At 41.6% G+C, this 121,896-nt stretch overlaps 4 protein-coding genes across 4 annotated transcripts; 2 read left to right on the forward strand and 2 right to left on the reverse strand.

Moving 5' to 3' along the window:
• Positions 1-37,823: 37,823 nt before the first annotated feature.
• SARAF (store-operated calcium entry associated regulatory factor) lies at positions 37,824-56,036 on the reverse strand. The gene is made up of 6 exons (XM_082863754.1): positions 55,870-56,036; positions 47,498-47,676; positions 43,886-44,303; positions 41,225-41,354; positions 40,447-40,592; positions 37,824-39,062 (listed from the first exon to the last, which is right to left on the reverse strand). Exons 1-6 carry the CDS (start codon positions 55,970-55,972, stop codon positions 39,037-39,039), a joined length of 1,002 nt encoding a protein of 333 aa, XP_082719880.1. The 5' UTR covers positions 55,973-56,036; the 3' UTR covers positions 37,824-39,036.
• A 2,987-nt stretch (positions 56,037-59,023) lies between these two features.
• LEPROTL1 (leptin receptor overlapping transcript like 1) lies at positions 59,024-71,072 on the forward strand. The gene is made up of 4 exons (XM_082863722.1): positions 59,024-59,128; positions 64,872-64,947; positions 67,743-67,929; positions 68,761-71,072. The coding sequence occupies exons 1-4, from the start codon at positions 59,113-59,115 to the stop codon at positions 68,875-68,877; spliced, it is 396 nt and encodes a 131-aa protein (XP_082719848.1). The 5' UTR covers positions 59,024-59,112; the 3' UTR covers positions 68,878-71,072.
• Positions 71,073-77,741: 6,669 nt separating this feature from the next.
• MBOAT4 (membrane bound ghrelin O-acyltransferase MBOAT4) lies at positions 77,742-84,462 on the reverse strand (the record flags this gene model as incomplete). The annotated part of the gene is made up of 3 exons (XM_082863923.1): positions 84,143-84,462; positions 81,139-81,363; positions 77,742-78,711 (listed from the first exon to the last, which is right to left on the reverse strand). The coding sequence occupies exons 1-3, from the start codon at positions 84,262-84,264 to the stop codon at positions 77,742-77,744; spliced, it is 1,317 nt and encodes a 438-aa protein (XP_082720049.1). The 5' UTR covers positions 84,265-84,462.
• A 5,679-nt stretch (positions 84,463-90,141) lies between these two features.
• On the forward strand, positions 90,142-114,591 carry DCTN6 (dynactin subunit 6). Its single transcript, XM_082863693.1, has 7 exons — positions 90,142-90,232; positions 97,650-97,714; positions 107,313-107,418; positions 109,356-109,444; positions 110,687-110,734; positions 112,102-112,244; positions 113,844-114,591. Exons 1-7 carry the CDS (start codon positions 90,210-90,212, stop codon positions 113,940-113,942), a joined length of 573 nt encoding a protein of 190 aa, XP_082719819.1. The 5' UTR covers positions 90,142-90,209; the 3' UTR covers positions 113,943-114,591.
• The last annotated feature ends 7,305 nt before the right edge of the window (positions 114,592-121,896 follow it).

Genomic DNA, 121,896 nt, shown 5'->3' on the forward strand with positions numbered 1-121,896 from the left:
ACCCCAGGACCCAGAACAATGAGGAATGCATCACAGAAACCCAACACGTCCTTGATGAGTGAATAATACCCCCCATTGCTCTATCTATATAGTTTCCTTGCTATTTCCTTGGTGTGATTTGTTTTTGTCCGTTAGAAACTCCTCCTGAAAAATTTCTACCTTATCCAGGCTGGTCTAATGGAACAAATGATCTGTCTACACGAGGCTTGAGGGCAGAGAAATTATCCCCTGAGAGGCCAGGCCTGGTGACAGCAGGGGCCATGCCAGGCTGCGGTCCTAGAAGGAGTGAACGGAACGGAGGCGGCGGGGCAGGGAGCAAGTCCAGAGAGAAAAACAGGAAAGGACTCAGGGCAGCTCAGAGCACCGATCTCTCCTCCCTGTGGTTTTCCTCATAAAGTTAAACCCAGAAAGAGTAAGTGACTCGCCCAAGGTCACAGACATATGTACTGGCAGAGCTGGAAACACAGACCAAACCCCTCACTGTGTCCTGGGCTTATTTCCCTCCAAAGTGCATTTGTGAAAGGAAAAAAATTATTTCTAAAAAAATTGTTAAGCTTATTTTATTTCTGGGTGTTAATTGACGAATCCATTACAACACCAACCCTTTTATGTTCAACATGTTTTTCATCAATCTGCACAATGAAAAAGAAGGCAAGCTTCTCTCATTTGCATGTGACATAAACCTGGGGGAAAATAGCTAATATAGTGAATGACAGGACCATGATCAAAAAGATGATGAGCAAAAGCAATGAACCAAAACTGACAAGATAAAAATTAGCAGGAGTCTCAAAATTTAACTACAAAAACATAGGAAGGAAATGTGATGTAGCAGCAATGCTTATGAAAACTACGGGGGTGCTTCAGGCCACTGCAGAGGTTTAACCAGAGGAACCCAACGGAGTACACAAGCCTGGGCCCCACCCCCGATTCAGGAGATTCCGATCCAACAGGCCCAGTTATCAGTATGCTTTCTAAATGTCACAGGTGATTCAGAAGTACACCCGAATTTGAGGACCACCAGTTAACAGCAAGATGAGGGTCAGTCACAAACGCAGCAGGGTCCCCAGAAACACCAAGGTCGTCTTGGGTTACATTAATATAGATAGGAATATAGACTCTAAAACAAAGGTGATCCTACTTTCTTGTACATAGATAAAACCTTTTTGTTCATTCATTCATTCATAAAATTTTAATGAAGTGCCTTTGAAGAGTCAGGCACCGGGTTTACAATTAAAAGACCTAGTCCTGTGCTCACAGAGCTTACAATCTAATGGAGAAAGGCCATGCCGCGTAGCTGGTGTCCCAGGCTTTGCCAGCCTGTGGGTGCACGAGGACAATGCTACAAACATTACACTAGATTCTGATGCGCCTCGTCTCCATATGTTTACCTCACAAGAAGTCCAACCTTTCCCTAGGATTCCTCACTCTAGGCATTTCCAACAGTCTCCAGGAGGGTTCATAACTATCCGCAATTCACTCCCCTTTTCTTCTCACTTCTTGGCAGGAGAATAGGGACTTAAACTTAGCCCAAGGAGCCAGACTCTACAACCAACGGCTTCAGTACTAATCGCAAAGGATATCTCCAGCACAGCCAGTCTTTCATCCTTATGGTGCTATGCCCTGTCGTTTTTTTTTTTTTAATAAAATTTATTTATTTTTGGCTGCATTGGGTCTTCGTTGCTGCGCGCGGGCTTTCTCTAGTTGCGGCAAGTGGGGGCTACTCTTTGTTGCGGTGCACGGGCTTCTCATTGCGATGGCTTCTCTTGTTGTGGAGCATGGGCTCTAGGCGCACAGGCTTCAGTAGTTGTGGCACGTGGGCTCAGCAGTTGTGGTTTGCGGGCTCTAGGCGCACAGGCTTCAATAGTTGTTGTGCCCTGTCTTTGAAATGAAGCAGAACATGCTGCTTCCCTAAGCAGGGGGAACATCGCAACACTTTCCATCGCAACACTGCCTGTGCCTCTAAATGTCACCCCTCTTGTAAGCCACATCCAGAAACACGAGCTCCGCCTACCGTAGCCTGGGGAGGTCAGGAAGGGCTCCCTACCCAGTACTATCCACCCCTCCAGGCATCTGGACCTGACACTGAGGGTCACTTGCAACTCAACTCTTCTTGTCCTTACAGCGAGTTCCTCCCAAGTGCCCCATTCTCCTCGTCTGAGCCGCCTCGGTCTGTTAGACATGTTTTTATACCCTTGGACCAAGGTGGGAGTCAGAGTCACGTACTCTCTCCCAGGGACCTCCCAGGGCCACATGTAAAGACGTGGCTGCAAACAGTCAGCCTCACTTTCCAGAATCAACTCCATCTCCCAGCCCCCTCCCAGCCAAAGGCCTGTTCAACTCCAGATACTGAAGTCAGTTCTGGGGGCCAAATTTTAAAGGGTGGTGAACAAGCTGGAGTTTTTGTGGGTTTTTTTTTTCAAAAGAGAATGGACAAGAAAACATGATAGGGGCTTCTCTGGTGGCACAGTGGTTAAGAATCCACCTGCCAAGGCAAGGGACACGGGTTCGAGCCCTGGACCCGGAAGATCCCACATGCTGCGGAGCAACTAAGCCCGTGCACCACAACTACTGAGCCTGCGCTCTAGAGCCTGCGAGCCACAACTACTGAGCCCACGTGCCACAACTACTGAAGCCTGTGTGCCTAGAGCCCGTGCTCCGCAACAAGAGAAGCCACCGCAATGAGAAGCCCACGCACCACAACAAAGAGTAGACCCCGCTCGCTGCAACTAGAGAAGGCCCATGAGCAGCAATGAAGACCCAACACAGCCCAAAATAAATAAATTTATTAAAAAAATAAAAAGGTAGAGGGATTTCCCTGGCGGTCCAGTGGTTAGGACTCCACGCTTCCACTGCTGGGGACTGAGTTCAATCCCTGGTGGGGGAACTAAGACCCCGCATGCCTCATGGCACGGCCAAAAAAAAAAAAAATCATTAAAAAAAAAAGGAAAGAATTAGATGTGTTAAGCCTGGTTGCTTCCGAATGTGGGTTTCTCTGAACAGCAGGAGGAAGCAAGCTTTCGGTGGATAGGTTTGCGTAAAGGTGTGTAGTCTGGATCAGCGGACTGAAGCACAGGCGGACAGCAGGAAACAAAACTGAAAGGGACAATTAGGCCTCGGAAAGCCTAAGGAAGTCCTTTTGGGGTTTGAAGGACCCTGAGGGACTCATGGAGACTTGTGTGTGGAATCCAGACCTGCCCAGGCCTGGGCTGTGGTCTTCTGTCAGAGGACGGATTTATAAGTGCAGGGCAGAGACCAGAGACAGAGCAATTGGTTAGGACACCATCAAAATGCCCGCAGTACCAGACAGGGAGCATCTGAACTAGGCAAGGTGTGATGAGAACCCCCCAAAATAGGATTTGATGAAAGAGACATTACGAAAGTAGATTTCAGCCCCCGAGTGGATGGCAGAAAGGAACCCAGAAGAGGAAGGAGTCGGGACTCTTTCAAGTCCAAGTCTATGGGATCAAGTAACTTAAAAATGAGAAAGAGATTTAGGTTGGGGGAAGGGAATGGGGAGGGACTGAGGTCTGTAAGTAAAGAATATTTATTCCATTTTGGACATTTTGAGCTTGAGATCCTGGTGGGCACCCAGGTGGAAATGTCCAGAAGATCATGAGAAGGTAGAAATGATGCCTATTGGAGGAGGCTAAAGTTGAGGTAAAAATCACTCAATTAAATAAGCAGGTGATCTTTGTAACCCTGGAAAGAACAACTTCAGGAGAGACTGGGAAATGAAAGGTGGATGGCAAGGCTTAGCAAAGGAAATAGTCAGTTAGAGGAAGTGGAAAAAAACAAGACAAACAATAAGATGGCCTTTTTATGATTATTAAAATTAATGCCAATTTTTGTATTTCAAGGACATACAAAGAAGAAAATTTTAATTTCCCACCCCAGAGATAAACACTATGAACATCCTGGCATTTTTTTATATGCGTATTTTAGGGAGGTTTGTATTTTTTTATTTGGAATCATACCTTAATGCAGGTTTATTCCTGATTGTTTCATTCAAATTCTATCTGGAGTATTTTCCTGTGTAATTAGGTAGTTTTCAAATGCTGTGTTTAATTTTTTGAGTAATAGTGCACCTTTCGCCTAAACCAAAATGTATGTCAACAGCTAGGACAGTCAGGGTTGTTTCAAATCTCTTCCTGTTATACATAAAGATCCATCTTTCTTGATGTTGGAAAGAAAGATAAAGACAGGAAGTTTGCTCCCGGGTATGGCAGGTTGGGGGGAAGAGTGATTTTGAAGGATTTTGTTTTTAATGCAAAAGAAAACTGAATTTGTTTGAAGACAAAGCCAAGAGAAATTGAGACAGAACACTGAAAGAGGAAGGCTCTGGAAAAAGCGTGAGTTTAGGGGGAAGGTGATGTTTTTGAGCCCCAGCCTACAGACAACAGCCCCAGGAAGACCGTACACAATCAGGGTCAACTACTACGTGGCAACGCTTCTGTCCAGCCTCCCTGCCCTCCCCTTTGGGGGACTTGATTTCCTGCTCAGGAAACCAGGCGGTACTGGGGGAGTCATCCTCACACAGCTGCCCTCGGGGCTAGTGAGAGCACTTCCTCTGAGCCCCTCAGAGAAAAAGGCTACCTAGATTCAGGACCAAATATTGTTCTAATTATTTCAATCGGAGCAAAATAATTATGGGCCACGTTTCTTCCTCGCTTCCTGTAGGATGATCAATCCAGGCTCCAGGGGCTCAAAGCTATTTCCCTTTCCCTCATTTTCCATCCCTCCCAGGAGCCCATGTATCTATTCCTTCCTTGCCTCTCGGCCTTCCTCTGGTCCCCTCCTGGTCTAGTCCCCATCCCAACCCAAGGGAACAATTAAGATCTCCGGATGCCACGGTCCAGGTTCAGCTCCCATGCACTTGAGCAATCCTTCCAGTTTGCTTTTGCGGCCCAGATCCCCCCACAGAGGTTTTGTTTGAGCGTCCTTGTATGCTCCACTGCAAACTCTCAATATCTTTGTTCTTGAAAGCACCCAAATAGTGCATTGCCAGAAGAAAAGGAAAAGACACAAGCCTGCAAGGGGTGAACATCCCCTTTGCATTTCTGATCGTCTGAGACTATCATGCCAGGGAGTAAATGAAGCACCATTTATTAGGCTACGTGCATTGGTGTCACGGCCAGTTTCCCTGAGACGATGCTAGGGAAACAGGAATGGGAAGAAGCAGAGCTATTCGGTGGCCACGAGCGCCCTCTAGTGTTCAATCAGAGGCCTTAACTCCCCCACGACCTGACAAGAGGAATACAACAATATGTGGATACACAATGGATATTCTCTCACAGTATCTTAATTTTTCATTGCATTACTGTTACCAAGCTAGGTCACACAAAGAAAAGCTGTCTCTGAATAATTACCAAATTATTCAGAGTGAATAAAAAATTTTTAAAGGTACCTTGGGTCATTTAATTCACTAGCCATTAGCTGCAGTTACCATGTTTAAACACTGAGCAGAGTTATTCTACATTAGTGCGCTAACCCCAGAAAACGTTTTCACGGTGACATCCAGTACTGTCAAAATTGTAGAAAAACGGATAAACTCATACTTTGCTGGCGTCATTATATATTGGAAAAGCAACATGACAGTATGTTTAAGTATCATGAAATATAATACCTTTTGATCCTGATTCCAGGAAATAATGCAACGGAATTTTTTTAATTATATATATATATATATAGACAGAAACGTGGACCACAACCTTATGTGCAACAGCATTTCACTATTATATTACTCATACACTTAAAATAATGACTTTCAAACCTCTGTATGTGGTTTGATGTGAAATGAAAAGAGCAGATTATAAATTGCATTACAGTATAATTACAAATTGTAAAATGTGTATATTGTACGGATACGTACTAATACCAGCTTGGAATGTAAAATAATGAGAACAGTTGTGTTAGAGGATTGATAGTCTTTTGTTTTTTGTTTTGCTTTTAATTTTTAATTTCATTTTAACTGCTTATTAACAGATATTTAGCTTAGGATAAAATTTTTAAGTCTACAGGACCCTTCCCCAGTCAGGACTAAGCTGTTAACTCTCAGCTTGTAGCTTGGGGCCAAATGATCATTTCAAGGCTTTTGCTTCTAAAGGTCAAGGACCCTATTAATTGGAGAGAAAACACAATAAACACACAGTAAAAGAAAAGAGTATATGTATAGCTGATTCAGTATATGTGTAGCTGATTCACTTTGTTATAAAGCAGCAACCAACACACCATTGTAAAGCAATTATACTCCAATAAAGATGTTAAAAAAAAAAAAGAAAAGAATTACTAAAAACAAAACAGCCTATCAATAAAATCACACTATATGAACTGCATGGCTGTCAGGGATGATTGTAATGCTGGTCATTATTGAATGTCTAGGTGAGTGTAATGTTGATACAAATAAATTGGAATAGAATCTTAAGAAAATTACTAGAACACAAAATTCTATACTCATACCTATTCATGACAGTTTAGTCACTGGTATATGTACACACAGATCAGACACAAATTTGAACTGCTTCATGTTAATGAAATTGTTAATGTTCACTCTTCTTTTACTCTAAAGTTCCTGTGGCTCAGAATTTTGGGCGACAACTAACCCTAGAGATTAAGAACACTCGGGCCAAGCACACTTGTGCTTAGTTCTGCTCCCGGCTCGGAAGACCCCGCAGTCCCAGCAATTTCTCGAGAGACCCAGAGTATTTTCAAAAGCAGGGAAGCAACAGGCAAAACAAGGTGATAGTCTGAAAGGCAGCCTTACAACGGCCTCTGGGAGAGCACCAGTAACATCCAGTTCAGGATTTGGGACAAAGGTAAAAATTCCAGGCAGGGTTTTGGTCTCTCCCTGAAGGTTTGATTTAAGCCCCTGGAGTGGTCATAGGACAGACTGGAAATCACAAGTCATGCTCATGCCCGTACAATCTAAACTAACGAGATACCCTCCAAATAGCTCTAGATTCATGATGTGGGGATGGAGACCAAGCCCAGGGAATGTTTCAGAAACAGCCACACCATCCAAAGGCAGCACAAATAAATGTAAGGTATGTCCTCAAAGCAGGCCAGAGGGACAAATAAATCAATTTGGCAAATAACATTAGTGTCCTCATAGATGTCTTCCTGGCTGAAATACGTATGCAAATCAATAACAGTAGAAAGATAAGGGGGGAAATGGAGCTTATTCACAATCAAAGTGAATAAAAAGCCTTCACAAAGATGAACACATTATAATTAGAAATAAACCCCTGGGGAAATAGGACTAGTTCAGCATGTAAGAATATGCATTCCACTTGCCAGTGAAAAGATTACAGTCGTGGCAAATGTAATACGTGACTATCCCTGCCAAGTGGGTTGAGTAGCTGAGCGGGAGTTCCCTTTAGCTTCATGGTGTAAAATTCCATGAGGGTTATACCCAGGGGAAAATAGGGCTTTCTTTTCTTTTGCTGAAATAAATTCCACTCTTCTACTTCAGAACCAGTGTTCAGAGTTCTAGGCTGCTTCTCTTTCCTTCCAGTTCCAGACTCCTCTCCTCTTTCCTTCTTGTGACATCCAAACCTACAAAAGTAGAGAATCCCAGACGGGAGTGTTTGGGACAGACTCCAGTCTTATGCAAGGGCCTGGATCTTTTCAAAGCTGTTTTCATTGCCCTTAAATACACCACTGAAAGCTCACTTTAAATGGCTTACCTGGAAAGCTGACAGCAATGGGTGAGGGTGAGGGACCCAGTGCCAAGTGGGTGGCCCCAAGACAGAGGGGAAGTTTAGAAGGGGATCTTTTATGTAGGAAGAGAAAAAGGCCTCAAGGTAGCCAGCAGAAATAAACTGGGTTAAATTACTAAATGTAGAAGAAACTGAGCAGAACTGAGCCAGACCGTGTAGCAAGAGACAGGAGGTGGGGAAAAGGAAAAGATAAAAAGCAGAACTATGGAATGCTTTGCATCTGTGACTTCAAAAGTCAGAGGCATATCCAACCACGGCTGAACCGCATTTGCCCACTGTTAATGGACCTGGTGCCCATCCCCCTTCTTTTGGCAGTGGCTTTCTGGTCAGAATAAAACACATTCCAAAGAAGAAAACAGTAATGTAAGTCTAGGTTCTGGGCAGACTACTTGGCTCCACCTTGGATGGAGAGGGAGTTGTTCCAGAGAGGAGTCTGGAAGAGTCTGTGCTTTGGGCAAAGAATGAACAGAAGGCTCTGATTTGTGTACTCAAGGGAGAAGTTGGACTTCTGAGGGCTACTGACTTGTTGCTCCTCCCACTGGTCAACCAGGGAATAAGCTGTGTGATTACACATCCATCACCTCTCCTAGTTCTACACATGAGCATCAGCCTGGAAGGCACCACTGTCTGGGAAATGGTGAACAATCATTCTCCCAGGGTCCTGGTTAATTGGCCTGAGTTAGAAGCAATCTATACAGGCTGCTGTTAGATTGTACTCTATTTGTTAGAAGTTAGCTTGGAGCCATCAACAAAGAAATAAACAATCAAAAAATGTTAACAGTGGCTTCAACAAATCCAGGTAAATAATCCGAATTTCAAAGTTTGCTCCACTGTGACAGGAACCCAGGTTCCTTCTATCTTGTTGCTCTACCACGTGGAGCCTTGACCTGGTGGTCCAAGATGACAGCACCTTCCTTCCAGGCAGCAAGATGAACAAAGGTTCTCAAAACCTGCTAAACAATATTTCCACTTGCATCTCCTGGGCTACAATTTAGTCACAACGTCATACCCAGCTGTGAAGGAAGTTGGGAAATGCAGTGTTTATTCCAGACAGCTATATGCCGAGCTAAAAATTGGGAGTTCTGTGACCACAGAAGATGGGGAGAACAGATATTGGGAGAAAATTAGCAGTCGGTGCCTTCCTCTCCTTGACCTTACCATTATCCAGATGGAATGGGGAAGGGAGAACAGGGAATAAACGTACAGCAGCAGGCGTATTGATTTTAGAAACATGAGTGCCCAGACAGTGAGAGGTTTGGTCCAATGTCTATTTTAATTTTAATGGCTAATGTAGACCAAGAACTGACCTTTTAGAAGAAAGGTGTCTCTTGCCTGGTTACTGCCATAGCAGCTGGAGAGGAGTTAGAGGAGCTTAAAAAACAAGAGGACAGCAGGAGGGTGCTGGGAACCTAAGAAGATAGGTCTTGGGCTTCCAGGAGAAGAAGAGGAACAGAGATGGAGGAGAAAAGGCACCCAGATGTCAAAAGCAACCATCATCTCCATGTACGCACCACACTTCTCTGAGGGTCTTGGGTTGCGGATACCCAGTTAATTTTAAACTTCACTTCAAGCATCCTTACCTCCCAGAAGCCAGGCCTCATCTTTGAGAAACACCAACAAGGATTATCACTCTGAAAACAGAAGAGCAAGCCCAGCTTGACGGAGGCTGCCGTGGCAGGAGTCTGAGGGAGTGGCCCTGTGGCATCAAACAGCCATGGACCACACACAATCTCTTGTTCCTTTTTCTACCAATAATGTGTTGTCATCTTCCAAGAAGTCTCCTGGATTCTCTATCCTACTTTTTCGTATTTATATAAGTAGAAACGATATTTCTGCCCCCTGGCCATCTCTTAGATTCACAGGAAGGGTAAAACAGATAGTACAGAACTTGAAGCGCCTTGGAGATAAGAAAATTTATTATATAGTTATAATCATATATAATAGATAATCTATAATAGCTATAATTACATAATATAAAGATTTATATCTATATTAATTATATCATATACCACATATTATATAAATATGTGTCTATTATTAATCATATCACATAATATATAATATAGTATGTTAATTATATTATATAATCACATAATATATGTTATTATAACTACATAATATTATCATCACATAATTTATTGTGTGATTATATAATAAAATTACATGATATACTTTATTACTATATAACTATATTACATACACTATATTATATAATATAGTATTTCTACTTAAAAATAGGAAAGTTTAGAAAATACATATTATTATTTATAATACATATTTATATATAATATAAAATAGTCTCACACAATTTACATGGTTTCCACTAACCAGAGGTTTGAGAGAAAACCTGGAAGTGTTAAGAGAAAACGGGCAGGCGCCAGGCGCCGACCTCCGCCCGCCCCACCCCGCCAGACGCAGGGCGCCGCCTTCTCAGCCGCCATCACGGCCCAGGCGCTCGGGCTGCAAGGCGGGCTTTCCTTAGCTCAGGCTGGGCCATCCAGGAACCCCCTCACGCGCATTCTTTTCGAAAGAAGTCCTAAGCCACTGACCTAAGTTGCCCTGCAAACGTTTATGGCCCAGACGGCGCGTTATGTGGAGGGCACCCAACCCGGAAGAAGCCACGGGGGCAGGTTCCACTCCACGGGGGCAGGTTCCACTCTGGCGGAAGAGCCTCTGCCCGTTGCCCCAGGGGCCAGCCGGCGCGTCTCCCCTTCTGGTTCCTCTCACCCGGTCTCTGGGTCCGCGACGGTGCTGAGCGACCCAGTCCCCGCAGCCAGCTCTCATCCCGCCACGGCCACGGCCATGGGCCCCCGAAGACCCCCTTCCCGCTGCCTCCCCCTTCCCGCTGCCTCCCCCCTCGCCCCCGCCGGCAAAGGCCGCTGCGCCGACCCTGCGCCTGCTGCCGACCCCCTTCCATCACTGCCCCCGACTTCTCTTACCTGGTCCAGCTGGGCTCGCGCCTGTCGCGGAGAAGTTCACGCAGCTTGCGTGCGGAGCGGAGAAACCACGCTATCGCGTGACGTTCTTAAAGCGAGACTCTGCGGCCCGCAGCCGCTCAGCTCATTTTTCCCAAGGGCTGAGGGTCTCGCTCCTCCGCATTTCCTGCCTCCCTCACCTCGGGACCTCCTCGGGGTCTCCAGCTCGCCTTTCACCAGAGCACCTCACAGTAAGAGCCAAGGCCATTGCACAGAGGTCACCGTCCCAGGGACTTGGTGGAGGAGGTCATGCAGAGGACGTGACTGCCGGTTGACCTGTGAGCCCGAGCGCAATGGGAGGCTTCTCACGCCCTCCCCTGTCCAGAACTTCTGAGATTCTACCGGGAGATGCCGAGATCTACTCGTCTCGCAGCAGCCCAAGGCAAACCTGTGTGTAAGTTCCCTTGCTTATTGAACCTGCCACCTTGCAATCTGCCTCTTTCTTGGTCTCTCCTTGCCCTCCGTATTCAGGTCCACTTTCAGATTCCACCCCGGAAGCTCCCGAGGCTTTGAGCCAACAGGACCACAAGGCCCTGTAGTCACCATTTCCACCCCTGCCCTCCTCCACCCTCACATACTCCCCAAACTTGGTCCTAACAGACCCTGCCTCTGGTGCCAGAACACCTGAGACCCACACTTCCAGAGAGAGGAAGAATCCATACACCAGATGCTTTCCGAGAAGGGAGGGGAAACCAGCAGTTGCATCTGGAACCATCAAGCCTGACCTCTCCTTCCCTCCCCACATCCTCCTTCCTAGGACCAGCAGCCACTCCTCAAAATCCCCAAGTGCGCCAAACCTTCGGATTACAAATTACAGATCCTTACTTAAACCTCATAGGTGAATAGCACAAGTACATCCCAAACACTACAGAAGAAGTTGGTTGTGTGTTTCTCTCCAAAAGCTTACAATCCAGTTAGAGAAGCAAGAGTGGCCCACATAAAATAGAGCCAGAATAAATAGCATAAGGGCATATAACAGTTAAGAATTGCATGTAAATCAGTGTTTCTTTTTTTTTTTTAACATCTTTATTGGAGTTTAATTGCTTTACAATGGTGTGTTAGTTTCTGCTTCACAACAAAATGAATCAGTTATATATATACATATGTTACCATATCTCTTCCTGCTTGCGTCTCCCTCCCTCCCACCCTCTCTATCCCACCCCTCCAGGCGGTCACAGAGCTGATCTCCCTGTGCTATGCGGCTGCTTCCCACTAGCTATCTACCTTACGTTTGGTAGTGTATATATGTCCATGCCTCTCTCTCGCTTTGTCAGTTTACCCTTCCCCTCCCCATATCCTCAAGTCCATTCTCTGGTAGGTCTGTGTCTTTATTCCAATCAGTGTTTCTTTAGCACCCATCAGACCACCTGAAAAACTTACTAAAAACGGATTAAAACTTCTATTTATAAAAAAAAAAATAAAAAACAAATACAAACCATCACACACACACAAAAATTTTTATAGTAGGTCCAGGGTAGGCTTGTGATCGAAAACCCCTGGGTGATTTTGATGCTTGAGGGCCAAGGATGCAGCACAGAGATATGGCACAATAAGCATCAGTCATTAGTTAGCAGTTCTGTTGCAACAACCAAATAACAACTAAAGCTATTAAAACTATGTTTTCTCTACCACCCGGTTCTGTTACTGTACCAGTCACCACTCTTAGTAAAACCAATTACTCTATTTCAAAAAGTAGAATCAGAGACTACAGGAGAAATGCTGCTCTGTCTGGAAAATCTCAAATGCATTCCTTGACCTACAAAGCACGTGAAAAGAAACAAAAAGCCCATTTTGTACCTCTAAGCATCAGGCAAAAAAATATATTCACGTTTTCTTTGGAGAAATTACTAAATTTTGTTGCTGTGGGTTGACTTAGGTATCTGGCGCAGCTGCTTTAGCTGGTACTATGAAACTCGAATATTTTGAATTTATTCAGGCCTTAGAACCTGAGAGCATCGGTAGCCACCCCACCTCCACCAAGTCTTCCTGCGACTTCAACACTTTATCAGCAGGACCCAGCTCAGCATCACTAGAGGGAGAAACATTCCGATAAAAGAAAACCATAATTTGGTTCCATCTGTATTTCCAGCTCAAACAAGTTCCTAATAAATGTTCTTTACTATAGGAATGAGAAAATTTTACTCTAAGTTGCCCAAATTATTTTTCTCTAACTGAAAGACATCTGAAAAGAGAAGAAAAAGTGAGTTCAGATTAATGTTTTAGGGAGAATCAGATTAATTTTTTTGGTTGACCCAGAGGTAGAGGAGACTTCTGGCTTCTGTGGTCTTGATCAATCTGCTCAGCCCTCGGGGCCATCAACCTTAGAGCCAGAAACGAGGCCACCCATGCTGCCTCATACCCACCCAGCAGACTCTCCTGTGAGCTCTTAACAATGCCAACTGCTAGGACAGAACCTTGCAATTCAAAGATGGAAGACATTGTGGTCATCCATCGTTTCACCTTTTAGTAACCTCTTTATTTTACATGTAAAGAAACAGATGCCTGGAGATTCAAGGTCGCAGAGCTAAAGCCACCTCTCCTGGAAGTGGGAAGGGCCCTCATGCCCCCTGCAGCCCAAACTCGGTGACTCCAACTTTCTCTCTTTTGGAAAGAGGGTTACAGAGATGGGAGTGGGTTTCTCTTGCCACTTAGCCTTGTGTGTTTTGAAATCATCCATTAATCCACTTGGCAGCCTTGTGATGACAATATATTTAACCCTTCCGGGGGCCCAGTAAAACTCGCTCACTAGTGGGGATAGGGCTAAATGACTTGCAGTGAGTGAAATGACTCCCCAGGGAGACAGGACGCCAGGAAGGAAACGTGCATTCATGGCGCCACCATCTCCCTACACAGAGCCCGGAGCTAAAGGAAACAGGGAAAGCACCCGCACAAGCAAGGCATCAGGTTAAGCTTTGGTTGCAGGCTTCCGCTCTCCGGGTGTGAGGAGCCTGCAAGAAAGAGGGGGGAAAAAGAAAGAGGGGGGTTGGGGAGAGCTCCATCTACACCCCAAAGGACTCGCAGGGCTGGGTTCGCCTAAGCGCACAGAAGAGTCTCAGCGTCCAGTGTAGCCTAGAGCCGGCCTGGGGGTCTGGGCGGTCGAGGGCTGGCAGGGCCAGGAAGGGAGGCTGGGCTGGCCTCCGGGTTCCAGTGCCAGCGGGGTGGGCAGGCGAGGAAGGGGGAGGCTCTTTCCGGCTGACTCACCTCCCCCCCTGCAGCTGCTCTCCCTCCCCACCCTGCCCTCCTCCACTCCCACCCTTCTCCCGGTCTGGGTTCAAACCTTAGCAACTAGCTCCGGCAGCTAACAACACCTGCTTACTCAAAAACCTGGCACGCCGTCAAGGGACCGGCACAGAATCTACTATTTTGACACCGCACCTTCCCGCGATGCCAAGATGCTGCAGAGAAAGAGCACAGCCCAGTGGACTGGCCCCCGGCCACGTGGCCGCCTCGGGCGCTCACATTTGCATCGGCAGCCTCGGCCCCCCTCCCCTCGGGCCCCGTCAGTGGGGCGCACAGAAACAGGTGGCAAGCGCGGCCCCTGGCGGATGCGCTGAGCGGCCACGGCAGATGCAGCGTCACTCTCCTTGCAGGTTTCTTGGCATATTCCGGCCCTTTCTGAGCCAGCGGCTCACAGGAGCTTGCTTCCTGGGGCGAGATCCAGCCCCTTCAGCGTAACTGTCCAGGATCTGGCGCTCACCCCACAGGAACTGGGCACTGCGTTTTCTAGGTCATGGAAACCTCTGCCTACACCTCATTGCCTGCAGCTCCTGACGGCTCACAGAGACAGCCAGGTACAGGAGAGACCCAGATCATGGAGGCCTCGAGGAGGAAAATCATCGTCCCTGGGCAGGGCAACGGCAATAGCAAAAGGAGAATTCTGGGACCCTCTGGAATACAGGTCTCCAAATCGAACCACTTACTTGTCCCACCCTGGACCAGCCAAATGACGCCCAATTTTCACAGAGCTCTCCCCACACTCGCAACGGTTTGGATTTAAAAAAAAAAAAAAGATATTTTTTTTCTATTGAAATGGCTATTGAGTTTTAGCTTTTAAATTTCAAATCTTCAAATCACTGGAAATTTCTGTGCATGAAATCCAGTACCTGACCTCAAGGCGCCTATGTTCTCATAAGAAAACTCAGGTGGGCAACTATAGGTAATATATGTGTAGCTGGTTCACACAGCTCCATGACACAAGAGGCATAAAAAATGCCTATTTATTTTTTAGTCAAGTTAAATCTAATAAGACCCTCCTTTCCAAAAGTGATGAAAAGTCTAGCGTCCGTCATTTCAGAAGGTTCTTTTCCCTCCCTTGAGCATAAGAAACCATGGAGCTTATATGATTTTAAAAAAAAGAGGATCCTGACCATCACCCCAGGATGATATATACAGCCTTGCTCCTCGTCCAGGCTGTATGCTAGGTGTATTCAGTGACAGGCAGTTTTAATCCCTCCTTTATGCCAAGTTCAACCTGAGGGAGAGTCCGCACACAGCCCAGCAGCCGCTGCCTTTGTAGGTCTTTCCACCTCTGAAATGTTGAATTCAAGTGAGCTCAGCTCTTCCCTGTTTATGAAACTCACAAGCCTCTTTCCAGCCCTGGGGGACTTAGCCACTGCCTCCCCATCCTTCCAGGCCTCAGCTCAAACAGCTCCTCCTGGCACTCTGTATCCTGCAGCCCTGTCATAGCTTCTTCATAGCACAGATCAGTATCAGAAACCATTTGATTTATGGACTTTTTTTCCATAACCACTTTGTTATGGTTTTCTGGGTTCTTCAGAAGAACATAAATTCCATGACAGCCGAATTTTTGCCAATCCTATTTGCTGATATATATCCAATGCCTAGAAAAGTGCCTGGCACACGCCAGTGATAAATATCTGTTGAATGAATAACTGAGTATGCCAGGTCTCCAATCTCCTCCTTTCCTTATACTATCCACCGTTCTTCTGCCAACAGACCCCCACCCCTAATGGACCTACGTCTTCAAAAACAGCATAACTCAGGGGTGGAAAATGGGAAAGTGTTTTTTATGCTTTCAAGCTGAGTCCACAGCAGAAGAAAAGTTAATTTTTCAATTGCTTATCACACACACATATATATACAGATACATCTTTCATGTCAGGATTATTTTAAGGGAATAGTGGATTAGGGTCTGAGCTGGACCACATCACAAAACTGATCTGATTTTCAGAATGGTGATTTGGACTTAGTTTAAGGTTATTTTTGCTTTTGTTTGCTACCTAGCTACCCAATGAGCAGTGAAGTGAGTATGCACGAAAATAAGCTACGGTTGAGTAGAATACTCCTGTTGCCTCCTAATTCCTCACAGGGAGCCCCCAGAACTGAGTGGTTTCATCAGGTCAAGTAGAGTAAGGAATCCACCAAGATGGAAGAGCCCAGAATCTCAGTTTGTTGACTTTCATAGGAACTTCCTAAGCCATATGGGAAATTCCTGCCGCACAGAGGGATATATGTCTGTCCTCTATTTCTAATAGCACCAGTAGGCCAGCTTCAGGTGTGGCAGACTAGGCTTGGTCATAACCCACCATAGAAATTATGGTAGAAAATAGCTTGGTATCATCAAAATAATAATAATAATAAATTATTGGATTATTATTTGAGTTGATGTATGGTTTAAGCAAGGAGAGTAGTGTGCTATGGAAGACAGGAAGAAGAAGATGCCTTCAAACCTAACCTATGACGTGGTTTTGTTTAAAGACTTGGAGAAGAGTAGAAATTGTGCAGAGGGGAATAACCCACAAAAGTAAGCCTGGCTCAAAAACCGGCTGTAGGCAGGGGTTTACGTTGAGAGAATAGAGCCACCTGGTGGAGAATATTGAAAACAACCAAGAATAATAAGAATCAGTGGAAAATCTGCTAGTGAAATCAAATCCCAAAAGTGGTGACTATAAGAGACCATTTATTTTCATATGTGATGAAATTGAGACCCAGGGAATTTAAGTGATTTGCCTAAGCTGAAAGAATCAAGTAATGGCATTATTAAATGGGTCACACTTTGATATGATTTAAATCCAATATGAACCAAAAAGTGGAGATACTGTTTTGTTTTTTATAAATTTATTTATTTTATTTATTTATTTTTGGCTACATTGGGTCTTCCTTGCTGCGTGCAGGCTTTCTCTAGTTACAGCGAGCGGGAGCTACTCTTTGTTGCGGTGCGCGGGCTTCTCATTGCAGTGGCTTCTCTTGTTGCGGAGCACGGGCTCTAGGTGCATGGGCTTCAGTAGTTGCAGCACGCGGGCTCAGGAGTTGCGGCATGCAGGCCCTAGAGCACGTGGGCTTCAGTAGTTGTGACACGTGGGCTCAATAGTTGTGGCTCTCGGACTCTAGAGCGCAGGCTTAGTAGTTGTGGCACACGGGCTTTGTTGCTCTGTGGCATGTGGGATCTTCCCGGACCAGGGCTCGAACCCATGTCCCCTGCGTTGGCAGGTGGATTCTTAACCACTGCGCCACCAGGGAAGCCCGAGACACTGGTTTTGAAGAACCTCAGTTATCGGGGGGGGTTTGTAATCCACCCTAATACTTTTCAACTCTTGTCTCTCCCTTAAACCCAGGAATCTATAAAAGATCAATCATGATCTCTTAGTCAGTCTTGATTCTTTACCTGGTTGATCTCCGAGATCACACGCCGGATTCACGGCTATTTGTCACAACTTCACTGCCCAGCCTGAAGGACTCCCAACAGGGAGGGAAGCAGAGGCAGCAGCTTCCTTGCTGGAATGAAGATTGCTTTCTCCACACCACCTCTTATCATTTGTGGCAATAATAAGATTCCAAATAAACTTCTCTCGATGATTAGATGAGCCTATCCTACCTCAACTGCAGAAGAATTATGAAAATGTACCTTGTTCGGATTTACAGAGCTGCCTTTGGGCCTGAAACTTGCAGAATGGATCCACTGGAGACATGCTTTTGTACACATGTGAGCACAGGCTTGTTTTAACACAAGTAGAGCATGGAAGCTACTATGCAGACAGGAATAAAACACCATTACTTATTTCAGTAGAGATAGTCTCTGAGGCCCTATCTTAAGGAAAGATACAAGTAACCAAAAGAAAAAGGAAAGCTATAACACTCAGAATTTTTAGCTACAACCTGTGAAGTCCACTCAGGCTACTTAAGCAGAAAAGGAACTTGCTGAAGTATATTAGACAGCCAAGAGAATTCCTGGGAGGGGTAGAAGGCCAGGCACTGAAACTATGCGGGCAGGAACAACACCCAACCACATTGCAGAGACTTCTGGTGAACCACCTTTGCCACACGGCTCATTCCTATGGCTCTCAAGGCTGAACGTTCAAAAGCTCACTATCACTTTCCCAAGAAACCAGCCATCTCTCACCACGCTAGTCAAAAGAGCAATTCCACCATGTCGCAGAACCCCTATGCACTCACCAAACCCATGACTAGATTATATTTCTGTTGCTCTTAAGTGTGGTATATACCTGAGTTCTGGCCAATAGTATGTAGGAAGAAAAGAAGCATACCACTTCCGGGAAGAGCCTGTAAAAACCTCCAACAAATGGTTCTCTCTGGCTTCTTCAACTGCCAGAGTTTCTGAGAGCCCACATGGAAGTCTGCTGCGCCAAGAGCTCCGATATCAGACTTTGTTATGAGTGAGAAGCACGTGTATGTTGTGTTTCAGTCCTGAGGAAGAGATTGATCTGATACAGCAGCTACTGTGACCCTAAGGATACCACTCACATTGCTCACTTCTAAATTGTCTTCTATGGGAAGACATACACCCTCACTGCACCCTCACTGCAAGAAAGCCTGGGGATGCAGGTTTTCTGACATCATTCTTGTGAAAGCAGGATTCTGCATGTGGACAGTTATCAAGATGTAGAGAAAATACTTAGAGCAGCGATAAATGAAGCATGATCCCTACAGAAAGGAACAAATGGTTCACAGAAAATGAAACCTCAATGGCCAGTAAATATGTGAAAGGATTGTCAATTTTACTACTAATCATGGAAATACAGATTTATACCAAAAATAGAGTATTTCATAGCCAATAGATTGCAAAATGTTCTAAATTTTTCACAAATTGGGTGCTGATGTGGAGAATCACATTTCTCATCACCTTGGCCAAAATGTAAATTATTACAACCATTATGGAGAGCAAAACTGGACATTATATAATAATGTTGAAGTTGTACATGACAACACAACCCAGCAAGTCTGCTTCTAGACATATATCTTAGCAATGGAGTGCCTCACACCAACAGATAAATGCTGCAGCCCAGAAGTGACAAGTATTGCTTTTATTCACATACCATTAGCCAGAACTAGTCAGATGCAAGGGAAAAGGGAGAGTATTCCTCCCAAGTGTCCAGAAGGGGGAAGAAAACTGGAGATCACTTAGCACTAGAAATCTCTGCCACACTTTTTCAAAGAATGTCAATGTTGAAGCCTTTCTTGCATGAATCAGTAACAATAGCCTGACTGCAAGAGCTTCTCACAAAGCAGACACTTGTTGTCACTGAAGGATTGCAAGAACTTTTGATTGAAACAGAACCCATAGTGGGGTTCCATAGAGGAGTGGTTAGCCGTCGAGACTCTGAAACAGAACCCGTAGTTGACCACTCTTCCTGCCTCCTGCTTCCGCTGGAACAGAAGACTCTCCACCCAGTAAGGGTGTGTATGGAGAGTCCAGGAGCAGAGGGAGCAGGTGATCTCTCTGAAACTTAACAGAGAAACCCAAGAAACGGAGGGGAGTGTATTCATGGATAGCATTATAGAATCACAGAATGTGCATATTCATGGATAGCATTATAGAATCACATATTCACAGATAATATTATAGAATCACAGACTGACCCCTAGAGTTAGAAGGGGCTTTAATTTCACACCTTCATTTAACAAATGAGACCCAACGTTGCCAAGATCACTGATGGAAACAATCACTCTTTTGTTCGTTTTTGCTCTTCCATTGCAGCTCTTTCTCCACAGAATTCAGTCATGAGACTATGAGGCTGGCGGGGGGCGGGAGCAAACCCAAGAACAGACCTCAAATTGTGCTCAGAATCCCTTCTTCTCTGTCACTTTGCCCATTGTTTTTGAAGGAAGCATGTACACATGACTTTTTCATCCCTAAGGATGGGTTCTTTGCCAAGACGTATGTCTGCCCTCACAAAATGAACTCTCAATGGGCTCATTCTCTGTCCTCCACCATGTGCACATCTGTTTGACTTTCAGAGTAGAAAAAAGTTGGACTTCCAGGCTAAGACCTTTATGACATGAGAAAAATCCAACTAGCCACCAGTGAACCAACCATTCACCTCTAACTGTACCCTAATGGGAAACAAGTCTCACCTTTCAGCCAGTCATGTGTTCCTTGGGTGAAATTCTCTGGAATGCACTGGTTGGTAAAAATATTTCCCTAAATCAAAGGAATTAACCACAAAAAAAAAAAAAATCAACCAAAAAGTTATCTTGCCTACTCCCTTCTTTCCTATAAAAATAGAAGATGGATTTTTATAGCTGCTTTGAAAGCTACCAGCACACAGTTTCTTTTAAATCAGAAAACATCATATTCTGAAAATTAAGCTAACAAACGTTAGCATAAGATGGGTGATATTAGTTATTAACTGAAATACCCTAGTCTTATAGATTGCAATTCTATTTCTATCTCAGCCCATGGAAGGTCATCATATAAAGATAACTGAAGTAATCATCACATACTAATGATGTGCATTTATCATTGGTTGAGTTGTAGTCTACAAAACATCTAGAAAAAAGGTGGAAGAAGAATGGGTCCATCTTACTTACAAGGAACAGAACTTCATCTTACTTACAAGGAACAGAACTTCCTTCCTAGACTGTGGGTCTGTATAAAATAGGAATGACCAAGCCTTCACGGTTCCATGGCAGAATCCCCCAGATTATCGAAATCCACATTCTGACTCTGCAGATCAAGTAAACATCTGGTATTAATTTAGTTTCCTGAAAGAGGCAATATACCATAGGATTCCATTACTGAGTAACATCAGTGTAAATGGTAGAGTAGGGAAATCTAAAAGTCCATCTCTCCATAAAAGCAATGAATAAACTGGCAAAATTTGTCAGAATCAAGTTTTTCAGAATGCTGCAATCTGATCAGCTTACAGTAACCATTAATCAAGAAAAAAACAGCTGACCCTTGGGAAAAAGAGCTCTGTGGCACTTTTAACTTACCCTGGCCCCATCCTTGAGTGGCCCAGCTTGGCAGTGGCCTTGAAGGCAACAGCCCACATTCCCAGTACAGGTACCTAGTACTGGAGGGGGGAAGAGCAGCTTTATTCTTAAAGATTGTGGTTGTTTGTTTCGAACTGTCGGGTAGTTCCCTGAAAGGCTAGCTCAGAGGGCTTGCCTTTATTTCAAGAAATTCACAACTTTCCCAAGGCTGAGACTGCTACCTGGAGCCGGGAGAGTGGGTGAGGGACTCATTTGTTAAAAACATTTAAAAGAAAATATATTAGCTGATGCCACCTGGGGCAAGGAATAAACGCTGGAATAAACAATAGACAAACTGAAAAGCTTAGGAGGAAAGGCTGGGGTATGAAATGCTTTGTAGAATAAGGGCTTTGAAAAGCTCCCACGTATTCCTAGGAACCTAGGAGGCTACACACATGTCCAGGGCTGGGACATGCATTCGGAAAAGACCTGAGAAAGCTCTGATCTCTCACTTCTGGCCGGTGTTTGGGCTCTGCACAAGCAGGAACTGAAGGATAAAGCAGGGCTGTAAATGCCCTGGCGGAGCGCTGAAGACATTACCCAACATACCCAGACCATCTCCAAAGAATAGGAGATGTTTGTTATGGTTCCAGACGTGAAAGACATCTCTGTAGAATCACTGGTTGATCATTAAACTAACAGAGCAGAGATTTCATTGGCTACAATGACGAAGAATATAGACTTTATAAAATTAGTCCATAAAAGTCACTAAACAAGCAACAGCTCCAACAAGCAGTAACAAAATACCCTAGGTAGTGGGGGAGAATCAGATTAGCAGAGTTACCATGTGCTAATATCCAAAATGTTCAGTTTTCAATTAAAACTTACAAGGTGTGAAAAGAGAGAAGAAAGCCAATAAACAGGAAATAAGGAAATTAATAGAAATTTCCCCTGAGGAAGCCTGAGTTCTGGACTTACTAGACAAAAACATTATATTAACTATTTTAGATACGCTCAAGCGGCAAAAGAAATTATACACAAAGAAATAAAGGAAACAGAATGGTATCTCGCCAGACAGAGAATATCAGTAAATGCCTAAAAATTATAGAAAGGAACCAAACAGATATTCTGGAGGTAAAAATAAAGTACAATAATGAAATTTAAAATTCAGTATTATCAGTCATTAAGGAACTGCAACTCAAAACCACAATGAGAAAAGAAAAAAAAACCACAATGAGATGCCACTTCACACCCACTAGGATGGCTGTAATTTTTTGAAACTGGGGAATTCCCTGGTGGTCCAGTGGTTAGGACTCTGCGCTCTCACTGTTGAGAGCCTGGGTTCAGTCCATGGTCGGGGAACTAAGATCCCACAAGCCACGCAGTGCAGAATACAATAGGATAGAATAAAATAAAATAAAATAATTGGAACCCTTATACATTGTCAGTGGAAATGTAAGATGGTGCAACCACTGTGGAAAACAGTTTGGTGGCTCTTCAGAAAGTTGAACAGAGCTACCATACAACCCAGCAATTCTACTCCTAGGTATTACCTAAGAGAACTGAAAAATGTATGTTGAAATAAAAACTGTACACAAGTGTTTAGAGCAGCACTATTCATAATAACCAAAAGTTTCCACCAAAAGGTGGAAACAACTCAAATATCATTAACTAAAGAATGAATAAACAAAACGTTGCATATCCATATAACGGAATATTATTCTGCCATTAAAAGGCATGAAGTGCTAAGCTGTGCTGCATGATGAGCTTTGAAAACTAATGAAAGAAGCCAGACACAAGAGGCCACATATTGACATTTATGTAAAACGTCCATTATAGGGAAATCCACAGAGACAGAAAGCCGAGTGGATGCAGGAAGCTGGTGGGAAGGGAAGACAGGAAGTGACTCTAATGGGCATGGAGTGTGTTTTTGGAGGGATGAAAATGGTCAGAGTTAGATGGTGGTGATGGGCACAAAGCCTTGTGATGTACTAAAAGCCACTGAATAGTACACATTAAAATGAATTTATGTTATGTGAATTTCATCTCAATTTTTTAAATGTGTGTGTGTGCATGTGCACACACATAGCATAGGATTAAGTTATTCAAACTGTGGTAAGTCCATAGGCTGTATTTGACACCCAGCTCTACCAGGTAGGTGAATGAAAGCAAAACACTTAACCTCTCTAAGTCTCAGTTTCCTGTGTAAAAAATGGGGATAATAATCATACCTTGCTCATAGCGTTGTTATGAGGATTAAATGAGCTAATGAAAGTAAAGAACATACCATGGGACTAGAACATAGTAAGGACTCAGTAAATAGTGCAAAACATAACTGATTGCACAGAAAATAGATACCTATACAGAGAGAGAGAGAGAAAGAGAGAAGAAAGAAACAGACTCCTACTGCGAAGAATGTGCTAATCAGCCCACAGGAACTTTCTTGTCTTGAAACTTTACTGGTAGGAATTTTGTAATTTATCATTCTCTTTTAGATTTGCCTAGAATGACTCAGCCCCCTTAAGGCAAAGTACTTGATAAAATGACAAACTGAAGTCATTGAATTAAAATGTCAAGATCCTGTTCATACGCACGCACACGTGCGCGCACACACACACACCCCTGAGAGCCTGTCTGACATAGCATATTAGTTCCTTTCTAAAACAGCATCAGCAACGACTGAGGAAAGCTGTTCGTTGCAAGGGAAAGCAAATGTTGTGAATTTCCACTTTGTGCAATGCATTCACCAAAATTACAGCTCCACATAACTTGCAGCCTCTTTGCCCATACAAATCTTTCCAAGGCCGGCTTGAATCTCACCTCGATTGAGCCTTTCTAATCACCCCAGCAGAAGATACTTCATCTTCCATTGAGCTTCTCAGAAAAAGGAAGGAAAGAAGGAAGGAAGGGAGGGAAAGAGGGACAGAAGGAGGGAGGGAGGAAAAATAAAGAAAAGGCACTAATTCAAAAATCCCAATCTCCTACCATAACCTTTGCTTTCACATCACTTTCTCAAGTTCCTCCAATCCCAAGACAAGAGTTCTTTGACCTCATCAATGTCCCCAACACACCGCGACACTTCCAAACACTTTATCCAGCATTGTCCTTCCTCATCCAGCTGCAATTCCAGGATCTAACACTGCATTTGCAAATACCTGCAAGTCCTTGATCTCCTGCTTCCAAACCAAAACCCTAACTATGATGGATCCAATACCACCTAACTCCTCTGTGCCTCAACCTGAAACACTAGTTATTGCTGGAGAAAAAAACCCAACTATGCAGAATGGTAAAAGGTCAAATCATAGTGACCAACCTCCAACTTACACTCAACCATGCTGCAAATCTTCCTTTCTCTGCTGAGGACCTCTCCCATTTTTCATGATTTCATACCCCTCCCCTCCACTAAAATTCCGACTTCCTCCTTCCCTTATACACTCAGCTGATACTCATTCTTCACACTTCATGAAGAGTACAGAGCCCTCCAAGCCAAGTCCCTTGTATTTCAGCCACCAAACCTCCATTTGCAACTACTATCTTCTTTCTCTTTCTGTTATGCAGAGGAAGTGCCTTTCCCTTCATGAAACTCATTTTTCTCCATATCTGCTCTGGACTGAATTTTCTCTCCACTCAGGGTCTGACTGTCCACCCAAGGTGTTTATAAGCCAGGTCTGAGTGATCATGGGACAACTGACTCTGGTTTTTCCTTTTGTTTATTATGGAAGTTATCACTGATTACTTATATACTTTTTTAACAGAAGAATTTAAGAGAAAGGTATGATCCATTGTCTTCTAAAAGTTCTGACAGGCTTGGTGATATGGTAATACCTCCCCCACCCCCTGCCCCGACCACTGTCATTTGAGTCAACATTCAGCCCCCATTCCCTTTGGGGGCAGGAATAGATACTAAATTCCACCAGCCACGGAACTAGATGGGCCCAAGTCTTGAGGAGATCATATTAAGTGCTACTGAATATAGTAACTACATCTTGACAGGCTGTATACAGGCTCAAGCCTCTTCCATAGCAGATATAATTGGCACTAATTTTCTAATTTACCTTACTCATAAAAACTGAGTCAGAGAGGTTACCTAATCGCCAATCTCTGAAAGAGGAGTGAATTCAAAAGGCATCTGACAGCATTTGAGGGGCTTGGGTGTGGGAGGGTTTACCTCCGGGGAGCCACTTTTCTTGTCAGTGAATCACACAGTCAAATTATAGGAGCAAGTGACAAGAATTCGGCTAGATTCCAGCTCCCGGTGTCGGAAGGTTATTCATCAACCCTACAGCAGGAGCTGTCTGTTTGGCAAGGATGTTGCTTCTAATTAGTACTGCTCCCCGTGGGCCACCCGGCAGGACCTTTATTTTCTCCACAGTTATTAATCAGCTCTCCGGTGTTAACAAGAAGATCAGATCTAGAAGTACGTAAATTCACTCTCGATTTTTTGTCCAAGTCACTCAGCAGGCCACCTTACCAGCACACTAACGAGGTGCTGGCCAACTAACTAACAAGCTGAGCAGCTCCTGTTCCCAATGATGACTTCCAAAATGGAATTTTTTACATTTCAAATACATAGGCCAATCCAACACACGGAAATGTATAACTTTTCGGCAACTTCCTGATAAAACTTTATCTAAACTAGGCCAAGTTAAAATTGAGTCACTAAATTACAATAAAATTGAAGAAATGCCCAGAATTGAAGGATTCAAATGGGCACAAATTCAACACCTGGGGACTTTACTGTCTGTCCCCAGAGAGGGAGGCTTCATCTGTATTCTGTTATCAAAATTTCATCCTTCTGATGTTTCTTCCTCTCATAACTTCAAAAATAGAATTTATACTCTGAAGCAAGTATTAGATCGAACTTTATGAAACTGCCAATTTTTGATGTCTTTTGACTTACGATCGTGGCAATTTCATACAGTTCAACCTAACGCACAGGCCTTTGGAGGGTTTTTGAAGGGGACTGAGTTTTTCAGGCATAAAAATAAATAATCAAAAAATAAAAATACATAAAGAAAATAAATAATCATAGGAACAAAGTAGAGAGCCCATAAATAAACCCATGCATATATGGTCAATTGATCTACAACAAAGGAAGCAAGAATATACAATGAGGAAAAGACCGTCTCTTCAATAAGTAGTAATGGGAAAACTGGACAACTACATGTAAAAGAATGAAATTAGCACATTTTCTCACACCATATGTTGATACAAAGGAAACTCAAAATAAATTAAAGATCTTAATGTAAGACCTGGGAAACCATAAAACTAGAAGAAGACATAGGCAGTAAGTCTCTTTGACATCGGTCTTAGCAATATTTTTTTAGATCTGTCTCCTCAGGTAAGGGAAACAAAAACAAAAATAAATCATTGGACCTAATCAAACTTAAAAGCCTTCACACAGCAAAGAAAACCATCAACAACATAATATCTTATATAATAGTTTGTATATACAATAGATATTATATACATATAGATTGTATACATATATAATGGATTATAATATTTATTAGGTGGATAGATTGATAGATCTGAAATAGATATAATTTTAAGATCTGATAAACCTGGGTAGTAGATACAAGAATATTTGATATACTTTTCTCCATACTTTTCTCATATTTGATAGTTTTGTAATATATTTTTAAATTAATAACTATTCACAAGAAAATGTAAAACTGATCACTGAGGATGAATTCACTGGTTTGGTCTCTGCCAACATCTGACACAGGAGAGAAAACTGGGTGTCCAGATGTTCCCCACCTGTTCTCCTCACAAAATTCCTATCATAAGTGATGTCACTAGTAAGAAAACAGCCTAGCACTTGGGATGGGGAGGAAATCAGACTTAAGATGTACCTAAGGAAGATGGATATAGTATATATTAGGGCAGAGATTCTCAATACTGTTTCCTCTACACCATATCTGAGGAAGAAGCACTTCCACAAGAGTAACCCAGATATTTTTAAATAGCTAAGATTAGCTGTGGGTTGTGAGCAGCAGCATAATCTGTTGATTTGTCGGCCAGAAGTCTACGTGTTTCTCTTCCTCATATCAGAGGGAACAAAACCTTGACCTAAGGTTTGAAAAAAATAAGGCATTGACTTTAGGCATCTGACCTCCTAACCAGACTAGACCGAGAACCAGTCCTATACCTGACCTGGGGCGTGGTTTGGGAGGGCTGGTGACGCCTTCTGGACAGCCTCTGCAGCTTCCTGACTGTTTCCTCTCTCTTTCCCTCCCACAGCTGCTCTGAGAGCCAGTCATCACCCCCAAAGGGAGGCCTGGGAGTGGGGCATATTAGTGAGAAAAGACTGAGGGATTGAAAGAGGATGCCACTCCCAGTGCTGGAGCCAGTGGTTGACAATGGTGGTTGGAAGTGGGGTAGGGAGAGGTGCAGCCAGGAGAGCTGATGTTTCCATCTTTCCTCTCCCTCTCACTACCTCTTGTGCTATTCTACCAACCCTAGTCATCTACACTCCCCCAGAGCCTACCCTCTAATAGTGTGAAAAGAAAAGAAAAGAGGAGTGGCCGCAGGCAGAAAGAAGAGAAGTGAGGGGAACAGAATGGAAGGCAGTAGAGACAGGAGAGGAGGTCCCATGACTGGACCGTTGACCCAGTGAGCTGGGTCGGTGTAGGTAGGGGATTATCAGATGGGCCAAAACTAGTAGAGGATAGGGAATATACAGGGCAATTTTTCCAAAACACTAATGAAAGCTACTTTTGAAAAAGGAGATTAGATAAGCAACAAGGATTTACTGTATAGCCCAGGGAACTATATTAAATATCTTGTAATAACCTACAGTGGAAAATAACCTGAAAAAGAACATATATCTATATATGTATATATATAACTGAATCAGTTTGCTGTACACTTGAAACCAGCACAACATTATAAATCAACTATACTTCAATTTTTTAAAATGGAGATTGGGAAGAATTCCCTGGTGGTCCAGTGGTTAGGACACTCCCTGCTTCCACTGCAGGGGGCACGGGCTCAATCCCTGGTCGGGGAACTAGGATCCTGCATGCCCTGTGATGCAGCCAAAAAAAAAAAAGTGGAGATTGGAATTCATACTTTACATGATGCTTATATTTTTTTAACATCTTTATTGGAGTATAATTGCTTTACAATGGTGTGTTAGTTTCTGCTTTATAACAAAGTGGATCAGCTATAGTATACGTATATCCCCATATCCTCTCCCTCTTGAGCCTCCCTCCCACCCTCCCTATCCCACCCCTCTAGGTCATCACAAAGCATCAAGTTGATCTCCCTGTGCTATGCATTAGCTATCTATTTTACATTTGGTAGTGTATATATGTCCATGCCACTCTCTCACTTCGTCCCAGCTTACCCTTCCCCCAACCTCGTGTCCTCAAGTCTGTTCTCTACGTCTGCATATTTATTCCTGACCTGCCAATAGGTTCCTCAATACCATTTTTTGAGATTGCATCTGTATGCGTTATATGCCCACATATTTTTAAGTGAAGGCAAAAGAGTCTTATTTTTTTAAAGTTTGTCTTATTGGAACTCAAAATTTTAGTTAGTAGGTGTTTCTGCTGTTCTTGAACAGGCGGTCAGTAATTTGAGGAAATCTGGCCGTTTAAGATCCTAATACTATGGGACTTCCCTGGTGGTCCAGTGGCTAAGACTCCGTGCTTCCAATGCAGGGGGAGCAGGTTCGATCCCCGGTCAGGGAACTAATATCCCACATGCTGCGTGGTGTGGACAAAAAAAAAAAAAAAGATCCTAACACTTGTTCCAGTGGGCCCTGGTCTTAATTCGATCCCACACATACCCCATATTCTGTCTGCCTAAAAAATTTTAAAAAAAAATGTTTTCTGTGACTTCTTTGAAATCAAGGTAACCATCAAACCTGTCCATTCCTTCACTATTTTTCCCTCCTATGTCCAAGCTTCCAGGGTGAAGCAGGAGAGGAAAGCAAGGAGACAAAACAATTTCAAGTTTCACATCACTATTTCTAGAAGGTAGTATTGGAATGGAGGCTGACAAGTCCCGAGATCTACAGGGTGGGTTGGCAAGCTGGACACCCATGAGAACCAATGGTATGGTTCCAATCCAAAGACTGGCGGGCTCGAGACCCAGGAAGAAGCTGATGTTTTGGTTCAAAGGCAGTCAGGGAGAAGGAATTCTCTCTTATTTGGGGAAAGGTCAGCCCTCTTGTTCTAGTCAGACCTTCAACTGATTATGTGATAGAGGCCCACATGCGCTAGGGGGTGCAATCTGCTTTACTAAGCCTACTGATTTAAATGTTAATCTCACCCCAAAACACCCTCACAGAATAATGTTCGTCCAAATATCTGGGTACCCATGGCCCAGTTGAGACATAAATCTAACCATCAGAACACTTAAAGATGGAAGCCAGCCACGAGTGTGTCTTTGTCTATTTCCCACCAGTGCTGCATTTGCCCTACAGAAAATGACAGTAGATCCTTTCATTTCCATGAAACCCATTAACTAACAAATTGTGAGTCACTTTACAAATATGAAGTTAAGCAATACTGAACTAATACTAAGAAGGTCTATGTAATGAAGATTCTGACTCCATTTTTTTGGGTTTTTTTTTTGCGGTACGCGGGCCTCTCACTACCGTGGCCTCTCCTGCTGCGGAGCACAGGCTCCGGACGCGCAGGCTCAGCGGCCATGGCTCATGGGCCCAGCCGCTCCACAGCATGTGGGATCTTCCCGGACCGGGGCACGAACCCATGTCCCCTGCATCGGCAGGCAGACTTTTCAACCACTGTGCCACCAGGGAAGCCCTGACTCCATTTTTGATGTCTGACTGCTAACAGCTTTTAAGTCTCACCCCTCCCTCTGCCCCTTGTGTCCCTGGCCCTGCATAGGAGCTCTCACCCCAGCTTCACGCCCTAATCATGATTCAAACTCATTTCAAACCTGCTTGAGAGGCCGACCCTATTCTCCCATGACACCTCAATTATGTCAGTAATAAACTTTTTTATACCCTCTTGTGTATGTGAGACATCATCAGTCTCAAAATCCAATCCACACTTTGGGTGGACGTCCATGTGCCTCTGCAGGGACCATAACAGCATGTATTTAAAATGATTGATTATGTGTTTGCCACTATATGTGAATCCAGCTGTCAGCATACTACAGTAAATAATATTATCAATCTGTTTATTGTCATGATGCTTTTGGAGCTCCCAAGTTCAAAAGAATTCATTCTCCCAGTAAGATTTCCTACTTGCAAAGACTTTCCTGATGAATACAGCATTTATTGTTTGCAGATTTTTTGATGATGGCCATTCTGACTGGTGTGAGGTGATACCTCATTGTAGTTTTGATTTCCTACTTGCAAAGACTTTCCTGATGAATACAGTTTTGAGTAACTGTAGGAAGTAATTTCTCTAACTCATGCCACTGTCCCTCTCTTGCTAGCCAGAGCATATATAGTGGGCTATTGTATGAGAACAAAACTTGTATATGATCAATTGCTTATTCATTCATCCAGTATGTGCTCTTTGAAGGCCTGCTATAAGATAGACACTGTGCTGAGCAATGCAAATATAGTGTAGAACAATATAGACAGAATCCCTGCCCTTGTGGGACTTCTACTCTAGTGAGAAGAGGTAGAAAAAATAATAATAAAGCATATAATAAGTTAGAAGATAATAAGTGCTATGGGGAAAACATGCAAGAGAGTAAGGAAGATGCAAAGACCTAGGGCAGAAATGGGGAGTTGGAAATTATTTAAAATTGTAAAACAGAGTAGTTTGGTTTCGTTACTGTTGATTAGTAAACATATTTGGTTTTCCATTTCCAGGCCCATGTTAGGATGGTACTTCCCTACCATATTAAAGTTAGGCATGGCCATGTGACCTGGTTAGGCCAACGAAGAGCAGAAATGACATGTCATTTCTGGACAGAAGCTTTAAGAATAGCGCGTGGTTCTCCACAGGCCCTCCCCTCTGCTGCAGCCACAGCAGAAGAACATGCTGAAGGGAAGCTCTTGTGCACCAGAATCCCCGAGTAACTCTGATGAGCAGAAGGCCCTACTCATTTGATTTAACCCAGTGGGAATAGGGGATTATTTGTTACTGGTCTATCCTAATGGATGCAAGTAGTCGGAGCAGACCTCACTGAGTGACAGATGATGGTGACAGATGATGGTGACGTGACAGATGATGGCAACAGTGAAAAAGATGAGGTGTCATCAGAATCTGGGTTGGTTTTTATGTATAGAAAAGAATTAAGTCCTATGTGACAGAAAATGGGGAACCAGTGACACTGGTTCTACTAGTATGTCAGAAACATCTCATGTGAAAAACAACTGTAATATAAGCAACCCTCATCTTCCAGTAGCAGTCTGGGGGGAAGATGATCTAGTAGGTCTACAACAGCATCAACAAACCACAAAATATTCAAAGTAGAGACTTCACTGCCCACTTTGTATACTGGAGCGTTACTGCCCTCTAGTGATGAAAGAAAAAAAGGTTTAGAAAAAGCTAGACAGTGGCCACCAATGTTGCTAAGAAACATACATTTTGAAATTTTCGGTTCTCCTTGTGCCATGACAGGTTACTTCATAAGAATTTTTGATTAGGAGATACCATGAGCAGTTCTTTTTTTTTTCTTAACATCCTTATTGGAGTATAATTGCTTTACATTGTTGCGTTAGTTGCTGCTATGTAACAAAGTGAATCAGCTGCACGTATACATATATCACCATATCCCTCCCTCTTGCGTCTCCCTCCCTCCCACCCTCCCTATCCCACTCCTCTAGGTGGTCACAAAGCACCGAGCTGATCTCCCTGTGCTCTGTGGCTGCTTCCCACTAGCTATCGATTTTATATTTGGTAGTGTATATATGTCCATGCCACTCTCTCACTTCATCTCAGGTTACCCTTCCCCCTCCCCGCATCCTCAAGTCCATTCTCTATATCTGCATCTTTATTCCTGTGCTGCCCCTAGGTTCTTCAGAGCCTTTTTTTTTTTTTTTAGATTCCATATATATGTGTTAGCATACGGTATTTGTTTTTCTCTTTCTGACTTACTTCACTCTGTATGACAGTCTCTAAGTCCATCCACCTCATTACAAATAACTCAATCTCGTCTGTTTCTGTGGCTGAGCAATATTCCATTGTATATATGTGCCACATCTTCTTTATCCATTCATCTGTCGATGGACACGTAGGTTGCTTCCGTGTCCTGGCTATTGTAAATAGAGTTGAAATAAACATTGTGGTAAATGACTCTTTTTGAATTATGGTTTTCTCATGGTATATGCCCAGTAGTGGGATTGCTGCATCGCATGACACTTCTATTTTTAGTTTAAGGAACCTCCATACTGTTCTCCATAGTGGCTGTATCAATTTACATTCCCACCAACAGTACAAGAGGGTTCCCTTTTCTCCACACCCTCTCCAGCATTTATTGTTTGCAGATTTTTTGATGATGGCCATTCTGACTGGTGTGAGGTGATACCTCATTGTAGTTTTGATTTGCATTTCTCTAATAAATAGTGATGTTGAGCATCCTTTCATGTGTTTGTTGGCAATCTGTATATATTCTTGGGAGAAATGTCTGTGTAGGTCTTCTGCCCATTTTTGGATTCAGTTGTTTGTTTTTTTGGTATTGAGCTGCATGAGCTGCTTGCATATTTTGGATATTAATCCTTTGTCAGTTGCTTTATTTGCAAATATTTTCTCCCATTCTGAGTGTTGTCTTTTTGTCTTCTTTATGGTTTCCTTTGCTGTGCAAAAGGTTTTAAGTTTCATTAGGTCCCGTTTGGTTATTTTTGTTTCTATTTCCAATTCTCTAGGAGGTGGGTCAAAAAGGATCTTGCTGTGATTTATGCCATAGAGTGTTCTGCCTATGTCTTCCTCTAAGAGTTTTATAGTGTCTGGTCTTACATTTAGGTCTTTAATCCATTTTGAGTTTATTTTTGTGTATGGTGTTAGGAGTGTTCTAATATCATTCTTTTACATGCAGCTGTCCAGTTTTCTCAGCACCACTTATTGAAGAGGCTGTCTTTTCTCCATTGTATGTTCTTGCCTCCTTTATCAAAGATAAGGTGACCATATGTGCATGGGTTTATCTCTGGGCCTTCTATCCTGTTCCATTGATCTATATTTCTGTTTTTGTGCCAGTACCATACTGTTTTGATTACTGTAGCTTTGTAGTATGGTCTGAAGTCAGGGAGCCTGATTCCTCCAGCTCCGTTTTTCTTTCTTAAGATTGCTTTGGCTACTCGGGGTCTTTTGTGTTTCCATACAAATTGTGAAATTTTTTGTTCTAGTTCTGTGAAAAATGCCATTGGTAGTTTGATAGGGATTGCACTGAACCTGTAGATTGCTTTGGGTAGTACAGTCATTTTTCACAATGTTGATTCTTCCAATCCAAGAACATGGTATATCTCTCTATCTGTTTATATCATCTTTAATTTCTTTCATCAGTGTCTTATAGTTTTCTGCCATACAGGTATTTCATCTCCTTAGTTAGGTTTATTCCTTGATATTTTATTCTTTTTGTTGCAATGGTAAATGGGAGTGTTTCCTTAATTTCTCTTTCAGATTTTTCGTCATTAGTGTATAGGAATGCAAGAGATTTCTGTGCATTAATTTTGTATCCTGCTACTTTACCAAATTCATTGATTAGCTCTAGTAGTTTTCTGGTAGCATCTTTAGGATTCTCTATGTATAGTGTCATGTCATCTGCAAAGTGTCAGTTTTACTTCTTCTTTTCCGATTTAGATTCCTTTTATTTCTTTTTCTTCTCTGACTGCTGTGGCTAAAACCTCCAAAACTATGTTGAATAATAGTGGTGAGAGTGGGCAACCTTGCCTTGTTCCTGATCTTAGTGGAAATGGTTTCAATTTCTCACGATTGAGAATGATATTGGCTGTGGGTTTGTCATATATGGCCTTTATTATGTTGAGGTATGTTCCCTCTATGCCCACTTTCTGGAGAGTTTTTATCATAAATGGGTGTGGATTTCTGTCGAAAGCTTTTTCTGCATCTGTTGAGATGATCATATGGTTATTATCCTTCAATTTGTTAATATGGTGTATCACATTGATTGATTTACATATATCGAAGATAACTTGCATTCCTGGGATAAACCCCACTTGATCATGGTGTATGATTCTTTTAATGTGCTGCTGGATTCTGTTTGCTAGTATTCTGTTGAGGATTTTTGCATCTACGTTCATCAGTGATATTGGCCTGTAGTTTTCCTTTTTTGTAACATCTTTGTCTGGTTTTGGTATCAGGGTGATGGTGGCCTCATAGAATGAGTTTAGGAGTGTTCCTCCCTCTGCTATATTTTGGAAGAGGTTGAGAAGGATAGGTGTTAGCTCTTCTCCAAATTTTTGATACAATTCGCCTGTGAATCCATCTGGTCTTGGGCTTTTGTTTGTTGGAAGATTTTTAATCACAGTTTCAATGTCAGTGCTTGTGATTGGTCTATTTATATTTTCTATTTCTTCCTGGTTCAGTCTTGGAAGGTTGTGCTTTTCTAAGAATTTGTCTATTTCTTCCAGGTTGTCCATTTTATTGGCATAGAGTTGCTTGTAGTAATCTCTCATGATCCTCTGTATTTCTGCAGTGTCAGTTGTTACTTCTCTTTTTTCCTTTCTAATTCTATTGATTTGAGTCTTCTCCCTTTTTTTTCTTGATGAGTCTGGCTAATGGTTTATCAATTTTGTTTATCTTCTCAAAGAATCAGCTTTAATTTTATTGATCTTTGCTATCATTTCCTTCATTTCTTTTTCATTTATTTCTGATCTGATCTTTATGATTTCTTTCCTTCTGCTAACTTTGGGGGTTTTTTTGTTCTTCTTTCTCTAATTGCTTTAGGTGTAAGATTAGGTTGTTTATTTGAGATGTTTCTTGTTTCTTCAGGTAAGATTGTATTGCTATAAGCTTCCCTCTTAGAACTGCTTTTGAGGCATCCCATAGGTTTTGGGTCGTCATGTTTTCATTGTCATTTGTTTCTAGGTATTTTTAGATTTCTTCAGTGATCTCTTGGTTACTAAGTAGTGTATTGTTTAGCCTCCATGTGTTTGTATTTTTTACAGATTTTTTTCCTGTAATGATATCTAGTCTCATAGCATTGTGGTCGGAAAAGATACTTGATACAATTTCAATTTTCTTAAATTTACCAAGGCTTCATTTGTGACCCAAGGTATGATCTATCCTGGAGAATGTTCCATGAGCACTTGAGAAGAAAGTGTATTGTTGTTTGGGGATGGAACGTCCTATAAATATCAATTAAGTCCATCTTGTTTAATATATCCTTTAAAAGCTTGTGTTTCCTTACTTATTTTCATTTTGGATGAGCTGTCCATTGGTTAGCTCTATTGGTTAGCTGGGGTGTTAACGTTCCCTACTATGATTGTGTTACTGTCGGTTTCCCCTTTTATGGCTGTTAGCATTTGCCTTATGTATTGAGGTGCTCCTATGTTGCGTGCATAAATATTTACAATTGTTATATCTTCTTCTTGGATTGATGCCGTGATCAATATGCAGTGTCCTTCTTTGTCTCTTGTAATAGCCTTTATTTTACAGTCTATTTCATCTGATACAAGAATTGTCACTCCAGCTTTCTTTTGATTTCCATTTGCATCGAATATCTTTTTCCATCCCCTCACTTTCGGTCTGTATGTGTCCCTAGGTCTGAAGTGGGTCTCTTGTAGGCAATATATATACGGGTCTTGTTTTGTATCCTTTCAGCCCATTTATGTCTTTTGGTGGGAGCATTTAACCCATTTACATTTAAGGTAATTATCGATATGTTCCTATTATCATTTTCTTAATTGTTTTGAGTTTGTTATTGTAGGTCTTTCCTTCTCATGTTTCCTGCGTAGAGAAGTTCCTTTAGCATTTTTTGTAGAGCTGGTTTGGTGGCGCTGAATTCTCTTAGCTTTTGCTTGTCTGTAAAGGTTTTAATTTCTCTGTCGAATCTGAATGAGATCCTTGCTGATCATCCTGGTTGTTGGTTTTTCCCTTTCATCACTTTAAATATGTCCTGCCAAACCCTTGGCTTGCAGAGTTCCTGCTGAAAGATCAGCTGTTAACCTTATGGGGATTCCCTTGTACGTTATTTGTTGGTTTTCCCTTGCTTTTAATATTTTTTCTTTGTATTTAATTTTTGATACTTTGATTAATATGTGTTGGTGTGCTTCTCCTTGGATTTATCCTGTATGAGACTCTCTGTGCTTCCTGGACTTGATTATTTCCTTTCCCATATTAGGGAAGTTTTCAACTATAATCTCTTCAAATATTTTCTCAGTCCCTTTCTTTTTCTCTTCTTCTGGGACCCCTATAATTTGAATGTTGGTGCGTTTAATGTTGTTCCAGAGGTCTCTGAGAGTGTCCTCAATTCTTTTCATTCTTTTTTCTTTATTCTGCTCTGCGGTAGTTATTTCCACTGTTTTATCTTCCAGGTCACTTATCTGTCTTTCTGCCTCAGTTATTCTGCTATTGATTCCTTCTAGAGAATTTTTAATTTCATTTATTGTGTTGTTCATTGTTTGTTTGCCCTTTAGTTCTTCTAGGTCTTTGTTAAACATTTCTTGTATTTTCTCCATTCTCTTGTATTTTCTCCATTCTGTTTCCAAGACTTTGGATCATCTTTATTATCATTACTCTGAATTTTTTTTCAGGTAGACTGCCTATTTCCTCTTCATTTGTTTGGTCTGGTGGGTTTTTACCTTGTTCCTTCATCTGCTGCATATTTCTGTCTTCCCATTTTGCTTCACTAACTGTGTTTGGGGTCTCCTTTTCTCTGGCTGCAGGTTTGTAGTTCCCATCGTTTTTGGTGTCTGCCCCCAGTGGGTAAGGTTGGTTCAGTGGGTTGTGTAGGCTTCCTGGTGGATGGGACTGGTGCCTGTGTTCTGGTGGGTAAGGCTGGATCTTGTCTTTCTGGTGGGCAGGACCGTGTCCGGTGGTGTGTTCTGGGGTGTCTGTGAACTCATTATCATCTTAGGCAGCCTCTCTGCTAATGGGTGGGGTTGTGTTCCTGTCTTGCCAGTTGTTTGGCATAGGGTGTCCAGCACTGGAGCTTGCTGGTCATTGAGTGGAGCTGGGTCTTAGCATTGAGACAGAGATCTCTGGCAGAGCTCTCACCAATATTACATGGGGCCAGGAGGTCTCTGGTGGTCCAATATCCTGAACCCGGCTCTCACACCTCAGAGGCTCAGGCCTGACACCCGGCCAGAGCACCAAGACCCTGTCAGCCACACAGCATAGATAACTGTGGTAAAAATCTGACTGGTATCTTGGATTTTTCTTTGCTGGGCAATTTATCCCATTCTGCATAGGTGTAACTAAGCTGCAGGCCTCTAGTTTCAAAAATGCAGGCACTTAACGGGATCTGAAGGTGGAGTTTTCAGCCCTCTGATGTCAAAAGGTCACCAAGCCAGATACTTGCGCATGCCACCATGAGCAATTCTATGTCAGGGAAAATACAAGCTGGCATTGCTCTCCAAAATTACCCTTAATTTTCAAGAAAGCAAGAATCCTGGGGGAATTCCCTGGCAGTCCAGTGGGCAGTGCAGCCAAAACAAAAAGAAAAGCAAGCAAGAATCCTGAAACCCATTGGTTAAGGTACAATGACTACTGTAGGTGTAAGAATTAGTATCTACACAGATATAGAGAACAAAATAGTGGTTACTAGTGGAGAGAGGGGAGATAGAGGGGTAATATAGGGGGAGAGAATTAAGAGGTACAAACTATTAGGTACAAAATAAGCTACAAGGATATACTGTACAACACAGGGAATAAAACCAATATTTTATAATACCTATAAGTGGACTATAACCTTTAAAAATTGTGAATCATTGGGCTTCCCTGGTGGCACAGTGGTTGAGAGTCCGCCTGCCGATGCAGGGGACGCGGGCTCGTGCCCCGGTCCGGGAGGATCCCACATGCCGTGGAGCGGCTGGGCCAGTGGGCCGTGGCCACTGGGCCTGCGCATCCGGAGCCTGTGCTCCGCAACGGGAGAGGCCGCAGCTGTGAGAGGCCCGTGTACCACAAAAAAAAAAAAAAAAAAAATTGTGAATCACTATATTGTACATCTGTAACATATATTTACAGCAACTATACTTCAGTAAAAGAAAATAAATAAATAAAAAGAATTAGTAGTATATGTAGTGATAATAACAACACAAATCTGTTCTTGTCTTTCCTAGCAAAATAATGAAGTTTAATGAGTATAACTGGGAATTCCTGAATTTAGGATTTTTGTGTGACCAGTAGCTAAGGCAAGACTACCACAGGAAATTACTGTTTAGGGAGAGAGAACTTCTGCATGAACCCCCTTTCCTTTGGGAAAAAAAAAGGTAAAAAAGTAACACACCAATTTGTGTCAAGGCTGGTAGAAAGAAAGAATAAAACCCTTTGTTTGTTTTTATTTTTTCTGTCATTTTAATGTAAGATTAACACAGACTGCTACAACATCTGAGATTCCACAGAGAACTACATGCTTCTGTTATTAGAAAACCTTTGCTGAAGCACTTGAACTTTACTTCTTAAAAAACTGAATACGGAGGCTTCAAGCATTTTTGTCAGCACACTGCCATTCACAATAACCTTCTAGATACTTATTTTCTACCTTTTCCTAAAAAGGTAGTTCTCACTTACCAGAACCCCACACACCACTGACAGGTTCAAAGCTCCTGAGCTCAGAAGTGATCAAAACACACAAGGAAGTATAATTAGTAGTCCAAAGTTTGGTTTAAATGTTTGAAGAACAGCAAACACCCAATAACACATACCAAATAGATTATTATCGCTTCTATGATGTAATGAATCAACAACTAAAACCACCTAAGACTGAAAATTTCTGTACTCAGTGTCTATTGGTATAAAGCCTTCATTCTTAATGCTTCTTATGGCATCACAGGTGTCAGAAATCACACAATACATTCTCAGCATTCTACAGTAGTCATCACTTTCAAAAACTATAATATACATCTGCATGTTACACAAACATGATTCTCTAGATAAGCATTTTGTCATATGTCAACCCCTAGCCTCAAATAACAGAACACAAAAAGCTATACAGGACAAAACACCACAGAACTTTTGCATATTCCCTTTCCCCAGTTGTTAGCAAGGGGCACGTTTTATAAGAAAAAGTGATGAAAAATCAGAAGTTTTGCATCCAGTGTTTGATCCCAACTTTTTACTTTCTTATCGTCTTCTGGTACCACCATATCCTAGAATGAGAAGAGTAAATTTTATATTAGTTTTTTAAAATGCATTAGAATTGCTTATAAAATTACAACAGTAATACACGTTTATTGTTAGCAAATGATACGAGACACGAGGGAAGAAGGAGAGAATGAGCTTGTGGACCAGGGCTGCAGGACTCAGTGCATCAACTCCCCACAAGAGCCGTTCCAGCCATCCAATCAGCATCAAGTCTGCTAAACACACACACACTTGCTGGCAATAACTTTTAGTCAGGAAACCAAAGATGTGTTCTGTGCTGGGGCCAGCGTGGTACAGGCAAGACCCAAAGTCTGAGCCAAACAGCAGAGAGGCCAGTGGAGCCTAAGCCAGGCCCTGCTACCTCTCACGACTCCAGCGGTAAATAGAAGTAACATGGGGGAGGGTCACGGACTTTTGATGGTAAAGGTTACCTAGGCACCCCCAGCTCCCCCAAGATGCAAACATGCTAACAGACAGGTTACAAGACCACAGTGTTCCCATCTGGAAACTCAATTTTTCTCAGATCTTCCTGTAGGTTATTTGGTAATGTCTTATGATTTTCTTCACCTAAGTCCCATACATTTCTAGTTGATATATACAGTTTCTTACAATTCTTGTTTCCACTGAGAATGTGGTTCCTTTTGTCACATTATGTCCTACGTAGTTACATCTTTATATATCTTCTCAATTATTACCACCTCTTTTTCTCCCCCAAAGCAACCACTATCTTAACATGTAACACCACAGATTAGTTTTGCTTGTTTTTAAACATGTATATTTATAAAACATGAATGTTGCAATCATATTGTACATATTCTTGTGTGTCTGGCTTCTTTCTTTACATCTGATAAATTTATCCACATTATCGCATACAACTATTTACTTATTCTTACTGCTGCACAGTATTCCACTGTATGAATATTAACTCAATTTTATCTCTGCTTCTTTACAAAATTTCCTCTTAGTCATTGCAATAAACATATTTTTGACAATGATTTAAATAATGGCTCAATACATTTTTATTGAGTTTTACCAAACTGAAAAGTTCAACCTTCTACCTAGAAAATTCCCATTTTAGAGCTTAAAGGACTCCTAGAGATTAACCAGAATTAAACATACATGGAAACCAACGTCCAGGAAGGTTTAAGTTAAAACCTTGGTTAGTGACAGACATCAGTCTAAACCAAATTTCTGTTTGAGTTTTAAAGAACAGAAGTGGGAGGAAAGAATAGATCTGAATTATATTTTAATCTCAGTTAATTGTGCAACTAATATTTCTGGTGAGTATACCACATAAAACCATGACTGCTAAATGTATAGTTAATCACCTAAGTTCCAAATTGTTTCTGTACTTTACTGAATAGGAACGTCTTGATTTTTTGCTCTCACCTGACGCTGTTCTGGTTTTTGGCTCTGAGCTTGAACATGCTGAATAGCTTCCTGGGTCTCCACGAACTGGTGAATAAGCACGCCTATTCCACGAGCTGGAGTATGAGGATGGGTAGTACCACGAGTCAGAAAAGGGTGTTGCTGCTCTATAAAGACAAAAGTGTGTCAGGCATTTTTCTTGTGACTATGATTTTTAAATACCCTCCTATTCCTAAACCATCAGAAAACAATTTTTATCAAGTGTTTTTTCCTCAGTGTTCTGGTATATTAGGATTAACATAAAATAAACACTGTTTTATATTTCTGCCATTCTTATGGTCATTGCTATGAGGAAAGAAAATGACAGGGAATAAAGGTTCTTTCTTTCTGAATTCGCATTCAAATACAATCTAAACTTAAACTACTATTTAAACTGAAGACATTCCAAAATCTGGTCACAAGCTCTTTCCACCCTTGCTTCTATCATTCTCCAACCAAACCAGAATGCCAACTGTGCCCCAAATGTTGTGTTCTTTCCTGCCTTCTCAGATGTCGAGTCAACAGTCTTGCTTCTAACTCAGATCTATAAGCATGACATGTGAAAGAAAACAACACATATAATATTGATCAAAGCACAGATGGCATTCTTTCCCATCCCCAGAGAATCTGATTTAATAGGGTAATGTCACCATAATTTATTTTCCTTAACAAAACAAATCCAGTCAAATTGTAAGTAAAACAAAGAAGCCTCTAAAGAAAGGCTGAATTAAAGAGCAGGTGAGATAAATGCAAAGCTTACCTATTGCTGCCAAACAAATATCCTAATATTCCTCCAGTTCCCAAGCCAGTCCAGAACCCTGGTCCTGAATTTTCATGTCCTTGTTGTCCAGTGAAAGCACTGCCAAAACCAGAAGTTGCACCATGCGGTCCTAGAAATAAAAATGATTTTGTATCCTCTCTTAAACCATAGTCTACAGAACTAAAGATAATATGACATTTCAATTGTTTCATCTGTATGCTTTAATAATAATACTCAGGGGACTTCCCTGGTGGCACAGTGGTTAAGAATCCGCCTGCCAATGCAGGGGACCAGGGTTCGAGCCCTGGTCCAGGAAGATCCCACGTGCCAAGGAGCAACTAAGCCTGTGCACCACAACTGCTGAGCCTATGCTCTAGAGCCCGCAAGCCACAACTACTGAGCCCATGAGCCATAACTACTGAGCCCGCGAGCCACAGCTACTGAGCCTGCATGCTGCAACTACTGAAGCCCACACGCCTAGAGCCTGTGCTCCGCAACAAGAGAAGCCACCACAATGAGAAGCCTGCGCACTGCAACGAAGAGTAGCCCCCGCTGCCTGCAACTAGAGAAAGCCTGCGCACTGCAACGAAGACCCAACGCAGCCAAAAATAAATTTTTAAAAAGAAAAAAAATAAAAAATAATAATACTTCAACTTATAAACAAGTGTATTCAAAAAGTGTATTTATAAAATACTGGTTTAGGGCTTCCCTGGTGGCGCAGTGGTTGAGAGTCTGCCTGCCGATGCAGGGGACACGGGTTCGTGCCCCGGTCCGGGAAGATCCCACATGCCGCGGAGCGGCTGGGCCCGTGAGCCATGGCCACTGAGCCTGCGCGTCCGGAGCCTGTGCTCCGCAACGGGAGAGGCCACAACAGTGAGAGGCCTGCATACCGCCAAAAAATAAATAAATGAATAAATAAATAAAATAAAATAAAATACTGGTTTGTAACTAAGGAGCACCTGCCTTTCCCAAACACAAGGAAAAGGAGGGATATGTTTTTAAGGCAGGGGAGGGTGGTTTCTTCCTGTAAGGTCACATCTGCCCTGCTCCAGATCAGCTACTAGAAGACAACCCCACGTGTCAGAGCTACTTCCTTTCTACTGTGTGGACACGTCTAGAAGCTCCAGGTTGAGAGCTGTACCTGAGTGTCTAATGGAGGAATCCAAGTGGAGGATATTTGTTGGTTGGGAAGTCAGGTCTTACAAGGGACCAAAAAATATATATATCTTCTGCTCAGAGGAAGTTTTTCTTAAATTGCTGTATCATATACATAAAGGCAACTGTGCTAATCCCACATGTACAGCATAATAAATCTGTATGTATGTACCCATGCATGTAATCACTACCCACATCAGTAAAACCTTTCTAGCACGCAGAGACTCCCTCACGACAACTCCCAATAGATACCCACCCATGTCAGAGAGAAGCCGACTCTGACTTTTCTCACCACACTTTGGTTTTACCCATTCTTGAACTTTTTATAAATAGAATCATATGGAGGTACTCTTCTGGTGTATCATTATGTCCATGAGAGTCGACCTCCACCACTGCATATATCAGTTTGGGTTTTGTTTTTTTCTAAATTTATGTATAGTAAGTAGTCCAATGTGTGAAAAAAAACACTTTGTCTCATTCTAATGTTTACAGACATTCTATTTCCAGTTTTTGGCTGTTGTGAATACAGCTGCTGTGAACATTCTTGTGCAGATCTTTTTGCACACACATGCATGCATTTCTCTTAGGTATGCATCTAGGAATGAAATTGCTGGGTCATTGGATGGCGTATGTCTAGTTTCAGTAGATACTGACAGTTTTCCAAAGTGTTTTATCCTTTTAACTCCTTCCAGCAAGTTCCAGTTAACTACATCCTTGCCATTACTTGGTACTCTGTCTTTTTAATGTTAGCCATTAAGATGATTAAATGGTGGTTAATTAAGAACTCAGATTTTAATCTGCATTTTCCTGAAGACTAATGATGCTGAACACCTTTTCAAACTTTTATTGGACATCTGGATATCTTCTTTTACTATAAAATGGCTGTTCAAATCCCCTGTCCATTTTTTTAATTAGGTTGTCTGTCTTTTCTCGGATTTGTGGGAGTTCTTTATGTACTGTAAATACACGTGCTTTGTTGAAAATATGTTTTACAAATACCTTCTCCCAGTCTGTGGCTCGCCTATTCACTCTCTTAATGTTGTCTTTGATGACTAGACATTCTTAATTTAAATAAAGTCTAATTTATCCCTCTTTTCTTTTTGACTGGTATTTTTTGCATTCTAAGAAAGTTTTGCCTACCCTGACAAATATTTTCCTATGTTTTCTTCTGGAAATTTAATTGTTTTACTTTTATGTTGACCTCTGTAATACTCAGTGAATAAAATTTTATGTGTGTTGCGAGACAGAGTTCAAGGTAAATGCTTATTACCAAATCTGATCAAGTTTGATTGAGATGATTTGCAATTTAATCATGCATCCTTAAAATAGTAATCACAATTAACCTTATAGAGAAACAGAACAGAAGAGGTAAAAGAAGTTGAAAGTAAAAAAATAAGACAAATCTGCTTTGGTTTCCCAATGCAACCATTTTCTATATCAGAAACCAGCACAGGATTCACTAGCTGACTTCTATCCTACTTACTGCCATTGCCTAGGAAAACATACCTGTGAACTCAGACTTAAAGCCTGCAGGAGAGGGTCCTTCAGAATTGGTGAATCTCTGATAACGATGGGAATATGGAGGATACTCAGAATATGGTGGAGGAGAATCATGACCATTACTAAGGAAGAATTTATAAACTCCAAAGGCAATAGCAAGTAGCACCACGATGGTAAGCACTCCACTGATGCTACAAGATTCTCGGGAGTACAGCTTATTATAATAATCAGAGAAAGAGTTAAAGCCATGGTTTTTTCCAGACTCTCTCGATTTCTTCAGGCCAAGCTCCGTGTAATCTAAGTGATACTCCAAGCCACAGGAACCTCTCAGTACATACTGGTCTTCAGAGGATTCATAGCCTTCACAGCTCACCACAGTTTTTCCAAATTTGTACGCGATATCTAAATCGGTCTTACATTCCCACTGTGAAGAAAAGTAGAAACAGGTTATTAGAACCAAAAGATTTTTTTTTTCATTTAATATATATTATTTGGGCTAAATAGCTGTCATAAAACAGCAAAATGAAGCGAGGGAATGATAATTCAGGATGAGTATTTCTGTGCTGGGGGAGGGCAAACCAGGGGCTTCCAAGATACTGGTGATATTAACATTCTACTTAAGCTAGGTGGTGGGTACATGAGTGCTCATTTTATTACTATTCCTTATTCCTTACATATAGATGTAAAGAATTCTTTTGTATATATTAAGCATTCCCTAATTTATTAATTTTAAGCAAATTTTTTAAATGTCAACTTTTTAACTACTGTTGAAGATGCTTTCTTTAAAAATGCTTTCTTTAAAAATTTTCAACATTAAGGCTCAAATATCAGCATCATATATGAATATCTGGTAGCTGTTGATACAACCTTTTGAGAAAAACTTCCTACACAAATTCTATAAAAACCATGGACTACCTTCCCCAAGGTCCAATCCATTAAGTAATTTTCTTAAGTTTTTTTAAAAAGACATTTAGAAAAACTGCAAAAAGAATCTATGCTAGCCTCAAAATTTTCCAGCATAAAAAAAAAAGCCCAGGTCTAGTTTGAATTCTATAACTACTTTGAGCTGAGTAGGTAATATGCTTCTCTATCAACATTAAAAAAGATATAAGCCAAAAGAGATCTGATTGGTTCTATTGCTTTTCTCTTTTTTGGACAAATTATCTTCCTCTTTCAAACTTCAGGTACACTATATCAGCTTTATTCAGATATAATTCACATACTAGACACTCACCCATTTCAATGGTTTTTAGTGTATTCACAGAGCTGTGCAACCATCATCACAATCAATTTTAGAATATTTTCATCGCCCCCAAAAGAAATCTCATCTCCTTTAGCAGTCACTTCCTGTTTCCCCCCAAGTCTCTTAGCTCTAAGCAACCACCAATCTGTCTGCAAGGATTCCCCTATTCTGGACATTTCATGTAAACGGAATCATACAATACGTGGTCCTACGTGACTGGCTTCTTTCACCTGGCAGAATGTTTTCAAGGTTCACACATGTTGTAGCATAAATCAGCACTTCATTCCTTTTTATGGCTAAATAACATTCCATCGTATGGATATACCACATTTTGTTTCTTCATTCATCAACGATGGACGCTTGGGTTGTTTCTACTTTTTGCCTTTTATGAATAACGCTGCTACAATGTTTAGTATGTTTCTGTGTGGACACACATTTTCAAGTCTCTTGGGTACACACCTAGGAGTCGAATGACTAGGCATTCAGTAACTCTATGTTTAAACCTTTGAGAAACTGCACGTTTTCCAAGGTGGCTGCGCCGTTTCACATCCCTAATGGCAGTGTATGAGGGTCTCTCCACATCCGCACCAACACCTGCTACTAGCCTTTCTGATCACAGGCATCCTGTTGTAGGAACTGGTGTCTTACTGTGGTTTTGATTTGTATTTCCCTGATGCTGCACACTTTTTCAGCTAATGATGCTGAACATTTTTTCACATGTTTATTGGCCATCTGCATATCTTCTTTGGAGAAATGTCTAGTCAGATGCCTTACCCACTGTTAAATTTGGTTATATGTCTTCTTACTGAGTTGTAATAGTTCTTCATATACTCTGGACACAAGTCCCCAATCAGATATATGACTGCAAAAGCTTTCTCCTATTGTGTGTGTCCTTTTCGCTTTCTTGATGGTGTCTGTTGAAGCCTAAAAGTTTTTAATTTGGATAATATACAATTTTTCTATTTTGTTGTTGTTGTTCTACACTATTCCATTTTTTAAATAATTTTATTTGGAGGAAGATTTATAAGCTTGTTGATTTAGGTAAATAAACTCAATGTCTATCAGTATTTCATGTTAATTATCATTTCCTTAATAGCATATACTAAAAGTGGCTTCTAATTATTATATTTATACTCTTGGAATTAGAAGAGGCTCTCTCCTGCTACTAAACATAAGTCAATGTATGACATCCTCTATACTTCTTTGCTCATGCCATTCACTCCCTTCTCTATCTCTTCAGCTCTAAAAATGTTACCCTTCCTTACTAACACAGTACATATAATACTTTCTTCCTCAAGTCTTTCCCAATCCCCCAAGCTGGACGTGACTTTACAATACTTTGTTGGCACCTAGATGTAATGTGAGTGCTTGTCTTATCTATTCTCCTAGGAAGAGAGTTTCTTGAGGGTTGTGACTCCATCATTCATTTTTGTATAATACTGTTTAATGTATGTTTAATGAATGACTTTGCCGTTAGTATCTTTTTTCCATCAAGACTGAAAAGTAATATAAAAGTAAAAGTAATTTCAGCTTTAACCTGAAGATTCTGTGATTTGGTTAGCAAGACTAGGAAAAAATGTTGTGAAATACATATCACCAAGCAAATATGAACTCTCTCCCTGAACTGCATACACTAGGCACAAAGGTTGTATCAAACAAGAATATCACTCTGATGGAAGGGAAAACTGTCAAAGCAAGTTTCTGGCCGAATGACCAACCATCTTAAATCCTTTCTGAAAGCAGGCAGAATACGAAGTCGAAATCTATTCGTATTGATTTAAACTGAATTCACTTAAAATCTATTCCATTTCTAAAGGATAACAAATTTTGGAACTTCAAGGAGGTGGTCTATCCTAAGTACAAAATGCCAAAGACCTGAAGACAATAAAGCCCACTGAAATGCTTTCACTCGTAAGTAACCACCCTCAGCTCTAAAACAACTTTTTAAAATCAAGCATGTGAAGCACAATAGGGACACAGGAACCCCACCCCCACTTACAATCTACAATTCCTTATCATCTTAACTTTATTTTTTAAGGATAGGTTGGTATTCTTTGAGGAATGACAGAGAAATGACAATCAAAAGAAATCCTCTACCCCCCACCCCCAAGTATATGAAAAGTTTTGAAAATTTACTAATGTTTTATGAGAAAGTTTTGGTATAAAGATTACAATGAATATTTCCAGGCTTTAAAATCAGTTCATTTCTTTCAGAGGATGTTCCTTTCAGAGACCGAATCACTGATTTATATTTATATATTTTAGGTAACCGGAGATTTTCTATATGTACTTCCCCAAAATACTGAATAATGTCTTAATAAACACTTCACTGAAAAGGATTCCATTTAGACTTCCATCAACATAAAGAGTATTACCTGTACATCATAACCATCCCAGCCTTTGTTCTGACACTGTATGACTTTGGGGGTATAAGAATCACATCCAGCTGTGCCTCCAACACATTTCAACTGTGGGATCGGATCCAACCTACGGGAAGTAGTATAGCGGTCATAGTGGAGGGTAAGAGCTTTTATATCCCGCAACAATACTCTGTCTGAAACAGTAAGAACACAGATAAACAGATGGTAAATATCTTGTCATATAGAAAGATTCATTCTAGTAAAACTCTTGTCATCGAAAATACTTTCAAAAGTAAGGCTCTTTCTTGCCTTTTGAGGATGACTAAGGAAGAGAAGATGGAAGTTTCCCAAATCCCAAAGCCATCGCAACAACCTTCACGCCTTTTGCACAAAAGTCAGAAAGTCACTCCTTTAAGGTCTCCCTTCATTTCAGGATTGATGTCCCCTAAACTGCTTCTATATTGTGAGTTCCACATAATTTTTGCAAAATCAGAACCAAAAGTTCATTAACCTGAAACGTTGTACTACTGTATGACAATTGACAATAATATCAATGGTTAATTAAAATAGCAAAACATATACATGAATGTTCCTGAAGCACACTTAATGACTTAAACATCTGTCAACAGATGAACGGTTTAATAAAATTTTGGCCTATTCACAAAGTGGAATATTCTACAGCAGTTAAAATGAGTGAACTAGAATTCATGTATCAGAATAGAAATAGTAAAAACATTTTAAGCAAAATGCAAGTTGTAGAATGTTTAGTAGGATGGCTTTACATAAACCGCGAAAACTGGCAAAACAGTACTACATATTGTTAAGGTCTATACGTGTATATACCAGTAGTATGAAAACATGCATAGGAATAACTAAGCATCAAATTCAGAGCACCACTGAGGACAGAGGAGAGCAGAGACTTTCGCTCTCTATCCCTTATGTTTTATTACTTTGCAGGGGGGAGGTTTGCTTGCAAATATAGTATAATGTAAAGATTCAATAAAACTGGGTGGTGAGTACGTGGGTTTTCATTGTATACTTCTGTGGGTTTAAATATTTTAAATATTTCACAATTTTAAAAATTAAAAAGTTAAACTATTTCACAAATTAAAAATCATATTGACAAAGCAGTTTAAAAAGAAGAAGTCAAAACAAGGAAATTATGGCCGGCACTGATGTATCAATACATAAGTGAATTTTGAAGTGTTATTGGACAATGAATAGTCTTCCTACTTATCATCCTCAGATTATGATGGAAGATACTGCGGATTGGTTCACTCAACACCCATTTTGCCCTCAAACTGGTATGACTTCTTGCAAAGCTAAAAGACTCCTAAAACCTCTTGCAGCTACAAATCCCAAAAGTGATTTCGGTTCTGTCAACTGGAGGGACTTAAGCAAGATCCGGAGATCAGAGCTTAAACTCAGACTGTGCCCAGGCTAGCAGGCAGTCATGGGGGCTCAGGGTTTTCCTGACACTGTCCAGTGCTCCGTAATTAGCGTTGTGGATGCAAAAAGGCTTGATGTGAGCCATCCAGTGTTCACTGCTGCAGATGTAGCAGACATCACTTTCCACCATTTTGTTAGCACCCAATTCCCTATATTCAACCTGTCAAATTAGCAAAATTTGCTGCCTCTCAAATTCCACTGAAAGTACAATAAATGAATTGTTTTGCCGATGTGAACAAACAAGGTCAGGCAAAACAGAAAAGGAGATGGTAACAGAATTTTGGAAGGTGAAAGCCGATGGACCAATAGTTAGGTAACTAGTCCTAAATATAAGTGAAGTGCCAGACCAGCAAGTAGGAAAACTGAGAACCAACCTGACACACATAATGGAATCCCTAAAAGCAACAGGAAACGGCAGCTCTTGAACTGGAGCTGACTAAAGTAAGCACTACAAGGTGAAAGCTGCTTGAGAAGAAGCTACATCCCTAGATGGTCTCCCAAGCTCTTTTCATTCATATACATATATATACACACATACATACACACACATATATACATACACACATACATACATATACATATTTCACAATTTTTTTAAATCTAAAAGTAACACTTTTTCCTTTTAGAGAGAGAAATCCATTCCTCCTCCAATTTCACATTTCTGTGATAACCAAAACTAGCAGCCTGGTCAGTACCTTCTTCTTGCTCACACAAACAGATACATATACAGGGGTTGTTTTGATTTTCGTTAGTTTATTTTTATAAGATTGAATCATACAGTACACATTACTCTTCACATGCTTTTGCACTTAATCAGACATCAAGGATATTCCCTCACGTCAGCAAATACAGATCTTATTTATATTTATTTACCAAAAACAGAGCTTAATAAATTTGACTAAGCTGAGACTTACTGGTCACCCTTCTCTCACCAAAATACAATAAAACTAGAAATATAATAATATAAAGTAATATAATAACATATAAAATGGTAAAAAAACAGCTGAAAACCAGTAACAACAAAGAAAGGAAAATTGGGTTACAGCAATCAAAACATATCTGTAATTAAATCTATAATAATGTAAACAGTAACACAGGATTAGGAAAACTGATCATGTGCACAATGTATAAAAATTAATCCCTGATGGTTAAACACTTACCACAAAATGAACAACAAATTAAAAGTACTAGAAGAAAACAAAAAAAGAAAGAATATGTTTATGATCCTGGGATGGGAAAGATCTTAAGACACCAAAAGCAAGACTGACCAGCAAGATAATGACTATACTTGGCAAATCATGTTCAATCTATGAAAACCCAAGAATCCATAATAATACTTAAAGGGAAAGCCAAAAACTCACTTGTCTATACTTAAAGTGGCTACCAATTACCTCACTTTGAAAACTAGCAATTAAAGATTTTAAATTAAATGTTTATCCTGATTTTCCAGCCAGAACCATAATCTGAAATAGCCTCAGTTGATAAGGAAAATCTCAACTTTACTGAAGAATATCAATCAATAAATGCAGAAGAAGTGATAGAATTAGAAAAATCACCATCTTACAACCCCTAAATAGACAGATTCAGAAAAGGATTAATTAGTTTTAAAATCATTAAATGAATGGATATTGGTATGCTGCCAAGTAACATTACACAGAGTGCTCTCTAGTCACAAAAGGGGAAAAATGTAACTTCACGGGGGAGAAATAAGCCACTGTAATCCACTAGTCAAATTTAGCACTGCTAACGGTATAAAGATCGATATTACACCATCTCCTATGATGTAATCCTCAGAAGTATTTAATATGAATCTAATCAATCCTTTGGACCTAGCATTCAGCTTACTAGAAATACAAGGAAGAAAAAAAAATGCTAAAACAATGTCATGAGAAAACAGAATCCAGAACGTAGGATATTCTAAAGGATAACTGGCCCAATCCCTTCAGCAAAGCAGGAGCATGAAAAAAGAGACCATTCTACATTTTCAAAAGACTTAAGGGATAATTCAGTCAGATGCAATGACTGGTCCTGAACTGGGCCCTGGTTTGAACAAACTAGTTTAGACATTTTAGGGACAACTGTGATATCTGGCTATGGAATGAGTAATTAGTTGATATTAAGAAATTAGGGTCAATTTTGTTAGATGTAATGTTATTTTTACTAGGTGGGGAAAAGTTCATTAAAAAAAGGCTTATACTGAAGGATTTAGTTATGGCCTATCATGATGCCTGTAACTTACATTAAAATATATCAACATTTAAGGGCTTCCCTGGTGGCGCAGTGGTTGAGAGTCTGCCTGCCGATGCAGGGGACACGGGTTCGTGCCCCGGTCCGGGAGGATCCCACATGCCGCGGAGCGGCTGAGCCCCTGAGCCATGGCCACTGAACCTGCGCGTCCGGAGCCTGTGATCCACAACGGGAGAGGCCACAACAGTGAGAGACCCGCGTACCAAAAAAAAAAAAAAAGAATACATTGCTTAAATAAGCAAAAAGGATATATTGTACAGCACAAGGAAATAGAGCCATTGTTTTGTAATAACTTTAAATGGAGTATAATCTATAAAAATATTAAACTAATATGTTGTAAACATGACACTAATATTAGAAGTCAATAATATGTCAATTTTAAAAAATGGGGCTTCCCTGGTGGCACGGTGGTTGGGAGTCCGCCTGCCGATGCAGGGGGTGCGGGTTTGTGCCCCGGTCTGGGAGGATCCCGCGTGCCACAGAGCAGCTGGGCCCGTGGGCCATGGCCACTGGGCCTGCGCGTCCGGGGCCTGTGCTCCGCAACAGGAGAGGCCGCGGCAGTGAGAGGCCCGTGTAACGCAAAAAAAAAAAAAAAAAAATGCATTGTTTTACCAAATAATAAAGCTTACTATAAAATTAAAATAATCAAAATAGTATGGGATAGTAACAGAAACAGACAAGTGAACTGTGAAACAAAAGAAAGTCTAGAAATAAATCCAGATATATGTGGAAATTCAATACAAGATAAAATGGGTTTTTTGTGTTCTAGGTGTATTTTTTTAATCAAGCATCACCATATTTTATTTATAAAACAAAGCACAATGGCATCCTTTATCGTTGACAAAACTCAATATTCTGCACAACTCTTTCTGCCCTGCTTAGCCTGTGTGAGGAAAGACAAATGATGCATCTCAAACCCACAAGTAATTTAAGAAGTAGAGTAAATTGGGTCTGAGTTACAATGAGTTGCAGTAGCCTCAAGTGGGATCTCGGTAATACTGTACAGAATAGTGATTCTGAGACTACTCCTTAAGTGAAAGGAAACTCTTCTCCAACCAGCAAAAGCAGGCTTTTCAATTTAGTGGAAAAAGGATGTCTTCTTTAATAAATGGTTTTGTCATAACTGACTACACAGCTAGAATAAAATCCACCTAAAGCTATATAAAAATTTAATTCCACATGATCCAAATATCTAAATTTCCAAGAACTATACTAAAATTAAATATGCTATATTAAACTCAAACTACCTCCTAATAAATAAAAAATTATAACAATGAAAATGTTCAATGGTTTAAAAAATCAGAATATTATTAAACTAAATAATGGGAATAATAACAACTTGAATTTGTTGTAGCAGGGCTGAGATAATGCAAAGAACACTGAACTAAATTCCCACCACCAACTTGCTATATGACTTTGGCCAAGTCAATTTATCTGTATAGAAATGACCTGTAAAGTTAAAACGATATCAACCTTAAAATTGACTGTGAAGTTTAGATATGATTTACTAAAATTATCTGGCAGAGTACTCGACACATAATAGGTGATCAAGTATGATAAATATTATTGAGAATGTTTAAGGAGCCATATACCTATGTGTTATCATTACCATGACTCTACAGCATCTTTCCTCCCTAGAGATCCTAAAGGTTACTATGTTTTGTAACCAGAATACATATGTTGAAGTCTTAATCCCCAATGTGGTGGCATTTGGAGGCAGGGCCTTCAGGAGGTGATTAGTTTTAGATGAGCTCATGAGGATGGAGCCCAGTGATGGGATTAGTGCCCATGTAGGAAGAGGAAGAGACCAGGGCCCCCATCCACCCACTCACTCCCACCTACCCCCACCCCGCCCCACCCCAACTCTTGTTATGTGAGAACATAACAAGAAGACAGTCATCTGCAGAGCAGGAAGAGGGCCCTCTCCAGACACCAAACATTCTCGCACCTTGATCTCAGACTTCCCAGCCTCAGAATGCAAGGAATAAATGCTGCTTACCACCCAGTCTGTGGTATTTTGTGATAGCAGCTCTAACTAAGACAAGGTCTAAGAACAAAATGCTCACAACCTTACTCCACTAGTACATCAGTCAAGGGTGACACACATTTCCCTGAAGTCCAGACTCACAAATCAAAATCCACTTGCAGGTCTCAAACTTAAGATGAACAAAACCAAACTCCCCCAAGCCTGATTCTCCCACAATCCCACATCTCAGGAAAGGGTAATTCCATCCTTCTAGTCACTCAAGATCCAAAACCTTGGAGTTATCTTTGTCTTCTCTCCTCCTCTAACCCCTATATCTAATCCCTCAGAGTATCATGTCATCTCCACCTTCAGAACAGCTGAGAAGCCCACCACTCTCACCAACTGCACTGCTTCCCCCCCCGCCCCCCGCCGCCAACCATCACCACTCTCGGGACTTACTGTACAAGCAGTCCCTTCACTGGCCTCCCAGCTTCCCCCCACCCACTCTCGCTCCCACAGTCTGTTTTCCACAGAGCAGACATAATGTGCCTTTAAAATACAGATCATATTAGGGCTTCCCTGGTGGCGCAGTGGTTGAGAGTCCGCCTGCCGATGCAGGGGACACGGGTTCGTGCCCCGGTCTGGGAAGATCCCACATGATGCGGAGCGGCTAAGCCCGTGAGCCATGGCCGCTTAGCCTGCGCGTCCGGAGCCTGTGCTCCGCAACGGGAGAGGCCACAACAGTGAGGGGCCCATGTACCGCAAAAAAAAGAAAAAGAAAAAAAAAAACAGATCATATTAAAAAAATATAGAACAGAATAGAATGGGATAGAATACAGGTCATAGCAGACCCATCCCTTCAGGGTTCTCATCAAATGTCACCTTAACAGTGACTTCTTCCCTGACTAACGTATATTTTGAAAATCCCTGCTTCTGCCTGCACACCCTGTCCTCCTTACCCTGTTTTTATCAATGTCCAAACCACTATTCACAATATGACATGCTATTTACCTGATTTGTTCATTTTCTATTTCTCCTCAATAGGTGTAAACTCCAGGGCAAAACGCTGTTTTGTTCACTGCAATATTCCCAACACCCAGAAGAGTGACAAATACAAAGTAGCTCAATAAAGAATTGTGAAAATTTTTAGGTAATCTCTTTAGAACTGGTACAATTTTTTTTTTTCTGGACAAATTTTTGCTTTATGTTAGCTAAAGACAAAGTGAGTACAACCAAAGTCAAACAAAAGACAAACGAGGGACTGACTACTGCTTGATAAAACTACTTGAAAAAACTAACTCAATAAAATGCCTTCATAAAATAGTTCCTCAAAAGAAATTTAAGTTCAAGTAGTTTGTGTTTACTCTGCAAAATATTTTTGTGCCTTTTGTTCCGGAACAATAGTTTTATAGAGTAGGTAGACAAAGAGCTACCAGGAAAAGGTTCATCATTAGTTTAAATTTGGCTCCGTTTTTTTATTCCCGACTCTTCATCTGTAAACCATTTTTTTTAAAACCTCCTCTTTTTATTCAAGAATTGATTGAGGGTTCAACTAATGTTTTAATCCAGTTTTTAAATTGTAATTCTGATCAAAGTCTTCTATCTATATAAAACTTTCTAGAAATACATAAGGAAAATATACAGACATTTAAATCCAACTTGGCTTTTTATTAATTAGTAATAAAACATCCACATCAAAGGAGTACTCAAAATCAAGTACTTACAAATAGCACCTTCTCTCTCATTTTAGCATTTAAGAATAAAAAATAAGAAGCTGCAGAAATAAATCTGTTGCTTAAGTTCAAAAACACAGGCATTTCCTATCACCAAATCACAACTGCAATATGGGTACACTTTCCATGCTTTTAACATCTTTACTCCCCAAAACAAAAATGATGTTTTCATTGTTTGAAAGTCATTTTTTACATCACTCCAACTTAACAGCATGCATCATTTATTAAATGGAAAACTGTATGTATGTATGTATACATATATATACACACACATATGTATTAATTACATGGAATATTCTCTATCCCATAAAAATTCGATAGACAATTCTAATAACATAGTGATATGAAAGAACTATTTTTCCTAGAAATCACTTATCGTGTACCATCACAAAAAAAAAATTTTTTTTAATGCAACAGTAAAAGCTGGTGTAACGCAATGAACGTCACTGTAATGGTCAGAATAAGCAGCGTGAGCTGTGATCACATAAATAGTACAGTCCATGATTCTGCTAACCTACCTCCAAGGTTTGCAGCCCTGTCCACGAAGTGTGACTCAAGGACTGCCGGTGCCATGGCAACTGCCAGGTACAGCAACAGGCAGCCATGACAAGAGTCAGCGACGATGACATCAGACAGTCTTGACAACAAAGCAAAATGCGCAGGTGAGGGTCGAGCTTTCCAGCCAGACCCGGAGGATGAGGGCTGTAGCCCGAGAAAGAAGAAGGTGGGCAAATTCTGGGAGTCCAAGCAAGGGAGAAGGGAACATTAACAACACTAGAGTAGTCCCGCCCCGCCCACTCCCCAACAGTCCACACTCGTCCAGGAGGACGTCTGGGAAGAGCAAAGAGGCCAGGCAGGGCACAGATGAACAGCGAGGAGGATGGAAATGAGGAATTAGGGTAGAAGGGCTCAAGGGGCGGCGAACAGAAATGGTGGAGCCTCTTAGCGCTGCTTGAAGGCAGCAGTAAGGGGGGAGTGAAGGCAGCACTCACCAGGGTCGTTCCAGCCCCGGGCAGAGCCCGCGATCAACAGAAGCAAAAGGAGGCTGAACAGAGCGCAGCGTCCAGCCGCTACCGGCCCGCCGGCCGCCACCATGACGCTCGGTGAAGATGGCGCGCGGCTGCCGGGAGCTCGCAGGTCGGAACCCTGGCTGCGGAAGGCCGCGCACCGTTAAGCACCGACGCCGGCAGCTTCCGCCGCGGAAAAGGAAGGTCTACCGCAGGACCCCTGCTGCAGGGAAGGTCCGTGCGCCAGTCTGACGTCACTACAGTGGCGGCGCGTGGGGGAATGGAGTGGTCGCTGCTGTCCCCGCCTCTGGAGCCCAGCGCGGCTGTGGGCGGAGTCGAGGGCGGGGTGCCGCCGTTGAGGGCGGAGCCAAGGGCGGGACGCAGAGGCTGTGGGCGGGGCCTAGGGCCGCCCTCCTAAAGGTTCAGCGCGAAGACTGAAACCATCACAACGCAAAATCTAAGTGTAGTCACGTTATTTACAAAACCTTAATAACCTTCCCGAGGGACGCTACTGTGCCTTACCCAACTTCACGTCTTCAGCAACTAGCATAACGTCTGGCGCATGATTTGTGTTCCATTAGTTTGCTAAATACAGAGTGGATTTGAGAGAGGCAGCACGGAAATATATTGTCTGGTTTCAGAAGCTCAGAACCTTTACATATTTCCTTCCACGTGGAGACAGTGGGAATTTACAAGATATCCGGAGGAGAAACTACCACCTAAATAAAGAACCAGCCAGGGAAAACAGTTAAGAGTGCATAGGCATTATCTTTGAGGTCTGACAGTCCTGGATTTCTCTCCTTCATTCATTCATTCAACAAATATAGGTTGAACGCCTAGTATGTGTCTGGCGCTGTTTTCAGCTTGGAGTATGCAGACAAGGTCCCTGTACTCATGGAGCTTACACTGATGAGAACTAAGATAAACAAAATTAAATAATAAATTAATAAACAAAGATAATAGTGATAAGTGCATTGATGAAAATAAAACAGGGTGATACAGTAGAGACTAGGAGCCAACTTCAGGGAAGGCCTTGCTGAGGAAGTGATTTTGAAGCTTTGAGACCTGAATGATGAGAAAATACAAAGATCGGGGGAGAGGCTTCACCGCCTGGGGAACAGTAGATGCAAAAGCCCTAAGTTTGTGTTTTGAGGAACATCATTCACTAATTTGATTAACACCTTTATCTATTTAGCACCTAACAGTACCTGCCAGGCACTGTTCTAGGCACTGGGGATACAGCAATGAATAAAACAAAACTTAGGGGTTGGGAGAGGCAAACAAAGCCAGGGCAACTGAAGCAAAGTAAGTTTGGGGAAGAGTGGAACAAGAGGAGGCATAACAGTGGTGGCATGGAGTGGGACCAAGTGGGACTGGAATAAAGATAATAGAGAATTCTGGTCTCCACATGTTAGGTTTGAGGTGACTTTTAGGAATCCAGGTAGACATGTCAAATAGACACTTGGATATACAAGTCTGAATTTCAAAGCCAAGGTAAACTTGGTAGTTATGCTATCAAAAAGAAGACAGTATTTAATGACACAGGAAGAGATACAATTCATAGGGAGAGAATTTAGATATAGCAAAGACGGAGGCCCAGGACCAAATTAAGAGAACACTAACATTTGAACCTTGAGCAGAAGTTCCTAGAAAGAGTCTGAAAAGAAATCTCTGATGAGGTATAAGAAACAAACAGGAGAACAGTGGTATGGTAGTTGAGAGAAAGAATGGTCACCAGTGTCCATTGTTGTTGAAAGTTTGGATCAAAAAGTGACCTTTGGGGGGCTTCCCTGGTGGCGCAGTGGTTGAGAGTCCGCCTGCCGATGTACGGGACGCGGGTTCGTGCCCCGGTCCGGGAGGATCCCACATGCCGCAGAGCGGCTGGGCCCGTGGGCCATGGCTGCTGAGCCTGAAAGTGATCTTTGGATTTTGAAAGGTAGAGTTCACTAATTACCTTAAAAAGAGAATTTCTGTTATTTGAGATCCCATCAGTTGCCATGTACAGTTCTAGACAGTGGTGAACAAACATAAAACGTTGTACAAACTTACACTCTAGTGGGAGAGACAGCCAACAAATAATATAGTTCAGATAAATAATAAGTGCCTTCAACGAAGATGCAACACAGCCAAAAATAAATTAATTTAAAAAAAGAAAGGAAATTAGGGGACTAGCACTTCCCTCAGCCACCAGGGCTTGTGCCCCAAAAGGCTTCCTAAATGTGATCTTCACCTCCCCCACCCCTGTAAACACTGTCCCTTCCCCATGATGGATTTTCCCTTTTCTCTCCTAGTTACACACCTGTTCATCCTGCTGTTGTCCCTCCCTCGAGGAAATCTCACCTGACTGATCTAAATCAAAGACTGTCACAGGAGTATCTATCCACTTTCTTTGCAATTATCATTGTTGCAATGTTACGCTTTTTCGTGTCTGTCTCTCTCACTAAACAGTAAGTTCCTTGAGGACAGAAACCGTACCTGGTTTTGCTCACCTCAGTGTTCCCCACACATAATATCAGTAAATGTTCAATCAATTTGTAGGATTACTTAACTAAATGTATTTGTACCTCTGCTTACTTTTTTCTTAGCCCTGTTACTAAAAAAAAAAAAAAAAACTCACAGACTTCCAAGAGCTCGGATTTGTATTAAATCCACTTGTTACTGAGTCCCGCCGCTCCTCCCTCTGAAGGTGGGTCTCACCAGACCCTAGTTCTGTGTCGGAAAGCGAGAAGCCTAGTGCAGACCACCCAACTGGCCTTACTGCTCCTTTATTACAAGATAGGGAGGAGAAAGAAATGGGTGCGCTTTGAAGGACGCAAAAGGATCCCCCAAAGGCTTCACACCAGTCCTCCCAAAGGACCGCGTCGACTCGCGCTCCCTTCCCGAAGGATGGGGAGATTGCAGGATGCGCGTTGGGGTCTGCGGGATGGAGTTTCCCGGACACTGCAGGGAACACGGGAGCTGGAGTCTCCACGGCCCGGGAACCGGGGCGGGGCCGGGAAGCCTCGCAGGTCGGCGATCCCACGGGAGCAGAGCCGGGGAGGAAGGGGTCAGCCCGAAGGCCCCCAGCCCGGCGCGCCCCCAGCGCCCCAGCGCGAGCGCGAGTCGCCGGCGGAAGTGCTGCGTCGCGCACTTCCGGGTGTTGTCTGGCAGCCGCCGCCGCGCGTCTCCGGTCTCCCGGCCGCCGCTGCCGTCGCCTCGGGTCCCGGAGGCAGGAGCGACGTCACCGCCATGGCCGGCATCAAAGGTGGGCTTGGGGCGCTGGGCGGCCAGAGGGCTGCGCGGCCGCCCCGAGAGAGGGGGAGGGGTTCCACGCAGGCCCCGCACGCCGCCTCCCGGGGCCGGGCGCGCGCCGCGGGGCCGCTGCGCTGGCGGCAGAGCCCTGACCCCCGACCCCAACCCCCGGCCTGCGCCCTCGGAGCCGAGGTGGGCGCGGCGGCCTCGGGGAAAGGACGGCGGGGTCGGCGGCTTGTCCGCCAGCCCCCACTTTCTGCTGAGCTCGGCAGCCTCGCTCCCACTCGTCGCGCCCCGTACGGAGAACGAAGTGGCCCGCGGGGTGTTCGGAGTCCCGCAGCCGCTCGGGCCATCACACATGTTTTGCAGGAGTTTGCGTCCGAGAGCGAGGCGGGCAGAGGGTGGTTTTGAGGGGGTCGCTAGAGATGCCAGTTACGGTAAATCAGTGTCATTTCCCATTTAAAGGCAAGAATGCGGTCTTCGGGCGCTGAGCCCAACCGAGTCCCCCAGGAACGCCCTGGAAGGCCTTAGGGATGGTTCTTTCCCAAACCTCGGCGATCACATCCACGCTCAGGACCCGTACTCAGAGCTTTACGCTCCTAAAACGGATGCATTTTGATTTGCGGTGTTGGTCTGACAGGATAGACCCTGTGAGCGACCCCAAGGGGCTCCTTCCCCCGCCCTCTCCACAGTTGCACGTTGAGGCTTTTTCACATTTCAAAGTTTTTATTTAGTTGAGTTTTTTTTTTAAGGCAAAAGAGTTTTTCATTAAAACTCAATGGAAAAGTACTCGTTTATTAGTCAGTTTCCTTTAGAAATAAGGGATGTCGCATGCTTTCCAACTGTTTGGTAGTTTTGTTAGCGTGGTTAGAAGCAAATACCATTACGAACGTTTTCAACTTAATTCTTGACAACGAATTACATTGATTTCCTGACCTGAGGCTTTGTAGAAGGGGCAGGCAAGCAGGAAGTGAAGAACTTCAATAACAGTGTTTCTTATTTGCTTTAAGGACAGCTTTTGCTGAGCTGCTTCCCCAGAGTCACATTTTTACTGTTTCTTATTTGTTTGTAACGTCTGAAGACATTTCATTTCCTATAGAAAACTTTGTCAATTGACCAGCTGAGTTACTTTCCAGTCTCCTTTTGAACTCTAACAGACCTTTTAAAATCCCTGTGTGAAAGGCAGTTATGGTAGAATGCTGGGTTTTTTTAGGATGTTGCCAGTTTCTCAGTTCTTTGCCAGTTTCTCAGTTCTTCTCCATTTCTTTACTGTCAATAAATGCAGGAGTCTCTCTCTCAAGAAAATAACTTTGTGATTGTGGACTTAGGTGAATATTAATCAGCAGAAAGTGTCTCAGATGGGATTGTACTTACACTTTTGGTTTCAGTAAGATTTTCTGATTGCTATGATTGTTTCAGGATGTTTTCTTCCTGTTGGCCTATCTTTATGTTGCTATGATTTAATCCACGACTTATTTCTTAAGCCATTTGCCTATTACTTTGTTATATACTGGATTTTTCTGGTAACTCCCAGGTTAGGGAACTGGTCCCTTCTCCTACTGCAGTCTCTTCGTAATCACGAACTAGCACCCAGTCTTTTGAGAGTTTAGACAAATCGGGCTGTTCCATCCCCAGCCTGGAGGCTTTGGGAGTAGAAACCAGACTCATCTAAGTTTTGCCTTCTGGATGTCAAATCACTCAATTACAGCATAAAATTTTGCCTCATTGATGTGTCATCTAGGACAACCATTTATACACATATGAGGAGTTTTGTATATAAATCAGCCTAATTGCTGATTTCATAAGACTGGAGAAACTTTACAACTTTTGAGAACACTTTTGAGCAGTTTATTTAACCCCATTGGCATTTATCTTATCCATCGTGACTGGGAGGTGAGATGTCACATAAAATTATTTTTTGATACCTGAATCTTATTTCAGTTCCTTGGGTTGTTTTTTTTTTTTTTTAAGAAATCATCTTCATTAACTTTTTTAGAGTGTACCCAAAGACTTTAGACTCCTTTTTGAGGATAAGAACATAAGTAGGGACTTCCCTGGTGGCACAGTGGTTAAGAATCTGCCTGCCAATGCACGGAACACGGCTTTGAGCCCTGGTCTGGGAAGATCCCACATGCCGCGGAGCAACTAAGCCCGTGCGCCACAACTACTGAGCCTGCGCTCTAGAGCCCACGAGCCACAACTACTGAGCCCACGTGCCACAACTGCTGAAGCCCACACGCCTAGAGCCTGTGCTCCGCAACAAGAGAAGCCCGCGCACTGCAATGAAGAGTAGCCCCCACTCGCCGCAACTAGAGAAAGCCTGCGCAGCAACGAAGACCCAACGCAGCAAAAAATAAATAAAATTTAAAAAAAAAAAAAGAAAGGAACATAAGTAATTTTTCTCTGTCATAGAACAGAGTTAACTTCAGCAACCAAGTCCTAAGGCTACTTATCTCTTGGCCAAGATTATCTATCGCAAATCTGGTATGCTCTTTGAGATTTTTATGCCTGATTTAACCTTTTATTTTTTTTAGTCTCTTCCCCCCAATCAGAGGGCAGTTCTTGCTTGTATGCAGCTCTCCCTCCTATTTCTCATCTCTTTAAATATAGGAAGCAAAATAAGCTTACAAAATTTTGTCTTCACAAGATACAGATAACAGTAATCCAGGAAAGAAAAGTTACTTTTCACTTAACTTTTTTCTGGGTACCTGAGTTGCCTATTGAAATATATATGTATAAGTGAGCATAGGTGATCCTTTAAAATAAAAAGGTTTTATTCCGCTGGAATTCACACACAGTTGTCACAAAAAATGAACAAATAACTTCTGAATAAGTGCCTAAGTGTCTGCTTATAAAGAATGTTAGCTTTGGGCTTCCCTGGTGGCGCAGTGGTTGAGAGTCCGCCTGCCGATGCAGGGGACACGGGTTCGTGCCCTGGTCCGGGAAGATCCCACATGCCGCGGAGCGGCTGGGCCCGTGAGCCATGGCCGCTGAGCCTGCGTGTCCGGAGCCTGTGCTCCGCAACGGGAGAGGCCACAGCAGTGAGAGGCCCGCATACCGCAAAAAAAAAAAAAAAGAATGTTAGCTTTAGTGTATGGGCTTTGTGGTATCTATGTTATGTCTCTGTTTCCTTTAGGAGTCTAAGGTCTATGCTGCATAAATGGCTTTTGAATAAATAAGGTATTATTATAGTGATGAACTTAGCTGTTTGGCAGTTATATTTCACAAAGCAGAGATGGTGTTTTACTTCTTCAGCATGTCTTATAACAATTATCTTTAGTGTTCAGAGAAGTATTTGCATTTTAGATCTAGTCCAACCCTTATTTTATAGAAGAAAGAACTGATATTTAGATGACTTAGTCAGCTAGTAAGTGGCTGGTAGGAGCTGGGACCCAGTGCCTCCTGACTCTCAGTTACGGCTGTTTCTGCTCTGCTGCATTGGGCTCTCTTTTTTTTCATCTCCCTCTCTCCCCTTTGCTCCCTTTCGTTCATTCTACACATGTTTATTATTGAGTGTTAAGAGCTGAGGCCTGAGCATCAGCAACAGAAGAACTCTTTCCCTGCTCTTGTGGTGTGAACAGCTTACAAGGGAAGACAAATACAAATCAGTATAACATTGCAGCTGTGATAAATGAGCACAGGGGAGGCATCCAGAGCAAAGAGGACCTCTGCACGTGCACGTCCCTCAGCCTGAAATGTTCCCCCCAGATAGCCACGAGATTGATTCACTTCTTCATTTCATATAGATCTCTGCTTAGATGTCTCCTCATCAGAGACGCTTTCCCAGCTGATGCATCTAGAATAGCACTCCCACCCCTTTACTTGATTTTTTTTTCCATAGCATTTGACATTTATTTGCTTACTTTTTAAAAAAATTTCTTTATTCTCCCACCAGAATGTAAGCATGAAAGCAAGAGCTTCGATTTCTTTACATTGTGCTGTCTCCAGTGTCAAGAACAGTGTGTGACACACAGTAGGCACTCAGTAGATATTTGTGGAATAAGTGAATAAATAAACATAATGGGAATCGGTCTAGTCAGGGGCTTTGCAAAAACTTCACTGAGGAAGAGATAACTGGGCTGTGACCTGAAGGAAATGTAGGAGTTCGCTTGGCAGAAAGAGGCAAGGACTGGGACAAGAATTCAAGCTCCGTGAGTGACATGGCCTTGCCTGTTCATTAACATGTCCCCAGCACCTGTTAGGTATTTGGTTCTATGTAGACATTTCTTGAATGAAATAAGTGAATGAAAAAGCATCTGAGGTAGAAGGGATAGCATGTGCAAAGGCCCTGTGGGTGAGGGAGCCAGCTGATTTCCAGGAGAGGAAAGGGGGCTGGTACAGCTGCAGTGCCAAGACCAAGGGGTGCTAGCCTGGGGTGATGTGTGTCCGAGCAAGGAAATGGGGTCAGCTTATGAGGACCTGTCTTGAACTGAACAAAACAAACGGTGAACTTGGTATTTTCCTCACTGCTTACATGGCATTCCCTTATAAACGTGAAGTTCCTCTTTTGCTGCAGATTAAAGTGCAAATGTGTGTTTTTCTTTGTGCAACTGAAAATCTAATGGCATTAAGGACTAAGTAAATGTGTTCACGGTTGACATGACCTACATCACTGATCTGAATGAAAACTAAATCTGCCCGGCTCCCATGTCATTGGGTGTCCTTGATTATGACCATCTTAATTCAGAGAAGTATATCAGTAGTTCTTAGCAGCATTTAACCCCTTGTGTTAATTTTGGTTTGTATATGTTGGATTTTGTCTTGGTAATTTGTAGACCTTCGACAGCTCTTTTGAATTTTAATGTTTTTGTTAAGGTTAGTGGACTGCATCATTAAAAAAAAAAGTAAGTTATTCTCTTAGCCACTGTAGTTGCAGAAATATAGGTTGTATAGAATTCAAAATAAATTGATCATTTGTTTCTTTGCTTAATTCTAGGCCATTGGTTAACTATGTATATTCAAGGAAGTTGTTTCTACTCACTTATCTATGTGAAAACACTTTATAAAACATAATGCTTTGTATAAGTGTGTGTGTGTGACTTCAGAAACTATATTTCAACTATAGAATGCATCTATTGCTTGTGATAATGTCTTAAAACAGTGATACCACCGAAGGATTGTACCTGTTATCCTGCAGATTTTCTAATGTGTAGGAACTTAGGGAAAGAAACCCAGCTATTGTTTTGCAAACGATTTAAATATCTGTAGCAGAATTAACTGACTGAGATTACTGACTACAGATATCCAGGGACACTTTTCACCTGTGCCTGTTGGGGGTGTGTGTGCAGGAAGTAGGAACTGCTCAGGAGAGGGTTTCCCATAGATGAGGCTTCTGAAGTCCAGTAAAGTTACTGCGGAGTTTCTCCACATACTACTTTTCAAAACGGTAATGATCTGAGGAGTGAGTATCATACTAATGCCTGGAGGAGCATTGATCTCGCAGACTGGGATGCTCATTTGACATGGAACCAGTAATTTGGGAATGTGGTGACGTGCTGGCGATAGGTCAGGGCTTTGAATATCAGTATCACTGTATTTTGCTTTGAAGATGCCACAAAAGACTTATTCTGAAACCAGGTAACTTCAGCTTTTGAAGATGATTCACTAATACATTTGCTTTTTTTGGTGTGTTTTGTTTGCTTTTTGCCTCTGGGATCACAGGTAATGTTCAGACTGCTAATAGTAATATTAATACAAATAGTGTTAATTTAATTTAATTACTATTTCTTTTTGTCTTTTTATTATTTACTTTGCAGCTTTGATTAGTTTGTCCTTTGGAGGAGCAATTGGGCTGATGTTTTTGATGCTTGGATGTGCCCTTCCAATATACAAGTATGTAAAATTTTTGTCTTTTTGAGTGTTTAAGTGTAAAATTTTTCTACTTTTAAAATTTAAAAAAATTTTTTTTACTACAATAGAAGTAATCCTGAGAAATGGTCGTTTACCAAGGACAAACTTTAAGTCTTCACTTAAAAGGTGTTTGAAAAGATTTTAGGACAGCAGCGTGCAAAAAAGACTGGCTGTCCTTGACTACTGCTAAGTCTTTAATGGCAGGATAGCAACACAGTAGCCCAGCACTACTGCTTAATTTTGAGAACCAATTGATTAAATTAAATGCAAGAAAATGTAAAATGTCTTTTGAGCAAAAACAAACAAAAACCTGTAAGCAGAGTCAAGAGCAACTGACAAAAGAAGTCATGTAAATGACTTTTGACAATTACTTTCCTTAGGACAGAGAGAATTTTTTTTAATTAATAGGATAAATTAGTAAGAAAAACACAGGGCTTCCCTGGTGGTGCAGTGGTTAAGAATCCGCCTGCCAATGCCGGGGCCACAGATTCGAGCCCTGGTTCGGGAAGATCCCACATGCCGTGGGCAACTAAGCCCATGCACCACAACTACTGAGCCTGCGCTCTAGAGCCTGCGAGCCACAAATGCTGTACCTGCGTACCACAACTACTGAAGCCTGCACACCTAGAACCCATGCTCCGCAACAAGAGAAGGCACCGCAGTGAGAAGCCTGCGCACCTCAATGAAGAGTAGCCTCCGCTCACCATAACTACAGAAAGCCCGCATGCAGCAACAAAGACCCAACACAGCCAAAAATAAACAAACAAGGGCTTCCCTGGTGGCGCAGTAGTTGAGAGTCCGCCTGCCGATGCAGGGGACACGGGTTTGTGCCCCGGTCCGGGAAGATCCCACATGCCGCGGAGCGGCTGGGCCCGTGAGCCATGGCCGCTGAGCCTGCGCGTCCGGAGCCTGTGCTCCACAACGGGAGAGGCCACAGCAGTGAGAGGCTCGTGTACCGCCAAAAAAAAAAAAAGGGAAAAAAATAAATAAATAAACAAAATAAAATTTTTTTAATCAAAAAAAAATACAGACAATGCAATAGAAAAATGAACTACAAATATGAAAAAAGAACTGCAGATTGCTACTAAGAACATGAAAATATACTCAACCTCACTCAAAATTAAATGAAATCCATTGGCAAAGATAAAAGATATGGCAAACAAGCATTGTTATGTACTCTGGGTGGAAGTTTAAATAGGTGCAAGTCCTCTGGGAGGCCAGCTTTCCAGTAGCTCTCAAAATGTATATATTCTCTGAACTAGCCTTTCCACTTCTTAGAATTACTCATAGAAATCCACTTACAGATGTTTGCAAAGATATGTGTAGTCGGGGGAGAGTATGGATGTTCATGGCAGACTTGTTTATAATAACAACAGCAACAAAAAAAAAACTGGAAGCATCCTAAAGGTCTGTCAAAAGAAAAATGATAAATTATAGTACATCCATCAATGAAAATACTAGGCAGTCTTAAAAAGAATAAGAGCTGGATTGCTAATATGTAAAATAACATATATTGTTAAGGGCTTCCCTGGTGGCGCAGTGGTTGAGAGTCCGCCTGCCAATGCAGGGGACACGGGTTCGTGCCCCGTTCCGGGAGGATCCCACATGCCGCGGAGCAGCTGGGCCCGTGAGCCATGGCCGCTGAGCCTGCGCGTCCGGAGCCTGTGCTCCGCAACGGGAGAGGCCACAGCAGTGAGAGGCCCGTGTACCGCAAAAAAAAAAAAGCAAACAAACAAAAAAGATATATTGTTAAATTTAAAAGTGCAGTGATTCATTCATATCTTTAAAGTTTATCTATATGGGAATATGGAAGGACCCAGATCAATAGGAGTGGGGAAGACACAGACAGCCTTGGTTTTTCACTTTTTGTGCTTTTATAATTTTTGCACGTTTTTTCCCTTAAACTTATGTCCATTTGTAATTTTTTTTTCTCAAAATATTTAGGAAAAGATCTTTTAGGAAAAACATATAGATAAATCTTTGCTTATCATGAGTGTCTAAGTACAAGCAAATCTCCATTATGATGTGTGTTTTATTTTATGGCAGTTTTAAAAGCCATCTATTTCTTTTTAACTTTTTATTTTGAAATGACGATGGGCTCTCAAGAAGTTGCAAAAGTAGTACAGAGAAGTCCCTTATACCCTTCACACATCTTCTCCCAGTGTTAATATCTTACACAACTGTTTTATATGATCACAAACAGGAAATGACATTGGCACAATACAATAGCTAGACTGTAGACTAAAAGCCATCTGTTTTTATTGTGATAAAGTTCATATTCTGACTGAAAGTCTTCAATATTACTGTCAGTTCATTTTCTGTATTTTGATTTCAGTATTTTGGGAGTTCCTAGTGACCTGTGGAAAGTTTGGGAGTGTTCCAGCTTCATGCTAAGGCAGGATGTTAGAAGTCAAGGGCATGAATCTTGAATTTTTAAAATTACTGTTAATAATTCCATTTTTCAATAATCCCTTTTTATTTATAACCTAAAATGAAAAAATATATATTTTTAATTTTGGGCTTTGATTCAACTGTTAAAATTCATAAAGTGTTTTCTTTTAATTTGAGAAATATTTAATCATTGTATCATAACTTTAGGAATACTGTGATTCTAAATGTCCCTCTTTTCAGTGTTCAGGTTATAGCTTATTTTTAAACTGTGTTATATTTTGTACCTTCCAATATGCTTCGGTCCTTATTTTTAAAAAGAGTGGATCTTGTGTGAGGAAAATGACAAAAATAGCAAAAACTACATTAACTTATTTTTCTTTTTCTAGCCAATACTGGCCTCTCTTTGTTCTGTTTTTTTACATCCTTTCACCTATTCCATACTGCATAGCAAGAAGATTAGTGGATGATACGGATGCTATGAGTAACGCCTGTAAGGAACTGGCCATATTTCTTACAACAGGCATCGTGGTCTCAGCTTTTGGACTCCCTATTGTATTTGCCAGAGCACACCTGGTAAGTGAAAGCATTCTTCTACTAATGGTTTTACATTAGATTGTGTTCAGTTTTTCTCAGGAAAAAAGTTTTTGTTAAATGACATGAAAAAGAGATGAGAGACATAGGAGCCTAGAGGATAAGAGATAAAAATCTTACTTTTGTCGTTGTTAACTGGTGGAAATACTGGAGAGCATTGGCGGCGACAGTTGGCTTGCCAGTACTTCACTGTCAGAATTGGGCACATGGACTTGGCCAGTGCTGAACAACCACAGGCCTGCCCTGTATAGCTTAAACATGGAAGACCCGGGGAGATCCGTGTTCTCTGCAGGTGGGAAAGTACCAAAGAGTAGAAGAGGCTTCCCAGACTCACCAGTCAGATTCACTCCTGCATCTCTGGGCGGGTGGAGATGGCAGAGAAGACGGACTGGCCGCCCTTCCACATGGAGAGGGTGATGACTCCCCACCTCTTGAAAAGAATGTGCACGAGTGTGTTTGCATCTCTGATATTTTAAATTTAATCTGCTCTCTAGATAAAATTTTTAGGTTCACAAATGAAGAGTTGGAGCAAACTTCTTTGTAAACAGAAAATTGTAGAATTCTGTGCTGCCTCCTCATAGCCTGGAAGTTAGGCTTGCTTTTGAATAATTATCATCTTACATGACTTTCTGTCTCTTTAAAGGAACCAGCGATACATAAGAACAGCATTACATGTTCAGCAGCGTCAAAGTTATTATTACAAGTTGTATTTGTTTTGGATCGTGATTGGCTACAGCTAGAGCCCTGATTCACTTTTCGTTTCATTATTGTTTTTCATGTCTGTTAACTGAGCGTTTCTGTCTTCTTCTGTAGATCGAGTGGGGAGCTTGTGCACTTGTCCTCACCGGAAACACTGTCATCTTTGCAACTATCCTGGGCTTTTTCTTGGTCTTTGGCAGCAATGATGACTTCAGCTGGCAGCAGTGGTGAAAGGGATTACTGAACTCTTGTCAGATGGACTTCTTGTCATTTCTCAGCCGTCCGTGCACACAGGAGGTGGGGCAGTGATGCCGAGCAGTGGAGCGAGCCTCTTGGGGGTGTTCTAGGCGCTCCTTCTCTCTTGTATTGTAAGCATACTATTTTCACAGAGACTTGCTGAAGGATTAAAAGGATTTTCTCCTTTGGAAAAGCTTGACTGATTTCACACTTATCTCTAGTATGCTTTTTGTGGTGTCCTGCTGAATTTAAATATTTATGTGTTTTCCCTGTTCAGTTTTTTTTTTTAACCAGTATGCAATGTTAAATATTTTTTAAATCTAATAACCATTTGCATTGGTTAGGAACTAGAGTTCTGCTGGCTATTACTGGGCTAAAGTACTTTTTTTTCCTTAAAATTATTTAACCTCCATTACTACACAAAGTTATAAAGATAAGTTTTTCAATCAGTCAGGATGACATCACTCCCAATTTTATGCAAACATGCAGACTATTAGCATACCTTATAGACGATATACTCAGTGCAAATATAGCTGCATTTATACCTCAGAGGGGCCAAGTATTAATGCCACGCCCTCCATAAGGATTGCTGGTTTTGCTGGAAAGCAGGTGTTTTGTGAACTGCAAATTATTTTATGGAATTGCTACAAAGGAGTGCTTTTATTCTCAATTGTTAGAAGAACTTATTGTTAAAGGTAAGAGTGTAAAAGCAGATTTTTGAGATATGGTTTTTATTTATGTTACAATTAGAGTGAGTTGCATTGTGGGAAGAAATGATATTGAAATTCCATTTTTTTGAATCCTGTTTCTATTTATAAGTGAAATTTTTAATCTTCTTTCAGACTTTCATGTTTTACATGGGTAAAGGGACACACACAGAACTACTACTGATACGGGAAAGTGTATGTTTGCATCCTACATACTAGAAAACCTTTTCCTGCCTCCTCCTTATAACTTATTTTATACATTGTATATATTAAGTAAAATCACTCTTCCAATATGGTTTAATAACACGTTAAACTAGAGGTTTTAACACACCTGGAGAGTGATTGCTCCACCATACATTCAGAGTGCCCCAGCCCCGCAAGGCCTTGACGTGATTAACAAGTGACTTGTTAGTTATGCTGGTAATTCATGTATTAACAACTCAAGATTTAGACCACGGTAATTGTAGTTCTTATCCCCTAAGGTTATATCATATGTAATTTTTAAATATTTAAGGCAAGTTTCCTGTATACCTCTCAACTGTTTTGATTTTTATTTCACCGTAATAGATTTGCTGTTACCTTTTAAAAATGGCCTTGATTGTGTGAATTAATGCGAAGTAGCCAAATCCAGCTGTATCGCAGCTTCAGACACAAAGCTGACCAAAACGTTCCCAGTAACCAGGCGTGATCAAATTGTAGTGGTCATTCCATCTCACGATTATCAGTACTTTTTTTCAGGAGCTAGTTTTGAAAATGTTCAAGTTGGTCTGACAGTATTTTGTTAAGGACATTTGTTTATATGTTTATTCAGTATACTTACATAAAACCTGTTCTGCCTTCAGACAAAAATGGAGTAATCATGACAACTGTCTTGTTTTATAAAGTTGATTTCTCCAAAAAATGGGAACAAATTGTGGGTTTGTTCAGCTTTTTACTAAAGATGCCTCAAGGCCACGGGCTTTATCGCCCAACTCAAGTTGTTACTTTGAGCCGTGAGATGGGAAGCAGAATAAAAATGCGTGCGTGTGGCTGTCGCATTTACAAACAGGCTGAAAGCAGCTTGCAGTGTTAGGATGTGGTAGGCGTAAAGACGGAGGAGGGGCAGCCACACGTGGATTAGGCAGCTGGTGATACAGTTGGGAACTCAGTGCCTGTGATCAACTCAATTTTTTTTCTTTTTCTTTTTTTTTTTTTGCCAAAAGTACATTCTCTGGTCTTCCCCCATCCATTTTCTGTTCTAGAATGTCAGTGCAGTGCACTGCTACTGTTTCATTTACTTGGCCATAGACTCTTTTTCTGAGAGCTGCGTATTTCTTCTGTATACTAATCGCACTGGCAGCATTGTGTCTTTGACCTTGCACACTAGCTTGACATAGTGCTGTCTCTGATTTCCAGGCTAGTTACTTGAGGTCTGAATTTTCCATAGAATGTGCACTGATCCTGCATTGCCATTCTTCTATGGAAAGAGAACTTTTGATGATGAAACAATAAAGATTTTAAATATCTATTTTAGTTTGTGGGTGTTTTTGAAATGAAAATATACAACACACTTCAGTTGCTGAAGTGCATTATCCATTTTAACGATGTGATATAAAGCAAGGATGACGTTAGTTATAAGGTTAGTCTTGCAGAAGTTTCACTTCCAAAATAAAAGTGAAAACATAGTAATAAATACTACACTGAAGCTGTATGATTTTGAGCTGTAGTAAAAGGATTGGTAATCTGGGGGAGCAGAATTTTTACTGACCTTTTAGAAAAATAGCCATAGAAGGTTTTGTTGACATAAAAAGACTACTGACTGTCAAAAGTCAAGGTTGTACTTGTTCTTAAATTTTCAGAATTTTTTTTATGACTGCACGTTTTATTATATATTTATTATTATTCATCATTAGAGCATTTTGCTTTTTGCAGACATTTCAAACAGTTAAAGGTAAAAAAAATTCATCTGGGGCTTCCCTGGTGGCGCAGTGGTTGAGAGTCCGCCTGCCGATGCAGGGGACACGGGTTCGTGCCCCGGTCCGGGAAGATCCTACATGCCGCAGAGCGGCTGGGCCCGTGAGCCATGGCCGCTGAGCCTGCGCGTCCGGAGCCTGTGCTCCGAAACAGGAGAGGCCACAACAGTGAGAGGCCCACGTACAGCAAAAAAAAAAAAAAATTCATCTGTGTGGTACAATGTGAACAGAGAAAAGTACTGTTCTCTTATCAAACATGAATCTTGTCCCAAGTTGTCCTAATTATAATCTCATTGTATACTTTAAAAAAAATTCAAACCATAGGTTCTTAGTGTCTGCTTTAATATGATTTTGGGGGCATTGTGAAAATAATCCAGACTTTAAAAGTTAACTCTAGAATGTTTATATTGAATGTGACTAGTTTTATAAGTGTCAGGTAACTTTCAATCACATCAAATTTAACAAGCAGCCATGCAACATTACTATTAAGTGGTATGTACATTTTAGATCTCAGGAGGCTTTTTGATGCATAAATTGGTGGGAATTTCAAATTCATATTTCTTCTGTATAAGCCTGTATTATCTTTTCTGTCAGAAAAGATTAGGGAGCTCTTGTTTTATTGCAGGACTCCTAATTTTCATGCAGTCCCAGGGAAGAGAACATATCCTGTAAAATAAATATTCCAGACAACTAAAGCTTAACTCAAAAAGAACTATGTTTGTTTTAACTATTTTGACCTAAGTATTAAATGGATCATATACTTTTATACTTTCTTAGGATATATTAAAACATTTTGATTTTTCCTTGGTAATTTAGAGTTATCATAAATTATTTTTCCCGTTTTTTATTTTTATAATTGTTTATTGATAGTTGATGTACAATATCATATAAGTTTCAGGCGTACAATATAGTGATTCACAATTTTTAAAGGTTATACATTTATAGTTATTATAAAATATCGGCTATACTCCCTGTTTGTACAGTATATCCTTGTAGCTTTTTTTTTAACTTTTTATTTTATTTTATTTATTTATTTATTTGTTTTGGCGGTATGTGGGCCTCTCACTGCTGTGGCCTCTCCCGTTGCGGAGCACAGGCTCCGGACGCGCAGGCTCAGTGGCCATGGCTCACGGTTCCAGCTGCTCCGTGGCATGTGGGATCTTCCCGGACCGGGGCACGAACCCGTGTCCCCTGCGTCGGCAGGCGGACTCTCAACCACTGCGCCACCAGGGAAGCCCTAAACTTTTTATTTTATATTGGATTATACTTGATTAACAATGTTATGATAGTTTTAGGTGTACAGCAAAGTGATTTTAGTTATACGTATACATGTATCTATTCTTTTTCAAGTTCTTTTCCCATTTAGGTTGTTATATAATATTGAGCAGAATTCCCTGTGCTATTTTCCCCTATTTTAAATGGCCCCTGACCTGTATTTTTCTGGAATTGTGTCTTTGCCAGCTTTTCTTACAACTGAGTGTTCTAACACTCCTTAACTTCTTTTATTTCTAATTTTCTAGTCAGTAATATGTTAGTAAGAATGGAATGTGGTCGGGGGAAAAAATGAGGTAACCAAGCTGACTGAATCAAGTATATAACATTTCTGTACACAATACAGCATCACTGGAGTTAACTAGGGTGTCTCCCACCTCTTACACAAATGAAATGCTTTGTGACGGAAATGGCTCTTTAAAAAACTGTCACTGTTAACTGTATACAGATAAGGGGGGTGGGAGGAGCGCCAGATAGGGAGATGGCACAGTGCAGAGCAGAAGCGTTAGAGTTCAGTTTTCCACACTTTCATGTAGGAGTTATTCCGAGCTTAAGTTCCTCACAGACCTTTGTCTGACTTCTGAGATCTTACATCTCTCTTCACCGTCTGTTTTCAGTTGCAGAAAGTCTAGATAGAGACAGTTTTGCTGTTTATTTTTATAGGAAACTTCGTACTGTATATTTTGCTTCCAATCTCTTGAAGATAATTTGAATTCACCCCTGGGTTTAGGACTGTAGGACTATATGCTGTAGTCACAGCAATTCAGATATTAACTCTTAATCTTGTAAATTCCAGCTGGAAGGAATAAAACAGAGAGAGTCAAAAAGTGTTTCCACAGCTGAGAAATTAAGACCATAAAACATTCCTTTTTCAATTATAGTTGCTTTCTTTTGTGTATTTAGAGGCAGCACTAAAAGGGGGAGTCAGGAATCTTATTTCAGGAGCCAGTAGAACGGCTAATACTATGAAAGAGAAATTTTGTTGCAGTTTACAACCATAGGAACCATCAAATAGAATAAAATACTATAGAACAAACATGAGTATTTCCATATGTGTTATAATAAGAGCATTACTACTTTATAATTTAGTTATCCTGATTTATAGTTTGGCATTTCATATCAGAAGTGTCTTTCTCTCTTACCAGATCAGTTATTGTTTAATATTATGTAAATATAGTGTGAAATAAGTGTCAGTGAACTTGTGTAGATTTGTGAACCGCTCCAAAATAGGACAGATGTTTTCCTGAAAGCTAGGTATACTTAACATAGAACATTTGAAAATTGTTTCTAAAAGTGTTCACAATTGAACAATTTCTTAGGATAGGACTAAGATGGATGGATTTTTATTTATTTTCGTCATGCTCCAAAACATAGGTGAGAATCAGCTCTAAAACCTAGTTATGAGTATAGTAGTGAAGAAGAGGGTGTTAGTCTCCCAAGGATTAAGGAAAGCTGGGTTTGGGAATTCCCCGGCGGTCCAGTGGTTTCACTGCCGAGGGCCCAGGTTCAAGTTCAGTCCCTGGTCGGGGAGCTAAGACCCCACAGCCACATGGCACAGCCAAAAGAAAAGAAAAGAAAAGCTGGGTTTGAGCCATACTCCGTACCTAGAAAAGTTCTTTGTTCCCAGCGGCAGTTATATACACTGCGGGACCGATTCTAGGTACTGTTGGGGAACAGAAAAAGATGGGGACATGTCCCTCTCTGAGCTGTCAGTCTAGTGAGCTAAGACGAGACACAAGAACAGACCAAAGGAAGCTGATTACTATACATGCCAAAGGAGAAGTTTGTGGGTTCACAGGAGGAAACAATTTGGGAAGCAAAAGTGAGGTGGAGGGAGTTTTCCGTTCTGCTCTGCCGGTCTTCTGCTGGCAGGCAGGGTCATGGACACGAGGGTGTGTCCAGAGCAACGTCCTGGTGGCGGTTCTTCAGCTCCCTGGGGCTCGGGAGGTGGTGAGCGCACCAGCAGTGGTCGTGGGAGCTTCTTGATTCTGACACCCTCATCTCTGGGTCCCAGATACAATGGAGATGGGAGAGGTGGTGAGACTTAGGGTATATTTCAAAAGAACTGATCAGGGCTTCCCTGGTGGCGCAGTGGTTGGGAGTCCGTCTGCCAATGCAGGGGACATGGGTTCGACCCCTGGTCCGGGAAGATCCCACATGCCGCGGAGCAATTAGGCCCATGCGCCACAACTACTGAGCCTGCACTCTAGAACCCACGAGCCACAACTGCTGAAGCCCGCATGCCTGGAGCCCGTGCTCCACAACGGGAGAAGCCACGGCGCTGGGAGGCCCACGCACTGCAGCAAAGAGTAGCCCCCACTGCAACTGGAGAAAGCCCGCGTGCAGCAACGAAGACCCAACTCAGCCAACAAATTAATTAATTAATTAAAAAATTTTTAAAAAGGAACTGATCAAGCAGATTCGCTGATGAATTGTGTGGGAGAAAGGGAGAAGTCAAGCGTGACAAGCAAGTTTTCAGTTGTCCCTGTCAGGGCCGTGGGGAGAAGATGTAATGAGGGAGAGTTGGAAAAAGACAACTGAGGTGGACACCACTTCCAAAATACTGGTTTGTCATATGTATTTGTTACCTAGAAGTATCATTCGCCATGTTTAAAATCTTTACCAGACAAGAGAATACTGCTGACCTGTTGCCCTGTATCTGCTTTATAAACTGCTTGAGGGGCAACGTGGTAGCACACCACCTCGTCCTCGCAGTTACACTGTGGGCTCTGGAGTCACACTGCCTGGTCTCCAGGCTCTTCCTTACACTAGATGTGTCACCTCAAGCGAGTCCTTTCTCCTTTCTGGGTCCCATTTCCACACCTGTAAAATGAGAATGATAGTAGTACCTACCTCAGGGTGGTGGTAGGGTTCAAGTGTGACGTACAGAGAGCTCACAGTGATGGTCTTGTTCAGTGTTAGCCATTATTACTGTTTCTCTTGCCAGTTCTCTGTACTGCTAAGCAGTTCCCTCTTCTCACACGAGTAGACAAACTTTTTTTTTTTTTTTTTTGTGGTATGCAGGCCTCTCACTGTTGTGGCCTCTCCCGTTGCGGAGCACAGGCTCCGGATGCGCAGGCTCAGTGGCCATGGCTCATGGGCCCAGCCGCTCCGCGGCATGTGGGATCCTCCCGGACCGGGGCACGAACCCGTGTCCCCTGCATCGGCAGGCGGACTCTCAACCACTGCGCCACCAGGGAAGCCCGACAAACTCTTTTTAAAAATACATTTTAACAATCCAGTCTCTCTAGAGAATATATTACAGACACGAGTCACTGTCAGCCTCATAGTATCTCTTGGAAATGCTGTAACCACCTTGTTCCCTGTCTGTTGAGTACTTCAAGATAATCAAGAGGGTCTGTTGACTATCTAATAGACACTGCCTGGTGCTGTGACACGTGCTTCCAATGCACTAAGGACACATGATCCTCCCACCCCCTACTTCTGCCTCAGAACTGAGATGTGGTACACATTTTTTTCTAGAACAGAGAAATATCAATATATTGCCAGACTTAAAACAAGAAGGGGAAGTCACGGTGAATCTGAAACTAAGAAATCCTTGAGAAAATGAAAACATCAGGGATCAAATTGAAGAGAGAAGCTGCAGCTTGAAACACCGGTGGCAGGTGCATGAGCGAACACTACCCTAAAAGGTGGGAGCCGTGCCGGGGAGGCCCCGTACCACTGCAAGTGGTGGAACCTGGGGCCAGGACGGGCTTGGGCAACTCCCAGGGGGATTACATGGGGTGCTGTAGTGGGAACAGCCAAGCCAGCAGGTCCACCTGCATCACATACACACACATCCCCGTCTCACGCCCTCTAGGGTGGGGGAAACCCGTATCCTCCAGTAGCAAGAATGAGAATACCCAGTCCAGAAGACCAGCCATCAAGGTACCCTGCTCAGTGGCACATCTTTTTTGCCAGTGAAAGCACTGCCTCTCCCTTTAGGCGGGCTGCACAGGCAGGGGCAGCAGGTGGTCTACCCAGGGGATCTCAGTAGCAAAGGGGAGGAGCTCCCAGGCAGGAATAACCGAACAGTTCAGGAGAGCCCAATGGAAGAAAACAAGTTCACAGAATTTACCACCAAGGAAACAGTTGACAGAAAAAAAGATGCTCCATGCTTACAGTTTTGAGTACTGGAGCTATCTATCCACTGGCCCAGAAGGTCACACCGAGTGCTGTACAAAACCTGGCTGATGGAGTCAAGTCACAGAACATTTTACTTGTTTTGCACCCAAACCCAATTACGATTCCCCAGGACCGAACCTTGGAGAAAGCACTACTTTATTTTTCCTCAAGGCTCTTCTTCCTATAACAATAGTTTTGATTCAAAGACACGTAGAGTAATCTTATTACTGATAAACCTTTCGCCACAATGTGTTCTCTCCCTGTGGCATACTGTCCTGAGACAGTGAACCTAGAACCTGCTATCTGCATGGATGGGAAGAAAGGGAAAAGTATACCGAATACTCTACATCTCATGTGATGTTTTGCATTCCCACCTGAAACGTTACACGGCCCACCATCAGCATTTATTCATTCCACAGACTTTTGGAACCAGACACCAAGACTACAAAGTAATTGAAAAGGAAGGTGAATAGGAATTTGGGAGTAATATATACATATAAAATAAACAACAAGGACCTACTGCCTAGCATTGGGAAGTCTACTCAATATTTTGTAATAACCTATATGGGAAAAGAATCTGAAAAAGAATATATATATATGTATAACTGAATCACTTTGCTGTATACCTGAAACTAATACATTGTAAGTCAACACTACTTCAGGTACATACATCCAATACTTAAAAAAAAAAAAATACTTTTATCACGGAAAAGTGCAAACACCTGCATCTTCAAGACGCCATCTGGTACTTTCTAAAGTCTGTTTCACGGGTGTATAAGATGAAAGTTGGGGAAAGATGTCAGTTAAATTTATGCTTTCTCTTCGCTAAAACAAAAAGCAAAATACAATACACCGTGGGAAAGACGCTGTTGTAAGAATTCCACAGCAGCCAGAGAGAGGAGAGGCTCCGGACCTCCACGGCCAGCATTATGTAGGCAAGGATAAGCTGGGTGTGGGCCCAGGTGAGAGTTCTGTAGAGCACCCGCATCGGCCCGGATCTGATGAACACATTGGCAAAGGTGTGAATCAGGTAGTCGGCTTCCACCATCACAGCCCAGCAGAGGAAACCAAACACCTGTCCCGGGTGGAGTCCGTGCCACCAAGCCGAGAAGACGAACGTCTGCAACAAGGGCCAGGTCCTGCCCTGCTGGAAAACGAGGCGTCGGAGCCACCGAGCTGTGCTCTGGTTCCACTTTCTGGTGAACAGAGCTATCCTGTGGGTCGTTTCCAGCGTCCAAATGTCCGCATCAGGGATGTATCCCTCCTCACCGGGGCTCTGACCAAACTCAGATCCAAAGCCCGCTGCGTAGAGGAGGGAGTCATCCAGGAGCCAGTGGGAGTAGTAGGTGAGTTTGAGGAGCCCGGCAGTGGACCACGTGACATAGACGCACTGCAGTTGCCGGCAGTCCGTCAGTCCTGCCCCTGCGCTCACCGCCCGCCTCACCACGACCTTCAGACACTCTAGTCCCAGAATCTGCAGACCCCTCCGGGTCAGAGCCCAGAAAGAGTGCCTGGGATACAAACTGCTGGGCCCTTGAACACGAGCCTGAAATCTCTGGAAGGAACACAGGGGGCCTCCTAGTAGAGCAGGGAAAAAGAGCAAGTAGCTGAAATAGGGCAGAGCCCCCCACAGACGCTCAGACAAAGAGCTCCTGTTCCTGATGCCTCCTCCTGCTGCTGCTGCTGCCACTTTCCCCTCACGAATGTCCAGAGACAGGGATGTGACCCTCTGGGTCAAGAGCATGAGGGAAGAAAGAGTGACGCAGAACCTGAAAGAGATTTTTTTTTAATGTAAAAACACTCCACGTTTACTTTATCCCCTTGCAGTGCCTCACCCAAGACCCAATGGCAGGGACTTCCCTAGCGGTCCAGTGGCTAAGACTCCATGCTCCCAATGCAGGGGGCCCGGGTCTGATCCCTGGTCAGGAAACTAGATCCTGCATGCATGCTGCCACTAAGAGTCTGCATGCCGCAACTAAAGATCCCACGTTCCACAACTAAGACCTAGCCCAGCCAAATAAATATTTAAAAAAAAAAAAGACCCAGTGGCAAATGGGTGGCTCTGAACAATTAAGACCAATCTCATGGCCTGCAGTTCCCCCACAAAGACTCTTGGATTAATCCAGAACCACAGGCTCCTCCGAGCAGGATGGAAAGGTAAATGGAGAAATGAATCATTAGAGAGGCAAATAAATGAATGATGAGGAATATTATGGTGAAACGTTGATTATCGTATTTCTAAGAATACCTTATAAAGATTAGGATCGAGAATCAGGGAGAAATTTGTCACAGAAGAAACAAGACCTTAGTTCTGTTTAGTCTTAGTTCTTCCTATAGACACTATAGGAAGTTGGAGATTTGGACTGTGAACCAGTCCCTGACTGCAAGATTCTGAAGGCTGTGGGATTTGGGCTGAGGAAGGGTGAGTCAAGCTAGAGGTTCAGGGTGTATCCTGAGTCATTAGCAATTTGAGCTGTGTTCTTAACCAATCACCTGACCTGTTCCTGCATCACCATCACACAGTAGAGAAGATCCTGCTGACCATGGAGAAAATCAATGAAAATTACAGTGACACACTCTACAATCAGGAACACTGTCCTGTGGGGAGAAAATGGCTCTGTTTCCCAACCGTTGCTGCTTCTGTGTCTGAGAACTTAAGGACAACTGACCTCCTTACTTGACCTATCAAACAGTAAGCGAAGTAGCCACCAAATGCCACTAACCCCTGTTCAGTCAGTCCTCTTCTGTTAAGGGCTGAATGTGTCCTCCCCCACCCCAAATTCATATGTCGGGGTCCTAACCTCCAACACCTCAGAATATGTATATTTGGGGATGGGTCTTTAAGAGGTAATTAAGGTAAAATGAGGTCATGAGGGTGGGCCCTAACCCAAGATGACTGGTTTCCATATAAGAAGAGATAAGGACACAGACACACATAGAGGGAAGACCATGTGAAAGCAGAGGGAGAAGACGGTATCTACAAGCCAAGGAGAGAGGCCTCAGGAGAAGCTGAACCTGCCAACACTTTGACCTTGGACTTCCAGCCTCCAGAGGAAGTAAATGTTTGCTGTTGAAGCCACCCTGTCCGCAGTACTTTGTATGAGAGCCAGAGCAAACTAACACATCTTCCCGCTTCAGCTCAGGTTCAGCCTCCCTCCTGTGCAGCCAGATTCTTCAACTTGCTCCTCCAGCCCCTATCAGGTCCGGGCTTCTTCCTGAAATCCTAAGTCACCACATCGCGGTCAGTACTCCCCACTCCCTATCCACCCACCATCTTGCCTCTTCTTCCGAGAAGCAGGCCCTGGAGCCTTTGGTGAAAACAGTCAGAATAAAGAATAGGATTCTGGGTGTGGGAGGGATGGCAGAGTAAGGCAACCCATGGCAGCTAGAATCAGAGAGGTGACCCCCTCGACAGGTCACCGCTCCAGTTCACCGTGCGACCATGAAGCCAGTCCAATGGTGATCACAGCGAGAGCCAGGAACAGCAGGCTTCAGGATGGCAGAGACGCCTGTTTCCCTCTAATCCTGGTGATCTCACTGGCTCAGGAAAACAACGTCCCTAGACTATAATTAGCACCCTATTTTTTTTCTTCCTGGATTGAGTGACTTCCCTTTTTCTGGGGGATGGAAGAGCTGAGTGTCAGTGAAAGTAAAACTCTTGCAGAGCAGGTGTGTGGGAAGGCAGCAAAGGTTTATGGTAGATTTATACCTTTCCTGTCCTACTGAAACAGCGGAGAAGCTGCCGGCTATGTGTCTAAACTACCTACACTGAGGTGTGTGTACTCTGCTTAGTCACCTGCAGGCCGGCCTCATCTGTGGGCCCTGGGACTCCTGGCTCACCCCCTTTCTCGGGCACAATGTGAATTACAGCTAGTGTCAGGCACTGTGCCACGCAGGCAGCACATGGTAGTTATTAAGAGATTAGTCATACAATGACACTTACATTCATTCATTAACTCTAACCTAAGAGGCTTGCGAGATAGGTATTGCTAATCCCCCAACACACACTTACACACACCCTTTATTTCAGGAAAAGACATTGAGGCTGAGAGAGGTTGACTGACTCACTCAAGATCACACTGATGGGATGCGGAAGAATTTGGATTCAAAGTCCACGCCCAGGTCCTCCCCACCAGCACCCCGGTGCACGCAAACCCTGGTGGGCTCCGTAGGAACACAGGAACGGGCTGCTTTACCTCGTGGAAGGAGCTTCTTGCAGATAATACTCCGTATAGTGCAGACCCAGGTGGCACAGCGTCTGCCAGCTCATCTGAAAGAGGAAAGTCAGCCTGTGGACGTCCTGGGGGCCCAGCGAGTAGATCAGGACCACGGTGCACAGAGCGGGGATGAAGACCAGCACAGCGAAGGAACCCATGGCGGCTACTGCCAGGGCTCCTCCTACCACCAGGAGGAACAGGTACCTGGAACACAGAACGCCTTGGAGCAGTGCAACTGATGAGTCACTTCCCATGGCAGCCCATCTGTGGAACCCAGTGGAGGTGGGCGCCCCCTCACCCCTACAGAAGTCACACTGTTGTCACTCTGCAGTATTCCTCCTGTTCTGAAGGAGAGAAACATGGAGGGTAGAGGCAGAGTCCATTTGTAAACCACTTCTGCAGGAGACAAATCTTGACTTCTGCCTCTGGGACCCTGGGCACCCCTCTTTGATGTCTGCCAGACCAGTGGGGAGACACCTGCCCCCAACAATCCTGTGGGGACTGGTCTGGAATGTTTCCCAGTAGGGTCACACCCAGCCCTGTGCTTGCTGCCCGACCAAAGTGATGGGAATCTAGGATCCAGGATCTAGGAGGACTCTAGACATCATCTCATACAGATGAGTCTCTTCCCTTTCCACAGAGCTGCACACCCTGGCCCGCAATGCCTCCCTTTGATAAGTGTTTGAGAACTCAATTACAAAGTCTTTAAGTGTATCGTTTAATAATTTTTGTTGTCTGCATACATAGTTTAGCCTATTCTCCAAATTCATACAAATAAAATCATACAGTATTTGCTTGAGTAAAGCTCCTATCATTAGTATAATATTTTGTTTTTTTAATTTATTGAAGTATAGTTGATTTACAATGTTTCAGGTGTACAGCAAAGTGATTCAGTTATACATATGTATACTCCTTTTCAGATTTTTTTCTAGCATAGGTTATGATAAGATATTGAGTGTAGTTCCCTGTGCTATACAGTAGGTTCTTGTTGTCTGTTTTATATATAGTAGTGTGTATATGTTAATCGCGAACTCCAAATTTATCTCTACCCCCTCCCCAGCTATCCCTTTGGTAACCATAGTTTGTTTTCTATGTCTGTGAGTCTATTGTCTATCTCTGTTTTGTAAATAAGTTCATTTGTATCATTTTTTAGATTCTACATGTAAGTGATACCATGATATTTGTCTTTATATCTACCCTTAATCCTCTCTACTGTACTTTAAGTTCTCATGACTTGGTGCTTTTTACAATGTTGTAAATACATGTTGTAAATGATGTTGTAAATACATCAGTGAAGTGGTTTGTGGAGCATGCCTCCTTTGGAAGCCAGCGGATGCCCTCTGGATCTGCAGAGACACCAGAGTTTCCATATTATGAGGACTCAGCTCTTCTTTCCACAGTATATGGAGATTTGTTTGTTTTTTCCTTTTAACTGGTGCCTAGTTAAGAAATCTGAACAAAGAGGCCAGAAAAAAAATCTGAAACAGGGACTGAGTGGTCAGGGACAGGAAAAGTGAATGAATCTCTATGTCACAGGGTATAGATCATGGCTCCTTGGCCTGTGACGCACACGCCTTTGCAAGAATTTCTTTCTTTCTTGAGGGAGACGGCAGGTGCTTCAGTGTGCGAGGCTCTATTCCACAGGCCCTGGCCATTCCTGAGCTTCAGACTATGCTTGGGATGACTCCTCCTCTACCCGCCCAAGCCTTCGCCTCCCTGCCATCGGAAAATAGGGGAGAACACTTATTCCTTACACAGCAGAGGTGAAACATGAAACAGTGCCCTTTCCCAAAGCAACTGCCCTGGGGATTTGTAAACATTATTATGTCTACACATGTACAATGCAGGATGCATGAGTTTTTGGAGGGCTTATTTTATTCTGGGCATTGGCCCAATAATTCTTTTATATGAGATATCTTCATTTAACCCTTAAAACAATCCCATGAGGTAGGCATTATTATTTCCATTTTACAGATGAACTCAGAGAGTTTATCCACATACACAAGGACACTCAGGAAGTGAGGGACCAGGACTCACCAGGCTAACTCCCAAAGCCAGCAATCTTAACCTATGGGAATTAGCCCTTATTTTTGCACTTGTTTTGCTTTATTGTTTGTGATTCTTTCTCAATAGGAAACTTTTTTTTTAACAACTGCTTCCCTCGTCTCCTAAACAGAGGTAAAGTGCCATTAACCAGTTGTGACGATGTAATAACCTGCCATAGTTTAATCGAACTCAGCCATCCTGGTTGCTAGAAACAGCTAGATTTTACTTATGAATCCCCAATATATAAAAATCCTAGTTTCCAAAATAAGTGAATTATTAAGAGGTAGAACTTCGGCAATGGATTTTCACTTTACAAAAGGATATTCCATAGAACCTTTTTTTAAAAATAGGGACTGTCTCTAATGTATTGAATTTACCAGGTATAAAAAAATCATTTCGATCAAGTTATCAAATCTCTAGTGACAATAATTTTGGATCCCACGTAGAGATAAAACTAATCGAACAAAATTTATTTTGACTTTTTTCATTTCTCTCAGAAATCATATGAAGGCATTAAAAAATCACATAGTTGTATATTTAATAAAATTTAATTTTATTGAAAATGATAGAATTCCATGAAATTAAGACTGTTCAAGAACATCTGGGGCATATGGTTGATTTATAGATGCATCTATTTGGGGAATTCCTATATCACCCCAACATCCCTCTGTCCCCCATTTATTTTCATCCTTTTCCTACTTAATGTGACCCTATCAAACTTTGGCTGAGTCAATGCAGACATGATGTCAATTTCCAGTTCCGATTCACTCTTTTAGACATAATCATGATCAAGCAATCAATAATTGGTGGCAGTGATGATAACTTAAAAACAACCAGTGTAATTAGTATTTAATATTCACATCTGCACTCCAACCTGGGCTTTTTGATCTACTATAGTATTCATAGACGTAAGAGCAAAATTAGCCATCAAACCTACCTGGCATGAGTGGAAAATGAATCCATAATGCAGAGATAATTAAAGAGAAGCGCAAAAGGAAAAGCAGCCCCTTGATAAAGTGATACAGGATGGAGGAAGAACAGCTGAAGCCAATCCATCATGAACTGGAACAAAAGATACTGTCCTTTCCAGAATCCTTAACGGATGCTTTCCTGGAAGTCTCAACCAGGTTCTCTTTGATCTTTTTATATGGTTTAGGAAGGCCTGGCTGAGCAAAAGGCAAACAAAAGCACTGGAGATAAGCAGTATAAAAGTTGGCTTTCTGATAAAGGGAACTCACTATAGAAACCAAAACGCATCTGGTGTTAGATTACCTAGTAAGGATATGTATGAAAAGCATTGCTTTCAGAAGTTCTGGTTTTGTTTATACACTGCAGTATTTGCCTTTCCAGTCATCTGACTTTCATATTCTTCTCACTAAGTAAATGGAAAATCTCATTTTCCAATTGTGGACAGGCAACTCACCCGACTGGGGAGGGGGAATGAACTGTGAGGAAGGGAGGCCGGTTCCCCCTCCCAACCCTTTCCTCCTTAGGCTCTTTATACTATTCCCTTATGCTATTTCTTCTTTTTTTTATAGTACCTAGTCACCACCCTTTATATACCTATTTCTCGATTAGTTTATTGCCCGTCTCCCTGCTCCCTGAGCTCTGCAAGGGAGGAATTTGTTTTGTTTATTGCCATACCCCACTACCTATAGAACAGTGCTGAATGCGTACGATGTACTCAGTAAGTACCTGTTAACATTTGAAAGGTTTTAAGGAAGCTAAAGTGTGGAGAGGAACATTTAAAGAGAAGCTCTTCTTTAGGGTGTGGACAAGAAATCCAAGAGACACTGCCTACAAGCAAGACAAGAACCAGAGGCCAGGGCTTCCCTGGTGGCGCAGTGGTTGAGAGTCCGCCTGCCGATGCAGGGGACATGGGTATGGCCGCTGAGCCTGCGTGCCCGGAGCCTGTGCTCCGCAACGGGAGAGGTCACAGCAGTGAGGGGCCCGCGTACCGCAAAAAAGAAAAGAACAAGAGGCCATTTCTTGGCGGGTAGAGGTCTATGTACTGAGCCCAGAGCATTACAACGCCATCCCAGACCAGCCACTTTTCATCTCTGAAGGCACATGCAAGAGCAAGCAGCCTTAAATAAGGGACGGGAGAGTATAGCCTGATTCAAAAGCATCTTAAGGGCAAGGACCCCCTGTTAGTGGGAGACAGCTCTGCACAGAAGAGAAAACATGAAAGAGAGCCTCCAATTAGCTGGGGAACTCTGAGCAAATCAGTCACTTCTCTGAGACTGAACACCTTTATCTTAAAATTCTATATAATAATGACTGTTATTCAGCAGAATTGTGTTGTCTTCAACAGAACTGTTATGAAGATTAGATAACATATGTAAAAGCATGGAGAATAAAGCTGGTTGGTTGAATGTAGTTGAAGGTAACACAATTGAATAATAAAAATGATGAGCATTATTGGGCTACCATTTTATTTATTATTTTTTAAAATAAATTTATTTATTTATTTATTTTTGGCTGTGTTGGGGTTTTTTTGTTGTTGCTGCTCGCGGGCTTTCTCTAGTTGCAGCGAGCGGGGGCTACTCTTCGTTGTGGTGCGCAGGCTTCTCATTGCAGAGGTTTCTCTTGTTGTGGAGCATGTGTTCTAGGTGTGCGGGCTTCAGTGGTTGTGGCTTGCGGGCTCTAGAGCACTGGCTCGGTAGTTGTGGTGCATGGGCTTAGTTGCTCTGCGGCACGTGGGATCGTCCCAAACCAGGCCTCGAAACCGTGTCCCCTGCATTGGCAGGCAGATTCTTAACCACTGCACCACCAGGGAAGTCCCTGGGCTACCATTTTATGACAGACCTGTGCTAAGCACTTGGAATAGAAGGATGAATAAGATACGGTTCCTGCCCTCAAGTAGCTCTGAATCTACTAGGGAGAAGGAAATGGCAACAAATACTTGCATTAAAGAACTATAGGTGCAGTATACCACTGGCACACTGTACTGGACAAACAAAGAAGCAATCATCTGCAGAGATAAGGAATTTTTAAAATGCAGGGGAAGTGGGGAAGGGGGAATGCTTTAATTGGCTCTGGAAGGATGTTTCCAAACAGATGGATAATTTATTCCAGGCCACAGATGGCACAAAGACCTAGACAAACAGTAGAGCAATTAATGGGAGAAAAGGGCTCCCTAAGCAATGAATAAGCTCCCATCGTAGTAAACATATTAAAATGCAACCACAACCCCCATTAAATATACTTGCTAGGTTCAGAAGAATTGAGTTGCACTTAATTTGTTAGGGAAAAGGTTATGCTTTTTGTCATTGAATTAAATATTTATTAATTCTTACTTGTACTTTCTGCATTTTGGAATCAGCATATTTTATTTGCAGGTCTCAAACATTTTATAGGTTCCCTGAAAGGCTTATAGGCCCTAGACACTGTAGCTAATATTGATAAAATGGTCCTTTTTACAAGCATGCCATGAGGGTTAATTCTGTGTCAACTCAGGCTATGCTGCCCAGCTGTTTGGTCATCACCAGTCTAACTATTGCAGCGAAGGTATTTTTAAGATGAGATTAAAATCAGATTTAAATCAGTAGTCTTTTAGTAAAGCATATTACCATCCAAAATGTGGGGGGTGGCTTCCAAAATATGGGGGGTGACTTCCCTGGTGGTGCAGTGGTTAAGAATCCGCCTGTCAATGCAGGGGACACGGGTTCGAGCCCTCGTTTGGGAAGATCCCACGTGCCGAGGAGCAAGTAAGCCCGTGCGCCACAACTACTGAGCCTGCACTCTAGAGCCCGCGAGCCACAACTACTGGAGCCCGCGAGCCACAGCTACTGAGCCCACATGCTGCCACTACTGAAGCCCCCACGCCTAGAGCCTGTGCTCCGCAACAAGAGAAGCCACCGCAATGAGAAACCCGCGCGCCACAACGAAGAGTAGCCCCCGCTCCCCGCAACTAGAGAAAGCCCGCGCGCAGCAATGAAGACCCAACACAGCCAAAAATAAATAAATAAAATAAACAAAATGTGGGTGGGCCTCATCCAATCAGCTGAAGGCCTTAAGAGCAAAGACTGAGGTTTCCCCCCCCCCCCGCAGAAAGCAATTCTGCCTCATAGAAACCCTGCCTGAATTTCCCACTTGTAGATTTTGGATTTGAGACTGCAAGATCAACTTCTTCCAGCCTGGGGTTCTACGTAACTGCGTGAGCCAGTTCCTTAAAATAAATGTGTGTCTCCCACGGCTTCTGCTTCTCTGGAGAACGCTAGCACCCATGCCATGGAGGTCTTTTTTTTTTTTAACATCTTTATTGGAGTATAATTGCTTTACAATGGTGTGTTAGTTTCTGCTGTATAACAAAGTGAATCAGCTATACATATACATATAACCCCATATCCCCTCCCTCTTGCGTCTCCCTCCCACCCTCCCTATCCCACCCCCCTAGGGGGTCACAAAGCACGGAGCTGGTCTCCCTGTGCCATGCAGCTGCTTCCCACTTGTTATCTACTTTATGTTTCTTAGTGTGTATAAGTCCATGCCACTCTCTCACTTCGTCCCAGCTTACCCTTCCCACTCCCCATGTCCTCAAGTCCATTCTCTACGTCTGTGTCCTTATTCCTGTCCTGCCCCTAGGTTCTTCAGAAACTTTTTTTTTTTTTAGATTCCATATATATGTGTTAGCATATGGTATTTATTTTTCTCTTTCTGACTTACTTCACTCTGTATGACAGACTCTAGGTCCATCCACCTCACTACAAATAACTCCATTTCTTTTTATGGCTGAGTAATATTCCATGGTATATATGTGCCACATCTTCTTTATCCATTCATCTGTCAATGGACACTTAGGTTGCTTCTGTGTCCTGGCTATTGTAAGTAGAGCTGCAATGAACATTGTGGTACATGACTCTGTTTGAATTATGGTTTTCTCAGGGTATATGCCCAGTAGTGGGATTGCTGGGTCATATGGTAGTTCTATTTTTAGTGTTTTAAGGAACCACCATACTGTTCTGTATAGTGGCTGTATCAATTTACATTCCCACCAACAGTGCAAGAGGGTTCCCTTTTCTCCACACCCTCTCCAGCATTTACTGTTTGTAGATTTTTTGATGATGGCCATTCTGACTGGGCCATGGAAGTCTTTCAAATTAATTTAGATAGAAATTGCTTAAAAATGAATAGGTGTTTACATGCTTGGAGACAACAGGATGTTTTAAATTCATCCATATATTTAGTCAACAATTGTTTTTTGAGTATCAACTATGTGTCAGGTACTGTGGTCAGTGAGTAAAGAGTAGGGACAAACTCATATGGCCTTACTTTCATGGAACTTAGTCTTTGGGGGAGGTGGTAAACGAAATACAGCTGGTGATGGGTGCTATCCTTATCCCTTGGAGATAACCAACAGTATAGCAAGAGTGACCTATTTTTTAAAAAATTTTATTTTATATTGGACTATAGTTGATTTACAATATTTTACTAGTTTCAGGTGTATAGCAAAGTGATTCAGTTATATATATACATATAAGAGTGACCTATTTCTGACTCAGTGGTCAGAGAAGCTTCTCTGAGAATGAAGGTCAGTTTCTTGTATCAACTGAGCTGGGCTACAGTTCTCAGTTATTCAATCAAACGCCAGTCTAGGTGATGTAGTGAAAGTATTTTGTTGATGTGATTAAATGCCATAACCAGCTGATTTTAAGGAATAGAGATTATCCTAGATAATCTGGGTGGGCTTGATTCAATCAGTTAAAAGGCCTTGGGGCAGAGCTGGAGCTTCCTGAAGAAAGTCCACCTGTAGACAGGGCTTCACTCCATGTGTCGGAGTTCCAGGCTGCCCTGAAGATTTCTCACCTGCCTAGCCAGCCCCACAATCACGCTGACCAATTCCCTGCAATAAATCTCTTAATATATTATCTCCTAGTGGTTCTGCTTCTGTGGTGGAACCCTGGCTGATACGCCCAGTATATGACATCTATCTGAGACTAGAGTCAGAAGCGGGGGCGGGGGTGGGTGGCGAGGGCAGGTGGAAGCTCTTTGGGTCTGAGATTCAGCCTGGCTTCCTGGAGAATGAAAGTGTGATTAGAGAAAGAGGAAGAGAACATGAAATTAAAGAAGAGAGAACTGGGCAGGGGCTGGATTTTAAAAGGAATGGGAAGTAAAATAACTGAATTTGGTTTTTAAAGGATGATTTTAGCTACAGGAGAGTGGCTTGGATGGGGGTGTGATTTCAGAGGTCACGGTTGGAAGGGGCAGGCTACATGGGGAGGTTAGATTAGAGAGGTGGCAGAGTAAATGATGCAAAGTGTAAGAATGAGATGTAGGAGCTGCAGAACTTGCCGGTGAATTATGTATGGAGAGGTGAGGACTGCCAAGGATGACTGTTGAGTTTCTTACTTGAGCAGCTGGGTGAATGGCGGACTCCTTTACTAGACAGAGATCAAATGACCAACTTGGATCCTCTGGAGAGAGGGCAAGGGCGTAAATCAAAAGCTCTGTTCTGGACATTTTAGGTTTCATAAGACCTTGAGGCACCCAAGTGGACAGGTGAAGTAGGCAATCGAATAATCAGCCCAGCAAGGAGGACAGAATTAGAGATATTAACCTGAGACCGACAGCAGGTAGAGGGTACTTAATTTACGGGAATAACGAGCTCACACTGAAAGGGAAAAGGGCCCAGCGTTTAGCAGTAAGATGCTTAAGGAAAGGAGACTGAGAATGAACAGTGGGTATAATGGGGTCACAATGACGTGCGTTGGATCAAACTAAACGGCTGTTTTAAATCCGAGTCCATCGATCCCCGGATTGCGCTAAAACCAGATGGTGGCCATGCACCGCCCCCTGGCACAAACCCGCTTACCCCAGCGAAGTGGAACCTTACACCAGAGCCGGCCCCCGGCCCCGCCCCCCGGCCCCGGCCCCGCCCCCGCCCCCGCCAGCAGCCCCAGGCTCCGCCCCTTCCCGATCCTGCCAGGCTCTGCAATCGTTCGTAGAGATCGTCGCTTTGCCCAGGCGGTTGTGTAGATCCAACTGGAGGTCAGGCCCAAACCATGGCGGAAAAGACTCAAAAAAGGTGGGTCGCTGCCTGAGAAAAGCGTGTTCTGTCTTCTCCGCAGGGGTGGAACCTGTTCCTGGTCGCCTGTGGTGGGGACTTAGATGGTGTCTTAGATCCCGGGCGCCCGGCTTAGACGGTTCCTAAGGCCCAGACCTGGGCGTCCGCGGAGGGAGGGGACGACGGAGTAGCGGTAGAGCGGCCCGGGAAGGTATACGGAATGGGGTGGGTTCTCGGTCCCTCCGCGACCTCCCCGGCTCTCCTCCGCCAAGCGCCTGCGCGGAAGCGGTCTCGGGCGGGGCTGCGAGGGGAGGAGGGTGTTGTCCCCCGCCCCGGACACGGAGGAACTGTCCCCTTTGTTTCCGCTGCCTTCGGGGCGCCGGTAGCTGCCCTGTGTCCTCGACACACGTGGGAGTGCCGGCCGCTCCCCAATCCCTTCGTGCCTGTCGTGGGCGCTGTGTTTGTGTAGACGGGCTCCAGGGGGGGCCGCGCCTGGACCAGAACTAGCTGCTTTGTAGAGGCGTGGGGACAGGCCCTGGGGTTGCTTCTCCAGTGGTCTTACTGGCTGCGCACTCTGGGTGGAAAGGAGCGGCTGGGATGGGGACACGCTTAAGTTAAACTGTTTCCCACAGCAGCAGTGTTGAGCACTCTCTGGTGACTCTCTGAAAAAGAAAACCGACAAACCTTGTTTTGGGTGCCATAAATTAACATTTAGGTTTTTCTTCTCTTTAGGCAGGTAATTGTAATCTTTTTCATAAGATAAAGAGGAAAGGAATATTATGCACAGTGTATAGTAGTGTGCAGTGGAGATGAAGGTGGTGTTGATTGTTGTTTTAATAGGTAGGTCTTTGGCTAAGCCTTCTGTCAGCTGCCTGTTTCCCCGTCCGCCCCATCACTCCCAGGTACAGTGAGGTCTACGTGGAGATATTCGGACCACGTTTTAATTGATCTAGCGGTGAGTTTAATTATTCCTGCCTCACAAAGTGTGCTGATTGTAACACACACTGCTTGGAGCCTCTTCCTTCTGCATAAAACTGAAGACAGGGCATTTTTGAGTCTCACCTGTTCTCGCTTGCCCAGAATAAGTTAAACGTTAAATACTTTTTTCATTAAAAAAATCATAGCGAGAGGGAGGGTGAGGGAATGGAAAACTGGGATGGAAAATCATGTCTAAAATGAGATGTTTTATAGAGGTTAATTTATTTGTCCAGGGCTTAATAAAATTGCTTTTTTAAACACACAAACCAACTTGAAAAAACATTTACAAATGTTGATACATTCAAGGGCAGCATCATTCAGCTGTCACAGAAAGAATATCCAAAATGACAGGATGGTTCCAGGAAACTTTCAGCTAACAGAAAAGAGATGACTGGTGTTAGGATAATGATGTCCCGGAAATGAACTTTGCTTCAAGACATTTAAAGTCTCTGGGTTTCAGTTTCCTCATCTAGAAAATGAGAGGTTTGGACCATTTTCTGTTTTCTACTTCATGTTACTGAAGTTTTTTCTTTCTTCTATTCAGTAGAAAGGTTTTATATTTTCTGTGGTTTCAGCAGACAAGTGACACATAGTAACCCAGATGGATCATTTTAAAATTTTATTAACTTGTTCCTTGTAGAAAGTCAGTGCCAGTTAAAATGATGGGAGCAGACATAGCTGTGTCTAATCTCAACAACATTTCTTGAAGATAGACCCAGGGATTATTAGTTTTTGGTTTGATATTCTTTTTACTTAGAGCTTTAAAAATACTTTGTGGTAGGAAGGTTTGTTCACAGAAATTTATAGAAGAAAAATTCTTGCACGTCTTTTTTTAGTTTTTCACATCAGTAAGGAAGTGGTGATACTTAAAAATATTATGCATATACCTGGAGCTCCCAGCTGTGCTGTTCCTATATAATAAAAATATTTAAAATTTTAAAAAATATTTAAAATTTTTTTAATTTAAAATTTTTTACAAATTTTTTACAAATGCTCATCACATAATCTTTCTGGTTTTTTTCTTTTTTCCTAGAAATCTTCCCTTTGAAGTCCTCTGTCAACTTTGCTCTCTAAGACTGATGCACAGCTGTTATCCTGATGTTTCCCTCTGTCCTTGCACGCTGGAGCCTCTGTTTCTAGAATCTGTCTTGTCTGCTGGTTTACTTTTATTTAGCTAAGTACATCCTTCATTAGCTTCATAATAAAGAGTGCATAGGAGATATTTTTTTTTAGTCCTTGCAAGTCTAAAAATGTCTTTATTTTCCTTCCGTAGTTGTTTGCTAGTCTGGCTGGATAAACAGCTCTAGGTTAAAAGTAGTTTTCACTCAGATTTCTGTAGGCTTTGTTTGCTGGTGTTGTAGTATCCAGTATTGCTCTTAAGAAATCTGATGCCATTCCGATTATTTCTTCCCCTCCGTGTGTGACTGTCCCACCCCCCACCCCTGGATACTTTTGAGGATCTTCTCTATAGTGTTCAAAATTTTTATGATAATGGTACTTGCCCATGGGTGTTTTGCATTCACTGAATCCTTCCGGAGTGGAGATTGATAGCCTTTGTCCTGGGGAATTTTCTTGTGTTATTCTTTCATAGTTTATTCTCCACCAATATCTCTCTTTTCTCCTTTCAATATTACTTTTATTGGGATTACTTTTATACTTCATGTATTGGTCCTCTAACCGTCTTGCCTTTTCTCTTTTTTTTTTTTACATTTTGTTCTACTTTCTGGGAGAGCTCTTTTTAACCTCCATCCTTCTAGTGAATTTTAAATATTCGTCATGCTTTTTATTTCTAGGGCCTCTTTCTTAGACTCTGTTCCTTTTTCATAGGCTTCTGTCTTGATTTATGCAGTAGTGTCTCATTTCTCTCAATTATAAGTGTGTGTTTTTAATGTTTTCTTCTACTATTTGAATTAACTGTGTTTCCTCAAACTATTTTTTTTTCCTGTTTGTTTTGGGTTTTTTCCTTCCTAGTTGGAGGCTTCCTGGATGTATCTGATAATGGCCTTCTGTCCATTCTGTCCATTGTTAAGCATGAGAACAGCACAGCTGGGAGCTCCAGGTATATGCCTTAGGCTTGTCCTCTGATGTGTTTCAGGGTAGAGCAAGTCAGGCAGGAAGCTGAGCTTTTCATTGAAGAACTCAGTATGTCTGGTAGTTTCTGTAGAAAAGAATCATCTTCTTATCTCCTTGCTGCCTGAAATTCTGTATGAGGCCAGGAAGGCACATGGGGAAGGGGTGCTGGTGGTCTCACTGTTGCTCGGCCTGTCATTGTCACCTGGCTTTGGCTTGATATCTTAAGTGCAGCGCCTCATGGAGGGGCCAGTCATCACCCGGCGGTGCCCCTGAGGATGGGGCCGGGGTAGACATCTGACAGCTTGGTTGCCTCACTTTTCTCCCCTTCCCTAGTGCCTGGTGCCCCCAAGCTAAGCCTCTCAGTGACTCTCTCCCTGCTGCTTACAGGCTTCTGAAAGTCTTGACATCTTTCATCTGCTGTTACCTCCTCTCCCTTGCTCTTTGGGAATAGTACTTCTTTTATTCCTTTACTGTTGTTTTAGTGGTATTTTGAAAGGAGAGATAAGTTGTCCATGTAGACCAGGGGTGGGCTAACTTTTTCTGTAAAAAGCTAGTATTACCTTGTTTTTATTGTTAAGGAGTACATGGTGTTCCAGTAAGCTGGTAGCAATATTTTATTTCATTACCTCTCCCTTTTTATGGCTATCAAGGTTATTAACAATGTTTCACTGTTCTGAATAATATTATAATGACCAATTTGTGCATATATTTTCCTCCTATTGAATTCTTGATGATAGAACTCCAGAAATAGATTTCCTAGATCACACATTATGAATATTTTTATGATTCCTGATGCATATTGGTGCAGTAATTTCAAAGAGGTGTCCTGATACTGCCACCAGAAATGTCCTAGTGTCTCAGTTAAATTACAGCTGCATCATCATTGGATAGCTGTCATTAAAGGAAAAACAAAACACCTCATCACCCTGAACAAACTAATATGAGATAAGAAATGGACCAGAATATAACCATATTGAATATTCCAAGTATTCACATTTATCTCATAACACAGCCTTTCATTTCTTCCCTCCATTGACTTGTGTCATGTTTCTGCTAGTACGATATCAAGCATCCTGGGTGTAATATGACACAGAACAGTTATGAACAGTGGTCTAGAAATATTCTAACCCATGCCATTGTGAATATGGTGTAATCAGGTTATATTTGTGATAGCAGTTTATTTATTTGGAGACTGAAAGTAATGAGAAGTAATGCTAATGAAAAATAATCATTTTTTCCTTGGTTAAAGAGGATTGTTGCTGAAGCAGTGGGAGAAATGATTTGAAGAACAGAAAAACTGGTCTTAAAGGGAAACTAAGGAGTCTAAAATTCATTAAATGATACTTACAAGTTACATGAAAGTATTTTTAGATAAAGGGGGAGACGCTTTTAGGGATTATGATTTGAGGGGGACTTTTTCAGGAAAGTGGATAAAGTTTCACCCTGATTATGGAAACATATCCAGGACTTCTTTAGTACCTGGCCTTAAGAAAATTTGATCAGCTATTGATTGATTGATTGGATAGGTAATGCATTTGTGGGATTCAAAATGCAAACAATTTAAAAATGATATATAATGAAAAAAACTTCCATCTACCTTTGTATCCCTGCTATCTAGCTCCTCTCTCTGAAGGCAGTGAGTATTGATTGTTTCTTACCTGTTCTTCCAGAGATAGTTTGGAAATATTCAAGAAAATACAAATATTAAGCAGTTACACACTAGTACTGCTGTACACATTGCACCAGTTGTAAATGATGCTCAAAAGTCATTTCAGGGCTTCCCTGGTGGCGCAGTGGTTGAGAGTCCGCCTGCCGATGCAGGGGACACGGGTTCGTGCCCCGGTCCGGGAAGATCCCACATGCCGCGGAGCGGCTGGGCCCGTGAGCCATGGCCGCTGAGCCTGTGCGCCCGGAGCCTGTGCTCTGCAGCGGGAAAGGCCACAACAGTGAGAGGCCCGCGTACCGCAAAAAAAAAAAAAAAAAAAAAAAGTCATTTCAGAAAAGCTGAATGTGCTAAACACTTAAGTATTTTATTAGAATGGTAAGGTTGTCTTGTTTAAGTTCATGTTACATATAATGAAAATTTTCAGTCATCAAGGAGGACAAATTTTAAAAACATATGAATCTGTTTCAGAGTAAAACATTTGAAAAAATAAAACTTTGCAAATATTTTTTAAAATCAAAGAAGTATCCAAAAAAGACATGAAACACAAATAGAAAGTACCATTAAATTTGTTTATAGTATCTACTGTATGTTAAAAATAAGCAAGTAGGGACTTCCCTGGTGGCACAGTGGTTAAGAACCCGCCTGCCAATGCAGGGGACACGGGTTCGAGCCCTGGTCCGGGAAGATTCCACATGCCACAGAGCAACTAAGCCCATGTGCCACAACTACTGAGCCTGCGCTCTAGAGCCCGCAAGCCACAACTACTGAGCCCGAGTGCCACAACTACTGAGCCCGAGTGCCACAACTACTGAAGCCCGCACGCCTAGAGAGAGCCCATGCTCCGCAACAAGAGAATCCACTGCTATGAGAAGCCTGCACACCGCAGTGAAGAGTAGCCCCCGCTCACAGCAACTAGAGAAAGCCCGCGCTCAGCGGTGAAGACCCAACGCAGCCAAAGATAGATAAATAATTAATTAAAAATAAATCAATAAATAAGCAAGTATTTTCATACATGAATATTTATAGAACTTAATAATATTGATATGAGTGAATCATTGCACTCTAGATTTCTAGTCCTTGCTGGTGGTGATACAAATATTTAAATATAAATATGATATTTACTGAAATGAGAAAACAATTTTTTGAAAAATTTATAAATCAAGGCTGTAACATGCAAGTCAAGAAAACTTCAACTGTTGTATACCAGGTTTTAGTAATTTACTTGAAATGCAAAGTTCATGTCTTAGAAGAAAACTTTGATAGGTTTTGTTTATCTTGTAGAGCTAGAACATGGCAAGGATGTCTGGTTTCAACACTCTTCTACTTAATATCATACTGGAAATCTTAGCCAGGACAATAAGGGAAGAAAAAGAAATAATATGAATACAAATTGGAAAAGAAGAAATAAAACTGTCCCTATCCACAGATAACAAAATTGTTTACATGAAACTGGTTTACATGGAAAATCCCAGAGAATCTATAAAACTACTTGAACTAAGTGGGTTTAGCAAGGTTGCAAGATACAAGGTCAATATACAAAATTATTGTATTCCTATAAACTTGCAATGAACAGCTAGAAATCAAAATTTTGAAAAATCCACACAGATATAAAATAGAAATATCTAAAATGGTATTGTTATTTCATAGAAACTGAGAGCAGATTTAACACCATGAATAATATCATTACTACTAAGAAAAATTATTAATGACTATGAGTTACTTAACGATTATCAGTTTAATGGGGAAGTCATTTGGTACAGTTCTTCATGTCAGCTCATGGCTCAGCTAGGGCAGCATTTAGCTAGATTCAGCTGTGTCCAACAAAAGATCACAGCAGAATATCAAAAACATTAATAAATTATTTGGAAATTATTAATTTTTTGAATAATTTGCACTACAATTTATATCACTTGATCAGCAGTTTTATCATACACATAGAGAATAAATAGGAATATTTATAAATTTTAAATTTCTACATTGATTTCTATATTAATATTACATTGCTGCATTGTTAAATATTTTGAATGAACATTCTTTTTCCTCTTCTTTTTTTTTTTTTTTTTTTGCGGTACGCGGGCCTCTCACTGTTGCGGCCTCTCCCGTCGCGGAGCACAGGCTCCGGACGCGCAGGCTCAGCGGCCATGGCTCACGGGCCCAGCCGCTCCGCGGCACGTGGGATCTTCCCGGACCGGGGCACGAACCCGCGTCCCCTGCATCGGCAGGCGGACTCTCAACCTCTGCGCCACCAGGGAAGCCCTCTTTTTCCTCTTCTTAACCAAAATACTGGCATGTTACTGTCCATCTCTGGCTTTGATTTTGTTGACTTAACAATGTAGCTTGGAGATCATTCCAACTCTTTACATACAGGATTATTCATTCTTTATTATGCTGTATATTCATAGTATACCATAATTTATTAACAGTTCCCTACTAATGAATATCTAGATTGTTTTGAGCTTTTTGCTATTTAGAAACAATGTTGGTGTTAAAAGAGTCCAAAGCCTCTTTTCCTCTCAAGCATTTTAAGAACGCATGATAAATCATTTTAGCTCAGTGGATGGTGTGCCACCTGAGAAGTTTATAATATATTAAATCTTACAGTTTATTTTTCATTTTTCCCTCAATTTGTTTTAACGTTTTTCTCATTGCAGTGTCAAGATAGCTTCTATAACAGTATTTTTAAACTTTACACATGATGAATGTTACCTTTTTTTCCTGCAGTGTGAAGATTGCACCTGGAGCAGTTGTGTGTGTAGAGAGTGAAATCAAGGGTGATGTAACTATAGGTAAGAAAATAGCCTATTAGTGTTGTTTCTCAAGAATTGTGATTTATTTCAGTGCTTTACAATTCATTAGGTATTATTTTCTATGTTTGACTGATGCCCTAATTTTATTGAGAAACAGTGTATTTCTCTAAGTGTTTAATATTTCTAAAAGAATTTAGTGTGATGGAGTCTATATTTAAACTCATGTCTGATAAACTAACAAGGCAATATAATAAAGTCATTTATTTGAGAGACAGCTGTTGTGTACCTACTACGTGCCAGGCACTGTGCTAGCACTAGGGACCCAGCAGTGAACACAGCAGACAAAGGTACTGCCTTCACAGAGCTTACATTCTATTAAGAGTATAAACCATAGAGTCTGACAGACTTGGGGTAGCATCCTCGCTCTTAACCTGCTGAGTTACCTCTGGCATGTCACTTAACCTGTCTCATTTTCCCCATCTGTGTAATTGTGTGTATCAGAATTAGGTTCAGCTGCTTGTAGTGGTGGCTTACACGCTCAAAGGTTTACTCCCTTATGTAAAAAGCCCAGGGCTAGGCAATTCAGGGCCTGTCAGTTGATTGTCTGGGAACTCCAGCCTTGCAGGCCAGGATGTGATGGCTAGAGCACGAAGAGTGATCTCGGATAAGAAAGGGGAGGAGCGGAGACAAAGGGTGTACCTCCCAGTGCATCAGCTCCCCTTAAATAGTCTTCCTGAAAGTTCCACACGGTCTTTTGCCTTGGTCTCGGTCTCATGGACACACTTAGCTACAGAGAAGGCTGGGAGATGTAGTCTGAACTGGACACGTTGCTGCCCCCTTATTGGGTTCTGTTACAAGGCAAAAGGAAAGAATGGATGTTCAGTGGTAGTTAGCAGCTTTTGTCACAGGCAAAATAGGAGTGCCTCCCTCAGAGGGTTTTTTTGTTTTTTTTTTTTACCTTATAGGTTTTTTAAAGAATTAAAAATAAAAGAATATTTGTGGGGCTTCCCTGGTGGCGCAGTGGTTGAGAGTCCGCCTGCCGATGCAGGGGACATGGGTTTGTGCCCCGGTCCGGGAGGATCCCACATGCTGCGGAGCAGCTGGGCCCGTGAGCCATGGCCGCTGAGCCTGTGCGTCCGGAGCCTGTGCTCCGCAACGGGAGAGGCCGCGACAGTGAGAGGCCTCACGTACAATCAATCAATCAATCAATAAATAAGAAAGTCATTGCCCAATACCTAACAGATAGTAAGCACTCAATAAACGTTGGCTAATCACAGTGTAAAATCAGTGTAGCCTTGTTAGAGGTGAAGTCCAACATTTAAATCAAATGAACAATTTGACATGAGGCAACTTGCTTATATGAACATGATTAAATTCCCCCAAATGCACATTTTAGCACATTCTAGTTCTTTTACATGTGTTTTCACTGGACGTGGTGCCCTGGTAGCTTTATTAACGTGAGCCCATCTTTACTAGCCACTGTGTGTTGCTGGAGTAGAGCTTTCAGGGAATTAAGTACACTTGCAGAGAGAAGATATGCCTTGTTCCCTTATACTAACAGTATCTGTAAAAGAAAAAAATTTTTTTTTTAATTTCAGTAAGTCTAAGCCTCCAGCCACTTCAGGCATCATGTCTTATAAAACCAGTTAAGATTGTGGCTGTATTGGGTACTTCCCTGGTGGCCCAGTGGTTAAGACTCTGCACTCCCAATGCAGGAGGCCTGGGTTCGATCCCTGGTCAGGGAATTAGACCCCACATGCATGCCACAACTAAGAGTTCGCATGCCACAACTAAGGAGCCGGCAAGCCGCAACTAAGGAGCCCGTGAACCACAACTAAGGAGCCCGCCTGCCGCAACTAAGACCCAGCGTAACCAAATAAATAAATAAAGGAAATACAGCATTAAATTACTAAAAAGATCATGCCAGTATCATGGAACATCATTAGGAATTTGCCAGGTTGGATTTATTTAATTATAATATTTTAAATTGACAAAATTTCAAAGTTTAGGTGATGGCTCTTTCTTTCCAGTGCTGTATTAACTCTTTGTTAACTCTTAAACCACTTGCAAACTTTTTATGAGGAGAAATTATGATGGTCACATGTTTATCAAAATGTTCCTCTGCATTTTGCCTTTTTTTTTTTGGCCTCATGTGGGCTCTTAGTTCCCCAGCCAGGGATTGAACCCGAGCCCCCTGCATTGGGAGCACGGAGTCTTAACCACTGGACCGCCAGGGAAGTCCCTCCTCTGCATTTTTATTCTAGTATTTTTATGGTTTTCTTCATGATTCGAGGAATAACATCTAATAGTAGCCCACAAGGTGTTCTGTAATTAGAAGGAAAATAAGATTATAATACTTACTTTCCCTCTCATTTCTACTTCTTCCTCACTTTAAACAATAAGTGTTCAGTATCTACTGTATAGTAGATATATAGATGGTATAAATGTCTCTACAGGCATAAATGTACGCACAGGTATACATATATGTTTGTGTGTGTTTGTGTGTGTGTTTCAGATGTGAAATAACAGGTCCCGTCCTTGCAAAGCATCCCTAGAATAGCAGTAAAGGCTTTATCCTGTGAAAAGGAGAGCTGGACCACTACATAGGACTGGGGCCTGGGGGTTTCAGGAATCAGCGCTCGCTTTTCTGTTTCCCCTCTGTCTTTTGTTCCTTTGTGCTTCTCCCCTTTGTTTATCCCTTTTATCCTCCTGCCTTCTGTAAATGTTGAAATTATGTAAAGAAATACAGTATTTAAATCTACTTTCCATGTAAGCTCATTACCATCTGATCATGCACAACTTTGATGGTTAAAATATAAAATGATTGTTCAACACAGATTTTCAGTGACAGATTGTAGCATAAGAAATGGTAATTTTTTTAAAACTAGGGATTTGAAGTTTATCATAGAATGGATCTAAGTTAATATTTGTTGGGTTTATTTTATTTTATTTTATTTTATTTATTTATTTATTTTTTGCGGTACGCGGGCTTCTCACTGTTGTGGCCTCTCCCATTGCGGAGCACAGGCTCCGGACGCGCAGGCCCAGCGGCCATGGCTCACGGGCCCAGCCGCTCCGCGACATGCGGGATCCCCCTGGATCGGGGCACAAACCCGCGTCCCCTCCATCGGCAGGCAGACTCCCAACCACTGCGCCACCAGGGAAGCCCTGTTGGGTTTATTTTTGACCCAGTGTTTTAGAACAAGAAAATTTGCTCACGTTACAGAAACATCTCAATTTTTGAAATTAAGGAAAGGGGCTTCCCTGGCGGTCCAGTGGTTGGGAGTTTGCCTTCCAGAGCTGGGGACACGGGTTCGATCCCTGGTTGGGGAACTAGGATCCCACAGGCCTCGCGGCAATTAGGCCCACGCGCCGCAACTCTTGAGCCCGTGCCCAAACTAGAGAGAAGCCCATGTGCTGCAGCTAAGGCCTGATGGAGCCCAAAAATATAAATAAATAAATATTTTAAAAGAAAATTAAGGAAAAAATTCAGAAGTGATATAGTTACCCAGTGTTCTATGTTACACAATTCTTATCTCATTTTCATTGTGCCTGTTTCTTATCTCTAATTTTATATATAAATATCGAAATTTTCCAGTATTGGTATTTAGTCATTTCTATCATGTTATATTTGGTATAAAATTATCTCTTATCTTTTGATACTATTAATTCATTTTTCTGATGTAATACATCAGATTAAAAAAGCTCCTGGGAGATACAAAGTTAAATCAAAGCTGAGAGTAGAGATAAGTTATCTGATTAAACCTCACTCTCCCTACCATGTTGTGTTTTTTTATTTTTAGTGTTGTGTTTTTTTTGGGGGGGGGTGGAATTTTCTTCTTAGGGAAACTTTTATTTTCTTATTTATTTTTAATAATTTTTATTGGAGTATACTTGATTTACAATGTTGTGTTAGTTTCAGGTGTACAGCAAAGTGAATCAGTTATACATATACATCTATCCACTCTTTTTTAGATTCTTTTCCCATATGGGTCATTACAGAGTACTGAGTAGAGCTCCCTGTGCTATACAGTAGGTCCTTATTAGTTGTCTATTTTATATATAGTGGTATGTATATGTCAGTTCTGATCTCCCAGTTTATCCCTCCCCCTCCCTTTTCCCCCTGGTAACTGTTTGTTTTCTACATCTGTGATTCTATTTCTGTTTTGTAAGTAAGTTCATTTGTACCATTTTTTTAGATTCCACATATAAGCAATATATGATATTTGTTTTTGTCTGAATTACTTCACTTAGTATGATAATCTCTAGGTCCTTCCATGTTGCTGCAAATGGCATTATCTCATTCTTTCTTATGGCTGAGTTATATTCCATTGTATATATATATACCGCATATTCTTTATCCATTCCTCTGTCAATGGACTATTTTTCAACTTACGGCTGTTTTTGTTTTTGCTTAATTTATCAGAACAACTAATGTAAGTCTTCTGTTACAGTATGAGATTTGAGCACTTAATAAGCTCTGTTTTCTGGCTTAAGTGGCAATGAATTTAAGTGTAGTTTAATTAATAGATTTTTCAGGATGTTTTACATAACTTATCATTCCCTTATCAGTTTTACTCTTACCAAATTATTCCATTCTGAAATATTTGAGGAGGAAAGTAATTTTTTCCTTTGCTATATTTCAGTTAGTAGAACTTTAAACCTGATCTTCTGTTTTCCTAGAAAATCAGGTATTTGGTTTATCAAAGTAACTAGTCCGAAGCTTTGAAGTATTGTCCTTAACCAGAAACCCTATGGCTGTGGCTCTGCAGGAACCTGACCCTTTCATTAGAGACAGCTAGGAAACAGACCTTGGGAAAAATAACAGCACTCTCGTTAATTATAATTTGGGTAAATAAGGTTTCATAGTATGAAGCCTGTTTTTAATTAGTTTGCCTTGATTCATGGGCCATGCATTATTTCCTGAAAATGTTTTTTGAAAGCTGAAAAACATTTCAGAAAGGTAGCTCTGAGCACAGTCCTGTAGTCCTGTTACAGGGTAAGGCAGACTCCTGGGGTTAGGACAGGGCTTGGTGGGACATCGTAATGTGAAGGCAGAACTGAGTATAGTGGCAAAGCTTTGTGATGGAAGCACTTTGTCCCACTTATTCTGTCGTTCTTTCCATTAGAGTTTTTAATATAAGCTTCCCTTTTATTGTGGAAATCTTTTTTTAATTGAGGTAACATTGGTTTATAACAAACATTATGTAAGTTTCATATGTACATTATATGGAAATCTTTTTCACTAAAGCAGAACAGTGGCTTTGACTTGAGAAATTCATTGAATATAAAGCAGTTCTTAAAGATACTTCAGCTTACAGGTCAAAGGAATTGTTTTCATTTTCAAAAGAGACCTTGTGGCTTTTGGAGCTATTTATTGACATATGAAAATGTCCACAAAGATTGCTTTCTGTGGCAAAGATAGACAAGAAAAATGCCCTTTACTAAATGAGGGGAATGGAAATTTGATGCAAGGAATGTCTTTCTGGCTGGGTTGCGTCAAGCCCGGCCAACCATTTAGAAAAATAATTCATCAGCCAGTGAGGCAGCTCCGACTCTAGACACACTTATCCAAACAAGGAGATAAGCCAAATAGGGTTTCAGCACATTTGGTAAGAAAATATACAAACTGCCCCGCCAGAAAGAGCGCCAAGAAAGTTCACAGCAGCCTTTTAAAAAAAACTTTCCATGGTGACAGATTTTTATTGTTAAAGCATTTTAACCTCAAGACCCTTCAGCTTGGTTTGAATTCAGACCCATTCTAGGTAAAAATGCTTCTTGCGTGCAGAAAAGTATGGAGCAGACTGTGCTCACATTCCAGTGTCTTGGACTAGTGCTCAGGTTGCCGGGCTGTCTGGTGACGACCTCCAGCGCTGCGCAGAGACAAAGCCTCACTCACCTAAGTCAGAAAGTTCCTTTAAGGAGTTCACCAAATTTAAGTCTTAGCAGTCACATGTCCTGCGGTTCATATACACATACTAACCTCTCTAGTCTCTGCCCAAAAAAGACCTACAAGAGGTTAAGGGAAGCTATTCAGTTTATTGTCACCCATGACCTTGTTGTTAACATCACAACTTGAAGTAGATAGTTTTCACGTTTCAAGTCATTTCAGCCCTGAACTCCAAGACTTGTGGTTTGGCAGTGTGGCCACCAGGTGGAGGTGTTGTCCTAAACACAGGTCTCACAGCAGCTGCTCACAGGTCTCATATAATGCTTTATATCCCAGGGCAAAGCCATCAGATTTATGACCAGTTTTCCAGTTACTTACTAACAAACTTATTAATAATGATAAAAACAATAACAATAATAAACACCTGGCTAAAATAGCCCCAGCATTATTTTTAACTATTGTGTAAGAAGACATGGGATTTGGGATTATTTACTTTTTAAAAATTTGTGCTCATCTCTTTGGGTTTCTTTTGTATAATTAACATGTATTATATTATTTTTGAAAGGGAAAGATGAAAATACCAATTGTTTTCAAAGCTGGACTTTAGAGGAACTTTTAAAGGAGCACAGGTCCCAGTGGTACTTTTGTCTTATTAGCCCTTTCTCAGGTAGCTTCTTGCAAGGCTGCTTGTTGTCAAAAGCTGCAGCCTGAGTAGCAGCAGAATATCTAGTGCCTCTGACTGCTTATCTAGCTGTGGCAAAGGATCTGCTTTCTGTCACAGCCATGACGATCTCTTCCTCCTGTCAGATTTTTAATGCTAGCAATGGAAAATTATTCATTTTATTAATTATTAATCTTTTTCACTATCTTACAGTATGGTGAAGAATTTTCCTCCCTGGTTAAAAAGAGGTTTTACCCCAATACCTGAGTATCAGGGAAGTAAAGCACTCCCTTTTCTTCTGTTTCTCAGACCAGAAGGAGTTATTTTGTTTACTGTGATAAAGTTCTTAGCTCTTAGTGTCAGGTTATGATGAACTTCCCATTTTGAAGAACTATGATCTCCTTTTCAAACATTATTTTATATAATCCACACTTCAGCCCAGTGAGGTAGGTTATCGTACTCATCTTTTTATAGATGAGAAAACTGAGGCATTTGAGAGATTAAGCACATAGCCTTTAAGTGATAAAGGCCAGAGCCTGGACTTTCTAGACAAGGGGCGGGGTGCTAGCTGGGGCTTTAATTATAAAGAACCTAAAATAGAAAGATCGTGTCCCTTTATCATGGAATATTTTGACGTAAAATGTAAATCTGGTATTGTGCAAACTACAGATTTAAATTGGTTCACATGGCTGGAAGACCTGTAAGAAATTTCTCATTTCAAAGGAATCCAGTGTTTGTTTCAGAAATGTTTTAGCACCTCTCCCCAAAAGTGTTAACTTCTAAATGCCCCTGATTAAGGGATTGGTTAAATAAATTATGGTATATTCATATGATGTGAAATAATAATCAGGCATTAAAAAGAATAGCCAGCTAGATACTTATATGGAAAAATCACCATGACTTATTAGGTGAAAAAGCAAATTGCAGAATAAGTACTATTCCTTGTTTTTTTGAAAAAGTATGTACTTGTACTTACTATTTTTTCTCCTTTATTTTTTAACTTTCTAATGAAATATATTTTATATACAGTGATATTTACAGATTTTAAGTCTGGAATAATCTACTCCAAATTTTTAAGAATAGTTATCTCTAGGGAATGGGATTAGCAAGAGGAGAGAGGATCTTTCACTTTTGGCTTTGATTGAGGTTTTTCTAATGAGTATGTATTCCTTTTATAAGTGTGTGTGTGTGTGTGTGTGTGTGTGTGTGTGTGTGTGTGTTAGCAAAGGAAAAAGGCACACGTGGTCACAGTCACAGTCGCCTTGAGAAGCTTCCCGGGGATCTCAGTGATCCCGTCTTCTATTCTGAAATCTCCTATCCTGAACAGGAGAATTCGCCAGGGAAATTGTACTTTAGAAGCTGAGAATTTGGGGAGCCAGAGGTGACAGAAATAACAAAGCCACTCTCTGTGCATCCTTTGACTTGGGCCCCACCCTCTTTATCAATCCTGAGCTCTTCATTGTTAGGGAAAAAAATAAGCTGCACCGAGATTCCTTCCAGTTTCTGGGCACCTGGAATGCCTCTTTATTTTAATACATTTTTGAGCAAGCATGTTAAGTATTCCCAATTTTTAAGATAAACAAGCTCAAAAGGGCAAATACAGCACACATTCCTTTTTGTTTCCCTGTAACATACAGCCCTGCCTGTCACAAGCAGATAATGATTACTGAATAAATTAACAAGTTATTAATATACTTTATTAAAACAATAGAATACTGAATTTCATGGACAGTGCCATCTATCTGACTCCCCTCCTACTTTCTGTCAGCACTTCTGCCCACCCTCTCTTACTTTCAGAGTCAGTTACTTCCTGTCCGCTTGTTTACAGATAAAAATGGCCTTGGTATGGGTGGGTGGGCGGGTGTTGGAGAGAGGGGCTGCCGCGAGAGATTCTGTTTTCTCACTAGTGGTTTCATTATCACCCAAATGCTAGGCCTATAGGGAGGGGATGTTACCGGATTTAGGCAGTGCAGTGCCTCCTTCACCCTGACCCGCCAATGGGCTTGATGAGAGCCCTTCCTGCCCCTCGACTTGAGGTTGGAGTCACTGCCTCAGGTCTCCTTTTATCAGAGTCGTAGGACTCCAGTAACCATGCTTGGCTCCTTCCTCTGCCTGCCGTTACCCCTTTCACCTGGTTAAAATCACATCCTAGACCAGTAGGGATGGTGACAGAGTAACAAAGCTAGTTAACAAAGTTAACATAGTAACAAAGACTAACAAAGTTAGTCTCCATATTTTCTAACTCTCATCTCGCCCTTATTTCCTCTTAATCCCTTAATAAAAGGACTAATTTTGGGCTTCTGTGGTGGCGCAGTGGTTAAGAATCCGCCTGCCAATGAAGGGGACACGGGTTCGAGCCCTGGTCCAGGAAGATCCCACATGCCGCGGAGCAACTAATCCCGTGCGCCACAACTACTGAGCCTGTGCTCTAGAGCCCGCGAGCCACAACTACTGAGCCCGCGTGCCACAACTACTGAAGCCCGTGCGCCTGGAGCCCGTGCTGCACAACAAGAGAAGCCACCGCAATGAGAAGCCCGCGCACCGCAACAAGTAGTCCCCACTCGCTGCAACTAGAGAAAGCCCGCATGCAGCAACGAAGACCCAACACAGCCAAAAATAAATTAATTAATTAAAATAAATAAATTAATTAGCTAATTAAAAGGACTAATTCTGTAATGCACTAGCATAAGAAAGCACCACTATAAGCAAAGAGAGCCTTACCTTTATGAGGGAAAGGAAGGAAAGGAATTAATTTTTATTGCTGGCTACGTGTCAGAATACTATGTCTACAAACATTATTTCATCTAATTCTTAAAACAGCCCTGCAAGACTGTTATTATCACCGCCCCCATTTCACCGCTGAGATAACAGAGGCTTCAGAACAGAGGGTGAGCCAGGGCTGTCCGGCTCCAAAGCGTGGGCTGTCTCCACTCACCTTGGCTTGAGATTTGGCACGAACGGCAGTGATAACATTTGTAACGTGCCTAGTGTGGTGCCTGGCACCTACTTTAGGAAACGTTCCTCCCAGCAGCCTCCTTGGAAGCACAGCCTTCAAAAGTAATTTCTTTTCACGATACTTTTAACAGGACCCAGGACAGTGATCCACCCTAAAGCACGCATCATCGCGGAAGCCGGGCCCATAGTGATCGGCGAAGGGAACCTAATAGAAGAACAGGCGCTCATCATAAATGCGTGAGTGAGACTCTTACAGGTGCTCGAATCAGGCGCCACAGGCGCCACAGAGAGCGTTTCCTTCATTTCAGCCCCATCTCTAGGGACCTTTTACAACTGACATCTGCAAAGCCCACTATTTGAGAACTAGGGAAACACTAAGCATCTTTTTCTTTTTTAAAATAATTAATTAATTTTTAGCATCTTTATTGGAGTATAATTGCTTTACAATGGTGTGTTAGTTTCTGCTTTATAACAAAGTGAATCAGCTATACATATACATATATCCCCATATCTCCTCCCTCTTGCATCTCCCTCCCACCCTCCCTATCCCATCCCTCTAGGTGGTCACAAAGCACTGAGCTGATCTCCCTGTGCTATGTGGCTGCTTCCCACTAGCTAGCTATTTTACATTTGGTAGTGTATATATGTCCATGCCACTCTCTCACTTCGTCCCAGCTTCCCCTTCCCCCTCCCCGTGTCCTCAAGTCCATTCTCTACGTCTGCGTCTTTATTCTTGTCTTGCCCCTAGGTTCTTCAGAACCTTTTTTGTTTTGTTTTTTTAGATTCCATATATATGTGTTAGCACACGGTATTTGTTTTTCTCTTTCTGACTTACTTCACTCTGTATGGCAGACTATGTCCATCCACCTCACTACAAATAACTCAATTTTGTTTCTTTTTATGGCTGAGTAATATTCCATTGTATATATGTGCCACATCTTCTTTATCCATTCATCTTAAGCATCTGTTTCAACACAAGTAATTAGTAAATGAGGAAAGCAAAGACCAGAGGGGTAAAGAGACTTGTCCAAGGTGAGATAGCTCGTAGGTGGATGACTAGAATCACCAAGTCTCGGTCTGATAATCTTCCCCTTACGTATGACAGCCTCTTCTGTTCCTGAAGCGAACGTTTCCTGAGGACACCCCCAGTGGCCCAGTGCTGTGCTCACTGCCTCAGATAGTCTTTTAGTTGGATGTCTTGGTTCTGGCTGCAATGTTATTTCTCATACCCAGACATGTGAACTTAAATCTGATATATATTTTCATATGCTTTGAGGGACAACACTCAGAATTATATTTGAAAAATTGGGGGTTCTAGAGGCAATTTTTAAACTTTATAAAATATTAGAACATGTACATGATCTTAGTGAACTAGACTATAATACCTGTGAAATTTTTATAAGCATTTGTAAAGCTTTCTAGGTAAAATTTTGGCAGGAAATTCAAGCTTATACCTAATTTATAGCAACAGTGTATGGAATTTTTAATAAAGACCTTGGGAAAATACTTAACTGTGATAAAGAGATTGATTTCTCTTAATGCTTACTTAGGATTTGGGAGTTTCTTACTATATTAAGCAGTTTCTTTTTAAAATATATTTTGGCACTTTTAGTGTAAGTCAATTAACAAGTTATATTCTGCAGTAACTCAGCTGTCAGAGATAAAGCACTGTTTTTAAATGGCTTTTTCCTCTTAGACCACAAACATCTTATGTTCTAAATGTTTCAGCTATCCACCTAACAGCATAAAATGATTATTTTATGTGAATATCTGTTTACATTTCACAATCTTGAATGATTATTAAGAAAGGGAATTTTTCAAGTTAGGCATGATTTTGATTCCATTTCAACAAGCCGAAAGTCCTAGCCAGCATCTTTTCTACCTTGTCCTGGGAAAGGCACACTGGGCTTTGAGTTTAAAAAATAAACAAAGAAAGGCTGACCTTCTGTACACACCTATGACTTCTTTACATTTCAGTAGTTCTTTTTCAACTCAGAATAAAGTCTTCTGCAGCATAGAGGATAAATAATTCACTTGGATTAAGAAATTACTTACATCGTTACATATATTAAGCTTGATGGAGGTAAAATTGAGAGAAGGAACCCAAATTCCAAAACAGCAGAATTGCTTACTGCACTGTTAACTTGTTGATAACTTGTCTCTTCTTTCTATAGTCACCCTGAAAATATCACTCCTGATGCTGAAGATCCAGAGCCCAAACCTATGATCATTGGCACCAATAATGTGTTTGAAGTTGGCTGTTGTATCCTTTGCCATAATTTAAGATAAATCGTTTCCAGCTGTCTTTTGGTACCTAAATCTCCTCTGTAGAAATTGTTGTAATTTATCTATCAAATACTTACATTTTATATATATATAATTATTTTTTAACACATAATATAATTGTATATAATATATGTTATATATTATGTAATTTATATTATGTGTATATATAAACATATATAAACTATGTTTTTAGGACTAGGCCATCCAGCTCTTTGAAAGGACTTATTTACAGTATAATCCCCTGTTCCATTGAATAACCCGAGTAAAAGAAGTATGCTGTTTTCAGGTGTGCATGCATGCACACACAAACTCACACTCACCTTTAGGAACCATCTTGCTCCTGTTGCTACATCTTGTTGGTAGGTACAGTGACTGAGTGGCAGTAGACATGAAATAGAGTAATCTTGGCTTCAGTCCTGGTTTAAGAACCACACTCTGTCCATTTGATTCCTATATAGTTTTAGGTTGACAGTATGTTGTCTGATACAAGGAAATGGTGGATGGAGATGAAAATATTTCATTCTTTGCATTTTTCCCCCCAAGCGTCACCAGTGCCTTTGCTGATTTCATACTCTAAAAAGATAGTAAAATCTTTTCAAGATGTCAGCGAAACCTTATTTTATAATAGAAACTACTTGAAGGAGAAAATCTAAAGGTTTAACAATAGCAAAATATTTAAATAAATTAAACTGCAAGCATAAAATGGACCACTAGAACCATTAAGCAGTCATTTACAATTATGTTTTTAAAGATTTTTGATGGTATGGGATAAGGCTTGCAAATGGAAGTGAACCGAGTAAAGCGAGCCACAGACGCTTATACGGTTTGATTTTGTACAGTTTGATCTCCAGTTATGTAAAGGGAATTATACACATTTACATAAAGATATATCAAGCCATTAACAGTGCCACCCTTAAGTGATTGGGTGTTAGTTTTCATTTCCTTAAAACAATTGTGGCAATATGTTACTCATAAAATCGGGGTATAAGGTGCTTATTTCTTTAAAAATATAGAAGACATTTATTTATACTTGAGATATTTCTATATAAAGATTAAAACTTTACTTGCAGACTGCCCTGGGCAAGGAGTTCTGGCCAGGCCAGCCTGCGTGGCCCCTCCCATGCCTCTGTCTCTGCCCCAGTGCAGGATAAGGACAGAGTGAATTAGTAGGGAAGAAAGATGAACATATTCACAATGTCTACTTAACTCTGGCTTACAGATTCCCAAGCCATGAAAATAGGAGATAATAATGTTATTGAATCAAAAGGTAAGTTATGTTTGGAACTTTATTGTGAAAACTGATTACCTCCTTTCTCTTTGTGGTGTTCCAGAAAACAACCTAAGTACAGACCACGGCAAAGCGGTGTGCTTGGAAGGAAGGCGTGGCTGGAAGTGGGCTAACACAGCTATGAGATGAATTCTTTGCCTTTAAGGAACCTAATCTAGTAATGTGTTTCATACGTTAATTTAAAATTCTAGCTATGTACATTTAAATCAGGATTGAGCTAAACCATAAACTTCAGGTGAAAGATTTGAAAAAGATTTCTCCTAAGAACTAGTGTCTGACTTCCCTGGTGGCTCAATGGTTAAGAATTGCCTGCCAGTGTAGGGGACACAGGTTCGAGCCCTGGTCCGGGAAGATCCCACATGCCGCTGAGCACCTAAGCCCGTGCGCCACAACTACTGAGCCTGTGCTCTAGAGCCCGTGAGCCACAACTACTGAGCCCACATGCCACAACTACTAAAGCATGCGTGCCTAGAGCCCATGCTCCACAACAAGAGAAGCCACTGCAATGAGAAGGCCATGCACCACAGCAAAGAGTAGCCCCTGCTCGCCACAACTAGAGAAAGCCCACGCGCAGCAACGAAAACTGACCGCAGCCAAAAATAAATAAATAAATAAATGATTTTTTAAAACCAAAAACTTCCTTCCTTCCTTTAAAAAAAAATTAGTTTCTCTAGCAGTTTGCTTTCTTGAATTTCAGGACTGCTTTCCCCTAGCCCATCAGAAACAAATGTAAGCTACTTTATCATAGGTGGGGCAGTGCAGGGGCCGTGTAAGTCACCATCACTGCTGGGAAGCAGCTCCAAGAGCTTGTCCAGAAAGAACTGGAGTGATAAGACTTTTTCAGAATAGTGCCTTTCCTTTCTTGGTCTTGACTGGCATGAAAGAAAATGTTTTCTTTAAAAAAAAAAAAATTAGGCTTTTTGTTAATCTGCTTAATGGTTTTTATTTAATTTGGATTACCAATTATGATGATTCCCACTGTCATTTTCTATTTATTGTATACTTATTATGTGTCAAACCTGTGCTTGACTCTTTACATTTACTATCTCATTTATTCCTTACAGCAAACTGAAGTGGGATGGTCTCCATTTTATAGATGAACTTGCTCAGAGAATTTACAGTGACTTGCCCAAGATTGCACAGATAGCAGCAGAGCTCTGCTTTGAATGCTCTTGATACTAGTCTGGTGCCTGCCTCTGCGCTGTACAAACTCTGGACTAAAGTGATTTCTTAATATTTTTTTAAGGGCAGTTTGTATTTTTAGACTTGCATCATCTTAGGAAAAAAAATAGTGTTCTAGTCATTGAATGTCTTACATGGTAGTTCTCTCTGTGTCTTTCCTGCAGCGTATGTAGGCAGAAACGTAATATTGACAAGTGGTTGCATCATCGGGGCCTGCTGCAACCTGAACACATTTGAAGCCATCCCTGAGAACACAGTGATTTATGGCGCAGACTGCCTTCGTCGGGTGCAGACTGAGCGACCACAGGTACTAGAACCTCTCTTTTAAAAAGAGTCTTTTCCAGGGCTGCTAATTTTCCCAAAATACCACATAATTGTTTTAATGGGGCAGCAAGTCAGCTGTTTAAAAAGCAAATAATTAAAATAAAACATGAGAGAAACGTTCCTAAAACTATAATTTCTTTGTAATTATTGAGTCCTTAATATCAGAAATATGTCCAAAGATGACAATGACACATTGATTATAGGAAAAGAAAATCCAGGGATATTATTCCTAGTCTTACGTATTTTCACTGGAGGTGCATCACCAAGCCTTACAAACTATATGGATTTGCTCCTAAAAATACCAACCTTCGAGGGTAAGGAATGAACCTACCAAATTTATACTGAATAGCCAACTTGGGTTCATCTATTAGTTTACTAACATAGATGCCTTGAAAATAAGCACAGCTTGTGAATATGCAGGTATATTTAGATATTTTCCTGTCTTACGAGAAATTGTCCCCTCCTAATAACCAAGAATAATGGGAAGTGTGTATTTGGAGTTTCACATTAGAGTAGGAGATAAGTAAGATAAGGGCATTTGGGACTTCCTTTGGACAGAAGATATTCTGACTGAAGTTTGGAGCCTCACTGTTTGGCACACTCAGTATATTACCCACCCTCCTTCCCTTTCCCCAAAGAAAGTATTTTTCAAGACATTTAGCACTTTTGCTTCTTAGCCATATTTTATCAGAAATTAAAATTCCAGTTCTTTCTGGGTTATTGTAATGCTGTAATGTTTGGCTTTTATTATTATTACTATTATTATAAGCAGGTATTACCTCTATAGACCAAAAAGGAAATAAGAACAACTCCAGTATTTTTTCACTATCTTTCTGTATAACAGCAAAACAATTGAAGAGGGTGAAATGAAGCTGGAGTTGGGTTAAGGGAGATTAGAATTAAGTGAGCAGGGATATCTGAGGTTTAATACATAATGGTGTGTATGCAGCTCTGTTTTCCATTATCTTGCTGATCGTAAGGATCATGTAGAGGTCCTTATTACAGAGGGTTCACCCAGACTTTTGGAAACAAAGTTCTTAGGGCAAGGGCCTTAAAGTCCGTAATTTTCACAAGTACTCCCAGTGAGATTTACAGTGAGGGAAGTTTGAGCAAAGCTGGTATATGAAGAGTGAAGATCAGGTGAGTGTCACAGCTGTGTGCTCTGAAGGTCGTGTAGAAAGCAGTGTACTCGGGGTATTTTACTTGTGTTGTCCACTATAATTGGAACTTTTTCAATTCTTAGAGGCCAAGGTGAAACCTACGAAAGCAAGGTTGAAAACTGATTAACATATATTTTTATATGTAAAATTTTTTGGCTTTTTCTTATTACCAAACTTAAAGTATGTTCACTGTAAATTGAAAAAACAGAAGCAAAAATAAGTCAGTGAATGGGATCCACTGCAGGGGCACAGGTTCGATCCCTGGATCCCTGGTCAGGGAACTAAGATCCTGCATGCTGCACGGCAGGGCCAAAAAAAAAAAGTCTGAAAATCACCTGTAATCCCATGACATGGTGATAATCATCTCTACCTGATACTCTTTGCTTTCTGCTGGTCAGTTCTTAATTCTCTTATCTTTTTAGCCCCAGACACTACAGCTGGATTTCCTGATGAAAATCTTGCCAAACTACCATCACCTAAAGAAGACTATGAAAGGAAGCTCAACTCCAGTTAAGAACTAAGAACAATATATGACATCAAGATAACATTTGTCTTTGACCACTGTCTTTTGAAAGAGCCACAGTGTTTATGCACTCTTAGCAGTCCGCAGAATAATATGTGTTGACTTTACCTTGTAAAATTGAGCTAGAGAGGAAAGAAATGGGTTTTCATTGTAACTGTCCTCTATAATTTATATAAAATGTATTATTTTCTGATGTCCTTGTCCCATTTCTGATAATTTACAGATTTCTTATTTTGTGTTGTTTTGTTATGTAAAATGTTGGCCATGAATTTTAGTTCTATAAAAGACTACCCATGATAAGAAAGAACATATTGTTATGTATTTATATTCTAACATTTACTAAACTAAATAAAAATGTTGATGACAGGACTTTCAGTGAATATACTTTAATCAGTTTTTCTACTTGCATCAACTCTCCCAAAATAGCTCTTTTAATTTTTATTGTGTACTAGCTATATATTAAAGCTAATGTGGATTTGTAGCTGTTTAAAATTTCAGTGAAATTTCAGCAGCTATTGAACTAATTTAGACTTCATTTTGTTTCCAAGAAAAAGATTTGGTTTTTTTTTCAGTAAAACAAAAGTAATCAGGGAAAGATGTATTCAGTAGAATACAAAATCAAAAAGAATGGTGTCTGATGAAAATGACAAGTAGGGCTTCCCTGGTGGCGCAGTGGTTGAGAGTCCGCCTGCCGATGCAGGGGACAGGGTTCGTGCCCCGGTCCGGGAAGATCCCACGTGCCGCGGAGCGGCTGCGCCCGTGAGCCATGGCCGCTGAGCCTGCGCGTCCGGAGCCTGTTGCTCCGCAACGGGAGAGGCCACAACAGTGGGAGGCCCGCGTACGGCAAAAAAAAAAAAAAAAAAAAAAAAAGAAAATGACAAGTAAAATGACCATTGAGTGGTATTCTTAGGTTTCTGAGAACAATGAAACTAGAAGAGATTTTGATATATTTATAAATGTATGAAATTATTTTGGCATATTACTAATCACTAATTGTCGACCTTGTCATAATTCTATTTACCTAATTACATAATGGGCAAAATATTGAGGATTTTATTGTAATTCCAAGTTTTTTTTAATAATTCAAGTGCATACATTTAATGGGACATACTTTTTAACTTTTGAATCAGTAGATGTTGATTAATACTAAGACATTAAATGCTAAAATATTTTCTCTTGAAACTTTTTTTTTCATTGAAGTATAGTTGATTTACAATGTTATGTTAGTTTCAGGTATACAGCAAAGTGATTCAGTCATACGTATATATGTATTCTTTTTCAGATTCTTTTCCGTTGTAAATTATTACAAGATTAATTTTTAATTGTGGATAGTAAAAAACTATTTTTGAATTTCTGAAACTGACTGGTACAAATTAGCCTTTGTTCCAGTTGTGAACGACTTGATTTTGGTAAGAATATTCATGGCTCAAGTTAGAAAACTGTACTACTACATATAGTGGTTTGAAAAATGAGAACATCCCATAAATATCCTGTTTTTGATAACTGCTCTCTATTCATTTTTCAACCCTGGTGATCAACTTAGGATTTTGTTGATCATGAAAATTTCTAGATAAAAGATCAGAAATTACAAAACTGCCCTTGAAATGCTGTACCAGTTCTGAAATATTATCTCTGGACAGGCTCTGATATGCTAATAAATGCCCTGTGCTCCAAACTATACAGGTAGTATGTGAAGACAGCAGTGAGATCCCTCCTGAGGACTTGGTAATAAGATATCCCCAGAGAGTCAAACTAGTTTAATCATCATGTGAGAAGAGCCTCAACGTTTCCCAGGTACACTGTGGCTTTTAATCACTATTAACTCATTTGAGGAAAGACAATGTCAATTTACCAAGAGTTTAGAGAAACAAAAGTGACAGTGTGAATATAGTGTTAACCCACGGAGGGGAGGTGCTGAATCCGAGAGATGTGAGCCATTCAGTGACCAGAGGTGTTCTCTACTTCCCATAGTATCAGTTTATGAAGACTTGCTGTGGCTTGGGAAGAGCATACCTCAAGACTTGCCACTTTGTCCTCTAACTGCAAGCTTAACTGAGCCACCTTCTGATTGCCGATATGGACTCTAAGCTGTTATTCAGGAAAAGGGGGAGCTCTGTATGAAAGCATCAGAATTCCATTCTGCACATAGTAAACTTAGAGAAGCTTTCTGATTTATACATCAGTATCATGTGAATTTAGTTTGTGTAGTTCTGCCTCCATGTCCGTCAGTTTAGTCGGTGAGTTTTGAATATTCTAATAAAATCGTTTATGATCCTTCAGGACAGAGAATCAAAGCCCAGACAGTTTATTGCAGTCTTTACTCTTTGGGGCTTCTCCATAGCCAGGCCCCCAGCCTTCTCCTGGTGACAGTCTCTGTCTCACTGAGACCGCATTCAATACTCAAACTTCAGCACAGATATTCTAGGCAATTATCTAAGTGGTAGGACAAACCTTGACATGCTGATGACATAAAAAGTAGCAACTAAGCAGGGAGAGGAAAGAAACCATTTTATCATCGCAGTTTGGTGATAGTTCTTGGGTCAAGGTGATGGGTTTTCACCAGGTGAAGTGTCAGGTCTAGAAAGGGTACTTTCTACCCTGCTGTCTTCTTCATCCATTAACACACACTGTAGGGGTTTATCTATGCAGTGTAGAAAATTACCCTAAAATATAGCAACTTAGAACAACAGATGTGTATTATCTTCTTGCGTGGTTTCTTCAGGTCAAATCTAGGAGCGGCTCAGCTGGTGGTCCTGGCACAGTGCCCCTCAGGTTTCACTCAAGCCAGACTGCAGTCATCTAAAGGCTCAACTGGGTCTGGAAGGTCCACTTCCAAGGTGGCTGCCTCACATGGCCATCGGCAGGAGGCCTCAGCTCTGCACACGTTGAGCCTCTCCACATGGCTATCGAGTGTCCTCGTGATGGGGCAGCTGGCTTCCCTCAGCTTTCTTCAGCTTCTCCCAGATCCAAGCGAGGAAAGACCTAGTCTCTAACGTTGCACACCACCACTTCCATTGCATTTTATCTGCTAGAAGCAGGTCCCTAAGTCCATCTCACACTCAAGGGGGGGTGATTAGGTGCTACCTTTTGAAGGGAGGAGCATCCAAGAACTTCTGTTCATGTTCTAAAGCTGCCAGCATACACATGCATCATTCCCACCTGGGTTCCTCCCTAGTACACCATCAGCATCTCTTAGGGGCCCCCATGCTGTGGGGAAGCTTTAGGAAGGACTGCTGTTTATTGATGGGCACACACATGACATCATTCAAGATCTTCATCTCATAACCTATAAACCCTGTCTTTTTTTTTTTTTTTTTTTTTTCAGGACGCGGGCCTCTCACTGTTGTGGTCTCTCCCGTTGCGGAGCACAGGCTCCGGACGCGCAGGCTCAGCGGCCATGGCTCACGGGCCCAGCTGCTCCGCGGCATGTGGGATCTTCCCGGACCGGGTCACAAACCCGTGTCCCCTGCATCGGCAGGCGGACTCTCAACCACTGCGTCATCAGGGAAGCCCAAACCCTGTCTTCTTAGACATTTAGATTACTTGTCCTAAATTTAGCATACATTTCATTAAGCATCAGTTTAACTTGTCTAGGCCTAATAGAAATTATTAATAAAAATCTTGAAGGATAAGGATGTTGAATGAGAGAATGTTGAAAATCATACAGAAATGCTAAAGTATGTAAACTCACTGACATTTTAAAAATTTGCATGTATTTGTTAAACTTGTATAGAACCTATTACATGCCAGGCACTGTTTAAAGCAGTTTACACATAACTTATTAACTTACTTAATACGCTTAATCAGGTAGGTAATCTTATTACCATTATTTTGCAGATGTGGAAATTGAGGCACAGAGAGGTTTAGTAATCATCCAAGGTCACTCAGCTGGTAAGTGGCATTTCAGCTCCGGAGTTCATAACCTTAACCCCTTTCAATGCTGCCATTTGGAAGACTGGTTAAACCTTCTAAGATAGAGATTCCATAGCTTGGTGAGCTTCCTAAATACTAGTTAGGAAAACAGCTGTGGATTTGTCTTGCTTAGTTTTTGTTTCTCTTAAAGTTTTTAAACCGCATGAGACAAAACAATAGGAAAATTTCAAAAGAATTGTTTGGTCTTCCCACTGAATTCAGTAAGAATTACCCAAAGAGGGATTCTCATGATAAGGCTACAGGTCATTCTGTCCAAAACTTTGAACTACTTCTGCTTATTATTACTAATTAAGTGTGGTGGTAAATTGTGGTGGTATTTTTATTGTTGTTTTTACTTATAAAAGTAATATAATTTCATTTTAGACATTAAGAGGATAGAGAGGAAGTACTTCTAATTTCATGGCCCACCCTAAAGCACCACCACTTTTATCATTTTAGTGTCTACTTCTTAGTGTGCAATCCAACCGCTAATGAAGGTAAATGAAGATAATTTAATCTTAGAACTTTATAATTCCACTGCAGGCCTGCTGTTTTATCACAGGAGGGAAACAGCATCATTTTTTCTGCTTTTGGCTAGCAATTGGGTTCTCCTAGAGAATTTTATTATCCTTAGTAATCCAACCTATATTAAGGCTACTTTAAACATATTTTATTAAACATAATCTAGAAACAGTTCCTCGCCTGCCCCCTTCAAAGGGAGATATATTTTAACATTTTAGAGAATTTACCAGGAGTAGAACTAGTGACGCTACACACATCCAAATGGGGGTTCGGGCACGGCATCTCCCTCAGAGAAGCATTGCTGGTCCCACCAGGGACCTAGCAAAGAAAGGTTTCTCAAATCTTTGTTAGCATCCCTCACAAAAGAGTTTCCACACTAACTTCATGTGAGTTTGAGGGCTAAGTCTCTGAATTTAGATGTTCTGTTTCTTAAACCAACTCCACTTTCCTGTGATTCAGACCTTTGAACCAGTCTCTGTTCTCTGTGAAAAATAGGACTGGTGCTCAAGGCCCACCCACTTTTTTTTTTTTTTTTTTTTTTTTTTTGCAGTACGTGGGCCTCTCACTGTCGTGGCCTCTCCTGTTGCGGAGCACAGGCTCTGGACGCGCAGGCTCAGCGGCCATGGCTCACGGGCCCAGCCGCTCTGCGGCATGTGCGATCTTACTGGACCGCGGCATGAACCCGTGTTCCCTGCATCGGCAGGCGGACTCTCAACCACTGCGCCACCAGGGAAGCCCGATATATTTTTTAATAGGGGAAAGAATGACCCACACCTGATCCCATATGCTGTCAGCCTTTATATTTTAACTTTATCATAATGCAGTAAGAAAAATTAGAAAGCTCTTTACTGAATTATAAATAAATTATTAAAGTGTGTTTGTGCTGGATGACAAAAAATCAAGTGCAGTTGAGTTTTGAATATTGAAATAAGAAGGGGGAAAAGTCATGCTGTAAATGACATTTTGCTTAAATCACCTTCCTCTTTCTGCAGTATACAAGGGCCCCTTCCCTATATTTCAAGCTTTGCATAAAAGAAGAGCCGTATTAGATCAGGGGCAAGCATCCATCCCCGCTTCATCCTTCTGAGTAGGTCCTCAAATTTTGTTCAATTGTCTACCCAATCCACAAGTAAACCTCAGTCAGTCGGTGCCAATGCATGTTTGCCCTTTCCCTGGTCCACAATTGCACATGTAACTTAAATTTGCTTAATTCAAGCCCAGGGAAGGACTTAAGAGTTGGGGAGGAGATTTTCCTTCTGCCACAGGATGTGTATAGGGGAATAGGCTGCCTCTTTGCTGCTGGCAGCCACCTTACCACCATGAGGGGAGGCAGCAGAATGGAAAGATAGGTGCTCCAAGACATGGCTGAGCCTAACCTTAGAGCCTACCTAACCCTGAACTTGTTAGGGGAGACATTTTCTCATTGTCTTAGCTGGGGTTTCTATTGCAGAAAATACAAAATTTTTCAAGAAATTTTGCCTCAATTTTTTTTTTTCTTTTTTTTTTTTTTTTTTTTTGTGGTGAAGCAAGGTACAGCGTTTATTTGCAGGACACAAAGCAAGGAGAATGGGCAACATATGCTCAAAAGACCTGAACTCCCTGATGCTTTGGAGCAAGGGTTTGTTTAAGGCAGCATTAGGAGCGAGGGTCACAGGTCATCAGCTCATGGACATTCTCCTGGTTGGTTGGTGGTGAGGTAACAGGGTGATGTTTTGGAAATCTTAATCATCAGTCTTCTGGTTCCAACCAGTCTGGGGTCTACATGCTTGTGGTCAGCATGTAGTCAACATCCTCCACTGGATGGGGGTCTTAGTTTCTTAGTTTATGTCTGAAGCAAGTTCCTGAAGCAACACCCCCATGTGTACTGCGGACAGCAGGCAGGACATGGTGGCAGTCTTCCCGCCTCAATTTTTTGGTGGCCTGCTTTGCTCGTGTAGTTAGCACAAGCCTGGTTCATCTGTTGAGCAACCCAGCACTGCCTGCTGCTGCATGGGTGGCAGATTGAAGAGGGGCAAGAATGAATAAACAGGGCAGAAAAGAAACTTTGTTAACAAGAGATGATGGTAGCTTGGGATGTAGCAATAAAGGTATGGACAAATGGAAAAACTAAAGAGAGATTTATGAGAAAAGTGTATGATTCTGTGGTCTTTAATACATTCACAGAGTAATACAATCATCATGACTAATTTTTTTTTTTTTAACATTTTCATCACTCCAAAAAGAAAACCCCACACCCATTAGCAGTCCTTCCTCCTTCCTTCTCACCTCTGGCCACCACTAATCAACTTGCAGTCTCTGTGGATTTGCCTGTTCTAGACATTTTATGTAAATGGAATCATGTAATATGTGGTCTTCTGTGACTGGCTTCTTTCACTTAGCATAATGTTTTCAAGGTTCATGTAAGTAATAGCACGTATCAGTACTTCATTCCTTTTGATGGCTGAATAATATTCCAGTATATGGGTATACCTTATTTTGTTTATCTGTTCATCAGTTGATGGACATTTGGGTTGCTTCTAGTTTTTTTTTTTTTTTTTTTTGCTATTATGAATAATGCTGGTATGAATATTTATGCACAAGTTTTTTTGTGTGACAAGTTTTTATTTCTCTTATACATACCTGGGAGTGGAGAAGAATTGCTGGTAACTCTATGTTTAACTTTTTGAGGAACTACCAAACTGTATTCCAAAGTGGTTGCACCATTTTACCTTCCCACCAGCAACGAATGAGGATTCCAATTTTTCCACATCCTCACTAACACTTGTTAATATTTGTCTGTTTTATTTTAGCCATCCTAGTGGGTGTGAAGTAGTGGTATCTTATGGTTTTGATTTGCATTTCTTTGATGACTAATGATGTTTGGGGCACAGATCATGGCTTGCATGCAAAAAGTATTTTAGTAATTGAAAAAAGTATTTTCAATATTATACAGTGGTTTGTTTTTGTTTTGGTTTATTTGGTTTTTTTGGCCGGGCCACATGACATGTGAGATCTTAGTTCTGCAAACAGGGATTGAACCCTAGCCCCTAGCATTGGAAGTGTGGAGTCTTAACCACCAGACCACCAGGGAAGTCCCATTATAAAATATTTTGATAAAATATACATCCAATAATTTAACAGATAATAATAACTGCATTGAACAGTACTAATTGAGCCATCAGGTAATGAATTAAAGTAATTTTACAGAGAAACACGGGTTTTATCCCTCAGAAAGAAGCTTATACTCGAATTGGGAGGTATAATGAAGCTTATACTCGAATTGGGAGGTATAATGAAAATAATACCTATATATGCACATTTATTAAGGCTCAAATCAAAACACTAATTAACTTGTGGTCCATGGATTATATGCAAACTGTGGGTTTTTTCCTAAAAAGATGGTCACGGTCCATAACTTCTGTGAATTTCTTAAAGAATTCTAACCACTACCACCCCCGCAAAAGCTAAGAATGACTGCTCTGAAATTTTCATCGGGGAAAAAATGACTAATGCATTCTTATTGTCTGCTTCCATTAACA

The sequence above is a fragment of the Leucopleurus acutus genome (assembly GCF_964270905.1).
Source record: "Leucopleurus acutus genome assembly, chromosome: 21".
Taxonomy (NCBI): Eukaryota; Metazoa; Chordata; class Mammalia; order Artiodactyla; family Delphinidae; genus Leucopleurus; species Leucopleurus acutus.

What these genes read in the sequence shown, in the direction of transcription:
- SARAF (XM_082863754.1), bottom strand. Translation starts at nt 55,972, where the DNA reads ATGGTGGCGGCCGGCGGGCCGGTAGCGGCTGGACGCTGCGCTCTGTTC. An exon ending in GGGATGGTTATGATGTACAG is followed by an intron (nt 44,304 to 47,497) that starts GTAATACTCTTT and finishes TTTTCTTCACAG; the next exon opens with TGGGAATGTAAGACCGATTT. An exon ending in TATTTGTTTGGCAGCAATAG is followed by an intron (nt 40,593 to 41,224) that starts GTAAGCTTTGCA and finishes TTGTCTTTATAG; the next exon opens with AGCAGCAACACCCTTTTCTG.
- LEPROTL1 (XM_082863722.1), top strand. An exon ending in TGTGCCCTTCCAATATACAA is followed by an intron (nt 64,948 to 67,742) that starts GTATGTAAAATT and finishes TTCTTTTTCTAG; the next exon opens with CCAATACTGGCCTCTCTTTG. An exon ending in TATTTGCCAGAGCACACCTG is followed by an intron (nt 67,930 to 68,760) that starts GTAAGTGAAAGC and finishes CTTCTTCTGTAG; the next exon opens with ATCGAGTGGGGAGCTTGTGC.
- DCTN6 (XM_082863693.1), top strand. Translation starts at nt 90,210, where the DNA reads ATGGCGGAAAAGACTCAAAAAAG. An exon ending in GCGGAAAAGACTCAAAAAAG is followed by an intron (nt 90,233 to 97,649) that starts GTGGGTCGCTGC and finishes TTTTTCCTGCAG; the next exon opens with TGTGAAGATTGCACCTGGAG. An exon ending in TAATGTTATTGAATCAAAAG is followed by an intron (nt 110,735 to 112,101) that starts GTAAGTTATGTT and finishes TCTTTCCTGCAG; the next exon opens with CGTATGTAGGCAGAAACGTA.